Source organism: Tympanuchus pallidicinctus, unplaced genomic scaffold (assembly GCF_026119805.1).
Source record: "Tympanuchus pallidicinctus isolate F22 unplaced genomic scaffold, pur_lepc_1.0 scaffold31, whole genome shotgun sequence".
In the NCBI taxonomy this organism is placed as follows: Eukaryota; Metazoa; Chordata; class Aves; order Galliformes; family Phasianidae; genus Tympanuchus; species Tympanuchus pallidicinctus.
Window position 1 is genome coordinate 16,051,739 of NW_026294749.1, and position 142,765 is coordinate 16,194,503.

The 142,765-nt window shown below is 44.8% G+C and overlaps 2 protein-coding genes, 4 long non-coding RNA genes and 1 pseudogene across 38 annotated transcripts in view; 4 read left to right on the top strand and 3 right to left on the bottom strand.

The window, feature by feature from the left end:
• The first annotated feature begins 20,803 nt into the window (after nucleotides 1-20,803).
• On the top strand, nucleotides 20,804-67,456 carry RAMP3 (receptor activity modifying protein 3). 14 transcript variants are annotated; one of them, XR_008209996.1, is made up of 8 exons: nucleotides 20,804-20,935; nucleotides 39,311-39,340; nucleotides 42,121-42,253; nucleotides 61,409-61,957; nucleotides 63,495-63,643; nucleotides 64,679-64,819; nucleotides 65,544-65,626; nucleotides 66,873-67,456. XR_008209996.1 is itself a non-coding variant. In XM_052697724.1 (6 exons), exons 4-6 carry the CDS (start codon nucleotides 39,322-39,324, stop codon nucleotides 61,662-61,664), a joined length of 408 nt encoding a protein of 135 aa, XP_052553684.1. In that variant the 5' UTR covers nucleotides 20,819-20,935; nucleotides 22,506-22,685; nucleotides 22,906-23,097; nucleotides 39,311-39,321; the 3' UTR covers nucleotides 61,665-63,382. The 14 variants fall into 14 exon arrangements, 9 of the variants coding, with proteins under 9 accessions (XP_052553679.1, XP_052553684.1, XP_052553685.1 ...); XR_008209997.1 differs by having other exon boundaries at nucleotides 64,679-64,728; XR_008209998.1 differs by having other exon boundaries at nucleotides 63,495-63,639; nucleotides 64,679-64,728.
• Nucleotides 67,457-81,286: 13,830 nt separating this feature from the next.
• Nucleotides 81,287-82,265, top strand: LOC128087814 (uncharacterized). The gene is made up of 2 exons (XR_008210026.1): nucleotides 81,287-81,444; nucleotides 81,699-82,265. It is a non-coding gene; the product is annotated as an uncharacterized LOC128087814 (long non-coding RNA).
• A 3,433-nt stretch (nucleotides 82,266-85,698) lies between these two features.
• On the top strand, nucleotides 85,699-87,706 carry LOC128087698 (AT-rich interactive domain-containing protein 5A-like; annotated as a pseudogene).
• Nucleotides 87,707-110,282: 22,576 nt separating this feature from the next.
• LOC128087802 (uncharacterized) overlaps nucleotides 110,283-142,765 on the bottom strand; it is a 44,063-nt gene continuing 11,580 nt past the window's right edge. For 7 of the 8 annotated variants that reach the window (XR_008210006.1, XR_008210011.1, XR_008210007.1 and 4 more), the window contains 2 exons: nucleotides 117,447-117,592; nucleotides 115,026-115,558 (listed from right to left, as the gene is read on the bottom strand). This is a non-coding gene — a long non-coding RNA (uncharacterized LOC128087802). Of the gene's footprint in view, nucleotides 112,671-115,025; nucleotides 115,559-117,446; nucleotides 117,593-142,765 lie in introns of those variants that run through there. The other variant, XR_008210010.1, reaches the window with a different exon arrangement.
• LOC128087797 (RANBP2-like and GRIP domain-containing protein 8) lies at nucleotides 119,894-133,627 on the top strand. Of its 8 annotated transcripts, none has more exons than XR_008209992.1 (6): nucleotides 121,349-122,586; nucleotides 123,555-123,632; nucleotides 126,549-126,779; nucleotides 127,069-127,214; nucleotides 127,503-127,695; nucleotides 128,278-128,373. XR_008209992.1 is itself a non-coding variant. In XM_052697717.1 (5 exons), exons 1-4 carry the CDS (start codon nucleotides 119,909-119,911, stop codon nucleotides 130,935-130,937), a joined length of 429 nt encoding a protein of 142 aa, XP_052553677.1. In that variant the 5' UTR covers nucleotides 119,894-119,908; the 3' UTR covers nucleotides 130,938-131,184; nucleotides 132,288-133,627. The 8 variants fall into 8 exon arrangements, 3 of the variants coding, with proteins under 3 accessions (XP_052553677.1, XP_052553676.1, XP_052553678.1); XR_008209991.1 differs by having other exon boundaries at nucleotides 121,349-122,388; XM_052697717.1 differs by lacking the exons at nucleotides 121,349-122,586; nucleotides 123,555-123,632; nucleotides 126,549-126,779; nucleotides 127,069-127,214; nucleotides 127,503-127,695 and adding exons at nucleotides 119,894-120,058; nucleotides 130,537-130,603; nucleotides 130,816-131,184; nucleotides 132,288-133,627 and having other exon boundaries at nucleotides 128,278-128,367.
• LOC128087811 (uncharacterized) lies at nucleotides 124,856-125,476 on the bottom strand. The gene is made up of 2 exons (XR_008210023.1): nucleotides 125,388-125,476; nucleotides 124,856-125,150 (listed from the first exon to the last, which is right to left on the bottom strand). It is a non-coding gene; the product is annotated as an uncharacterized LOC128087811 (long non-coding RNA).
• On the bottom strand, nucleotides 128,391-138,756 carry LOC128087801 (uncharacterized). Of its 6 annotated transcripts, none has more exons than XR_008210003.1 (6): nucleotides 135,940-138,756; nucleotides 135,058-135,114; nucleotides 134,574-134,826; nucleotides 134,409-134,473; nucleotides 134,110-134,178; nucleotides 128,391-130,979 (listed from the first exon to the last, which is right to left on the bottom strand). It is a non-coding gene; the product is annotated as an uncharacterized LOC128087801 (long non-coding RNA). The 6 variants fall into 6 exon arrangements; XR_008210002.1 differs by having other exon boundaries at nucleotides 134,110-134,181; XR_008210001.1 differs by lacking the exon at nucleotides 128,391-130,979 and adding an exon at nucleotides 132,533-133,216.

The window sequence follows — 142,765 nt, forward strand, 5'->3', positions numbered from 1 at the left end:
GGGTCTACAGGAGGGGAGCTAGTCACAGGCTTTAAAACCAAAGTGGGAGAAAATGTAATGGGCTTTCCAACGAGATATGTGCCTAAGCAGGGTGCACTGTTTAATACATCACTCTATTAAATCCAAAGATATTCCTCTGCCAGGTATACGTTGTTTTCTTGTTTGCTGGATTTAAACCCCTTTCTTTTGTCTTTCCATCTTCTATTCTAGTGAAAATCTGGTTTCTATAAATTAAATTGCTTTTAAGTATACTCATGCCTATAGTATATTCTTCAGCTGTACTATTCATATATAGCCTGACATTTTCATTTTTAAAAGAATTCCTTATCATCTCACAAAGGTATAAAAATATACTATATTTAACAATGCAATTCACAGATGATTACAGTCTATTATTTAGATTGCCTGTCTGTTACCTAATAACTTGTGCTGCACTGTAACAATCCAATGACTGCTTTCTTTCTTCTATTTACAGTACTTTTTTTCTTATCTTGTTGTAACAAACCCGTATTTTACCACAGCTAATGGCATGTAGATGGATGTAACCATGCTACTTTTCTATTAAAAACAGAAATAGTATAGAAAAAAATAATTATTCTGATAGACGAGCAGCTGAGCAACAGTTTTCTGCTATACTTCCCTGAGTTCACAGGCTGTGTTTATTTTTCTGTCACAAGACGAACTCTACTGCAAAATGTCAAGCATGTATAATTTCCACATTCTCATCACAATTTTTCCAGTAACTTCAGTACTTCTTAAGCCAACACTTCTGAAATGCTTCATCCATTTATGAAGCCATTTATGAAAGGGAGCCAAAGGACTGTAGCTTCCTTAAGCAAGTCCATTGCCCTTGACTCTTTGATTAAATGTTATAGTTCTAGGCAGATTTCCTTGGAGCACTGGCAGGGCAAACTTATGTCAGCCTGTAAGAAACTGCACAAGCTTGGAGGCTGACATGTTGGATAAAGCCTCCCAAAAAACAAAACAATTTTTTTTCCCAGAATTTTTGTGAGTACCAGCTTTCAACACAGACTTAAGTGCCCAACTCAATTTCTGGAAAAGTACTTTATAAAATAACATATTACAGTTATGCCTTGGTGTCTCTTCTTCTACTCTCTTTCTTCCCATGCTTAAGGTATTATCTCCTCCATCTCTTGAAAAGTTGGTCATTTCCAGGACTCCAAAACGTGCAACAGTGCTGTTGAGTTCAATATATATGACATAAACAATGGGTTAAATGTAGTTTTCAGAGCTGACATTGACCTACTAGCATGTAGCTTCACATAAACAGTCAGATCTTTGTAAGGTCTTTTAATAGACTGTTAGTAATGCAAAGGACTGGATGCAGCTCCAGCCTCTAACTGTTTTGTTTTTTTTATCAACAATGGACAGCTTAGAAAGTGATGAACTTGGATTGCAACAAAGTAAAATTCAGGTTAGATTTTGGGTAATTAACATTGTGAAGAATTGAAATGGATTGAGAAAGTTTTGCAGCTTTCAGTTTAGGAGGGCTTTTAAGATATTTTAGGAAGAAAAACAGCCCTCCTTACTTTTCTTTCCCTTTTCTTTCTTTTTCCTCATCAGTTACTGTTTTTGCAGAAGAGGAAAGGGGGGTGATAAGACAGTGTTTATTGGAAGCAGGTTAGTGAGTGGTGCAGAAGAGTCTGGTAACTGTCCTGCTCCTACTGGAATGCAGACTGTGTTTAAGCAAGTCACTTTCAAGAAATAGCTTGGGAAGAGGTGTGAGATAAGGCTGCCATACTGGTCATTGTTGGCATACCACAGCATTTTAAAACAACCTCCGTGACTGCTTTGGGATGCAGAATTACTTGTCCTCTGATCAGAGATTAGTTCTTCCATGTTTTTTTCAGTGGGCATATCTGTCATAAAATGCTACAGCAGTTTTTACCTCAGGTGGAAAGTCTGAATTCTTGGCAGGTGACCTAGAAATGCAGTGCTCCACTTGGTTTTCTGTACAACAGTAGAACTAATAATTCCAAAAGGAAAATAATGATAACTTTCTTTTATCTTATGCCAGAGTTTACTTTACACATTATTGCTAGCGACTCTGAAATATATTATAAAACATTTGATACGTAGGATGAGGATAAAACCCAAGAAAAAGAGAAGGGTAAGTTCTCTCTGAAAAAAAATCAGCAGAGAGATGATTTGAATCCGATTCTACATATAAGCGTAATATTTATGTATGTTGTCACTAAATGCATCACTTTCTAATGAACGCTTGTATTTCTATATGGAGTTATGTCTTGACCTGTTCGTTCATAATACTGTGATCAAATCTTTGCTGGACTTGCAACTTCCAAGCCCATTTTACCTTGTGCTTTCCACGGTCCAGGTCCTCAGGGCAGGGAGCAGACGATGATTTGCAATGCCAATTTGCAGCTTGAGCGAGCTGTCCTTGCCTGTAATTTGTATCCTAAGCAGGAAGGACCAAGTTTTTTGCAACATTCTTGAAGCAGTGGGTTTGTCATCCCTTGGTCTCTTGTTCAATTCCCACAGGGTTTCATGGAGTCTCTTGGTCCTCCCCTGCAAGGACTCTGAGCCCGCCTTCAGGATCCCGTTATATCTTTCTATTAAGCCTGCTCACCTTGATTGTACAGCAGATGAAACCACCATTCAGTATTGTCTTTTGCCCACTTCTGCAAAGTTGCACCCATAAAATGTGTACTTTGGTCACTCTTGATGTCCTGAGGAGTCCTGGATGATGCCATCAGCCTAGTTGGCACTTTAATGGTATAGGCTTGGTTCACCTTTGGTACAAAATAGGCTTGCCTCAGTCCACTCTCTGTATTGACATGTGAGGGCATATCTCACCCATACTTGGCATTTTTTTTTGTAAGCTAAAATAGAGGTTTTAGCATTTGCACTAACTGAGGCATAAAGGAATGCCAGTTATCCTAATATAACCCTAAGCTCCTACAAAATATACCCCAGAACTCCCACAGTTTCATCAGTGTTGCAGGAACTAGGAATGCCTGGACCTTATCTATGATCACGCAGGGTAAGACCTTGGTCTTACTCAAACAGACAACACCTCAGAATTTAACCCGTAGCCCCAGTCCTAGTGCATTCTGTGGGCTTATAGCCCACCCTTTCTCCTGTAAGTAGGCAGTTAGTGAAGTTACTGCCTTCTCCAATGACTCCGTTAAGTTGGATAGTTAATGCAGTGGTACATTTGGCAGTAGACAGTTTGTTCCAAGTCACATGCCACCAGATTATGGAAAAAGGATGCATGTACCTTGATGCTGACTTGAGAAGTCCACTGCCTGCCCTCCTGTGCGAATGCAACCTTGTCTTGGGATTCATAAGCAACCGGAATGCTGAAAAATGCATTTGCTAGGTACAGAATGCAGTGATAAGTTTCTTTTTCTCTACTTAACGTATCCATGAGCGAGGCGACATTGGGTATGTCTGCATGGATTGGTGGTGTGACTTTATGCAGTTCTCTGTAGCCCAACACCATTTGCCACATACCATCCAACTTCCTGACTGGCCATTTGGGGGAGTTTTATGGGCTGTGATCTTGTAATCCTTGCTCTCTCCAGCTCCTGCACAGTCTTGGTGGTTTCTTTTTGCCCACCCAGGTGTCAATACTGTTTTGTATTTGTGATCCAGCACAGTCCCATAAAAATATTTTACATTTCAATGTAAAACATAAAAGTCTTGTTGCTGTTGTATTGATTATGTAGGTTTGAAGGTTTCTTTGATGTTGTTGCAAACAGTGGCAATGCTTCTTCATACCTTCTACTGCACATTAGAAAGGTAGAATTTGAGACAGTGTCAGGGGAACTTTTGGAAGGAGAGAGCTGAGAGTGATTAACACTTTTGAAATAGATGGATCTGATAGCATTCGAGAGTCTGGTGAACATTTCTGGAGTTCAAGGCAGAATATCAAATGCAGAACTAGAGCAGGATATAAGCAGTTACTCACTGGGAGATGTGGGAGTGCCACAGCACTGGTGGTGTAGGCATGCTGTACCGATGGGGAGGTAAATCTAAGGTTACAGAAGATTTTTTTTCGCCAAACCTCTGTAACCATTGACAAGTAGAAATGAAGGGAAGAAGAGATCTCAGAGTTTCTGAGAACACGTCTGGGTATTTAGATTTTTCATCATTAATGTTGTCTCTATCATTTATAATGATTTACTGAGCCTTAAGCAGCTTTAAATTTCCCTGTTTCATGTTATATACGGATGGCAATTTTTATCTGTTGTCTATTTCTATCTTTCTACGTTGCCCCATTTCTCTGAGTAGTTTCATCATAGGTATGAAAAAATTCACCTTTGAAAAATGGAAGCAATGGATTTTCAGCGACTCTTGATTTCTTTACTAGACAAATAATTAGCTTTCCCACCCTTTAAATGCCTTCTGGCTCGTCCCTATGCTTTAATCAAACAACAGAACACAGATATTTTAGCTTTTCACCTCTAAAGCAATGATAGTCTTTAGCAAACAGGGATCCTGAAATGCTTGTATCTCTGTAGTACTATCTCAGTTTGGAAAGGTAATTTGCTACAGTAGTAAGTTAATTCTGCTTCTCTCCTCTACCTTATTTTTTGTAATTGTTTCGCAGTACAGTACAATTTTAAAAGAAAAACACAGAGAAGTACATTAAAGATAGTTTGTCGTCTGAGATACAGCTGTATTGATACCAGTTAGTTTTATCCAAGGAAAAGTATGCCTTGGAAATTTTACAAAAAAACTTACTAAAAATAATTGTCATCTCCAAACAAGTTGTGAAGCCTTTACGCAGTAGTGTCACGGGACTGTAAGCGGAGCACCGTTGCTTGTCCAGAACAAAAAATAATTACATCTCTTTGGATTGAAAACGAGCAAATCTCCACCTCGTTCCCAACTTTAAAATATTCTGCAACAGACTATATTTGTTTGCACCTCTAAAACTGCGCACATCTTCCCTAGATAATAATGAGAAGAAGGTGGTGGTAATTTTGTTTTTGATGATTCTGAATCATTCTTAGATTAAATGCTTTAAATTGCTTCTTTCTCCTAATGCTTCTGCTGCAGACTGTGGTGAATCACCCATTGAGCTACTGTCTTTTTCTCGTATCTTCTACACTGGACTTTTGGGGCCTAAGACTGAGGCTCCAGATGTAACCCTTAGGAGCTCTTTGTTGGAATTTTTTACAGACCTAACCTATACTTCTGGCTTTTGTTTTGTTTTAATATCAGCTAACATGCTCTTCCTGAAGCAGTGTTCCATTGATGTTTGGTAAATGGATGCCTTCCATTTTTTTCCTGCAGAGGTGTGTACTTCATGATAATGTCTGTAGATGTATCTGCTCAATGATCAACATGCATACTGAAGCAAACTGATAATGATTTGCCTGAATGTTTTTCATATTGCAACTTTTTTTTTATGCCTGAATTCAGAAGTTGTTTCTCACAGACTTTCTACTTGAATGGAAAAGAACAACAAAGAGAAGACTCATGAGAATACACTTATCATGAAAGCCATGCTTCAGCTTTTCATACTCAGCACCCTTAGGATAAAGGGTGTTTTCTACATTATGCATGTTTACTCAAAATGAAACTTCACATCTCTCAGGGCGTGTTTTCCTTGGTTTGATCTATTTTAGGTTGCTCCCCAGAAACATTATATTTTTGGCAAATGATTTTTTTTGTCTTATCAGTATCAAATTTAGCTACAGTGTACAAAATTCATCCAAAAGGAAAGGTACTATAAAGAACATTTTAGGAATTTGGTGATAATTTATACATACACTTAAAAGCTTGTGTTTTTCTTTCCTTACCATAAAATTTCAAGATCTGTATGCTTAAAGCTCATGTTTTAGTTCTTGCTGTATAGCTTTTTGCAGAAGAATAATGGCAAATGAAACACCGGTATCCCAACATCTCATCAGTGTGATAGGCAAAAGCAGCAAATTATAACAAAAACATGACAATTTCTTATAATTTAATCGTAACAATTAAATTAGTCTGTCAGATTTAAATTTGGTCTGTCAGATAAAAATTTCTCTGTGCTGCCCTTTCCTGGTCTTGCAATGCATTTCTTTAACACAGAAAGTGCATTCCATCTCCTCTTTTGCCGTGTGGCCCAGCTCTTCTCCTAGCTAGGCAAGTCACCAGTTCTTACTCTTTTACTTCCGGAATCCACACTTCCTTTCTGATACCAATGTGGGACACTGCATTGATCAGCTATTAACCTTTATTGCACAGCATATTTTGTTTCCTGTCTTTGCTTATTAACATATCTTACGACAATATTGCTTCTGCAGCCTCTTCCAGTTTGTCTCCCTTTGTCCTGTCTGCAGGTGTGCTGTTCTTAAGAGATGTCTGTGTTTGCTTTGTACTGTGAGTAGGCAGAAGTAATGGCTCTTCTTAATGTGAATAATAATGTTTTCCCTTAAAGTACAGTTTGTTCAGACAAACACCAAAGAATTCTTGCTTCAGATAGCAACCCATCTGAGGCTGTCTTCTCTAGCCTGCACAGTGCCACAATAAAAAACTCAGTAACTTTCCTTTTTCCCCTTCTATACCACTCAACAAATAAGGCTTATGGAAGAAAGACCAGCAGTCATTCTGCATTTCAAGGCTGTGAACAAACTTGCTGGGGTGTCTTATTGCTAAGTATATATTTGGCCTCTGTTGGTTAATTAAATCTCCATCTTTTCCTTCAGTGATATTTAGCCGAGCTTTTAAAACTATTCTACACTACTGAGTCAGTTACTTTTTTTTCTCCAAGGGTTACAGGGAAATGTTCTCAAGTCAGGATCAAAGCACTTCAGTGGTCTGTCAGCAACATTGAAAAAAAAAACAAACAACCAGCAATCAGTGAACTATTGCACTTCTTTTCAATATTAGTAATACAACAGATAAATCCCCAAGCTAGACACTGATCAGTGTTAATAACACCGATGAATTTCTAAACATTGTCCATGACAAACGCAAAATAGGTTTTGTAAAAGCTACAGGCCTTCGTAATCCTATACTGGGAGAGATCTAATGCCTGTTGCCCTTCATTCTGCTATGCTGGGACCTTTAAAGTGCCCAGCGACAGTTTGCATTCTCAGTGTGCTTTGCTGTGTGAGACAGATTGCTCCTTTCCTCACTGTTTGTCAGTAGCAGATATTGCTGCTCAAGGTGGCAAACTGATGACAGAGCTTTTCAAGACTGGTTGTCTTCTGGTGGTGACTTACATCCTGCATTTGTCTTCATGATAACTGTGTGTATATCTTTCTCCACCGTGAACTTGCAACCATTATTAGCATTTTTTTTCTGAATGACTGTCTCTTGCCTTGAAGTCTTTTCAGTGAGGAAAAAAAGCTGCACTGACATTTTTTTTTTTTTTTGCACTGAATGCCTCACACTGCGCTAAGTATTGTAGGAGCAAAGAGTATTAATTTAAAACACTACAGATGTTCCATCTAGTTCACTTTGCCTTTTTTTTTTTTCTTTTTCTTTTGGTAAATTCTGTAAGTGTTTAAAAAGTGGCTAATATCTTGCTTGTGAGCTGCTTATGTCCTACAAGAATTTCCCATGATGTAGGTTTTGGTTTTTGAGTACCTTTCTGTTAATGTCATATAAATGCCACCATGTTATCTGTTAGTATTTTTATATAAACTCAGTGTATGTGAAATTATGCTTTTCCTTTGCACTTATTTGAAGAACACTCCTACTCAGAATTTATCACCTACAATGAGGAGTGCTCCAGAAGTAATGCATTCTATTTCATTATACTGCTCCATGATGTCAGAGGCAGATCTTGTTACACGGCATTAGAGGATGAACCTACCCACCACTGTTCCATCACACTGTGTTGCTGTGTGGCAGATGGCAGAGAAGCAGTCCTACAAATTCTGTGAGATTGGCATCTGACGTGGAATTGCGTATGAAGCAGTGGTGCGGAACTGAATACCTCCACGCTGAAACAATTGTACCCACTGACATTCATGGATGCTTGCTGAATGTTTCTGGAGATTGAACTGGACGTTAGCATTGGGAAGCAGTGGGTGGTGCATTTCAGCAGTGGTGACAGCGACAGCAGGTTACCTCACTGGAGTGCAGATTTTTCTGAGCGCAGCATGCAGGCTTTTGTTCATTGCTTGTGGAAATGCATAGCTCACAATAGTGACTGTGTTGAAAAACAGTGTCTTGTAGCTGAGAATTTGCTCTATAAAACTGTATTATTGTATTCTTTGTATCTGTTGTAGTTTCCGTGGAAATAAATAGAAGGCACTACTTTCAGAGTGAAATACACCTATTAAGAAAATGCGTATCTTTGTCTTTACTGGCTTGTTGGCCCGGCTCATAGAGGTGACTCCATCATAGAGTGATATCTGCATCCAGTTTCTATGTTCTGATATGCACTACACATGACTGTGCTACTTAAGGAATATTCAGAGGCCATTGTGAGGCGGGAGCAGTTCATTTATTGACATGTCATGTTCTGGGGTGGTTCAGGATTAGGTGTATAATCCCCAATTCCTGGATATCAGAACAGAACAAATTACGAGCTTACTTGTTGAACTCAAGGGAAAATGAGAAAGAAAGTAACTGGGTATTTTCATACATTATTTTTTTTTTCATCTGAATTTCTGACAGCTCTGACTTCAGTGTCACTCCTATGTCATTTTAAAACAACTGAACTGTAAGCTTCAGTATGAAAGCAGAAATATATTCAGTATGATGTTGCCTGTGAAGACAAGGGTGAAATAATGCATGAGGTTTTAACATCGCAGCTCAGGAAGATGATGGACATTTACTCCAAGCCATTAAGTGAAGTGAGTCAGAGAATGTTAAGTCAGTGTCATTAATGGTCTTAACTGGCAGCACTACCATGCAAATACAGCAGCATAGAGGCAACATGCTGCTCAACCATATGATTTGCTGCTGATTTTACTAAGCTGCAGCTTGCCTTCATATTGCTGATCTTCACATATTTATTTAAAGAATCAAGATGATCCTTTAAATAAACAAGAGACTTGCACGCATATGGTAAGATTTTCAATTTCTTTCTTATGATTTGAAAATTAAATAACCTTTTTAGTTTCTTTACATTGTTCTTCATCTGTGTATTTTAATTGCTGTTAGGCTGGATTCAGTACAACTCAAGATTTGTACTTGCTCCTCAGTCTGCTTCTGTGAAAATCTTCAAGACTAACCCATCATTCTCCTGCAATTGTAGGATTAAACTATTTATTCTAAGCCTGTTTTGATAAAACCAGCCAGGAGAGAAGCTGATATTTAGCTCTACTGCTAGATCTGAAAGAAAGTATAAAGAACCCTTATCTCTTATCTTCCAGAGCTACAGACACCACATATGTTCTAATAAAAAGTTCTTTGAGCAATGTTTATTTACAGCACGTGCAGGAATGATCAGGAAGCTGTCTAAAGAATGAAAACCTAATTTTCTTCATTGTTTCTGAGGTGTCTCTAAACACGCAGAGGAGTGCAAGGAGACATCCCTGCTCTGCTGAGGACAGAACTTCCTTCAATTAGCTTGGCTGGATTTCTGCTTCTTTCCTAACTGCAGTGAAAGGCCAGCTTAACCTGATGCTTCTTGGGGGTGTGGGATGGGGTGGCAGAGCAAGTAGAGGACAGAGTCTTTGCAACACAGCTTAGGCACACTGTACTGCATCTGACAAAAGCCACAGTGACCTCCGTAGTTATGAGGGCTTGTGGCACTCTCAGTTGGATGAATATTGCTTTCCTTTGTGTCTTCTCTTTGTCGACTGGAGAGGTGTATGGGAATTGTAACTGTATAAAAGTGCTATCAAAAGACGGGGGGGGGGGGGCACTTTGAAGAAGTTTTTAAATGAAAACAAGTTTGTTAAATCAATTTAAGGAGCAGGATTTTCTTAATGTGATGAGCTGGTGACAGTGTTTGAGCTCGTGGTTGAAGTTATTTTACACTGAACTAATAGGAGTTGTGATAGAACAAGAACCAAAATTTTGATCTCTTAAATCGGAAAAACTTAAGTCAGAGCATGAAATCAAATGTATCAATAGCTGGAGTATATGAAAGATGGGAAGGATGACAGCGCTCACCCACGTGCCTTGGGGGACAAATGCCATGCTGGAGTGGCACTGAGGAGATGAGCCTCTTGACAAAGGCTGCTCAGAGCTGGCAGAGAAATGTCTCAAAGGAGACTTCAGGGTGATAGTGGAAGAGCAGCCCTGGACGGGGAGAGAGAGGGAGGCTAAGAGTGAAGCTGAAAACTGTAGATGGAATTATCCTAAGACCGTGGGAAACAAAGGGAGCCATGAGAAATGAGGACGGAGAAAAGGACACCTAGAAGATAACAAAGTGACATCCGAGAAAAAGAAAAAACACCTGACAACAGTCACAGAGCTGTCAGGATCCCAGTCTCACCAACAGGCCTTAGTGACCCTGAGCAACCTACCCAAACAATGCCTCTGGGACTGTGGGCACCCCAGGCTCAACTGGGTGCCTCGTCCTGCCCTACGCTTGCAGGTGTGGGTCCAGGCCAGCTTGACTTCAACCAGACTCTGGCCTGGGTCTTTTGGCAGAGTCGTGTGGGGGGAGACATGATGTTTGGACAGTGAGGTGTGGCAGGGATAGCAGTGACAGAATGAGGAGTAACCCTGGCAAAATAGTGGCAGCAACATTTTGCAAACATAAATGTTTGCCTTGCTATCAGATCGTTGTTTTTTGTTGCATATAGTGTTAGAACAGATTGCTGAATCATCTATAGTGAACATGCTAAGTCATGGCAGTGACTGAGCACCTGGTGGGAAGGCAGGGCCCACCCAGGGAAGCTCAGGTGCAAGCAATGCACCTGAGAGACTGGGAGGGTGGAGCCAGGATCCACACCTTCCCAGATGTGATTGAAGGGTTTGCAGTGGAAGCAAGAGCATCTTATCTGGAAATTCCTGCCTATGTATGGGCCTTACAGGCCTTCCAAAGGCAAGAAGCTTCTTTTCCTTATTTCTGTGCTTACTGCTGTTCTGAGTGAGTTCTTGTTTGCTGTAGCCTGCGTTCTTGCTGCCTTGTGCTTTCTGTTGCGTTAGCAATCTATTATATAATCATCACAAGTCATTCTCCTGCTGTTTCTTTGCAAGCAACTGTAAAGAGGTGACAGTTTGCACTGTTAGCACAGGTCTCTTAGGGATGGTTTTTGATATCCTGTCCCATATAATCCATATTATCTTTGGTCTGATAATTACTTTCTCTTATTTAGTCAAGGTAATTCCCTCTGAAGGATTTTTCTGGTTAAGCAAATCCATTAATATTATCTCTATAAAAGTGAATGCGCTTCTTTGCATAAGTCTTCTCAGTTACTGTTTGGACAGCACAATTTTTTGTTGCCTACTAAGGAAGGTAAGCAATACTAGAGCACTGAGGAGAGGCCTTTCTGTCTGTTAGTATTTAATGGATGAAAGAAAAAATTAATTGAGAAAAAAGGAGTAAACCTGTGGTATTACTGCTGGAAACATCTGTGCCCATCTCTTACTCAGGTTGGCTTGGAACTGCTCACCTGAGGAACATCTCACTTCTGGGCTTTTCTAACCCATCTCACAATCTATACCCAAAATGCTGATTTTGTACTTAACAAAGTATGTGAGATAAATAGTTTTCAAGAAGTCTTAATTGTTTTGAGCATGTTAATCTTTTCTTCCAGGAAAGGAAGAAGTGTAAAATGAAGTTCCATCCCAGAAGAGATGGAATGGTTCTTGCAATCTGTGAAACCAACTTTCCTTATAAGGTCAGTTGCAGATGTTTATTCATAGTTTGATTACTTGTGTTATGAAGAGTAGATGATAAAGAGGGGTTGTCTCAATAGAGAAGAATTTAGAGTGTGTGCAGAAGACAGAGTGAGTTTAAAATATTTAAGAGTAATGCTACTTTAAAAAGGTGTTGGCTAACTTATGGCGAGCACTGGCATATGTCATCTTCATCAATGGTGTATTTGGTGAGATTAAGTGAACCCTCAGCAAGTTTGCAGGTGACACTGAGCTGAGTGGTGCAGTTGATATGACAGATAGGATGCTATCCAAAGGAACCTGGGCAAGTTTGAGAAGTAGGCCAGAGTGGATCTAATGAGGTTCGACAAGGCCAAGTACATGGTGTTGCATTTGGGTCAGGGCAATCCTAGTTATGGGGTATAGTTCAGATCTGGAGCCCGTGACACAAAGACACGTTACCATTGGAGCAGGTCCAGAGGAAGGCTGCAGAGATGATCAGAGGGCTGAAGTATCTCTCCTATGTAAAAAGGGCTAAGGCAGCTGTGTCTGTTCAGCCTGAAGAAGAGAAGGCATGGGAGATGTCTCCTTATGGCCTTCTAGTACTTGAGAGGAGCTTACAAAAAGAAGGAAGACTGAGGTTTTTATGCAGTCTGATGATAGGATAAAGGTAACTGGTTTTAAGCTGAAAGAGGGAAATTAACTTATATGTTAGGAAAAAAATTCTTTTTCCGAGGGTGGTGGGGTGCTGGAATAGGTTGCTTGAAGACCATATGGATGCCCCTGGAGGCATTCAAAGCCAGGTTGAATGGGGCCCTGGGCAGCCTGATTTAATGGGTGGCAATCCTGCCCCTGGGAGAGGATTGAAACTAGATTACCTTTAAGATTATCAGACAACAAAAGGAAGGGAACAGTATGGGTTCCCTGCTGAAGGAGGAAGGTGTCCTGGTAACGTGGCATGCTGAGAAGGTGGAGATGCTGAGAGAATCTCCTTGGGACTCCAGGGCACTGGAGGGAGAAGGGCGAGTCTGCGAAATCAAGAGGTTGAGGAGGGGCTGGTCTGAAAACATCTGGGTGGGATCAGTGTGCACAAATCCATAGGACCTTATGGGATGCATCTGCATGTGCTGAGGGAGCTGGCAGAGGTGACTCCTAAACTGTTCTCTTATTTTTGGCAGGTCTGGGAGAACAGGAGAGATGCCTGAAGATTTGAGAAATAACCAGTGTCACTCAGTGGTCTTTGAAAAAGGCAAGAAGGAGTATCTGGGGAACTACAGGCCAGTCAGTCTCACATATGTCCCTGGAAAGGTGATGGAACAACTTGTTGTGGATGCCATCTCTGAGCAGTTGGAAAAAAAGGAGGTTATCAGGAGTAGTTAGCATGGATTCACCAAGGAGAAATTGTGCTTGACCAACCTCATAGCTCTCTCAGCATCACTGGTGGGATAGATGTCATCTACCTTGACTTCAGGAAGGCTTTTGATACTGTCTCCCACAACATCTTCATAACGAAGCTGAGAAAATATGGGATAGAATAGTGGATGGTGATGTCAGTTGAGAATGAGCTGACTGATCTCAGAGGGTGGTGATCAGCAGTGCAGAGTCTGGTTGAAGACCTGTAACTCGTGTTGTTCCCCAGGGGTTGGTACTGGGTCTGGTCTTGTTCAGTATCTTCATCGACAACCTTGATGAAGATATGGTGTCCACATTCAGCAAGTACGCTGACAAGAAAAGCTGGGAGGAGTGGCTTACACACCAGAAAGCTGTGCCGCTATTCATTAGGGCCTGGACAGGCTGGAGGGTTTGGTGGAGAAGAACCTGATGAGATTTAACAAAAGGGTCTTGCACCTTGGGAGTAATAACCGTACGCACTAGTATGGGTTGGAGGTATGACCTATTGGAGAGGAACTCTGCAGAGAGGAGGGTCCTGGTGGATGATGGATTGGCCATGAGCCAGCAGTGTGCCCTGGTGGCCAAGAAGGCCAATGAAATCCTGGGGTACACTAAAAGAAATGTGGCCATCAGGTCAAGGAAGGTGATCTTTCCCTGCTGCTCTGCCCTGGTCAGGCCTTAGCTGGAGTGCTGTATCCATTTCTGGGCTCTCTGGCATGAAAAAGACAGGAGTCTCCTAGAAAGAGTCCAGTGGAGGGCCACAAAGAAGATAAAGGTCTTGGAGCATCTCCTCTATGAGGAAAGGCTGGGTGATCTCACTAGTGACAAAATGTGGGACAGTGGCCTCAAGTTGTGCCAGGGTAAGCTTAGGTTGGATATCAGGAAAAACTTCTTTACTGGAAGGGTTGTTAAGCACTGCAATGGGCTCCCCAGGGTAGTTGAGTCACCATCCCAGAATGTGTTAGAAAACCGTCTGGATGTGGTGCTCAGGGACATGGTTTAGTGGTAGAGTTAGGGTAGGATGGTCAGGTTGTGGTTGGACTTGGTGATCTTTAAGGTTTTGTCCAACCTGAGCAATTCTATGATTCTATGACCTGGGTCTGTTCAGCCTTGAGAAAAGAAGACTGAATGGGGGTCTTATTAATGTTTATAGATATCTGAAGTGTAGGAGCCAAAGGAACATGATCAACTTCTTTTCAGTGGTCTGTGAGGACAGGACAAGGGGAAATGGCCATAAACTGGAGCATAGGAAGTTCCACACAAATATATGAAGGAGTTTCTTCATTGTGAGGGTGACAGAGCACTGGAATGGGCTGTCCAGGGAGGCTGTGGATTCTCTCTGGAGGTGTTGAAGACCTGTCTGCATACCTACCTGTGCATCCTGCTGTAGGGAGCCTGCTTTGACAGGGGTTGGACTCGATGATCTCTGGAGGTCCCTTCCAATTCTTGCAATTCTGTGATCTCTTCCAAGCCATGTAATTCTGTGTTTTTTGGTTAGATAATTAGGGTAGACCTAGCCAAATTACACTGGTAAGAGCAGTTTAAAAAAAAAAAACAAACAAACCCAAATAAACAAAAAAACCCACTTTGAATGTGTTCAACATTGTCTTCACTGTGAACTTCAAGTCTTGGTTTGGCTTTTGGCTCTTGCCTCTCCTAGCACAGGGTTGTACTTTCCCCTTGTGGCTCTTCTGCACTGGGCATTCCTTCAAGTGTTCCAGTTACCCAAGCCGACTTCAGGCAGTCAATTCCACCTGAAGTCGTCAGGCAGCAGCTAATTATTCAGCCAGCTGATACAGTGTTGCATGAGCGCTGCTGGTACCGCACCTGCTGAGCCTTTCAGATTGTACCTTCCATAAAGGAGAATCTTCCTTCTGCTATACCTGGTACTTCTATTTTATGACAGACATTTAGTGTTAACTAATCAATAAAGACATGCTTCCGTTTTCTTAATAGTATCTGAAACTTCTTTAAAAGTGGGCTCACTCTTGGTGAGGCACTGACTAGGCACGCGTGTCTTAGCAGCGTACGCTGCTGTTTGATGCAGAGTGAAGACTGGAAGTGCTACCAAGATAATTTTCAATTCATTGTCCCTGCCCATGTCCTAATCTTATTTCTGTACAGCTTCAGATGTTTGAAATCGATTATTTTCCTTCTTTTGATTAATTCTAACCTTTATCTAGTTCACTGGACAGCAACATAAATGTCCGTGCTGGCAGCACAGCAAAATGATGAAAATCACCCCAAGCCAGCTTCTGATTTATAGGAACCAGCATGCTTAGCAGCTGTCTATTGTGAGGGGTCAGAAGAACCCAAGCAGATGCCATGTTTTCTGTAAGTGCAATAAACTCAAACCTTTAACTGACACACTGGTAAATGCAAACAGTAGTTTCATGGCTACCTTGGGGAAATAATTGTTAGCCTTTTTTTTTAATCAATTATCAAAGTTGATCAGAGGGAATTCCAGTGTTTATAAACTGAAAAGTAGCTGTCATATATAACCACATTATGGATGCTTTGAGATTACTGGGAAAACATGGTATTGGTGGAAAAAAACAGGAGCAGTGATGTGTCTCTGATCCTGTACTTTTTCCCTTCACTCCTTTCAGTGGCAGTGACTATAAGTGATGACAAAAACTTAGTTGACAGTGTTCCAACTTACTCCAAATTTCCAGTTAAAAAGCAAAAGCATCTATTGTGCATCCCTTCTCAGCTGGGAATGTGATACATATGAAACAACCTCATGGCATTGAGGTGTCACTTTCCTGAGCTTCTCTTTTCCTTCTGTGCTTGGAACTAATGCTTTGCACTGCAAAGCAGACAGATCAAGAGAAATGTGACAAGGCAATTTTTATGTCTGGGCACTTTTGCTGCTATGAGTGGCAACTGTGGTGAGACAGAGGTGTAAGTTATCTGTGGGTGAACTGGGGCTGTAAAGATTGTAAGATTAAAATAGGATGATTTCTTGCAGTAGAAGTATGAATGTAATAGCTGGGTGAAGTTTGCCTTAATAAAATCTTTTTCTTCTCTTACTTTAGGAGGAGAACAGCCTGTAGTCCTATTAAGTGTTAGGAATGGGGAAAAAAAAGTTGTCTTGCACCTATTTGTGCTGCCAAATAATCTTTCATTCACTATAGCAATACTTTCCACTTCTTACAGTACTGCATTTTTTCTGTACTTGCTTATGGAACTCACCCACCTAAGATGTGCCCTAGGATCTTATCTTGCTCAGCCCTGAAACCAGTCTTTCATTTGTCTGAGAAAGATAATTGGGCTGTTTTCATGTTAAGGAGATGCTGTCCAGTTTGTAATTGCAGTGATTAGAGTCCATGTGTGGAATCAAACTCAGGGCACTCCCTGAGCTAAAATAAGTTTTATTGCCTTCCATTGCATTATGTTCTCACCATCTGCTGTTTCACCAGTCTCTGAATTTCAAGAGTTACAAGAGGATTCTTGAATATTCCTTCAGATTACTGTAAAATTATCGATAATCTAAATCTTGTAATCTCTTTTGTGTAAAGAGAAACAATATTGTTATCTCTTTTAAAAAAAAAAAAAAAAAAAAAAAAAAAAAAAGGGGGTAGGAGGTTCAAATGTGAAGGGATTTCCATCTCTCTTACACCTTTCTCTTTGATCTTCCAAGCTGCAATCAAAGTGTTCCTCACTAGCATTTCCCAAGATGCTCTGTCAATATGGAAGAAAAATAAATGCATTTCTGAGTAAAAATTCAGGGCATCTAGAACATACTTGGTGGAGTGTTTTAAAAACCACAGATTGTCTTTTGGCTTTTAGTTTGTATGGAGTAGAACATTGCGTGTATTTATTAATGTTTAGATTAAAAATGAAGGTATTTTTTTTTTCCTGTGTGTGAGCCAAATTGCAAAGACTCTTGTGCTGAATCTCCTCCCTGCTCTGCAAGAAAGAATGGTAGTGTGCAACAGGAAGGAAAGATCGCAACGTGCAAGGCATGAACTTAAAAACAGACTGATGGTCCTTTGGATAGGGTAAGTGCGACTGGAAATCAGTTCCACATCTCAGTTCTTGCAGACCAGGTCTCCTTGAAGAAATCCTTTTATACTGCTGACAGAACAGGCACACTTAGTTGGGATATCAGAGAATATCATCCTGGTGATCTGTGCCCGCTGAAGCTGCTGTTTATCCTACTTACTGTGCTGGGGACAGTGCAGCAACTCCTTGGCGCGATGTGGACTATGGAAAGGGCAGGCATGTTGACTGAGGTTTTTGCTTGGGTGTTCTGCCCTCCAGCAGCAGTAGAGGTGATGTTGGCTGCCCAAGAAAAGCATGCTGCCTGCCTGTGTTACAGTCCGGCATGCCAAATGCTTGCTCTTCCATGGAAGGGCTGCTCCTGGAGTCCTGGTGTCACCTCCAGCTGGTACCGTCTGTAATTGTATTCACATAAAGCACTTTGAAGGTGTCTTTCTCGTTTCCCAAGAGAGCTGTTTGGACCTGGGGAGGTGAGAGGACAGGGAAATAAAGGCCACTTTCCTTCACAGTAAATATTGCACAAAACATGTAAAAGCTACTTCAGTTTTTTTTTTCTCCCTGGAAATATTTGATTTCCCCCATCTTCATCGCAATATTAGTGTTATTAGTTGTAGGCATTGGTGTTAATGATGCTAGTAACCAATTATCTTGAAAACTTTTTGCAAGAAGACAGTTTATCATACTAGAAACTTAATAAAAGAATAACGTGATGGCCATTGTTTCAGAAATAATGGATTAATTCTGGTTTCTTCAGATCTGGCTCACATTTTGTGCCAGTGGCAAGGCTGTCGTGTAGCAGCTGGGCATATAAAGTGGTCTTAAATACAGCTCAGCACCTCTGAAATTGAGTGCCCATTGAATATGTACTGACTGGTTCATTACTGAACTGTGAACACAGGAGCCCTGCTCGGGTCACAGAATGCATTCAAGTGCATCTTAAAAACAGTGAAGTTTTAGAATGCTGGCAAAATATGCATTTTCCTAATCCGTGTCTGCCCTTATATGTTAAAAAAAAAAAAAAAAAAAAAATCCTTACATCAGAAAATGGCCGTTTTTCCCCCTTCAGTTCAGATCATATAGACATGAGGATTTTCAGCATCAAATGTGACTAACCTAAAATCAGTTCAGTTTTTCTGTGCAGTGTGGTGTTCATTTCATATGAAGAAGCCTTCTTTTACTATGTCTGTTAATGTGTTTGTACATTTCCTACGCTGGTGGTAAAGAAGAAAACATAGGTATGGAAATATGGAAGCAAAATACGAGAAGGAATGATTTTAATTATCTGGTGCCTTTTATCTCTGCTTTTTAATTGCTGGAATAGGGAAGGCTGAATGAGAGAGCATGGTGACCTACTTTAGTTGAAAAACAGATGAAGTGAAGCTACTCCTTCAGGCCTCACAGGAGTGAGCAATTCTTTTCAAATATGGTTTTAAAATCTTAATGCAAAAATGTTGCGTTAGGAAGAGGAGGAGAAAACTTTCCAGCCCATATCCAATGAGGCCTCTTTCTACATAAGCATGCAGGCAGTCTATCTGGGCCACGACTGCAGGCTACGAGGAAAGGTGATGCTGGTGCTACTGCAGCTGAAGGGAAAAGTCTTAATGAAAACCTTAAAACACCAGAAGTTGCTCTGATTGTTCTAGCCCTATGATAGCTTTGTTTGTGGGTTCATTTTAGTTCATGTTGCTGACGAAATCACCTAGTGCACTGGCCAGTAGTTTACTACAATGTGGCTGTCTCTAAATTAGTTAACTTACCTATGTATTTTAGGTATTTCTCTACCTTGAAGATAATAACTGCACCTTGGTACTGTTTGCTGCAAGCATGAAATGGTACTGTAATCACTGAACCTTGCTAGTTGAAAGCAGTGACTTTCTCACCCGAAACAGGTGAGGGTAATGATTTAGGTGAGAACTGCTGGCATTATCTGTGTTCTATGTAACAGAAATGTTGACTGTAAACCTTGTGTTGTGAAACGCATTGCTTACTGTGCATGTTAAGCATGCGTTCGAGTGCTCCTGAACATCAGTTTAAATTCTTGAAAAAACTAATGGTAACCTTGATATTGCCTGATTTTGTGAGAGAGATCAAGCTGACGTTGATAGGAAGGATACTACGTTAAGTATGCAGCATACAGAGTTTCCTGCATGTCACTGTTCTGTGTTCTGCAGATCCCTCTGGCAGAAGTGGCTTGCAAATGCTCCTGGAAAAGCAGAAGCAGCAGTCTCTGTGCTGAACGATGACCTTCCTCAGCAATGGGTTATTTATGGCTTACAGTATTGTACAAGATTTCCTCTCAGCTGAGAGGAAATGTAGACAAATAATAGAAAAAATTCATTATAACTCACGCATCTGCAGAACTACTTGAGATTCACAGCCTGCTCAGTGGCTTCTCAAGTTCTGTCGGCCCAGAGAAGTGCATGTTAGAGAGTTGCTCTTGATGTTCTGAGTAACTTGTGTTTGAATGCATGCGTTAGGCGTAGTTTTGCTGCCCAAGGGTGACACTATCCAAATGAGTTTGAAAACACCTTTCTAGGCATTTCAAGTCCATGGGAGCAAAACAACTGAAATAAAAGCAGCTGCAGTCCTGTTTATGGCATGAAAATATTTCTGCAAGTTTTATGGCACACTTGACCTTTAACAGTGATGACTGTGATATAATGTTTTACTGAGAGGCAGTTACTGAGGTGAATTGTGGCTTTTTGTTGTAGAGCAGTAGTGATACTTTGAGCTTAGAAAAAGCTTCCTTAGTAGTTTCTCTGCTGTTTTCTTTAGCAGATGCTTATATCCTGGAGAAAGAAAGAACTTAAGTTCACAGCTTTTAAGTATTTAAAAACATGAGGGCCTTACCCTTCTCCCTATGGAGGGGGCCAGGCAGAGATGAAAGAAAGCAAATAAATCAAGCATCTTTGCAGGGCTTATGGCTGCTCTACTCTGAATACGAAGTTAGCTTTCTGCACATTCAACTTTAGGAGCTAACACACGTGGCTCTCCAGCCCCTCATGCCTTCAACCTACTGCTGGATTGCAGAGGCAGGAGGTGGAGGCTGCTTAGCTCCTGGAGCAGGTGGAGAGTTCCATACTCCCCCCTCCTTGGGTGCTGGTGGCACATATGTTTCCTGCGGGTGTGAGGGAGTGGAACCCTCCTTTACTTCAGCTTGCTGGGTGTGGTATCCTGCTGCTTGCTTGCAGTTACTTTTGGGGACTAGGGGGAAGGGCTGGAGGCATGGTTGCACACGCACATATGCTGCATATTGATGTCATGCATGGGTGCACGCACGAATCACACAGCTGTGCACGTGCATGCATGGATGTACAAATGGGAGCACGCGCGCACGCACACGGGTGCACGCTCGGTCATTAGGGAACCTGCTGTGGCAGAGGGTTGGACTCGATGATCTCTGGAGGCCCCTTCCAACCCCTACAATTCTGCGGGTGCAGATGGGTGCAGGCACGTGCACACACGGATGCACGCATACGGGTGTACCCGGGTGCACGCATACACGCGCAGCCAGACCCGCGGCCGCAGGCACGGTCCCGCGCACCTGGCTGCGCTGCGCCGCACACAACCGCACACCCGTGCGCGCTCCCGGCTCACCCGCATCCCCCGCGCGGCTCCTCGCCGCCAGCCCTGCTCCGCCCCGGGAGCGTCCCGAGGGCGGAGACACTGCGTTGTCCCGGACCGCCCGCCGGGCCGAGAAGCGGAGCCCGCCCTTTGGGAGTGAGTGAGACGGCCGTGGCGCGGCGCGGCTGCAGAGCGGCTCCCCATGTGGGCTCGGGGATGGAGGCGTCCGAGCACTGCCGGCGGCGCCTTCCCGTTCTGCTTCTGTGGGGTAAGCGGGACGCCGGGCCGGAGAGAGGCGTGGCGGTGGGGGGCTGCTTGCCGTCCCGAGGCTTCCCACCCTCGCGGACGCAGGGCTGAGCTGCTGAGCTGCGGGTGCGGAGCGGCTTCTCCCCCCGAGCGGCACCTCGCAAGGAGAGCGGCCGGCTGCAGCGTGGTGCGCGCGTTCCCCCGAGCCGAGCGGCGCTGCTTGCCGCTGCGGCTGGGAGCCTCGGTCCGGTGCCGCTGAAGCAGTTCCGAGCGCGGGAGCGGGGAACGTTTTCAGTGGCAAAAGAAGGGCTGTTTCGCGTTAGAGAGGCTGGGTTGCACGCGGGCAGTGGTAGAGGTGCAGACACCCTTCAGACCTTCCCCTTAAGGTGAGATCAAGTCTATTGCCAGAAATACTCGTGTGGCTCATTTATTTATTTATTCATTATCAGGTAGGTTGTCGTAGGACTCGGGGAATGTAGTATGTTGTGGTCAGGTCAGAAGCCTGTGGCACATGTCAGCTCTCAACTTCACACCACAGTAACCCCCAAGATACAGCTGATGTGTCGTGGATAGGAGAAAAGAAAATTGGCCTTGTAGATTTACACTGAGTACTTCATAAACTTTGTTTGCTAACTTCTTACTCTTTTCAAAATACAAAGCTGGTAAACGCTGGAAATACCAATAACTATATTGGTAGTTACACTGACAGTGTTCAGTAACATTGTCTTGATCTGTCTGTCTCGAGAATGTAATGTCAAATAAATGCAGTTTGTGATTCTCCATGTTTTGAGTGCTGCTAAAGCCTCACCTTGATCACTCAGATTTTTTTTTTTTGTTTTCCAGCTGTAAAGGAATAATAATAATAAAAGGCTAACACTTGCCTCGGCACATGATAATTTGTGCAACCTTGAGCTTAGTGAACTAACCAGTAACTTTTCTGAGTGGGAAGACCTGATGTTACTGTGACTCTTGCAATGTGAAATTACTGAAGATTTTGGAGAATGTGTAATGAGGGCAATGTTGCTGTGGTTCTGAAAACTCGCAGTTGTTTTTCATCAGGAAGGAGCAGGTAAATCAATTGTGCCAGACAGTTTTTGACTGTGCTGGTTGCTTTCTTAATAACACTGCCTAAATGGTTTTAAGGATATCTGATAACGTGTTACTTTTGCTGTAAGTTAGAAAGGATAGATATAATCAAAAATTAAACTAAATCATGCAAATTTCTTGGTAGGAAAGCCATTTGGGAGCCCTGGAAATTTTATGACATGAAATTGAGATTTTTGATTTAAAAAAAAAAAAGTCTTAACAGGTAGAAAAAAAAAAAAAGGTTCTACAAGTATTGCAAACATGTTGTCAATTACTTCAGAGAAATTTTACTTCAGAGAAATGTGTGTGCATTTCCAATTGAAAGTTGGAATCGTTTTCCTTTGAACGTGGAGGCCCAGCAGTGTCTGTTGGCTGAAGACTTGTCCTGGGAGCAAAGGGTTCCAGCTCGGTACAGGAGACTGGGAGATGATACCCTTGTATCCTTTGAAGACGATACAAGCTGGCCTCTCCCTACTTCCTCTTATCTCCTGATTTAAATTTGTGAGGCACAGGATACAGGAGCAAAGGATTTCCTACAGAGATCCTGAAGCAGAAGCTGTCGCTCTCTCGAGCAGACTTGACCACTGGTGGACTATGAGAGTTTGTATGTCGTCCTACTTACCAGCTGAACACAACCTCCAACAAACCTCTGCTGAACCTGACACCAAGACATCGCTGGTTTGAAGGTGGTGAACCTCTTTGCTTTGCAGTTCGTACCTCTGTCTGTCTGCCTCTTTCCCTGTTTTCTATCTTTTCTCTTGACCTTCATTTATTCTTTTTGTAGTAGCTGTTGCCTAATGTTTTCTTATCTGTAATGCTCCTTAACTGTAATTGTAATTAGAGAATTAGCCTTTTTTTCTTTTTCTTTTCTTTTTGTTTTCTTCTTTTTTCCCCTCTGAGTATTAGTCCTTGTCAAGAAAGCTCTCAGTAAATCGGTGCGTACGATTCCTCTGAGTCTCGGGTGACTCCATCCCGGCAGCGACCCCTGCTGACAGGGGAGGCTCGATACGTGGAATGGATTTATCTCTCTAAACCGACAGCGTGGGACAGAAGTGCTCGGTGTCTGCGCTCACTGGATGCTGTAAGAAACTTGTCTTGGTAGGGACTGGGACCTCGCTTCTCCATACTCACACCACTGCTTTCTGCCTGTCTTTCTGTTTATGGCTTTTAAAATGCTATCGTTACGTACAACCACTGTTGTATTGTCCTTTGCAAAGATGGTAAAAAGGCAGCATTTGTTTCCTAGAAGCCCAGAAATTGCGGAAGTTGGATTTGCTGTGACGTATATTCATGTCTGCTGTGAGCTGAGGTAGCTGTCGCGTAGGCACGTACATGAAGTGTGGGTGCTTGGAAGTTATCTACTAGCTGTAGGGTAGGATCTAAGCAACTCAGAAGTAATGGTGCATTTACTGTAACATTCTACTGGGTTCTTTTGTTCCACTTCTGGTGTGGAAACTCATACAAGGGCTTGACCAAGATATTTTACAGACTAACCAGACTTTTTAAACAAGTACTTGTTGTCTAACTTTTGCTCCTTCATTGTTTGCAAGATGTCTGCGTTTCAGTGATATTACTTGTATATCAGTTGAGTGACTCTCAGTAAAGCTGGATTCTAGATGAGTCTTTGGCAATATATGTATGAATACCCATACTGAGAGGGATTACGTGATGTTATCTGGAATAGTTACTCTGAAGGCTTCAAGGGTTGGATATAGTTGTTCGTGTTTTGTAATTCCATTTCACAGAAGAATCTTCACTTTATGGCTGGAGGTGATAAGCCAGTCAGTTGGAAAACTAGGAACAAAGCCTGGCTCCAGGCTCCCATTCCTACAAAAAACCATGTCACATCAAGAAAAAATGCGTACTGAAATCTGAATTCTGTAAGGTCCTGAGTTCCCCTAGCATTGAATAAAGGGTCTGTATCTCCTTGGAAATTTGGACTCAACTGAGGGAGGAAAAAAAAACAGCAAATGAGAAACAAGATTGTTAACCAAATCAATATTTTGTGTGTGTTATGTCCCTGTATATCAATTAGGCTGTCCTGCAGCTTCAAGGGGTACAACGAAAAAAGAGAAAAAAGAAAGTGCTGAATTTAAGAAATCCAGGTGGGTCTGTGAATAAAACAAATGAACCTTTGCAAGTCAGAACACCTGATTTTGAAACAGAATGGAAAGCGATAGCAAAGATGCTTCTCTACCAGAATGAATGTTTCACATTCTAAGTGTATGATTTTCAACACCAAATGAATGGGAAAATAGCAGACCTCATAAACACAGATTTTGAAATCAAAGCATCGAGTGTAAATGCAACCTGTGTTCCAACTTGATGCAATATCCAAACGTGCTTCCCACTCTCCTTTGCCCTCTCTATATCTCCTGATTCCTTTTTTGGAGGAAGGTGTTTCTCTCTCACCGAGGTCTGCAGAGGCCATGGGAAACGAGCTCATGCTATGTGCAGAGGGCAAGGTGACCAGCAGTATTTTACTGTGGGGGTTCAGTTAATCTGAAATGGCTACAGGTGCTCTGTAGGTCATAGCACAGGGCATCAAATGCCATCTCCAGCTTGTCTAGGCCCCAGAAGCTGGCAGGGATGACATCATCTGGGCTTGAAGGTCACTCCAGACTGCAGGTGGAAAGCAAGGTGGGCTTCCTGTACCTGATTTATGCTAATGTAGGTGAGATCCAATCCTGAAAGCTATCTGGGCAGAGGACTCTTCCTCTTGAATTACTAAGATTCCATTAGCTGAACAGTAGCTGGTTTTCTAAATGTTCCCAAGGTCTGGGGTCCTGGCTTTTGGGTTTCGCTTAGCCATATCTGCAAGACAAAATATGGGAGCCTGTGGATGTAGAAGTCTTTGCTGAGGTAGCCAGGTAGTGCTGTAGGTATGCACATTCACAAGCAGTGAGATTTTTAACAGAAGGCTCTCAAGCAAGACTGCATCAAGAGAAACTGTGGGAGGTTTTGCCTCTGGAGATTTTTTTATTTAACCATTGCAGCAATGCCTGCTGTTTTGTATAGCTTAAGTTTTTTTCTGTTTCTCCTACCTCTCTACACCAGTAGAGACAGAGATTATTTGTGGATTAGGTTAGAGGCAAATGAATCAAATCTCAGATTTTCTACTTCAAGAAGAAAATGTAGCGAGGAGATTGTTTATAAAATATTTACTACCATCCGTGCCTTGCTGTTGAGCTTAACGCTTGAGAGAGAGATGGGAAGAAAGCAAACTTTTAAGCCTCAGTAAGAATTTGTGACAAAGCCTATTTTAATTCACACCTTTTTATTTTAGCAAAAGTTGTATCATGGGCCACCTTATTTCAGAATAGAGGTGCACTATTTTGTGCTTTGTGAAAATATCCTCTGCTTTTTCCCTTAAAATAAGTCCCTTCACAGCTGTTTACATTTTCCATATTATCTCAAGACAGGCCTGACAGAAAAAAAAGAAAGTTTTTACTGTGACTGTATATGTAGAGCAACGTAAAAAGCTGCTTGAAGAACTTTTGGGTCATTTGGGAGGAAGATGTGTGGGTGTGAGGAAAGAAAGGAGCAGAAAGCAGAATGGTATCAAACCTTCATTTCTAGAAATTTTCAGGCTTGATCTCTGTTCATATTTAAGCTTCCCTGAAACCACACCGAAGAGAGGAGACAGTTTTGATTCTCTCTAAGGACGTTAAAAGGCAGTGGAATAGCGCTGTTAAAAATGATGTGAAAGTTAGAGAGGATACCTGACTTCATCATTAGAGCATCTTGACATGAACTGCTGTACTGGCTTGAGCAAGGAGTCTGTCTGCGTAGGAGCTACAGGCCTCTGTTTAGCCCTGGAATAGGGAATTTCATTGTGTGAAACACACAGCCAGATTCATGGCCTTTTGCAGAAAAGATTCTGCTTGGTTCAACCTATTCTCCAAGTGGGACTTTGATCTGCAGATAATAATGTGGTGGGCTCTGCTGTGGCTGTAACACAACACTGAACTGACAAGGGCACATCTTGTTTGCATCTAGCAAGATTAGGCTGAGTAAGCAAAAGACTCTGCAGAAGCACCACACCCTACCATAAAGCATCTGTTTTGTTTCTTTCACAATCTAATAAATGCAACTAATTTGCCTTTATTTTGGAGAGCATGATTTGCGGAAAAAATTCTGCAGGCAATGTGAGAGGAAATACTGTAATTCACACTGGCTAAAGTTATGTTTCTAGACGTTTTAAGTCATCAATTTGTTTTCATCCCTTGGCTTGCAGAGAGATTATAGTCTCTAGCATCAATGTTTAAAATACTCTTGTGCTTCAATGTCTCAAAAATTCAGAGTTCTAGATGCAACAGGATATGCTGTCCTACTGCCTCATTTAAAAAAGAGCTCACAGCCATCAGTTGTTGTGAACAGGTAGGGAGGTACTACGATAAAAATAACACTGTGAAGTCATTCAGTCCTCAACAGGGCATAAAATCCAGGTTTCTTCCAAGACTTTAACTCAGAGAATACTGAGACTGAAGAGGCTTAGAAACTGTTGGATTTGATTCACAGTCCTCCATTCTGTTCTCTCCCTGTTTCTGCCACTTCTTGCACTGAAGAATGTTATCAAACCTGTGTAAAGATGTCCTCATAGATGTGGATGCTCACGAAGGCCACGTGGGTGCTCACAGGCAATTGAAAATGCTCAGCTGTCAGGCAGTCTACAGTTTAGAAGTGAAAGGGATCTTTTTTTGGAGGGTATCTCAGCATCTCAGTGTCTCAATATGGGCTTTTCCACCTGGCAGCCGCACAGGGCTGTGGTACAAATTTCTTCTTCGTGTTTGCTTTTGGGGAGTTGCTGCAGATGTTGAACAGACCTTTTAGATCTCGTGAGTTTGTGAGCTACTCCAATGGAGAACCACATATCAGGAGCTTAACTGGTCCGATTTAATATTCAGAGGTTTCTTTAGTTGTTGAGCAGTGTGTCATCCGTGTTTACTGTGCACATATTAAGTTTGTATCTTCAAGTGAAATATGAAAAAAGACTTTTGAATTGCTGTCAGCTCTGGGTATTTCCATGGCATCATTGATTTTAATGCAGCATGTATGAAATCTTCTATATTCCTGTTTCATTTTTGTAAAAACACATCAATATATAGTTTTTTAATAAGCTAAATTCTTACCGTAAAGTAACGCAAACTTAGCACTTACTGTATCATATTTAAGAAGTCATTGAAATCTCCTTCCTTGTTTTTAATCAGTGGACCTTGACTGGATTTGCATTCAGGCAAGACGGACTTTGCGATTGGGTTAATGTTAATGTTGCTGCTGAATGTATTTCCAGGAATACGTTTGGGGTGGGAAGCATTATACAGTAAAATACTTAGTAATGCACAATGAAATAGGGCTGGTGTTGCTGGAGTAACTGTGGGTCCAGTTTCTTTCTAATTAGCTCTCTCATAAACCAGAAATAGCAAGGAAGTCAGAGCAGTGTGAACAAAAGTTCAAAAAAAAATGAAGCTGACAATGTTTGTGTTTTCTTTATATTTTAAGATTTTAGGAAGAAATACCAATGCTCTCCTAGAAATAAATTATATTTTTAATAATGGGAAAATACCTGTACGCGTTGATGTCATGTTTTGAGTCTGGGATCATTCAGCGAGTTTTAATTAAAATAGGTTCCAGCTCTGCCTTTTTCTTCCTTTTCTGTCAGGACAGTACAGGCCAGGAAGACTGTATTTTTTTGGTACGTTGATCTGCTGAAGATTTCAGCATTGTATGCTTAGACACACTTTGGTTTTCTTTTTCTTCCAGCTGCTTCATAATTTGTCATGTAATGAATTACAAAATACCTTCCTACTGAAATACTGTTTTGGCAGAAACAGTAAAAAAAAAATTACCTTTTGAAGGAAGTATGAGATTCTCTATCAGTTGCAACCTTGAAATCTATGCTGGGAATATTTGTAAATAATATACTGTCATTTGAGTAGAAGTTAATGGCTTGGTGCAGAAATTATTGAAACTGTTTCTTTCCTACTACTTTTTCTACTGCTCTCTTACATGCCCCAAAAATCTTGAGGAGAATTTTCCTCAGGCTTGGGCGAAAAAGCAAAACAAACAATGGTTCACCCCCAAATGATGTCAAAGCTGTGGAAAATTTCAGCCTGAGAGAAGCTGAGAGCAGATGGATTTAGACAAGCTGTTTTGCAGCTTCACTGATGGTGTTTGTGCTAAACAATAGGGAATAATGAGGAATAACAAAGATTGTTCAGGATAATCCTTTTTTTTTTTTTTTTTGTAAAGGTCTGAGTATGAAGCAAAATGACTGGATGTGTGTGAAGCACTCTTTTGTCTAAGTTGGGGAGAATTAAAGCACTTCACTTACTCCCCTACACATAAACAGAGAGCTGTACAGAAGCTTCTATAGCAATGCAGAGAGTCTTGTTTTATGCAAAACTAAGAAGTCAGCTCCAGTGTCACTTATAAAGTCCAAATTATGAAACTGAAGTCTGAATTGAGAAGGCAGTCACACAATCTCTCATGCTTTTTTTGAATAGCAAGACACAATTTTTTTGTGTGTGACCTCCCAAGAGGAGCTTTTATTTTATTCTTAAGTTACTGAAGAAGTTTATAATATTTATAGTGTGTAAGTTTGAGAAAAATATATATATGTGTGTGAAGAAGGTTTGGATAGTGTAACAATGGGAATGCTGTGCAGTAGGAAGCTGTGATGATGAATCAGTCATCACAGAGCTCAAAAAAAGTATGGATCTGACAGTCTTCTCAGGAGCTTGCTGCTGGGGTCAGTTTTGTTGAGTGCGTCAACCTGACTTCACAGATGGCAAGGAATCTGTACTCCCTCACCATTCTTTTGCTTCAGGGGATCCAGGGGATGCACTGTAGCATTTTTCCATACAATGTTTACTTTCCATTTTGTTGTTTCCTAGAGATAACACCCTAGGGCATGGATGAGCAGTGTCAGGGGAGGGTCAGTTTGGGTATTAGGAGGATGTATCCAGGAGGGTTGTCAGTATTGGTACAGGTCAGTCACAGCACCAAGCTGCTGGAGCTCAAGGAGCTTTTGGACAGTGCTATCAGCCGTAGGGTTTAATTAGGGTGGTCCTGTGTGGAGTCAGGAGTTGGAATCAATGTCATTCACAGGTGGATAGGCATAAAGTCAGTATTGTGCTGACCTTATGTTTCCTTATTGCAGGGAATCCTCTTGTCCCATCGCGTTTTCTTTTGTCTTTTCCTGCCTCTTCAACTAATGTCTGGTGGCTGAAGTTACAATAATAAGCACCCATCACATCATATAAATGCTTCCAGGTGAGCAGATGCTAGAGTGCCAGACAGGTCCTGGGTACGAACACTGCATTTGGTAGATAACTCTGTTCTCAAGTAGACTGGGAGAATCTCTCCACTACTATTGCAAGCCGTAAGGCTCTTTTGAATAGATTTGAACTGTGTTGCCTCATTTATTGATGTCTCCTCTGCAATTAGGAGACACATTCCACATCAGTGTTTTAGGCAGAGAGAGGTTGTCGTGTGATACATTTCCTCTGGCAACTTTATTTGAGGAAAGGGAGAAGATGTGTGTCAGAAGTCCTTGTACAGGACTACTGTACTCCCTGTGAGGTTGATTTCCATTAGTGGCTTTGGACAAATTTCTTTCTAGCTGCATCATTATTTCCAAAGTTGATGTGAAATGAAGACTGCGGTAGCAGTACTTCGCAAGGCTGCAATGAACCTGAAATAGAGCAGATGTTTAGGAGAAAGAAAAAAGCTTTTCACCTCCTCTTGCTAGAAGCATATTTATCTGTCATTAATGATTAAGAGCTATGATCTGGTTGGTGTAGAGATTACAAATCCGTGTGACTCCTGAGAGCTCAAAGACAAGGTCTCAGGGTGGAATTTTAGATGAAAATGAGCACAACTTTGCAAGACCTGTAGATACATCCTAAATAACTACCCTTCCTTAATTCCCTGGGAACAGGGACAGAAATAATTTCAACCAGTGACAGCTTGGATTTGTTTGGGAAGCTGTTCTTACATTTCTGCCTGGCTATAGGCTACAGCACTTCCTGAGGAGCATTGTCCTCTGGAATTCAATTCTCTTTCAGAGGCCACCTTAAATTAGGTTCTGGCCCCTATATTTTGCTGAGTGTAATCTCTAAACAGCTTCTAGTACCATGAGTTAATTATTCTTTTTCAGTTTTCTTCTATGGAAAGGTCTTGAGTTGGGATTTTCATTAAGGAACGTATTCATCTATACCACACTGTCTAAAATAGTGTGAAGAGTTTACTTCAAGCAAATGGTTCTGCTCCTGGAATATTTATTTCATCCACTGTCTGAAAATAAGCAGTTGTAAAAATACTGTTTTATATTTCAGTTACGGTGTGCTTCAACAAAAACATAGTAGAACAGAAGAGAGTTGAAGAAGGTATTATTTGATATTTCAGATTGAGCCACATGACTTCCATGTAATACAGGTCTAAATATTTGATTGCTAAGTAGTTACCTTCCTAAGTCTGTTGTTGAACTAGTATGCTTTACATTTAAATACAACTTATTGATTAGATACTTCTTTAAATAAAGCATTCTGGTTTCAAGCAAAGTAGTACAAAACCCATCCAATAATTCTGGAAGTATGCAGAGGCTGTTCAGGCAATGTCAAGCATTATGCCGGCAGCACTGCTTTAAGCACTTCATAAAGGAACACATAAAAGAAAATTACTTGTATTCTTGCACCGAAGAAGTCACTATTTAAGTATGAATTCACAATAATTGGCATATTTCTTTCTAGTCAGTGGAGAACTCTTCATCAACATGAGTCTGAACAGTTGATGCCCTCACTAATGCTTCCCTTGATTTGCACTGATGGAATGAAAAAGCTTAAATTGCTTCCTTTCAAGCTTTTCTTGCTCTGAAGAGTGAAGACTTTCATGTCCAAATTTTTAATTGTCTGGAATTATCTTACCAGTTCAAAAGCAGTAACATTTTATTTCCTAATGTGATGACACACAGTTCAGTGCTGTACTTCTATTTTTAAATTTTACCTTTCCTTGACTAATACATCTTCCACATAGTTGACACAGGAAAATAAATGTGAGGTGTTAAAAAGGTTTCAGCATCAGAACAAGAAATAATGCAAAGATGACTTCTGTGTTAGGCTTCGTCTTCAGATAATCTCTTGGTCATAAAGAAACCACTTTAAATTTCCAGGTTATACTTTTGCCAAAATCAGATGTATCAGTTACCTGCATGTATTCTGCCTATGTTCCTTTAATGGAACCCATGAACTGTTAGTCTTGATTAAGAAAACTAGCAACAACAACAAATAAACGGCCACTAACAAGAACTATTTTTCCTACATGAGATCTCCCACCTGCTGTCAGCAGTGAGAAAATCCCTGAGCCTTCCCTTTGAGGTCAGTCCAGGAAAAATCATTTTACAAGTGCCACATTGTATGTTCACATCTCCTGGGTAGACCAATGCTCCTTTCCAAACCCAGTCTGCTTTTTAGTATATTGCTGATATTCAACAGGAGTTGTGGAGAACTGGGCTGGTACTATACTTTACTGATGCACCAATACATAAATCCATCCTATTGTTCACCTTGCTGTGTGACACAGGCATGATTCCTTTTGGGGCAATTTTTAATGCAAGTTTAGTGTGTTTTCTTCAAGTACTAAATTTATGCAAGATTCTGTTTGTTCCTAGCATCCTTTCTGTATTAGATTCTTGTCATTGCTTGGCCCTATGAACTTCATTTCCTCTGCTGCTTTCTCACTATATGGTGCAAAGTATATATATATATCCATCTACCCCCCTTCTATATATATACCCACCCATCTATATATATATATATATATATATATATATATATATATATCCAACTACCCCCCTTGTTCTACTCTTCTTATAAACAGAAGTGTCAAAGGGACAGTTAGTAACTGAGAACAAAAGGTGATCTTTTGAGCCATATGTACTGTAGTGAATATTATTTAAGAATTGGCAGGTCAGACTTTACTTTCTGTATCAAGAGTATTATTTTTATTTTTTGCAATTTACAACAGTTTCTAGACTTGAAACAATGCAAGTATTGATGTTAGCTTTCTCTTTGAGCGTAGGCTGCCTGAGAAGATATGGGGTTTTTTTTGTTATATTTATTATTGTTATATTATTACTCATGGCATTTACGCCATGAGTATATGCTAACATTTCATTGCATAGCAGGTAGAGAGCATGCAACTGGACCAGTTTTTGACGGTGGTAGAAAAACAAGTGAGCAGGTTTGCTTGCAGTGCTTTGTATGGGCAGACTAGACATAGCAAAAAGTTGTGGTGGGATGAAGGGTGAGAGAAATTCCAAATGGATCTGAGGTTATCCCAGATGTGAACTGATTCTCTGTCAGCCAGAGAGTGCCAAGAGGGCTCAGGTGAGGCTCAGGATCATCTTGGGCTTTCCCATCAAATTTCAGGATTGCTCAGCTTTGTCATCATTCTTCAGTGAAAAAGCTCTCCCTGGAGAATCCTGGACCCTGGAGGTTAGTGAGAGGGCCTGGGGAATGGAAGACCTCCCTTTAGCCAGGTAAGAGGCGGTCCGAGAACGCCTGGGCAACACCAATGTTCATAAATCCATGGGACCCGATGGGATGCATCCACGGGTGCTGAGGGAGCTGGCAGAGGAGATTACTGAACTGCTTCTGTCATCTCTGAGAGGTCTTGGAGAATGGGAGTGGTGCCTGAAGACTGGAGGATAGCCAGTGTCACTCTGGTCTTCAAAAAGGGCAAGAAGGAAGACCCAGGTGATTACAGGCCAGTCAGCCTCACCTCTGTCCCTGAAAAGGTGATGGAACAGCTTGTGCTGGATGCCATCTCCAGACAACTGGAAGAAAAAGAGGTTATCAGGACTAGTCAGCATGGGTTCACCAGGGGGAGGTTGTTCTTGACAACCTGTTAGCCTTCTATGATGTTGTCTCTGGCTGGGTGGATGGGGGGAGAGCAGTGGATGTAATCTACCTTGATTTCAGCAAGGCATTTGATACTGTTTCCCAAGACATCCTTATAACAAAGCTGAGGAAGTATGGGATAGATGAGTGGACAGTGAGGTGGGTTGAAAACTGGCTGACTGGCAGAGCACAGAGGGTCCTTGTTGGTGGTGCAGTCTGGCTGGAGACCTGTAACCAGTGGTGTCCCCCAGGGGTCTGTGCTGGGTCCAGTCTTGTTCAACATCTTCATCAATGACCTTGATGAGGGGATAATGGCCACCCTCAGCAAGTTTGCTGATGATACAAAGTTAGGAGGATTGGCTGACACTCCTGAAGGCCGTGCTGCCATTCAGCGAGACCTGGACAGGCTGGAGAGCTGGGCAGAAAAAAACCAGATGAGGTTTAACAAAAGCAAGTGTAGAGTCTTGCATCTGGGGAGGAATAATTGCATGCACCGGTGCAGGTTGGGGGATGACCTGCTGGAGAGGAGCTCTGCAGAGAGGGACCTGGGTGTCCTGGTGGATGACAGGTCGGCCATGAGCCAGCAGTGTGCCCTTGTGGCCAAGAGGGCCAATGGCATCCTGGGGTGCATTAAAAAGAGCGTGTCCAGCAGGTCGAAGGAGGTGATCCTCCCTCTCTGCTCTGCCCTGGTAAGGCCTCATCTGGAGCACTGCGTGTAGTTCTGGGCTCCCCAGTACAAAACAGACAGGGATCTCTTGGAAAGAGTCCAGCGGAGGGCCACGAAGATGGTGAAGGGCCTGGAGCATCTCTCCTATGAAAAAAGGCTGAGTGAACTAGGTCTGTTCAGCCTTGAGAAAAGAAGACTGAGAGGGGACCTGATCCAGGTCTATAAATATCTAAGGTGTGGGGGGCAGAGTAGCGAGGCCAGACTGTTTTCAGCAGTGCGTGGAGACAGGACAAGGGGAAACAGCCAGAAACTGCAGCATAGGAAGTTCCGCACAAATGTGCGCAAGAACTTCTTTACAGTGAGGGTGACGGAGCACTGGAACAGGCTGCCCAGGGAGGTGGTGGAATCTCCTTCTCTGGAGATGTTCAAGACCTGCCTGGATGCCTACCTGTGCGACCTACTGTAGGGAACCTGCTTTGGCAGGGGGTTGGACTCGATGATCTCTGGAGGTCCCTTCCAACCCCTACAATTCTGAGGGGTTCTTGGCCACATACATTTGAAATCTCCCATGTGGGGCTTTTAGAGAAGTCTTTGGAAGAGGCAGGCACATGACACTGATGTTCACTCATTTTTTCTTCTATATTTATACAGACTCTACTGCAGTGGGTTCTTGAGCTTATAAAAGCCCAGGGCAAAGGATAATAATGAAATCCTACCTCAGCTGTAACCAAGTGCACTAGGGTGTCTGTTCACTTGTCAGAACATAGGCGAAGATCTTTCCCTGGAGATTTCTTAATAGATTAGATACTCACAGCACATATTTCTGCCAGAAAACTTGTAATGGTATGACTTTGGGCTTAAATAAAAGATCGATGAATTTCCTGACTAAGAGACAGGTAATTTTATGTAACGTCTTCTTAGTTTCATATGACGTCAACTGGAAGGATTTTTTAAGGGAGTGGGAGGTCATCTCATTTTCTTCTGCAGGCTGGGGCTAGCTGAGCATCTGCTGGGGGGTGGTAAACAATTGCTTGTGCATCACTTGTTGTCTGCATATAATCATATCTATTTTCCTTCTCTCTTATCTTAGTAAATAGTTTTAGGTAAACCCATAAGTTCTAGTTTGCTTTTTTTATTATTCTTCTTCTCTCCTCCATCCCACTGGAAAGAGTGGGAACGAGCAAATGTCTATGTAGTGCTGAGCCACCTGCAAGTTAAACCACAACAGTCAATTTGGCACCCAGCTTGGGGCTTGAAGGGTTGAGATAACAGCAGATTCTGTTAACACAGGGTGTTGCGGTAGTTTGATAATTGTTGGTCATGATACTGAGGTTGATTTTTCTCCGCCTTCCCCCTCTTTATGGAGTTCTTTGAGAGTTTTTGCATCAAACTATACTGTATAGCACCTTGCTTGCTGTTTGTTTTTCCTCCTGCGTTGTTTGTCATCTCTGGGAGTTGGATTATAGCTTTTATATTGCTATGCTGTGTGACATTGACTTACTTTATGACAAAATTGGCAGCCAAGAAATACACGTTTTGTGTGTAATCTGACATTGCAGTCATCTTTGAGTTTTGGAAGCTATACTGTTGATGATATTAGTAATTATACTCTGCTTCATGGCCTTGGGGAGCCTGACTATGGAGGAGACAGGGGAGAACAGTTTCCAGCTGTTCTTCATCCTCTCTTTCACTTTTCTTTTTTATTCCCTGGAGCTTGAGTGTTAGTTACAACAATCTTGAGAATTTTGAATATCTTTGGGATGTTCAAACCAGCATGCTCCTACAGCTGTGTGTCATTAATGTATTTCAGATTATGTTTAAGATTAAACAATTATCTAAGAGTAGCATCCAGTGATCTGCCCTGAGGCAGGAATAGAGTGGCAGGGAGTGTGGGAAGCTATGGGCAGGTGTGCAGGCCAGTGAGCACCCCCAGTGTTTGGAACTTCACCTCTGAACAACTGCAGAATCCTGAAAAACTAATAGAATATTTGGAAAGGTCTGCTGTCACCAAGGCAATCCTAAAGAGACACAGATCATTGCACAGTGCTGAGGCCTAGCCTATGCCTATCAAGCTCTGATCAACACTATTCAGCATCCTCAAGGGGAAGAGAATATTTCAGGACCTAATGACAATATGTCAGGCTGTATGGATGCTCCAATTCCCACAATGGGCCCCATGGCTGCTTTAACACTTCTCACATGCCTGGGAGGTGCCACGACCATCACAACCACTCCTGTGGTCACTCCAAGCTCTCTGACAAGTCCCAGACTGAGTGCCAAATTGATGGTTGTGGTTTAATCTGGCAGATGGCTCAGCTCTATGCGGTCATTTTTTCACTCCCCATTTCCAGTGGGATGGGAGAGAAAATAATAATTTAACAGAAAAAAAAAAACAAAATGAAACTTGTATGTTGAGATTAAATCATTTACTAAGATAAAGAAAATAGTTGACTATATATATATATATATACATACACATAAATGTGTGTAACAAGTAATGTACAAGCAATTGCTCATTACCTCCTGGCCTGTGCCTCTAGAGAAACTGAAGAGGGCAAGATGAACTCTCACTCCTTCTGCATGATGTCATATGATATGGAACAGCCCTTTGTTCAGTTTAAGTAAGCTGTCCTAATCTTGTTCCCTCCCAGCTCCTTGGGCCCTTTGCTGTGAGTGGCCTTGGCTTTACACAGTACTGCTGAGGAGACAACTAAGGCAACGTCAGTGTGTTATCAGCATTGTTTTCTCCTCGAACCAAAACATAGCAGCATATCAGACATTCTGAAGAAAACAATTCTGTCCCAGTTGAAACTAAGATTGTCTGGAGCACAAGTTTTATGAGAAGCAACTGAGGGAATTGGGATTGTTCAGTCTGGAGAAGAGGAGGCTCAGGAGAGACCTCATTGCTGTCTATAACTACCTGAAGGGAGGTTGTAGTGATGTGTGGGGTCTGCCTATTTTCCCAGGTGAGGAAACTAGTGGCAGGATGAGAAGCGATGGCTTTAATCTGCACCAGGATCTTTTGAGGCTCACTGCAGCAGTAACTATGGAGGATTTAGAAATCAGTGATAGGAAATGATGGAGGAAAAATTGTAGGAACAGTCTGTGGTCTTCAAGGGGACTAGTTATGTCTGTGCTTCTGGGTTGTTTCCTCAAAATGGGAGAGTTTGGCTTCCTTATAAAGTGAGAGTTTTTAGTTTGATCTTCAGTTTTCTGCAGTTGATAAAAGTACATTTTCAAGGACAGATTAAAGAAGAACCTTTTCAGGGACTCAAGTATATTTACTAGTACAAAAACTTATAGCTTTGGAAAAAAGGGGCTTTATGAAAGAGACACAGTCATCAGAGTGTATAATGATATTTCTGTTCGGTGTGTTTGGATGCAAAAAAATTTCTAGTGCTTTGATTCCCGCTCTCCCGTTTCAGCATGTACTGGTTCGTTAGTAACTAGCATAAATGTTATTTCTTGTCTAGAAGATAAATATATTCCTTAGAACAGTGGTATCCAGTCTTTTGGCTTCTCTGGTCTGCGCTAGGTGAAGAATTGTCTTGGGCCACATTTAAAATACATAGGTTACACCAAAACTAGCGCCTCCTTTTACATCCATGGAAATGACAACAGCTACAAAGAGCACAATTACCCTGTTTGGTAGGGCACATTATCAGATACTTGTCAACGCAGTCACCGCTATTACCTATGCATTTTTGCAGCAGTGATCAAGAGCCCGCGTGCCTCACACATAAAAATCTGCACTAGTGGAGGTGACCTGCTGTTGCTACTACTGAAACACATCACCCACTGACTCACTGCGTTTGCATCCACTGTTTGGTCTCCAGAAATGTTCAGCAAGTGTCAACAAATGTCAATGGTCACATTTTTTCTGCATGGAGTAATTTAATTGCACATCGTTGCTTTATATGCACTTCCATATCGGACTCCATTCTGTCAGACTGTCTCTTTGTTGCTATCTGTCACATAGCAATAAAGCTTAACAGAATACTGGTGAAAATGGTCAGTCTCTACTTTCATTCCACCAATATCTGCCTCTGACTTAGTGGGCCAACATATTAGAATGGGAGGCATTACTTTCAGAGCAGCCCTTGTATATAATATAGTTAATGTAGATAAGCAACAAAACTTACTTTTTATTTTTATTAAAACATAAAAAGAGAGCAACGAAGACATGAGACTAGTGGGCTACTTGATCTTGTTTTTGTCAACCTAATGTGTCAATGTCTGGTTCAGTGGAAGTGGATGCAATTCTGAGTTCTCAAGGTGCTCCTCAAAGAATTTTGATGAAATTTTCCTCTTCCTGTACTTCACCCTTGAAAACGGTTGTTCATAAATGTAGGTAGTGCCAAAAGCAATGACATTAATAAGATGCGACTCTGAATTAAGGGATGTTTTTCTCTGGTAAGATAGGTTTTATGAAAATCTGGTAAAGAGACACAATCCAATTTTTTGGTTGAATATCCGATTGTAACTATACGTTTCATTTCAGAATTTGCACAAAATGCAAATATATTAACTGAAAAGGAGTTGCAAATACACGAAAAGCCAAGATGTTTCCATCAATCCTGAAAGCTATTCTCAGATTCCCGTATCAAAATGCACAAGGCTGCATATTTTTCTTTGTTCACTGATCTGTGTTTAGTCAGTGTATCAAAATGCATAAAGTTATTTGCCATAATTTAACGCTGCTCCGCACTCTCCCCACATCCTGGTTTCAGCCCAAGGCAGTGCCAATCTCACCCTGATGTTTGGTTGTGACTGAGTCATTAATCTGCCCCCAGGTCCTGGTTGGTCCACTCAGTGGGGAAAAGCTGCTCCTGTAAATGGTGTGGAGCAGGAGGTGGCCACAGTGAGGGTGTGAGAACCACCTCTGTGAAATTGCTCTCTTAATTTCTGATGCAAAGTTAATGCTATGAAGATTTGCCAACATTTTTTTTTTCCAGGAGAGCAAAAATTATCAATGCCACATCCCTCTTAGTAAAACCCAAAATGTGACTGGAGTTGTGCTAATACATTAGATACATTGGGTTCTTGTTTATTTCATCAACCTGCTTGTACTGCAAATTGCTGATTAGAACACCCCTCCTGTGGGCATATTTCTATTTGGATGCTCATCTGTATAAGACAATTATGGATTTTCAACTTGTGTTTTTGAAAGTGTATGGCAAACAGTGGAAACTGAAACACAGGATTGCATTTCCAAATGAATAGAGAGCTTGTTATTTATGATTCTGTGCTAGCTTAATTTTACTTGCAAAAAGATTTTTGTGGTTTTTTTTTTGTTTGTTTTTTGTTTTTTTTTTTTTGTTTTACACTTCAGAATGTGTAGTTGACCTACATTTCAAGTGGATGTGTTAACTTCTTTCATGTCAGCATTTTCACATCCACATTAAAGAAGCTACGGGGAAAAAAGTTGCTACCCTCCCTCTTTCCTGTAGTTTCCAGCTTTAAGGAGGGGCATAGGCAGACTTGTGATAAATCTCTATGGCTCACCCATTTAAAGGATAGATAAAAAGCAATTTAAAACATAACATTCTCCAGATTTCCTTTCCAAAGTTTTCGTTTCAGATGTATTCTTTAATAAAACTGAAACTTGTGTTCAGATGAACATTTTGGATACTCTGTTTGTGGAGTCAAAAATTAGGTTTAAGTCTGCTTGTATCTGCATTATATCTCTTATATGATAGAATGAAGATACCTAACTCATCTTTCTCTTTTTTCGTCCCACTAGTTAACGGTCTAATGATGCTTGGATTAGCAGGTGAGCTTTACTTCTAAAATCCAGACTTACAAATTTCTGTCTTGTTAATGCTAGCCATTTGAGAAGCGCTTTCAGTCTGTCTCATTTAAAAACTATCCAACTTTCCTGCTGGTTTTTTTTTTTTAGAATTGATTTTTTCCACTGTGTGAACATAGAGTGTTTTAGTATTTTGTAAATGTCAATTGCAATAGAAATGGTAAAATTGTAGAGCTGTGCATAATTTTGAACTCCCTTAATTTAGATTTAGATAGTAACATGATGACACACTAGTTTCTATCAGATGTCTCTATCAGAGTTTCTGTTACAACACTGTAAAATACTGAGGTTCTAAAAAGAAACAACAAAATAAACCAAGGCCACAGAAAATCCATTACACTGCCCTTATTTAATAATTTTCACTATTTTTGTCAATGGTGATTAATTCTAGTTCTGATTTATTTTCATTTTTTCCCCTGACCTTGGCAAGGGTTTAGCGTCACCCATCAGAGCACTGCCTTTGAGTATAATGGTCAGATGTAAGGGGTTTATTCAGTTGGTCTCAATTAGTTGCACACACAGAGAAGTTTGTGGCCAGTATGAGATAATGGGGCTAGATGTAGCATGGACTATACAGTTATGGGCCTACTGCTGTTTGAAAGCATGTTTTCATGCTTCCAATAGATGCGATAGCTGTCTCACTTGATATATGGCATTAGTGAGTTGGTGACGGCCCTAGCTGAAGTCATTGGCCTGAACAAATGGAAGTCAGAAGGTGAGAAATCCAGAATATACAAAGATTGTGGTGGGACAAACCAGCCAAGACTGACGATGTGCTCCACAGTCTTCAAACTGTAGAAAGGTTATCTTCTTCACTGGCCTGATGCTGGTACTGCAAATCTCTAGCTTAGTCAGCATTGTGATGCAGCAGCCAGAGCTCACCTGGTTTGTCCGGGTTCCAGGATATGCAGAAGGATCATCCCCTTCCTATGCCACATGACAGCACACATCATTTTACCACCTGGGAGCTGTGTCTTGAACTTTTTGTTCGATAGGGAGTTCACATTGTCACTCCATGTACTGCTGTTTTGACTCTGGCTTGTAGTGGCTTATCTTTCATTGTGCTGTCGTCACTGTGGAAGTGTAGCACTCACCACCTCACTGTGCTGGTATTACTGTTTGTTCAGCATAAATGTTCAGCAAGTGTCAAAGAATGTCAGTGGGTGCAATTTTTTCTGCATGGAGGAATTCTGTTCCACTCCTTTGCTTCAGACATCAGCTTGTCACACTGATGCTCTGCTTCTTCATCAATGACCTTGATGAGGGGATAATGGCCACCCTCAGCAAGTTTGCTGATGATACAAAGTTAGGAGGATTGGCTGACACTCCTGAAGGCCGTGCTGCCATTCAGCGAGACCTGGACAGGCTGGAGAGCTGGGCAGAAAAAAACCAGATGAGGTTTAACAAAAGCAAGTGTAGAGTCTTGCATCTGGGGAGGAATAATTGCATGCACCGGTGCAGGTTGGGGGATGACCTGCTGGAGAGGAGCTCTGCAGAGAGGGACCTGGGTGTCCTGGTGGATGACAGGTCGGCCATGAGCCAGCAGTGTGCCCTTGTGGCCAAAAAGGCCAATGGCATCCTGGGGTGCATTAAAAAGAGCGTGTCCAGCAGGTCGAAGGAGGTGATCCTCCCCCTCTACTCTGCCCTGGTAAGACCTCATCTGGAGTACTGTGTCCAGTTCTGGGCTCCCCAGTACAAAAAAGACAAGGATCTCTTGAAAAGAGTCCAGCGGAGGGCCACAAAGATGGTGAAGGGCCTGGAGCATCTCTCCTATGAAGAAAGGCTGAGAGAACTGGGTCTGTTCAGCCTTGAGAAAAGGAGACTGAGAGGGGACCTGATCCAGGTCTATAAATATCTAAGGTGTGGGGGGCAGAATGGCGTGGCCGGACTCTTTTCAGTGGTGAGTGGAGACAGGACAAGGGGAAACGGCTGGAAACTGCAGCATAGGAAGTTCCGCACAAACATGCACAACAACTTCTTTACAGTGAGGGTGACGGAGCACTGGAACAGGCTGCCCAGGGAGGTGGTGGAGTCTCCTTCTCTGGAGATGTTCAAGACCTGCCTGGATGCCTACCTGTGCGACCTGCTGTAGGGAACCTGCTTTGGCAGGGGGGTTGGACTCGATGATCTCTGGAGGTCCCTTCCAACCCCTACAGTTCTGTGATTCTGTGATTCTGTATGTTACGTGCCAACAAAATGTAATGGAATATTGGCCAGAAGCTCAACCTCTGCTTCCGTAACACCAATATCTGCCTCTGATGTTAGAGGCCAACAGAATAAAACAGGAAACTTTCAGCAAAGCCCTTGTGTTTCATTTGATGGCTATACTAACGAAAAATCTTATTAGCAACTATGAGATTCCAATCAGAGCTAATCAGATGCTTCTTGCAAATGTTTCTAGCTCAGTGGGACTCATCTGTATAAGCTTAGAAAGTACTTTCTACACTATGAATAAACTCCAATTAGCTTTAAATTATAAATGCGGATGGGTTGCAGTAAGTTAGTAAAAGGAGAAGTTAAGATTTCAAAAATATCTAGGCAGATTTCTCTGTATTAGATCTAATGGATAACAAGTTAGGTAGTCATGTGCTGAGTGACATTTTATATAAATTTTGTAAATGCATATTTTATGTAAAATTGTTTAGAAATTTGAATGTTATATCTACAACATTAATTGTCAAGCAGGAGGAGTTTGCAAATCATGCATTTATGGATCTTCTATTTCAATACTTGATTTTTTCTAGGTGTGCATCAACAGATTAATCTCTGCAATGAGTCTCTCATGTTAGAAAAGTTGCCTGTCTGTGGAAAGTTCTTTGAAGGGATGATGAAGAAAGTGGACTCCAAAAAATGGTGCAACCTGACAGAATTTATCATGTAAGTGTTAGTTTTGGTTTTGATACCTGTCACTGTAAAATAGTGATTGTTCTGAAAAAAAAACACCTGACAACTTCAAATATCTTGAAAACACCAACTAAAAATGTGTGTGTTCTTTACAACAGAATAGATTGAACATCTCTATTTTATGTCTCAAATATCACTGGCTAGGTTTGCTAACGTAGGAACATAGGAATTTCCTTATGATCACGAGGAAATACTTATTTACTCTGAGGGTGACAGAATGCCGAAACAAACTGCTCAGAGAGTCTGTAGAGTCTCCTCCTCCAGAGATATTCAAAACCCACCTGGACACCTTCCTGTGTAACTTACTCTATAAAAATTCTTCAGCGGGGGGGTGGGACTGGATGATCTCTAAAGGTCCTTTCCAACCTCTATGAGTCTGTGATATGGTGACATTTTGGCAATCTTGAGGAAAAAGTTCTTATTTATTTTACTTAAAATATCTTAAAATCAGTGAAAGAAGATTTTGCTTTAGCCTTTCACCTGCCTTTGTATTATCATTCAATTATGACACCAGTGAAAATTCATGATAGTACTTCATGAAAGAATAATTCCAATAAAACTTTTTTTTTTTTTTTTTTTTTTTTTCCCCATTTCACAATGCTTTTGTTTAGTGCTAGATGTCTTTTTCACCATATGGAAGGATTTACTATTGTGCCTAATGAATATAAAGCATTTGTGTTCCAGATAAATTGCAGTCTTTCTGTATTTGTTTTGAAGTTGCAAAGTGCAAAGCTATAGCTCTTAAGTCTCCTCAGTATGGTCATGTGCACACAGACCAAGCAATTTTATAAATGTGCATAATAGAGCACACTAATGAATACTAACCAGAGTATTAACAAGTATTAAGCAACAATGGTATTGCTTTTACCTCAGACTGTTTTTTATATTATAATCTGTAAAAAATATATATAATAGAACATAATAATAATAAGTAATAATAAGATTAACTCAGAAGGAAAAAAAATGGATTTTCTTGCTTTAAGCTACATGTAGTATTAGTTATGTGGTAATCTGCTGAAGGCATGAGAAATATGAATTCTTAGTACCTGTTTTTTGTTCTGTATTTAAGATCTTCGTTCAGCAACAGAACTTTATTATATAATGATACTTTAAAAAAAGGACTAAGCACAGTTAATTGATGAGGCTCTGGCATTTCTGTTTACCCTTGTTGGAAAGTAGTACTTGTACAAGAAATGTGGTGTTCATAGAATCATGGGATGGTTAGGGTTGGAAGGCATCTTTAAGGTCATCTAGTTTCAGCCCCCCGCTACAGGCGGGGATATCTCACTGGACCAGATCACTAACAGCCGCATCAAACTTGGCCTTGAGTGCTTTCAGGGCATCCACAGCCACACTGGGCAACATGTTCCAGTGTCTCACCACCCTGATGGTAAGAATTTCTTCCTGATATCTAGTCAAAATCTACTCTCTTATAGTTTATAGCCATTTCCCATTGTCCTGTCACTACATGTCCTTATCTAAAGTCTGTCCCCAGCTTTCCCGCAGGCCATTTTCTGGTACTGGGAGGCTGCTATGAGGTCCCACAGGAGCCTTCTGTTCCCCAGGCTGAAGAGGTCCAAATCTCTCATTCTGTCCCTGTGCATGAGGTGCTCAAGCCCTCAGAAGCCCTTAGGAGAAACCCTCCTAAAATATACAGTATCATTAATATGTAAATATAAAAACATTTTAATTGAAAATATTTTTCTTAAAATATTTTTTTAGAAAAAAGAGAGAGGAACAAAAAACATTAATCTAGTGAGAAATTTCATCTTGTTTTTGTGAAACTAACACATCAGTCTGGTTTGACAGCAATAGCTGCAATTCTTAGTGAGCTCTCAAGGCGTTCATTAGAGAATTTTGATGACATTTTACTCTTCTTATACTTCATCCTTGACAATAATGGTATAAAATATACATACTGCCAAAAAATGATGACATGAGTAAGGTGTGACTGTGAAGAGAGGATATTTTTCTCTGTAAAGACAGGGATTATGGAAGTCCAGAGTTTTGATTTGAATTGCAACTCTATATTCCATTTGCAAATTTGCAGGTCATGTATTTATATCAGGTGAAAATGGTCTTGAAAGTGTAAATTGATAATTTTTTTAAGGCAGTCTTGAAACTCCAAGTTGTGGGGTGCACTTTATATGCCCAATGGACAAGATGTCATCCAGAGAGACCTAGACAGGCTCAAGCAGTGAGCCCAAGAGAACCTGAGATTCAACAGATCTGAGTGCAAGGTCTTGCACCTGGGTTGAGGCAACCTCCACAACTGACACAAACTGGAGGATGAAATGATTGAGCACAGCCCTGCCGAAAAGGACTTGGGAGTACTGGTGGATTGCAAACTGGACATGAGCCAGTAAGGTGACCTTGCAGCCCAGAAAGCCAACCGCACCCTGAGCTTCATCATAAAAAGCATGGCCAGCAGGTCAAGGAAGGTGATCCTGCCCCTCTATTCTGCACTGCTGAGACCTCACCTGAAGTTCTGCATACAGATGTGGAGATGTTTCTCCTTAGAATAGGAGAAACATGGATCACTTGGAGCACATCCAGATGAGGGATGTGCACAAAAATGATCCCAGGGATGGAACACCTCCCCTTTGAGGACAGGCTGAGAAAGCTGGGGCTGTTCAGCCTGAAGAAGAAAAGGCTCTGGGGAGATCTGATAGCAGCCTTCCAGTATCTAAAGAGGAGCTGTAAGAACGAAGGGGACAGACTCTTTATCAAGGTCTTGGTGATAGGACAGCGGGAAATGGTTTCAAACTTAGCAGAGATTTAGTTTGGGTATAAGGAATTCTTTTACAGTGAGGGTGGTGAGGTGCAGGAACAGGTTGCCCAGAGATGTGGTGGAAGCCCTGTCCCTGGAGACATTCAAGGTCAGTTGGGCCAGGCTCCGAGCATCCTGCTCCGGCAGTGGATGTCCCTGTTCTTTGCTGGGGAGTTGGACTAGATAGACTGTCAAAAGTCCCTTCCAACACTAAGAATTCTATGATTCTACTTTCAAGTTCTTCCATGAAATCAGAAATCACGGCTGCATATTCTTCGCTGTTCAGCGCCTTGTCTTCAGCCAATATATCAAAATGTACACGATTATTTGCCACCACTTGAGTCAGCACTGCACAGTACTGGCCTCATGCTCGGGTTTCTGTTAACACAGTGTTAATAATGCACCAATGATCTGGCTGTTGCTGAGAGATGGATTTGTGCCCTGGGTTGCTCCGTGGGGAAGAACTGCCACCTTTAAATCCAGGGAAGGAGGTTGGCCACATTGCAAGTTGTGCTGGACTGATTGTGGCCTGAGGGCCATGGGTTGGACACTCCTGACGTAGACCATTTTCCATGAAGGCTTTTTTATTTGCATTCCCACTAGAATACCATTATTTACCTTTATTTGTTTTTGGAGTTAACTGTTTAGTTAGCAATGAGGAATCCTGTTCTAGGTCTGTGGCTTAGATATCACGTTGTTTTTCCTGCTTTTGAATTGGAGGGTTAGGATTTTTCAGTGTGTTTAGTGTTTTGGCTAGAAGAAGAACTCTGTTCCTACGGAACACAACATTTAATTAGACCGAAGTTTAGCAGAACATTACTGTGGCTTAATAGTGACCACTCTCACATTACTTTACTAGTAAAGCAGCTAATGGCCACACTTATCCAGATATGAAGATGACTTGATTCAGGGCTCCTGGCAAGCTGTAAAATGCTGCTGCTCATACAGGTTTCTGTCTTCCGAGCTGCAACCATGCATCATTCTATAACTTAAAACTGACAGCATGGTATGTTTTTCTAAAAGCAAAACTTCTTCTGCATTGTGGAGATAAAAATAAAAAAACAAATAAACAAACAGACAAGCAGAAAAAAAAAGAAAACACCCAATAGCACTTGAGAGTAGAAAACAGTACCAATTAGTAACGCCCACCTCAACAGTACTTTGTATAATATTAGGATGGACAGGCTTGTGAGACAGACCTTGTAAGAAGTCTGACATGTTTTGAAAATACCGATAAACCCTCCTATCCATGAGCAAAATGTGCTTTGATGTACAAAACCTGCTTTTTGTTTGTCAAGAACCATGTTCAGTTTTTTCAGTACATGGAGAGGTGGCCAGTGGTCACAGATGGATTGGTGGAGACAAGACTCTATAGGTGACTGCAAGCCTGGTGCCAAAAAAATTGTATTTAAATCTGAAATTTGTGTCCTGAGTTTACTCCGAAAGATGAGCTTCCTTAGGACAATAATACTATTGGCCTCTTAAGAACATTCCCAATTCCATTTAACAAACACTTGAGATTTCTTCTTTTTTGTTTTTTGTGACTGAGATGGACTTAAATATCTGGCCTATAGATAAATGGAATTATTTATTTTCTGACTCATTCTTACATGCTATCAAAGGTCTTTTATTTGATCATCATTTTAATGAGAAATTGCAGAAGGGAGAAACAGTAAGCATGAAAATTGAGTTTAAAGTAGTTGCAAAAGCATTATGAATCCTCAAATCTGTCTTAACTCCTCACCTTTATGACTTATTTAAGCATATCTCAAAAAGTATGATTTCAAGTTGACAGGATAAGTAAGTTCATGTGTAATTTCATATAATGAGCTCTGCTGGAACTGTGTAAAAATTAAAATTGGCAGAATCACCTGTAGAATCTAAGCAGGGTTTTGATCTCTGGATAAAAATTACAAGCTTGATACATTTTGAGGGAAATGAAGATCAAAGCAAGATAGAGTCTCACATCTGTCTTTTGTCTGATTTCTGGCACTGTGGTACTTGCTATGAAGTGTTCCTGAAGCTTCCTTTGTTGATAACCCGTGATGAGGGCTCTGCTGAAGCTTTTCAGGGAGGGTTCATAAGGCCTGTGTTCTGAGATCTGCATTCGTGGAAACAGAGTGAGAGAGGAGGTGCGCGTCTATGCAGGATTAGCTTGTAATTAAGTTCCCTTTAACCTGGGAACTGCTGTGCAGTCTTCAGCAAAATAAATGCAATTGGAATTTACATCCAAGAGCTGTCTAGGAACAAAGCCTGTTGCATGTACTCAGAGTTGGGGTACGGGTTATCTTGTATACCGGCTAAATATTTTGAGTTAATGACGGCAGTTAATATATCACTCATTTGCAAATGAGCAGCTTCAGGTCTCAGTAACTGACAAATCTCCTTCAGGCCACTACACTTTTGTGTATGTCCTGAGATAACTGACCAGGTGTAACTTCATACTTTGCATTCTGTCCATGAGTTTGCCATGGACAACATTCTCCCTTCCTGGGTCCGTCAGTCGGGCAGAGAGGAAGAAGTAGAAAGAAGTTCAGCGTATACTTACTTTCTTACCGATTCTAGTGGACTTCGTGTTCTGTAGTCTGAGTAATCCCTGAAGGCTGAGCTTTTCTAGAGCTCTGTTTTCTCTGAAAAACATGCCAGTTTATGGCAACTGCCTGGTTTCCTAACTAAGTAAGTCATACATAAGCATAGTCAGTGTGTGCACGTGAGTGTCAGTGTGCCAGTACCTCTTACTAGCAGTTGAACCCCTTAGCTGACTTAAACAACATTTGGAAGAGAAAAGTGATAAGCTTAAGACATAAGGTTCATACAGTTTTCACCAAAAACATGTAAAATATACTGTTTTTACTGAGGGAAAGGTTGTGAGAGAAGCTTAATTAATGGGGATTTCACAAAGAGAGAGTTATTTTCAGTACTGCAGTTACTGTTAACAGAGTAACAAGTTCAGTTTTCATTAAGCAGACTCCAGAAATCTTGATCCTTTGAGGCTTCACATTCTCCTTGTACACCTTTTAAAAGTGTTAGTAAATAAGTAATAGTAAATAACAGTGTCCTCATGAGTGCTGTCTCTTGTATCAGTATTATCAAACAGCTTGAGGTAGGCTGAATGTCATGCTATCTGGGGTTACTTCTGCTCTGCAATTATTGTCTGTGCTTTGCTGTAGCTCTGAAGTCTTTAATGCTTGCTCTTCTGCAGTCTTAACTACTTCCATATATTTTGTGCATGTAGAAAACCTATCCTGATGTTGAAATCTTAGAATGGGCTTCAAAATTAAGTAAAAGATGAAGATTCTATATTCCTCATTTTCTTCCTCCTTATGGAAGTAGACATGAATTTGTCTGAGAGAATAGAGTCCTTAGTCTCTCAAACATGCATTCTGCATGGTTTGTGTTCTTGCACCTGGGAGAAATGCTTGTGTTTAATAATCCAGGCTCAGGCAGAATTTGTGATGAATCACAATTTATTTTACACTTCTGTAAAAGTGGATGTCCTGGTTGTAGGCACCAGCACGCTGGAAAGATACAGCAGTTTGTATTCCCTACGGCCTGACTGCAAGTGAGCCCTTTCCCCATTGGCTATGGTATTTGGGGTTCACATTCTTGTTGGTACATCTATCATGTGCTCATCCCCCCTAGGAGCTTCCCCCTTGGTTTCCTTTGTTCATTACATACTTTGTAATCTGGATTCAGATTTTGTTGCTTTGACCAACTGGAGTTATCTTTGTGTCATGTTTGACAAAGTCCATCCCCCTCTGTCCTGTCAAATATGCAATATGTACAAGTAGTTGATAAAGCCTGTCAATGTCTGTCTTGCCAAGGAAGGAAGATTTAAAAGCAGTTGCCAAGCTAGCATCTCCTGCCATATATCCACACGTTAAGTTCGTTTAACCAATTCTCAGGTTTTATTTTGCAAGAACATCTTATCCTTTCTTCTTCGATCTCAATTTCCCATTTTTCTTTTTGTCATCTAATTGTTAGCACACATAATCTTTGGGCCTAAACACAAGCAGAAACTTATCTTTTATCCCTTTGGTTTCACAACACACTACTGCTATGTAAAAACATTTCATCCCCCACATACCATGTGGGAAGTCCTTGCTTTATCCTTGTCTGTCTCAGACTGAGATTCCCTGTGAAGAGTTAACCAGTGACAGGAGCAGCCTCAGTAAAGATATAGCCTCTGTTAATTACACGGTTCCTGACTTGTGTTTGTGCACTTTTCAGATTTTTGGAGTCCTAGTAAGTTTCATGGGTTGTATCTAGACAAGACGTGTCCAATCTGTGGCCTGCAGGCTGCACAAAGCCCTAAATAACTAGTAATGTGTCCCCAAGAGGTTGTAGAATGTTTAACGCTATTAAGTGATTTTTCAGTGATATTTTTCATTAACTGATTGTGCATGGCACAAGCACGGACTGTGTAAGTGGCAATGGAACACTGTGGAGGGAAGGGCATTGCTAACTCCACCTTCTGTAACTGCTTACATACAGTCAAATCAAACCCGTGTGTGTTACATTTCACATGCACTTGCGCCACTTGGCAAGTAAAACACAGTGATTAATGTAACATTTCAACCTACCTATATGTGTCCATGCCTGTGGCACCCAGCTATGGTTGGTAAAAAAAGCATACCCAAATGAGACTTAGAAAATTAATAGAAGGTTATGCAATAGCCACCTGCAGCTCATGTTATATGAAATGCCACTGCATCGTACTGTCATTGGAAAATCTGGGAACAAAACTCTCAAACTCCAGTATTGTGTTAGAGAGCAGGCATTGTTTTTAATGCACGATTTGTACTGGGTGACTTGGCAAATCAAGTGCGCTTTCTTGGAATTTGGATGCTACATTTATTCAGTTAAAACACACATATGCAATATATTTCCTGGAAATAACATATATATTCATTCTTTTTCCAAGGACTAATTAATATATGCTAATGTCCTCTGAGCATGCGCTGTAAAGTTCTTTGGTGGTCTTAAGACCCAGTACTTCATCCCCTTTATTCCATCTTGAGCTTCTTCACTATGACCTTTGGCTGATTTTCAGTGTTTTTTCCCTAATTTGGCGAATTTTCATTGATTGTTACGCCATAATGAGCGAGTTCTTATCTTGGTACGTTATAACTCAAAACAGTCTATATGAAAACCAAGAAGTATCCTTGAACCTGGTGGATACGAAGATCCCAGTACATAACACATACATAAGAACTGGATATTGTGGCTTCAGTGAAGCAAGGACTTGTTCATACAAATAAGTCTCTTAGGCCTTCACATACCAAGCAAAGCTAAACTGGAAAATCTTGTTGAAATAGCACACATCAATTCCTTTTGCTAAACTAATGTCTTGGTCCTTAAGCTAGTATGTATTGATCCCCATTGCTAAACCAGCTTACATCAATTCCCTCCTTTTCTTTTGAGGATTATGATGTTTATATCTTAATCCTCACCAGCTTTGGCTCTTCACATTTAGAGATACATCCCCAACACTGAATCGTACAACAAGCAAGAATGCATATAGTTACTACATATGCTGTCCTTATGAATACCTTATTTAACTTATCCAACCCAGAAACCAGGAAATCATTTTGGTCAAAAGGTTGGTTAAGCTCTAACTTGCCTCACCTTGCGTTATCATGTGCCGTACTTTGTATGAGGTCTTGCCAGGACACATTCTGGGATTCTTAGGATCACTATATCACAGGATATATATATATATATATATATATATATATATATATGCTTCCATAATTGAAAAATAGAGCCTCTTGTAGGACGGAGGAAATAGCCGTGTGGGCCAGAGACTTTTGGATGAATATTTTCGTGGCCTTAGCAAAGATACACTGATTACTAGAGAACCACAGTTGTCCATATCCATCATGTCACGGCCACTGTGGATGGCTTTAAATCAATTGAACGTGTCTGAAGAGGCTCTGCCTGATGAAAATCAACTTCTGCATGACTGAGTTGAAAAATTTGAAAGACGGGTCACAGTATTGATGGGAAACAAACTGAATCATGTTATTCCCCTACAAAAGGTCTAAAATATCTTTTCAGAATGTACCAAGGACCCTGAACAAGGAAATGCGCATAAAATAGGCTCTATAAATGAGGGAACTAAAAAGTTGGATCTTGAGACTCTCTGTGAACTGGATCCCTTTGAGATTCATCCTGTCATGATGCAAAAAAAAACAAAAAAACCCACAAAACCAACCAAAAAAGATGCAAGATAGATCAGTAGAAGTGTCCCTTGACCAGTGTCCCCCCACCCGGATTGCACTGCATGCAGTGGCACACCCACACGCAGCAGCCAAACTAGCGGACCTGGTGCAGAGGTTTAGACAAAAGCTGAGAGAAGGCATAGCAGCATGGCTGCTCCGGTCGAGGGACATGGGGGGCGAGTGCATGGCAGTAAATGGACCAGAAATTTCAAAACTGGCATCCATTGCTCACCCTGCCCTCAGGAAAAGTCTATACACAACAGTCCCACATAATGAAGAAAATCGTTCATTAATTCAATGGCTAATTGGCTGCATGCTGAGTAAAGTGCCCAAATAAAAATGATGTATCTTTAAGCACAGGTTTATCTATGGAAGACTTACAAAACTGTATTACAGAATTAGGTTTGAAAGAGGCAGTCTATGAGGATGCCTTTGAAAGTCTGGATCTGATGACATTTTCATCAGGAATGAGAGATCTCATCCTGCAACAAAGCCCATATCCCAGTATGGTACTTTGGTACCCATAGTAAACCCCCCAGTGGCCTTGGAGGCTGTAATACAACAGGCTGCCCAATTAACTGGGGATCTGTGGGAGACAGGGTGCCTACAGGGTCCAAATTGTGGTGGAGAGGTTGGAGGTCTGTCTGCAACCATGACTTTGGAGACTGGCCCCTGAAAGATTCCAATCTGGACCCATTAGGTTCTCAAGAAAGCAAATGTTTAATGACCTGATTAGAGCAAGAGTTCAATTTAAAAGGATTGACAGATTGCCTGATCAGGTCCGACTATAATGTGGAGGCTATTACTTGACAAATAAAGATTTCAATCCTCCCCTAAAGGGAAAGCAGTTAGAATCATAGGACGGATTCCATGAGAAATACGGAATCTAGAGGATTTCATAGTCCCATCAAAAAAGCTTAAACCTCCTCAGGCAGCCTGGGTAGGCGTGGCCGAGCCAGCAGTGGAAAAGTATTTGGGTATTGCAGAGCTAATGATGTTATGGGAAAAGAAATCCCTTTGGACTAGGATCTGCAGAGGGGACCAGAGGGCCTATGTTAAATTAATGATTAATTGGTACCAAAATAATATTCAGCGGGTTATGGCACTAGTGGATACCAGAGCAAAAATACTGATTGCGTATGGCAACCCAAATCAATTTTCAGGCACCAAGAAAATGATAGGTGGATTCGGGGGACATGTAACCCAAACACTGTTGAAGCTGGGGTTGGGCGTCTCCCACCCTGGCAGTGCAGGGTGTCTATCATCCCAATTCCACAGTATACATTGGGAATAGACATTTTGTGGGGTATGACTCCACACCAGTGTGGAAGAGTTCAGACTAAGCGAAAGATGGATTAGCATCCAGGTGGTGCAGGCAATTTTACAAGGCCACACAAAACCTGACCTCATTCGTTTGCTGTGACCACACCAGATCACAAATACAAAACAGTATTGACACCTGGGTGGGCAAAAAGAAACCACCAAGACTGTGCAGGAGCTGGAGAGAGCAAGGATTACAAGATCACAGCCCATAAAACTCCCCCAAATGGCCAGTCAGGAAGTTGGATGGTATGTGGCAAATGGTGTTGGGCTACAGAGAACTGCATAAAGTCACACCACCAATCCATGCAGACATACCCAATGTCGCCTCGCTCATGGATACGTTAAGTAGAGAAAAAGAAACTTATCACTGCATTCTGTACCTAGCAAATGCATTTTTCAGCATTCCGGTTGCTTATGAATCCCAAGACAAGGTTGCATTCGCACAGGAGGGCAGGCAGTGGACTTCTCAAGTCAGCATCAAGGTACATGCATCCTTTTTCCATAATCTGGTGGCATGTGACTTGGAACAAACTGTCTACTGCCAAATGTACCACTGCATTAACTATCCAACTTAACGGAGTCATTGGAGAAGGCAGTAACTTCACTAACTGCCTACTTACAGGAGAAAGGGTGGGCTATAAGCCCACAGAAAGCACTAGGACTGGGGCTACGGGTTAAATTCTGAGGTGTTGTCTGTTTGAGTAAGACCAAGGTCTTACCGGCATTCCTGGTTCTCACAACACTGAAGCAGTTGAAGGAGCTTTTGAGTATATTAGGATACTGGTAATCCTTTTTTCCTCAGCGCAACTGCTGAAACCTCTATATTGACTAATAAAAAGAAGGCCAAGTATGGGATTGGGGTAGAACAGAACAAGAAGCCTTCCAACAGGCAAAAATAGTTGTTAAACAGTCGCAAGCACTGGGTGTATTTGATCCAAGCCTTCAGCTGAATTAGATGTGCATGTGACTCAAGAAGGGTTTGGCTGGGGGTGGTAGCAGAGCCAGAGTTCCATTTGAACTGTGGGTGCCCCACCCCTGGAGGCATTCAAGGCCAGGGTGGATGTGACTCTGGGCAGCCTGTTCTCTTGGTTGGCAGTACTGGAAGGCCACCATGAGGTCTCCCCGGAGCCTCCTCTTCTCCACGCTAAACAAGCCCAGTTCCCTCAACCTTTCCTCATAGGAGAGGTGCTCCAGCCCTCTGAGCATCTTAGTGCCCTCCACTGGACTCATTCCAAGAGCTCTGTGTCTGTCTTGTTCTGGGGTCTCCAGGCCTGGATGCAGTACTGCAGATGGGGCCTCACAAGAGCCGAGCAGAGGGGGATGATCACCTCCCTCTTCCACATTTGCAGTCACTCAAGGCTAATCCTTACAGACATCATTTACATTTCTGAAGTAAGGTTCTTAAGCTGGGTAAAATGGTAAAAAGATTTTATAATGTATGAAGTGAAGTCAAGTTGTTTATGGAATAAAAAAAATAATTGACCAGAACTTGAGGATAAAAATTGGCTCACAGGTTTAGCATTTTTTTTCTTCTGGATTTGGCCACTTATTTAAATGAGTTAAACCACCATCTTCAGAGTGAAAATCAACTTACCTGTACAATGTTTCAAACAATAACAGCATTCAAAATGAAACTTAAATTATGGCAAGTTCAAGTTATGGTGAATAATTTTGTGCACTTTGATGTGTTGGCTAAACACAGACCTGTGAACAGCAAAAAACAAGCCTTAAGATTTCTAAAAAAATCATTTTTTTAGTATTTTTGAGACTCCGTTTTCAGTTGGTACAAATAAACTACCTGTGAAATGTGCGGAGTTGCAGTTGGATTCATCTGAAAAAAGAAGATTGATCTTATCTCTTTACTAGACTTCTGTAAGACCAGTCTTACCAGAGGAAGATATCCCTTGCTTCACTGTCATTTGGCAGTATGTCCATGTAGGAACAACTGTTGTTAAGGATGAAGCACAGGAAGAACAACATTTCATCAAAAATCTCTAATGGACACCTTGAGAATTTAAGAAGTGCAACCACTGCCATCAAACCATCCTCACATATTAATTTCACAAAACCAAGGTAAAACATCCCGTTAGTTCTGTTTGCTACCTTTGGTAGATATCATTATTCTCATGTAAACTGTGAGAATTCTCTCCTCGTCTGATTTCAAGATGAAAGGCTTTTTTTAGGGGAGTAGATCTGAACTACATTGCCTCACTGATTGGTGTATCTTTTGCAATTAATTACGCAGGCGACACATTTCACAGCTGTGTTTTAAGGCACAGAGGGGTAATCACGTACTTCCTCTGGCAAATTATCTGAGAGAAAGGGACAAGGTTGTGTGTTAGAGATCCTCATACAAGACAGCTGTTGGGCTCACACTACATTCAGTGTAATGCTGATTTCCCTTTCTGGCTTTGGACAACTTTCTAGTTGTATAATTATTTCCATAATTTATGTGAAGCGGAGCCTGCAGTGGCAGTACTTTACAAGGCTATAGTAACTTGAAGAAGAGTAGATGTTTAGGCAGAAAAAAGCAAGGTTTTCACCTCCTCTTGCTAGAAGCATATTTATCTGTAGTCATTAATGATTAACAGCTATGATCTGGTTGGTGGAGAGATTATATTTTATTGATCACATCCATAGGGATCTGATGATGTCCATCTTGCTATTTTATTCCTAAGAACTGTATTTCCTGTGCAGGTCTCTTGACCTTACTTGTTTTATGGCTAAGCTGGTCTTCAGAAGGATTTTGATTATTTTCTTCCCTTTCCCAAAAACTTCCTCTGCTGTGTTGCCTCACAGGTTGATATCATCAAGGAATTCCAGGTGTTCCTGCAGTTCTCTATTCTGGTACAGTCTGGATCAGCCCATGGCAAACTGTAGGCCTAGGTTTCAACCCTGGGAAGCAGATGATTCCAGGTGTACTGGATGCTCCTCCAAATGAAAGCCAGCCGTGGTCTGCACTCAGATAACAAAGGGATGGGAAGAAAAAAAAAGGCATCAGTGTAGCGTACCATTTAGCTGCCTTTGATTCCAGTTCAGATAGAAAGATGAGCGTGACTGGCACTCAGTGGCACAATTCAGTGATGTGACAATGGTGGCCCATTGTTAGCCTCTACTCTCAGATAATATCTTTCACACTGGCCATATGGGACTACTAAAGGATGAATGAGTCCTGCAGATTATTTCTTGGTTCTCCATTTGCATAATAAGTTTATGGATGGGAATCAAGGAATCTCAGTTTGTGAGATATTGCCACTGGTGTGCATTGTTCTGGTAGTGATCAGCACCTGCAGTTCTTCTAGCAACTCTCCAACAGGAGGATCCTCTGAGAGACCGAGCAAAGCAGTCAGCTGCTTCGTGTCTTATGTCTCCAAGGCAATGTTACCAAAAGCCCTCCAGTTTCATTCTGGGTCCCTGAAATACTCTCTGATGAAGTAGTCTATGCCAAGGATGCAGGAAACCTCTGTGCCAGTCACAATGATTTTGCCCTTCATTCCCAGTTAAACTCACTTCAGCTCCCAATACCTTTAGTTCTTGGGATCCCACTGACTCTCCAGAATGACAAATGGATTTTCCACTTCATAGACTGATGGATTTAAAGCACGCTGTGCACCAGTGTCCACTAGAGCTGTATACTTCTGTGGTTCTGATGTGCCAGGCTATTAAATCCACACAGTTCAATAAACTTTGTTATCCTTGTCTTCCATGTGGCTGGAGGCAGTGACCCTCTCATCTGCACCCACTGAGTTCAGGTTATTAGCTCCACTATCCCAGCATCGAGGTAACAATGTGTTGACCTGGATGATGACTCAAGTCTTTGCATATATCTCACAGGTCACCCATGGTTAGGGGTCAGACAGCTGTTGCCTCTGTGAGTTCTTCCTTTTCCTCCTCACGTTCTTGTTATGGCCCTCTTTCATCTGCTTCATCTTCATTTCCTTCTTATATCTTAGCAGGAGTAGTTCCTTCCCTTACTCAACAATCTGACTTTTGCAACCATTTTTCCCTGTTGTGTCTAGGGGTGAATGACACTGGCTGGTTTGTTCTCTGGCTGAACTGCAAGGCCTTGTCGCAAGGGTTGGAGTGGCCACAAGGTCTGTCACATTAAAATCTGTTTTAAAAATTATTCTGCTTTCTTTCAAATTTCAATGAATAACAAATGGACCTTCTTATCTCCCTGGCTGTTATCCGTTTTCTGTCAAATGTCAGTGTTACTGCAGTATCTGCTAGTGTTGGACCAGAGCAGAGAGCAGGCATTAGACTTTATTCAGTAGTGATGTACCAAGTCCTCAGTCCTATTTGCAATATTGCATGTTAAGCTCATTCTGAACTGAGATAACAGGGTTGCTACTGCAAATTTGAGGAAGTTTTTTACTGAGAAACTTGTTAAGCAACTTAGCTGTGTCTGGGGATCTTAGGCAGAAATGAGCTGTGGTTGTAAGTGTGGTCTCTATCAGCTGCTCTAGCACTGAAGTTTTAATTCTATTTTTAAAATCAAGCAGTGGTTTAAAAGCAGTGAGCCACAAATGTCCTTATCTTTACAGTGAAGAAATGTCCAATCATAAGACTGAAGTGCAGTGTCCAATGTGCATGTTAATTAATTCAGCAGAGTAGTATATGTTGTGTCAAACCTGCAAAAAGATTTGCCTCAACTTGGCAAATTCTAATTCAATCCATGTTCACTACAGTGATCACTGCCATTAATATTTACAAAAGTCAAGGAGTACTTTTCCTAGAAGATGTGGTGGAATATTGTTTAGTTTTCTATGATCCCTGAAGGTCAACTATAAATTCATGAATGCATTCATACAGAAAAACTCATTGCCAGCAGTATTTTATTGTGATGGACATCAAAATAATAGACTTTTTGTTCCTTCTGAACATGTATTTTTCCTCCAAAAGCTAGATAGTAGTTCAGCCTTCTTCATTTTGGGTCTCATCCTTGAAGAACTAACGTGCCCTGCCATAACTTGTTCACGTAACAGCACAGGAAATAAAGGTTTAGACAAATTATATTGAGACTCTAGTTCAGGCATGTACAACCTGCTGCCCGCAGGCTGCATGCAACCCAAAGCAACATGCAACACAGCCCATCCCTGTGACTTGAAGATGGCGGCTCTTCCTGTGGATTGGCCCTGGGCACGTGCTCATTACTCAGCAAGAACCAAATTGTCAGTATATTATTAAGTGTCAGCTGAAACCAGGGCATGGCGAAGGCAGACATGGCAAATAATTGTATGTGTTTTGATACATTCACTAAACACAGGGCTCTGAACAGCAAAGAATGCGCAGCAGTGCTTTCCGTTTTGATGAAGGAATTTGAAAATGGAATCAAAGAATCATAGAATCCTTAGAGTTGAAAGAGACCTGTAACAGTCACCTAGTCCAACTCCCCTGCAGTGAGCAGGGACATCCATTGCTGAGCAGGTGCTCAGAGCCCCCTCCAGACAGGCCCTGAATGTCTCGAGGGATAGGGCGCCCATCACATCTCAGCACGACCTGTTCCTGTGCCTCACCACCCACACTGTAAAAGGCTTTTTCCTTACATCCAACCTAAATTGCCACTCTTTAAGTGTGAAACCATTTCACCTTGTCCTGTCACCACAGACCCTGATAAAGAGTCTGTGGTTCAGCACGGAGAATAATAACCTTCCATTACTCCTTTATAGTCTGAGAAGTAAAGTATTGGAACTTACATTACTGTACTGCTCTCCAATTACTTGTTTTGGAAATAAATAGAAAATGACATATGTATTTTCCTATCACAAAGTCTGTAATTTGTAAGCATTTATGTTGAATTACTTACAGGCAGAGGCCAGGACTTCTTTGTCATAGGATTCTTTAGTTTAAAAAATAAAAACTAGTCGTTCTAGCTAGCCTTTTCAATCTGAATTAAGGGAGTTGCTTAAAACATAAGGGAATTAAGCACAGGTAAGTTGATTTTGCATTAAGTGTTTATTAACCTCCGCCTCCCTTTAAAAAACAATAACTAAAAAAAACTTTTGCAGAACGATCAAATCCAGAAGACACATGCCATTGTAATTAGAACTCAGTTGTTCCCTTCTAAAGCAGTTGCTACGCAGTACCACATGGAGGATTTTTTTTGTTAAAATACGAGATACTTGCTGAAGTGCATAAGCTCTGAGATATTAAACTGACTCAATATTTGAGTGAATTGAACTTTCCTGCCAGACACATAGTTCTCAGGTGTGTTTTTTCTTATGTTATTACAATTCCATAGGAAAAGTAGCTAATTTCTTTGTTTTGATTGAAGGGATAAAGGGAAAGCTATGAGGAATTCAAACGTAGTATAACATTTATATTGTATTTTGATCCAGCCTTTCAATACAATATAACTCCCTATAATTTTTTATATGACCTTCTAGTACAGTTTAACCAGACTTTTCTGGCTGTGTTTGGACTTGAAATGCAAAATTGGCAGGAAATATTTTGGTTATACCTTCCAACATTACATAAAAAGCTAACATCTCTTGAAGGCGTAGTGAGCTTTCTGTAGGACCTTATAATTTGTACTCCACACAAGCAGATAGGTATACTGAAGTGGCAGCAAAGAGCTGAAGTAACATTAGTGGGACAGCTTGCTCACCAGAGTATGGCACAGAGCAGGGCTGGAGCAGAGCCTGACTCACTCTGGAGCCCGGTCTGGCATCCGTTCTAGACAGAACACTGACCTCTGGGCAGTTCAGTGCTACCTCTGGCACCTCAGCTCTGCAGTCTGTTGATCTGGTAGACATGCCCTCAGATGTATTTTTCTTCAGGTCCCCTTGGGCTGTCTCTTCCACACTCACTAGACAGCTTTAGATTCTAATTTAGTCCCACAACAAAGAGAATGAATGTAGTGGGGTTGCAGAGAAGAACGGCACTGTGACAACAGCAAACACCTAGTATTCATGTTTTATTTTAAGCTTATTTCCTGTTTTTGACTGTGGCCGCTGACCTTGTCACAAAAACTTCCTTCCTCATTGCTTTGCTTAAAATATACATACATTGTTTATGTATGCATCTGTGTGACAGAACATCAGAGATTGGACTCGTGAGATCATTCTGGTATCAACTCGAGCTCACCAAGAATGAGAACTGCAATAATGTCGCAGAAGGAGCTTCCTGCGAAGCCTTTTAACCTGGAACGCAGCTCTAAGAATATTACACTGCAGCCTGTATTCCTAACCCATTCTCTTGTAGTATGGGCAAGCAGGTATTTCTCCTGATAGACAGGCTTGAGACAGTCTTCAGACTTGACTCAGACACTGAATCTCTCTCTACTACTTCACAGGAAAGAATTGAATCTGCATTTGTCCTCTGCGGTATATAGTGACAGAAAGAGTCAATAATCAGAAGTTTATTTCCATTGGAAGTGAGTTTCAATCACATAGAACTGAAAGAAATAGAAAAAAATACAAGAGAATAATTCATCTTCCTTTATCTTCCCCCATTTGTGAACTGACCAGAAATTTTGCCATCTAAATTTCCAATCTCCTCCCCGATAATTCATTCACTTCCTGACTTTCTTTGGCTTGTGATAACACCACAAAACCCATCTGATTACTCATTTAGGCTTATTGTTCCTTATAATTATTATTTTTCTCCCATTTTTTTCAGAGAGTTTGACTTTTCTGATCCACAGCCAAATGAATTTCGGCACTGGCTGTGTTGAAATAAGGTTTTCATCATTATGAGGGACTCCCAGTCTTCAATGACTATTGAGAACATTCATAAATAGGGAAGACTTCCTTTTCTGCATTTACTGGAATTGAGAAGGTTGTCGAAGACTAAGGTTGTTAAAAGTGGACTTCCTTGTATTTATTCTCCCATAATCTTCTTGCTGCCTAGGAGTGCAACAGAACTGAAGTTTTTACACAGCAATGCATGCTGTGTCTCAGTTCCAGTATTGCATCATCACTGTTGCCAAAGCCTCATGCCCAGTGGTGGATGAGGTGTTGATTATCCATATTTTGCTCAAAATATTTGGTTCATTTGTGTTTACATCTTTATATGATACTCAGTTGCAATCATCCCTTAAATGGGGTCTGAGAGATGCGCCCAGGCTCAACCCCCCTTCCAGTCACACAGCCAAATTGCCTTCACCTGTGCTCGCAGGGCTGACCCTGTTCTTTTCCCTAGGTGATCAATCAGTGGTTCAGGCTCTGATTCAGCAGTTCCCATACATCACGGTTTTATGATTTTTGTTATCAGTACTCCACATCGTAACACCATGTAGTGGACTGGGAGTTAAAGAGTCAGTGCTCCAGTTCTGTCGGGATTTCTGACTACCTGCTTCTGAGGAGAGAAGAAGAACCGCATGCTCCAGGGGACTTTGCAATTCTGTTTCCCATTCAGAGGGAAAGATAAAAACTTTGCAGCTCATGAGACGTCTCTTTTTCCCTTTCTGTTCATTCCAGCAGTGCATGTGCTCATCTCACTTTTGGCAGTAGAGTAAGATCTTTGGTTTTTGGACACTTTCTCTCATTTTATTTGATTTTTTAGCTTCAATTCCAATTGAATTGCATTATATTGTATCATATCGTGCTATCTTTCATGTGGATATATTTTCTAGTAAATTAGCTATCCTCCTCAGATCACTGACACTGTTTTGTTTTTAGGCTCATCTCCCTACCCTTTCCCCTTTTTCCCTTTCCCAGGGCATGGGTTCATGGGTCCCCCTGCCCCATTAGTCACAGAAGCAGGCTGAACCAGCCTGTAAACCACTGACTACACAGCACTCATTTTTTGTTTCTGTGTGAGTAACATACGTACATGTTCAATTGAAACTTCATTTTCTTCTTTTCCTAGGTATTATAATAACTTTACCCAGTGCACAGAACGTGAAGCCAACAATGCAGGTTGCTTCTGGCCAAACCCCCTTGCAGAGAGCTTTATCACGGGAATTCATAAACAGTACTTTTCAAACTGTACTTTGGACAACATTCACTGGGAAGATCCGCCAGATGAAATTCTCGTAACTCTGATCTTGATTCCAGTCATATTGACATGTGCCATGATAATGCTGGTAGTATGGTGCAGTAAGAGAAGTGATATTCTAGTGTAAGTTGTTCCCAGTGGCTTTATTTTTAGCATTTCCTTCTTCAAGGAAAAAAACCAACAAACTAAGAAAGAAGGATGAAAAAAGAAACCACGTCAAAATTTCAGACCTGCATAAATGGAACCTGTGAGATGCTGGGACAGAGATTATGCTTCTGTGAACAAACAACTGCTTTCTTCTGTCAAAAGTCAGTGCTTCTGAGGTTGGTCATCGGTGTTCCTGGTGCAAAGACTTCACTGTTGTCGGGTATCATAACCATAGAATTCACAGGCATTTCTCAGGATTAAGGTAGTCCACAGGTAAGTGGGCCCCTTGGCTGCAAGAGAGGTAAAGTTACTTTCCCATAGGTAAAGCTAGTTGGTAAACCAAGTTTTGCAAAACTGTATGTAAGTGTATATATACACAGTGTAGCATTATCCATGAGTAAGGTGTTATCTCTTGAGTTTCTGTGCAGAACTCTTGTGGTTTTCATCTGTGAACCTTGTAACACAGATGTAAGACCATTGGCAAAGAAACGGAACGTGGATGTGTAACCAAGCGACAAGCTCTTCTGGAAGTCAGTGCAAAACAACGTTATCAAGAACTGGAAATATTGTCTCGGCAAAGAACAATTAATGTGTCCAGTGCAACATGGGAAAAAGTATTGCTGCATTATAAAATAGCTTAGGAAATGTATTTGAGCATACTGAAATTGTATGGCTTACAAACAAACTCTGGAAGGAATACAGATCTTACTTTACAGAAAGTCTGTGAGAGGAAAATGATTGGTTATAAGGGAAGAAACTTTCATATACCAAACTTATTTATTTTTCTCTTTTATTATTATTATAGCTGATGACTTGAATTCACTATGTACTCCCTGCTCTCACTTTAATCTATGCAAGTGACATCCTTCAAATAAATATTAAGGTGTGATGTTGATTGAGGTGCCTTTTAGAGGGTAATTTTGTACATGATTTGTTTTTTGTCCTGTGAAGAGTGGGAATTGAAATATGGATATCAAAGAGGTCTGAACATAACTTGGAACAGACATAGGAGGAAAGAGAAGAAAAATCTACTCAGAAGTCTTATTCTATAAAGCTATCCCAATTAACAATTTGAATAAATGTCATATGCCCAAAATAAAACAAATTTCTTGTTTGTATTATAATTTCTTTTTCATTTCACAAAATAAATTCCAGTCAAAAGCCCTTCCATTATAAGCAAATAAAGTCTGTTACAAGTAATTGCTCATTTTATTATGCAGTGTGCAGGCAAATAGCTGGAATGTCAAAGGAATGATATTCCATATCCTAGATAGATTCTCTCTTTTAATATTCTGGTCTGCTGTTTAATGACCAGGTCTGAATCAAAGCACTTAAAAATGTTTATATGTAAGTACATAAATAACAAGTGTAGATATACTGTTTTGTGTTCACACCCTTTCACAATGGGTAAAAACACTGGCTTTTAAAAAAAATTACCTTACATGGTATAATTACGATTAATGTCGTAAGTTTGTATGTATTTTTCCAAATATATTCTTTCAATTTCTGGATGCTAATGGAAAATCACTCTTTGTAAAAGAAGTGTGAAATGTGTTCTAAGGATTTCTGTATTAAAATGTTTTGGTCCACAAAAACCTGTAATAAACAAAAATGATCATTCATTTGAACCAAAAGATTCATCAGATTCATCGACTCATTTTGTGTGGCTAAAATCAAATAATTTTCCAATTACTGATATTTTGCATTAAGTTTTCTTCTCATTTTACTTTAAATGTAATAGCAAAATATTTATTTGGAAACTGCATTAAAATAAATCCATGCTTTTTTTGCAAACCTATTCCTTTAACAGCTATTGCTGTGTTTCCTATGAGTTCTTGACATCTGTTTCAAACTAAGTTCAACTGATCAACTAGTCATCTTAAAGGCATGAGCCCTCCAAAGATTGGCCTAGGAAATAGATGGAGAAGAAACTTTCAAGCTGATACATCATGCTAGTAGGTGTGCATTTTGAGTTCTTTAAAAAAAGGTCATACTTAATGGATTCTGTTCACATTTAAAATAAAATCTAGAGTGTACTTTTCAAAGAGCGTAAGAAATGTAAGATTCAAAGATTAGGGGATTTTCTTGCATGAGCTGGAGGGTAGGGTGTTGTTTAATCTTTTTGTGTGTTTGTGTGTCTTCTCTGAAGTAGGATATTGCACTGTTTTTTTATATAGTTGATAGGACAGATAGTTTGAAACTGCGTGTGCAAAAAGATTTCACTAATTTGGTGCATTTATCTCTAAGTCTTCAGAAACAATTCTAGTGTTCGTAATGGAAAAAGCAGCCGCAGTGCCCAGTTTTTAACTGCTCTGTGCATTAATAGGCAGCCAGAATAGTAACTGTTGGATCTTTGACATCACCTATACTTTATGTTAGTGGGATTTAGTAGTTTTTTAATACTGTGTGAATCTGCCTTTTCCCAATAGTCTGCTTTTCCAAGAAAATCATACCTAGGACTAAGAATCCTGCTCATTTTGTAGTTGGAATTTAATTTTCTGTTACGATTTAGTCTCAGAGGAAAATAAGCAGAGATTAAGCTAGAAAGAAAGTAACTGGTGCATTTCCTTCTTAGAATTAGTATACTGGTTGAAACCAAGTGATGCTTAGGTTGGAAGAGAATTGATGACCTTCCAAGCAGCCAGCAAAGTCAGCCAGCTTTACTTCAGTAGCATGTGGGATTTTTTTGCATTCACGAAGATATGCAAAAATGTGTAGTTCCATGGGACACCAGAGTCTGAGCAAGGAGTTTCACCAGACTGTATCAGACAGCCCTATTCTTGGAGACAAAAGACTGGGGTTTGAATCTGTGATCTTCTAAGACTAAAAGGAGATTTGAAAATAAGCTTTACTTAACCTTTATGTAGCATTCCCATTTGAATTGAGAAGATTCTCTATGTTTCAGGCTGGCCTGGAATTTCAATATGTTGATCACAGAAATCTTCTGCCTCAGGAAATGAAACTTAGAATAATCCCTCTCTTTCTCTGGTGTAGGTGGTAGTGTCTCTGCACATCTAAATGTCACCTGTGGATCCTGGTGGCAGGTATGTACCCAGTCTAATAAATTGCTTGGATTTTGAAGCTGACGTGAAGTACAAATTTTGCTAAGGAGCAGGACTCAAAGATAATGATGCAGTAAGTGATGGACATTATTTTTTGTAAGCTGTCATCACTTAAGATCCTCATTCAGAGACTGAGAGATCCTGATCTGAGTTTGCAGTGCTTAGTTCCAATGGGAAAGCAAAAACTCTTCTTTGCTTCTCAGATGAGTTGAGAGTTGATGGCCACCTATGGAGCACCTCAAGTCATCGAGAGTGATCAATGGTCTCATTTCACTGGTACAATGACACAACACCGGGCAGAAGAAAACAGTTTGAGCAGTAATTCCACCTGCTAGATAGTCCAACAGGGGCAGGCCTTAGTGAATGCTCTAATAATAGTCTTAAGGCTGCTCTGAAGGCAGACTCTCAGACCGTGCAGGTGTGGAGAAAGAGACTGTGAAACCCTGTGAGACCTTAATGAAAGCTCAGAGATAGCAGACCCAGTGCCCTGAAGATGCTACTGACATGGGCCTCCTTGATCAGGATTCAAATTATGGGCACTGATAATTGGGTAGGACCCCAACTTGGCAATGAAATAATCTTCTACTCCCTGCCCCTGAAAACCTAGAACCCAGTACTCATATGTTACAGTTGGTGTTACAGCTGGAAAGATTATTGTGGAGAAAATGGGAAAAGAAGATTCTTTCCCTTATTTCTACACCTTCTGCTGTCAGGTTTGAGTGGATCCTGCCTTGTTACATTTTATAGCAGTGGACTGCTATAACATTGGTATGTTATTAATTTTGTTCTTCTCCCAGAACCGTAACTTAACCAGATGAATGGGAACTATTGAATATGGCCTGAACCTCTGACTGATCACTTGAGGCGAGCGCTGAGTCAGGTGAGGAAGCACAGATGAAAGCAATTCAGCTGTGACCAGAAGGGGTGGAGCCTGGCTTATGCAGAGCCTTAAACACCTCTTTTTGACCAATGCTCTGTCTCAGTGTGCTCAGCTGTCTGGAACAGGCATTAGAACTAATGGCTTTCTCTATTAGTGATAACAGTCTGTCTTAAATTTATTTACCTTGCTGGTATGGGAAACTGAAAAATACTTAGAAGAATATTTTTATCAAGAGGAGGTGTAAGAAATTACAGACCTAACGAGAGATGGACCAAACTGGAGATCATCTTCAGGGTATATTGGAATTCTGTAATTACATTTACAATTTTACATAATTTGAAACACATGCAACCACACTAGAGTGGTTTTCAGTAATTCATAGAACACTGTAATAAAAGCTGAAAGACTTCAAGCCTAGCAAATCTCAAAGCAAAGCATGACATTCTACTTCACATCTACTGTAAGCTTAGACTTCAGAGTGGCCCCTATTCCCCAGAGGAGCAGCAGGGTGGGAGGCAAAGCACGGGATGGAGAAACTTCAGCACATGCACAGAGGAGTGGCAGGAGCCACCTTTTTTTAAGGTTTCCTCATTTATCCCCAGCACCCACCCAGGCACTTTGTTCTTGATGGCTCCAATTTGCCAAAAATCAGTGTGCGTTTGAGGCTTTGAGCTGTTTTCCTCCCTGGTGGCGAAAGCCACAAAGCACATCCATCTCTGTGAGCAAGGAGTTGCAGGACATTTCCCTCCTAAGGTTTAAATCAAGACTCAGAATTTAAGATTAAATGTTCAGCCCCTGGCTAAGGGGCTTTTTAAGGTTCAATTTGCCTGGCAAACCTCTGAGTTGAAAAAAAACAAGGCTCAAATTGTCTTTACATGATGGGGAATATGGCCAAACAAACCTATGCAGAGCTCCAGTGTGCTTTTGGGCAGCTGCCCTTCAAATTAAAGAACTTGGTTTAACCTGTGTTTACCCCCCACTCAGGTGTTTTGCTACAGAATGTGAAGAGCTACCATTTCTCTCTCTCTTTTTTTTTTTAATAATGCACAAAAAATTGTAATGAACAGTTTAGTCTGAACCACAGGGAGAAATGAGAGGCTGTTCAGATGTAGTCTCTGGATTATCAAGAGCGACTGCTGCTGCAACGACTTTGAATTACCAATATAACTTTTCCCTCTTTTTTTTTTTCTTAGCAGTACCTTTGTAGAGCTTCTATTAACAATGAAGTTTCCTTCTTTTCCAACAGACAGTAAGATTTATGTGGTTTGGAGAAATACAACTGAACTGATGGGAGCCTCAACACCACTTGAGTCTACCACATGCAGGTTTTACCTGCATGAGCTGCAGACATCTGTCTGCCTGTCTGAATTCCTGCAATGTACCTGCTAGTTTTCCCCCTTCTGTGGATCCACCGATCAATTTCTCCCCTTCATTATTAAAAAACTTCCTTCAGAAATGAAACACGAGGCTCAAGCATCTCTGAGAACCTCTGCTGCCGCTGTGTGTAAAACAGATGTGAACATAAAGGTTGTCTGCTGTGTGACATTAAGTGGATTACACCTCCCACTATGCAGAAAAGCACGAGCACGAACATTATACCCACTTGTTAAGAGTCAGATAGAATTTTTACTATGTTTTTAAACATTTCATTTTTTTTTTAAAGTATCTGTAGTCAAACACAAGGCAAAAAGCTGCCAAGAAGCATTCTCCCCCCGCTGGTGGCACCTCAGTCATTTCTCTCTCAGCATCCCTGTAGGTATGCAAAAACATAACTAGGACTGACAACACAGGAGGTTTAAATAAAGGAATAATGAGCTGTGGGACACAAAAGGAGATTGTGTGCTTTGTTGTTGCTTGACAAGCAGGTGAGAAATCTTGCCCTGTTGTTGCAGACCCCCATGCAATTACAGCCCAGTCCACAACACCTTATCAGCGCCCGTCTGTCTGCACCCCCATCCAGCACAGGGACATGAGAGACGCACGCCATAGGATGTGGCTCAAGTGCTGAATTTAGTGCTGTGCAACAACTGCCTGTATACCGTGACACGTGACCGCCCTGTGAGCTCGTGACCCATTAAGCACCACCCAGAACCCCCCCAGTAACTGCCACCCACCTTAGCCCACGTACCACCCACACTGAGTACCGCCCACATCTCCCCCCTCTCTATGCCAAGCTATCGTGTCCCCTACTTTCTACTGTTATTTCTCGTAGTCATTAGTACAAGAATAGTGTGTTGAGGTGCAGATATGCTGGATCCGTTGAAAAAGGTTAGTCCTTGTCTACGGCTGTCGTTGTGCAGAATCGTAACACTAATTATATTAATGACATAATCATTATAGCTCGATCAAGGCCTCGGTTGACAATACTCGAAATGTTAGAAAGACAAACATAGCATAATGACAAGAAGTACAGTTAAACTAATAAAAAGAACAAACACATGGTGGTGGTGAATGTGATAGGCAGTGCCAGCAGGGCGTCCCCTGCTTCAAGGTGCACTTTCCTCTCTCACCCATCACAGATTCTCTCCCGCTTTATTCTTCTCAGGGTCCAATAGGTATTTTCCATTTGTAAGCCGCATCTGCATGGCCAGTGCGTGACACAGAGCCCAAGCGGAACACCTGCTTGCAAAACACAATGAGCTATCAAGGCTAGCTCTCTTAGCGTGCACCTTTGCCTAGGACTTCTTTCCAGTTTTGTCTTTGCAAATCAAGAAAAACTAATTGATAGGTTGACAGCATCATAACTGGAGCGTTACTAATACATCAAAAGAGATATTCCCGCACTGGTAATATTAAATCCTGTTTAATTCACATTCAATCTACTACTAAAATAAAAGAAGAACACAACAAACTAGATAACGCCTAATAACTCTAATTCTTGAGACTATATTGATAACACAGGAAAATCACCCACTATATCATACCACTACTACTGCTACTTATTTGCAATATAACAAGTTACAAAGCAATACCAATAAATAAGAAGCACACAATCCCAGTCATTGTAAAGGCTGGATGCTATTTTCTGTCTTGAGATGAGGCCGAATGTATCGTGCTGGAATCCACGTAGGGTCAGTCCATAATCTTTCTTGTGGGGTGTCTCCCGTATTCCCCTTTTTGTTTATTAAGAATAGATTTCAATGTTAGATGAGTATGCTCAATGATAGCTTGTCCAGTGGGAGAATGAGGAATGCCTGTAAGATGTCTAACCCCCCATTCTTGGAGGAAAGTTAATGTAGTCTTAGAAGTACTTGCAGGTCCGTTATTGTTTTCAACCAAGTGACATGTGGGCTGCTGAGATGCAACAGCAGGCGACATGGACAGGGCGGAGGGCGGGGACGGCGCAGCGAGCGTTGGGGGTGGAGTGGAGGGAGAGAGAACGGCGAGCGACGCGGACGGAGCTGAAGGCAGGAGTGGGATGAGCGTCAGGGCAAAGCCGAGGGCAGCAGCGATGGTGAAGGTTGCAATTTCTCCTCTTTGTGGTCAGGGGTGGGGTCAGAGCTGCGGATCAAATCCGGACCAGGGCTGCTTTCTGCAGCGGGGGGCAGCGGCGGGGGTGGGAGGGAGAGCGAAGGGGAATAGTCTGAAGAAATTCTTCTTTGTCGAATTTGTTTAAGTCCCTCCATTATTTGGTGCCATACAGGCAAAGGCTTAGCAGCCATTCTGTCTTTAGCAATAGCCATCTGTGCCTGTATAATAATCGTCTGCCTGAGTCCTCACCTGTTGCTCCCATGCTGTACATTGTGCCAGCGTTAAGACTGTCCTGGCCATCTGCTGCCAGTCAAACATTAGCAGTCCTGACGTCACGATGGTATCTGACAGCAGGTGCACTCCTGATCCCGACGTCCCTTCTGACTGAATGGCTGATCTCAACTGCAACAGAACTTTATAATTTACAGGATTCCATTGACAGGCCCCATCTGGACCCATGTCTGTCCTGCACTGCGGACATCCACATCCAGACACAGCACTGCAGGTGCCCCATCTGGACCCATGTCTGTCCTGCACTGCGGACATCCACATCCAGACACAGCACTGCAGGTGAGGTCTCACCAGCGTAGAGCAGAGGGGCAGGATCACTTCTCTTCACCTGCTGACCACGCATCTTTTGATGCAGCCCAGGATGCAGCTGGTTTTCTGGGCTGGGAGGGCGCTTTGCTGCTCACGTCCAGCTTGCTGTCCTAGGTGTTTTGGGACAGGCCTATGCTCAGTCCTTTCATCCCCCAGCACGTATTGGTAGCAGAGGTTCTCTTGTCCCAGGTGCAAGACGCTGCACCTGGATTTGTTGAGCCTGGTGAGGTTTGTCTGTGCCCGCTGCTCGCGCCCATCTGGGTCCCTCTGGCTGGCAGCCCGTCCCTCTGCAGTGTCGCTGCTCCCCACAGCTTGGTGTCGTCAGAAAATTTTCTGAGGGTGGCTCGACCCTGCCGCTGATGTCACTGATGAAGATATGGAAGAGTCCCAGCCCCAGCACGGACCCCTTTGGGACACCGCTCGTCACCCATCGCCATTCGGACATGGAGCAACTGACCACTGCTCTCTGGACTTGATCCTGCATCTGGTTCTCTGTCCACGGAACAGCCCACCCATTGGATCTGTATCTTTCCAATTTGGAGAGAAGGATGTTGCGGGATGTTATGTAGAAGGCCTTACTGAAGTCCAGGTAGATGACATCAGTGGCTCTTTGCTTGTCTGCTGATGCTGTGACACCATTGTAGGCAGCCGCTAGGTTGGTCAAGCAGGATTTGCCCTTGGTGAAGCCATGCTGCTCTCCTGTATCACCTCCCTGTCATCAGTGTGCCTTTAGCGCGACTTCCATGAGGATCTGCTCGGTGCTCTTTCTCAGCACAGAGGTGAGACTGCTATGTTGGTAGTTCCCAGGATCATTCTTTCTTCCCTTCTTAAAAATAGGTGGGATGCTGCCTTTTATCCATTCACCAGGGACTTCACCAGAGTGCCGTGACTTTTCAAATGTCACTGAGAGTGGCTCGGCAACTACATCACCAAACTCCCTTACGACTGCGATGCAGAGTCTCAGAGTTGGGCCTGCAGCATCTCTCCTATGGTGAACTGAGTGAACTGGGTCTGTTCAGCCTTGAGAAAAGAAGACTGAGAGGGGACCTGATCCAGATCTATAAATACCTAAGGTGTGGGGGGCTGAATGGCGTGGCCGGACTCTTTTCAGTGGTGAGTGGAGACAGGACAAGGGGAAATGGCTGGAAACTGCAGCATAGGAAGTTCTGCACAAATACGCGCAAGAACTTCTTTACAGTGAGGGTGACGGAGCACTGGAACAGGCTGCCCAGGGAGGTGGTGGAGTCTCCTTCTCTGGAGATGTTCCTGGATGTTCCTGGATGCCTACCTGTGTGACCTGCTGTAGGGAACCTGCTTTGGCAGGGGGGTTGGACACGACGATCTCTGGAGGTCCCTTCCAACCCCTACAGTTCTGTGATTCTGTGATGCGTCTCATCGGGTCCAACGGACTCCTGCATTTCCGGTTCTGCAGGTTGGCAGGAACCTGGTCTTTGCTCACAGTGTGGGATGGTGAGGGCGGTGTCCGGGCTGGCCTTGCTTCCTCAATTCCCACCTACCAAATCTAATATTTGAGGAGCATGTGCTGAGCAGTTAGAGAAGATGGAGGCAACATGTCGAGTACCTCAGCCTTCTCCTTGTCTATTACCAGCTACAGTGCTGCTGGTAAGCAGCATCATGCACTTGCTGAGTTTCCCCAGAGCTGCTGAGCAGGCAGACTTCCCCAGCTGTACCGACTGTGCCCCGATCACCAAGAGCCTTTGTGTCATTGTGTCTCACAGCCCCTGGCGTCTCACTATGGAGCCACTCGTGAGAGCAATGTGCACAGGGTGCAGCCCCCGCACGGGTGCGGCAGCGCCTTCATTATTGTGTTGTGTTTAACAGGTGGCAACGGAAGAAGGTCTGCTGTTTCTCCAAACAACATTGTTAGCTATCCTGTCTCTGGAATGCAGGGTAGCATGCTGGACAATAAAGCCACAAATTAACAAAGCAGCAGCAGATTGGTGGATGGAATTCTGGAGTTGTAGCTGATAAGACGACTGGCTAGAGTGAGTCAAGCATCCTTCAGCTTGATCCCAGTCAAAGAGTGCACAGCAAGAAAGGCATCTGGCCTTCATCAGAAGACCACCAGGTGACCTGTGAGAGATACCATGCATGTGTATAAGAACTGAGACTTGGGGCAAGGAAAAGTCAGTCCTTTTGGGAACTCACTGTAATAACCCAAACTTTTCTTGGGCTTCCATCAGACTGCGAGCTTGGGCTTTACAGGCTAGAGGTGGAGCTTACACAGACACCTCTGTACTTTCAGAAAGGAACAAGAAGGCTGAGAATCGGGTGCTTTGTTTGACATTTTTACTGGCTGTCCTTCTTAAGGATGCTGCCTGTCCATAGGTGCATTTGGTTGGTTTGGCTGGAGCTTAGGAGCTTGGTGCTCATGACTTCAGTTCTTTGTGATGCATAGCTGCGCCATTTGCTGCCCAGACCAAATGCAAATACTTTTGGAGGAGATTACTCTGTGCGAGAGTGATACATGCCTTCAAACAGGTAGCATATAAAATACATGAATATTTCTCTCTCTCTGGTTTTTTTTTTCCTTTGTTCCCTGGATCAGTGGTTCAGGGAAATATGGATTCTTTCTTCTCTGCCGCTGCGTTTCCCAGAGTGGTGTTCTGGGAATGGCTTCTGTCATTGATTTTCAATATCGAATACTAGCTGTTATTAAAGCAGTTCAGCTGTGGTGCCTGTGGTCAGAATGCCCTGGCCTCGGTTGTGAATGGAAGAACAGACAGCAGATCTCTCGATATCAAAATTGATATTGCAGTGAATATTTACAAGCCTCGGGAGATCTGGATGGGATCTCAGAGTGGCAAGGCCAGGTACGGAAGTTGTTAATGCTATGTTTTTATTCTTGAAGTGGGATGCCTGTTTTGCACTGCAATTGTTTTACAACGTTAATGATTGTTAATCATTCCTAGCCATTCTTAGCTTCTCTGCACACACCTGTCCAATTGATACCACCTTTTTCATCACCTCAGAGGCTTGGAAAAAAAAAAAGCGTGACGAAATCAACTTGATGATTATTTATGTATTGATTTACAGATATTCTTACGCGCTTAGCAGAGGTTTACTGGGTGTAGGGAAATTTTCCTTGGTTTTCTTCGTCTTTTTCCAATTGACGCAATTTTCTCCTCCCTCAATCCCCATCTAACTGCATTTTTCCTCTGCCCTCACGACAAAGAGAGAAGGAAGCCTGAGAAGCCGCCGCGCGGTTCCGCGTCGAGCCAGTAGTCGTCGTTTCCGCGGTCTCCGGTGCCCCCTCGTGGCCAATCGGTGGAACTGCGGCAGTGTTTTGGTGCTACAGGTACCAGGGCTTTCCCGAGACTTCCGGTTCCGGGTTGCTGCCGTGTCGGTGGTGCTGCACGCCGGTACTGCGAGAGCGAATGTTGGAACTGCTCGCGTTCCACTGCCGCTGAGAGGGCTTTTACACAGCTGGGGGACGGTGCTGGGCTGGGGGTAGAAGAGGACGTTTGCTGGCTCATCGGGGCGGCGAGCAAATTGGATGGCACGAGGCGCTGTGGAGCAGCTGTGAGCCGAACCGGTCCGTTCCCGGCTGGGCTCGGGCATAAAACAGCGGAAATAGGCGAGGGGCATCCTGGATGAGAAGGGGGAGAAGATCGCTGAGCCGGCAGTCCAAGAATCGGCTGCTTGCCCGTACCCGTAGTGGTGGTTCGAAACAATTGTTATTTTTAAGTTGTCTGGCTCACGTTCGTTATTAGCTGGAGGACTGATCACCATAAAGAGCGGCGGATTAGCTGCGCAGAGCGGTAAGAACGGCACTTCCGCATTTCTGGGTGCATGCGTTATGCTGTTGGCGGGACTCGGCGGCAGACAGCGGCAGTTCCGCGCATGGGCCACGAGGTGGCAGCAGAGACCGCGGAAAGAACTTCCCTGACGGCATTGACGGGGTCCCGCGGCGCAGTCCCCCGGGGAAGAACACGAAGTTAGAAGCCGGGGGAAAAGACAAAGAAAACAGAGCGAAATTACTCCAGACCCTGGAAAGCCATGCTAAGTGCTTAGGAATATCTGTTTTTTTAAAAAAACCAAAACAACAAAACTTGTTTTTGCCAGTATCCGTTGCATTGTTCTTAAATATTCACATACCAAAATGTAACTGCCCAGCAAATTTAATGATAACGAAATAAAGCACTTTAGCAGAAAGCACAAGGTCATATGAATGTTTGCTCAGCCACTGTCTTGTTCATATTTCAATGTATTTGTTTCCATGGGCCTTTCTTCAACTCCAGGTTTCATTTCTGGCTTTTTATTCTTTTCAACGCCATAAAATGGGTAGTTTTAGGCCCTAGCAGGTCTATGCAGGCAGAGACAAAGTTGCAGTTTTGAGATTCATGGGGACCTTTACATCCTTTCCACAAAGATTGATGAAATCTAAGTTTCTGCAGTTCTCCACCTAAGTTTACAGATGGAGAAAATTAATTCACCTGCAGAGAAAGAAGTGATGTGTCACAGCTGCCATTGGCAAGATGGCCTGAGAGTTGTACAGGTCCATCAGGCTCAACTGCAGCTTCTCATCTGCCCTTCTCTGGTTCTCCTGCAGCTGGACAGATCGCCCCCAAGAGCATGGGGTACACAGACCCTTCCCAGCCAGCTGCAGCAGTCACTCCTGCCAGCACTCCCTTTCCCCCAGACCATTCCCATTTCGCAGGCTGAAGCCCTGTGTGGCAAAGGAGGGGAGAGCTGCAGGCAGAAGGAAAACAGGGTGCTGGGATTCCTCCAGCTCGCTGCCAGCTGTCTTCTCTGACATTTTGGGGGAGGGCATGGGACGGTGGGAGCACCCTCAAGGCTCTGGGAAGGAAGGAAGGAAGCAAAGATGTAGCTGCAGGCAGCGGGCTCTGAGCTGGAGCAGTGCGGCTGGGCACTGTACAGCTCACAGTCTGGGCACACAGAGGAAATTTGTCCAGCTGAGGGTTGCACGGGGCTGTCCTTACCAAGCCCTGTCCTACAGGTCTGCATGGACTGCACCAGTTGCTTGAGCTCTTCCCACTGCAGGAGCTCAGAAGCAACAACAACCCTGACCCAAGCGGGTAATGACAACATATGCACACAAATACATCCGATACAGAATCTGGCATTCTACAGTCCTCCCAGAGCTTGTTGCTGCTTTTTAGGCTGCTCTACAGCTATTCTGTCCTTTCCCTTTCATTCCCTTATGTATTGCCTCCTTTCTTCGCCCATTCCTTTTTCAGGCTTTCTCCTTTCTTTCCTCACTTCCTTCCCCATGCCTTCTCCCTGCAACGGCCCCGTGTTCTGCTGCTCTTCTCAGCTGACAATCCTCAAACCACACTTTTCAAAGACATTGGATCAGACCGCATACTATCACTGATTTAAAAAAAAACAAAACAAAGAAGTACAGTATTACGTATGGATAACAAACTCCTACCTGCTGGAAGACCAGTATCAGCTCCTCATCCAGGAGCATCACCATCACCCCCAGGTTGGGCTGGTGCTGCTCATCTGCCCTGCAGTGCTGCTCGAATGGCACCGGCACCTCCTGGCATGGCCTGCCACCTCCCTCTGTCACCTCTACATGTCACCTCCTCTCACCTCTGTAGTTCTGACTCCACACATGAAACCCATGTCCCCCCATGTCCTCACATATCCCTGTGTCCCCATCACAGAATCACAAAGAATTGTAGGGGTTGGAAGGGACCTCCAGAGATCATCGAGTCCAACCCCCCTGCCAAAGCAGGTTCCCTACAGTAGGTCGCATAGGTAGGCATCCAGGCAGGTCTTGAACATCTCCAGAGAAGGAGACTCCACCACCTCCCTGGGCAGCCTGTTCCAGTGCTCCGTCACCCTCACTGTAAAGAAGTTCTTGCGCGTATTTGTGCAGAACTTCCTATGCTGCAGTTTCCAGCCGTTTCCCCTTGTCCTGTCTCCACTCACCACTGAAAACAGTCTGGCCTCGCCATTCTGCCCCCCACACCTTAGATATTTATAGACCTGGATCAGGTCCCCTCTCAGTCTCCTTTTCTCAAGGCTGAACAGACCCAGTTCACTCAGCCTTTCTTCATAGGAGAGATGCCCCAGGCCCTTCACCATCTTTGTGGCCCTCTGCTGGACTCTTTCCAAGAGATCCTTGTCTTTTTTGTACTGGGGAGCCCAGAACTGGACGCAGTGCTCCAGATGAGGTCTTACCAGGGCAGAGTAGAGGGGGAGGATCACCTCCTTCGACCTGCTGGACACGCTCTTTTTAATGCACCCCAGTAAGCCATTGGCCTTTTTGGCCACAAGGGCACACTGCTGGCTCATGGCCAACCTGTCATCCACAAGGACACCCAGGTCCCTTTCCGCAGAGCTCCCCTCCAGCAGGTCATCCCCCAACCTGTACTGATGCATGGAATTATTCCTCCCCAGATGCAAGACTCTACACTTGCTTTTGTTAAACCTCATCTGGTTTTTTTCTGCCCAGCTCTCCAGCCTATCCAGGTCTTGCTGAATGGCAGCACAGCCTTCAGGCGTGTCAGCCAATCCTCCCAACTTCGTATCATCAGCAAACTTGCTGAGGGTGGCCATTATCCCCTCATCAAGGTCATTGATGAAGATGTTGAACAAGACCGGACCCAGCACCGAGGAACACCGCTGTTACAGGCCTCCAACCGGACTCTGCACCACCAACAACGACCCTCTGTGCTCTGTCAGTCAGCCAGTTCTCAACCCACCTCACTGTCCACTCATCTATCCCACACTTCCTCAGCTTTGTTATAAAGATGTCGTGGGGGACAGTATCAAATGCCTTGCTGAAATCAAAGTAGACTACATCAACTGCTCTCCCCCTGTCCACCCAGCCAGAGACAACATCATAGAAGGCTACCAGGTTGGTCAAGCACGACCTCCCCCTTGTGAACCCATGCTGACTACTCCTGATAACCTCCTCTTCTTCCAGTTGTCTGGAGATGACATCCAATACAAGCTGTTCCATCACCTTTCCAGGGACAGAGGTGAGGCTGACTGGCCTATAATTGCCTGGGTCTTCCTTCTTGCCTATTTTGAAGACCGGGGTGACGTTGGCTATCTTCCAGTCTTCAGGCACCTCCCCCGTCCTCCAAGACTTCTCAAAGACGACAGAAAGCGGTTCAGCAATCACCTCTGCCAGCTCCCTCAGCACCCGTGGATGAATCCCATCGGGTCCCATGGATTTATGAACATCGGTGTTGCCTAGGCGCTCCTGGACCACCTCTTCCCTGACAGAAGGGAGGTCTTCCATTCCCCAGATCCTCTCACTAACCTCCAGGGTCTCAGATTCCCGAGGGGGAGCTTTTTCACTGAAAACAGAAGCAAAGAAGGCATTCAGTATCTCCGCCTTCTCAGCATCCCCTGTTACCAGAATACCCCTGTCACTTAGCAGGGGAGACACATTCTCCCTAGTCTTCCTTTTACTGTTAATGTACTTGAAAAAACCTTTTTTATTATCCTTTATCCGCTTTGCCAGATTTAATTCCATGTCGCATCCCTGCAGACCCTGACAACATTCCTGTATTCTTCCCAAGTAGTCAGACCCTTTTTCCACATTTCATGGGCCTTCTTCTTTCCTTTGAGTTTGTGCACGAGCTCCTTGCTCATCCACACAGGTCTCCTGCCACCCTTTCCCGATTTCTTCCTCACAGGGATGCACCGATCCTGAGCTTGGAAGAAGAGCTGCTTAAATGCCAACCTGCTCTCACAGGCCCCCTTGCCTTCAAACACCCTAGCCCATGAGACAGCTCCAAGTAGGCCCCGGAAGAGATCGAAGTTGGCTCGCCTAAAGTCCAGGATAGCAATCCTACTTTTTGCTTTACTTCTTCCACTCAGGATCTTGAACTCCACCATCTCGTGGTCACTACAACCCAAGCTGCCCCCGACCTTTACTTCCTGACAAGCCCTTCTCTATTAGTGAGAATAAGGTCCAGCAGTAGCCCTCTCCTCGTCGATTCCTCAACCACCTGCATCAGGAAGTTGTCTTCAACAGATTGCAGGAACCGTCTGGACCGCGCATGCCTGGCCACATTGCTTTTCCAGCAAATATCTGGATAATTGAGGTCCCCCATAAGCACCAGCGCCTGGGATCGTGACGCTGCTTCCAACTGTTTGTGGAAGGCCTCATCAACCTCCTCCTCCTGATCAGGGGGCCTGTAGCACACACCCACAACGGTGTCAGCCATACCAGCCCGCCCCTTGATTCTTACCCACAAGCTCTCCACTGCTACACCACTCTCCCCCAGGTGGAGTTCAATACATTCAAGCTGCTCTCTTACATAAAGAGCAACTCCAGCACCCCGCCTCGCCGGCCGATCTTTCCTAAAAAGCACATAGCCCTCCATGACAACATTCCAGTCATGCCAGCTGTCCCACCACGTCTCTGTGATCGCAATGAGATCATAGCCATGTGATCGCATGCAGATCTCCATCTCTTCCTGTTTATTTCCCATACTGCGCGCATTAGTATATAGACACTTCAGGGAGGCAGCATTCCCCTGCCACACTCCATCCCTTTGAACTCCACCCTCGTCACCCATCAAGTTCACTTTTGAACCTTGAACTACCTGAACCTCAGCAGTCCTCATTTTGTCCCCTTCCCCCTTCTTACCTAGTTTAAAGACCTTTCAATGAGGCCTGCCAGCTCCTGGGCTAGGATCTTTTTACCCCTTGTAGACAGTTGAGCTCCATCTGCAGCCGTCATGCCAGGAGCTGAGTAAGTTGCCCCATGGTCAAAAAAACCAAAGTTCTTCTGCCTGCACCATCCTCTAAGCCATTTATTGATGAGGAGGGCTTTTTTGATCCTCTCAGAGTCCTTCCCCGCCACTGAAGGGATAGAAGAGAAGACCACTTGAATTCCTGCACCATCCAGTACCCTCCCCAGACCCTTGAAGTCATTTTTGATTGCCCTTAGGCTTCTCTTGGCAGTATCATCACTGCCAACCTGAACTACCAATAAGGGGTAGTAGTCAGACTGGCGAATAAGCCCAGGCAGCTTTCTAGAGATGTCCCTGACCCGTGCCCCAGGAAGGCAGCACACTTCCCTCCGGGTGGGGTCAGGACGACATATCGGGCCCTCAGTTCCTTTTAGAAGGGAGTCTCCTACAACTATCACCCTCCTTTCTTTACCAGAAGAGGCGGTCTTCAAGCGTGGAGCCGACCGCTTCTCCTTAGCAAAGCTCAGAGGCTATTCCACCACCTTGTTCTCAGCCTCCTCACCCTCCAGTTCCAGGGTTTCAAACCTATTACTTAGGGGCACCTGAGGAACCGAGGTAGGTCGGGGAGGGCGCCACCTGCTTCGCTGAGGTGGGACCTGCTGCCATTCCTCTTCTCCTCCCAAGTCAGCTCTCTCGGTTTTACTACGGTAAGGCAGAGAATCCACTACAGGCTGGGGGTTGCAATCTCTGCTTGTTTCTTGCAGAGAGTTACACCACCAGTCTGTCTCCCTCTCGCAGTCCCTAATGGATCTTAACCGCTCCACCTCCTCCCTAAGCTCTACCACAAGGCTGAGCAGCTCATCCAACTGTTCGCACCTCACGCAGGTGGCATCCCTCCCATTGTCCCCCGGCAGCAGCAGACTCAGGCACTCCCTGCAGCCAGAGACTTGAACCGCTGCAGTTCTGGGCAGTCCCTCTGTCTGGGTCGCCACAGACTTGTTGGAGCATGCCCGACGCCTGGTAGAGACCATGTCTGAACTTACAGTCATTGTGTCAGCGAGTGGGAGAGCAGTCACCTGAACAAAGACAAGAACCCTTGGGTCTCGAGGTGCCCTAGGGATGGCCCAGGGTCACTGTGCAGATGGGACAGGGGCTGTGGCTGCTGTCCCCAGGGGACAACACCTTGCCCTGGGCTGCTGCCAGCCCTTCTCCTGCCCAAAATCCTGGGGCACAAACCCTGCTGGGACAAGGCTTCTCCTCGGTCAGTGACAGCTTTTGACATCCTCTGCTGACCCGTGGAGTCCCTTGAAGGAAGCGAAGACCCTGAAGGTCTCTGACATTCTCCAGAGATCAACAAAGCCCTCAGCAAAGCCACACTCCGTGTCCGTGTCCTCGTCCCCACGCTCAGCAGGGACCGCTCATGTCTGTCCCTGCCTGGCAGAGGCCACCTCTAAGGCTGGGAGGGTCCCCAGCTCCGTGCCCCGCACCCCACGTCCCGCACCTCGGGCCTGTCCATCCTTGCAGGCGTGCAGCCGTCCCCGCGGCGACAGTGCATGCGTGGCGGCGTCTCCATGGCGACAGCGCCTCAGCGCTACAGCGACGCGCCATCCCCGCCGAGTGACGTCATCGCCTTGCGACCCCAGGAGGCGGCCGTGCAGAAGCGGCGCGGGGCAGCCCGGGGGGCTCCGAGCACCGCCTCGGCTTCTACAGGGGGCGCCGGGGTTCGGGTGCTGGGGGCCGCTGCCGCTCAGCGTCGGCCCCGCGGGGTCTCTGTGGTGCTCGCGGCTTCCGCTCGGCGGGGGCGGCTGCCCCGCGTCTCCCCGCCTCCCCCACCCCATGTGTTTCGCTGCCCTCCCCCTTTTACTCCCTGCTGCGGATCGCCTGCACCCCCCGGTTCCTCTGTGTGACCCCGGGGTTACACCCTCCCCCTGTTCCCCTCCCGTCCAGTTCCCCCGTTCTGATCACTGCAGTCCTCTTCCACCCCTCATCTCTGTGCCTCCCCCATTCTGATCCCCAGTCCCCCCCCCCCCACGCTCCCTCATCCCTCCCCAATCCCCCGTTCTGATCCCTCGTGTCCCCCATTCCCCCCACCAGTCTCCCCATTCTGTCCCCTACGGCCTCCCCCATTCCCAGTCCCCTCTACCTGACCCCCAGAATCCCCTCTCCTCCCCCCTAGTGCCCCCACTCCAATTCCCCCATTCTGATCCCTAGAGTCTCCTCCCACCCCCCATTCCCCTCTGTTTGACTCCCAGGGTCCCACGTCCTCCCTTCTCCCCCCACCTCCTGCCCCTTTTTCTGACCCCTAGAGTTCCCTGCACCCCGTGTGCTGCTCACTGATCCTTGGAGTCAGTTCCCTCATTTTGATCTCCAATCCCCCCCAGCCGGACCCCTTTTTTGCCCAATAGAAGCCTCCCACGACTCCTGGTTCTTCCCTCCCACCCCTCCCTCCACCCCCAGATGCTCTTCCTGCCTTGTAGAGACTCTGTTCACCTCTTTCCCCCCCACAACCCTAAGTTTCCCCCCAGACTCTTTTCTGACCCCATAGACATCGCACTCTCCTCCCCCACTTTCTACTTCCCTTAGGTCTCCCCCAGACTCCCACCCCACAGAAGCCCCCTACAACCCTCCAGATTTTCCCTGCCACCCCCTTCCACTCCTAGCTCCCCTTTCCTCCCAATAGAGACCCAACTTGCCCCTTTTTTCCCCCCACACAACCCCCCTGTCCACTCCCAGACCCCCCTTTTCACCCTACAAAAGCCCCTTTCCCCCTTTCAAGTTCCTTTCCCCCTTTCCCCCCTCAAGTTCCCCTCCACAATGTAGCCCTCCATCCCCATGCCCCCTTTTCACTCACAGAAGCCTCGTTCTGTTCTTTTCCCCCCTCACAACCCCCTCTCCCCATCCTCAGACCCCCTTTCCACGCCATAGAAGCCCCTCACCCCTTCCAACCTTGTTCCACCTCCAGACCCTCTTTCCACCTCACAGAAGCCCCACTCACACCTTTCTCCCCATAGACTCCCCACAAGCCCCCTGTCCACCCCTGGAGTTGTGCAGAATCTGGAAATGTCCCAGAGGGGCTTGCAGCATCCAGTTGGTCCCCAGGTGGGTCACAGGTGTCCTTGGATTCATACAGAAGGGTCTCAAGATGTCCCAGAGGTGTCCTGGGGTTTCCAGGGGATCCCCAGGGGTTCCTGGAGTCCTCCGGAGGTCTCCTATGGGGACTTCGAGCACAATCTCACATAGCAACATGTTCTCTCTCCACTCTGTCCCCATGGGATCACCCCCAAAAATGTCTGTTTCCATTAAAATCAATACTGTGTCATTTTTGTTGTATTTTTTTTGCCACTTCCTTTCAGAAATGGATGGTTCTCACCAAATGCCACCACCAGGACAACCGCCTGCCCCCACAGTTCTGTCACTGTCACCATGGAACCTCGCTGTGGACCAGCCATGACGCAGTGCCTCTGTCCCTGGCTGTCACTCTTGTTACCGTCATCCGGTGTCACCACCACGTGTGTGTCACCATCTCTCAGGTGACACCATTCCCTGCGCTCTGACCACCACATGGGGGCAGACACAGGCGGCCCCGCGTTGTCACTGTGCTGTCACTGAGCCTCTCGCTGTCCTTTCTCACCCCTCCAGCCTTGTCTACAGCCGGACCCGCTGACACCAGAGCCCTCTGGCACTGTCACCATCATCTGCCACGAGGACGGGGACATGCACAGTGATGGACTCTGTGCCATCACCAGCCAACATCAGGTGTCACTGTCATGCAGAAGGCACACAAGCACCCCCTGAGGACCTGCCGAAAACTTCTCCATAGCTGGGCTTTCCAACAAGTCCTCCTGTATTGCTTCTCTTATGCCCAGCTCATGAATGTAATTCTGAAGGTCCTCCATGGAGGACCACAATCCTGTGCTTAATGCAAAGCCTGATTTGTTCGGCCAAACCACGTGGATGCTGCCATTCACCAGTCTGTTATCTACTGGTTCTCACTGCTCTATGAACAGCAGCATACAGTCTCTGCCTGAGGGCAGGGTTACCGTCATGGTGGCCAGCTTTGATACCTCTGGCCCATTCACCATGACGCTTTCCGCCCCTGAGTCCCATAACCCAAGGAACCACTCTTTCGGCCTCTTTTCGGCCTCTGCCGAAATGCTGCAGCACACCCATCAGTTCTGTTGGTGCACGGCCTCGCCGCTACATGTAAATGTGTTTGGACAGGGGGCCGTTGGGCAGGGGGCACCCCGCCGGTCTGCCTTGTAACTCCTTTGTCTTTGGGTTATAATGGGATGGAGTTCCAAGGAATCCATCATAAGTGGAACCTCTAAATCTGACCTAAAGTTTTGTTTTCCTGTTCAACAGGTCCGTTCCTGCAGAGGTGTGGTTACTATCTACTGAAATACTGAGGATCTGGCCTATCAGGGAATATCAAGCTGGTCTTTCCCCTGTGAGTACGTTAAGATCCTGCTCCAGTTTTTCAGTGCGATCCTTTAATAGCTGATTTTCACTTTCTAAGGTACCAGCTCTTAGCTTGATGTAAGGCATTTAACTGTGGAGGCAGCTAACTGCCTTTCTTTTGTAGTCAGGATGCCTCTGTCTAATCCTTGAAAGCATTTCATCATGCGGAATGGGGAAATATTCCCCATGGTACGCAGGGGACCCCATTTCTCAACTATGGTGCTAACTGGTAATAAGGAGAACCCAGGAACACTGTGATCTGCCTGGGGATCATTTTATCCAAGGGGGTGATGTTCTCCCCCTGACTCATTTATAGAAATTCCATAAAAAGGACATGATGTAAATTTTAGTATATTTGGCCTGCCTTGCTCACCAAGTGTACAATCAATGAATGTATAGATGTTATAATTATGAAATACACCAGAGAGCTTGGCTAAGTAGCTGTTATACCAAAAGAGAACAGATAGGATGCTTACCTGTATCCTGGGCTCGTTATGAAACTCCAGAGGAGGGATCTGCAGAAAAGATCCCTACACGCAGCCAGCTTTTCCATGGGTCTGGGAGAGGTGCAGCCAGGCTCCCCTCCTTCCAGCAGCACAGCCGAATCGCCTTCACCTGTGCTCCCTGGCTGAGGCATTGCTACCTCAGGTGCTCCATCAGAGGTTCAGGCCGTGGTTCAGCAGTTCCCACATGAAAGTGAATTTCAAGGAGCTGGTTCTGCTTGCTCCGTAGATTGCAGCTCCTCTGAGTGCAGCTGTCCGCTGCCAGGCACAAGCAAGGAGGGCTGCAGTAGCAAAACTTATGGAGCAGATTTTGTGCTGAAATGGCTACACGTGCTTATGCAAACACTGCGGCTGGGAAGCCCACAGCAACAGCTGGAAGCCACACAACATCCCAACAATGCAGCAAGAAGACCTGAAATTTCTACCACAGAACTAAATTCTGATGGTTTTGATGATTTCTGAGTCCCATTCGGGTGAGAATCCTGCTGAAGCGTAAAGGCTGAGACACTGAAAAAAGGAGCATCTTTGCTTAAAGAAGGGTGGCAGCATTTGGACCATGACTGCACCCCCTCCTTTGGTCCTCTCTGCTTCCAAAGTAACTATGGTGCAACAAATATGGAGTGTAAGGTAATACAAGGCTTCTGCTGACTGTCTCAGGGAACAAGCGAGAGCCTCTTTATCCCCCCACCCTTCCACACTGACATGCAGCATCAGAACTGACCCTGTGTGAGAAAAGCAGGGCACGGCAGTGCTCAGCTACCAGCTGCCCTGTCCTCTGATGATACCTGAGCCAAGCCAGTTCTCAAGTTTGGAGGCACGGATGGTTTTCCCTTAGGCCAAGTTGCTGTCTGCTCGTCCTGCTCCTGTTGGGGTTGTTTTGGCAAGAGGCGGCAGAGATCTTCCTTTTTCTTATGCTGTACAAAACATACTTTTCTGGACAACTGATGCCCAGCAAACTTTCTGCACAACCTGCTCAGCCCGTGCAGTCTCCTGCCACATCCACAGATCACTGCAATTCCCATCTTAGTGCTGCTGCCTTTACACTCATTACAGGCAGGCAGGGGGATGTTCTGGGGGGCTGTGGTGTACAGCAGGTGTTCTCCAGGGCCCATTTCATTGTAAGCTCTCACTTCACAGCTGTGGTGACTGCAGCAGGCAGGGTTAGGTGATGTGGGGGGTCTTCCCGGCCCCTTCCCTTGCCCATCTAAATAAAGCAGACCTCTTACTGTCTGCAATATGCAATACATACCCCAAGTCAGCCTCCTCTCTCACCACCGCTCTTTGTTATTTCTGTAGAATTATTGCTGCAGTACACTGGAACATGGAAACAGGACAGAAAGTAAGACCAGGCTCAGCCCGTATGTGAAATACTGTCCCTTCAAACATCACGACCACAAACACATTTTTACATTTAAAACTGTTTTGAATTCCAACAAGGTAGAAGAAGCATTCACTGACTGAATAATAACATCTACCTCTGAGTGGATTTTCTAAGAGCCTGCTGAGACTCTCCACATGGTACTCAGAACTGGAAGTTTGTAATGGAAAATGCTGACAAACTGCAGCGGTATATGGATCATCTCTTACGAACAAAAATAAAGTGACCAAAATTACAGTGACCAAAGCCTCATTACTCACTCACTGTCATCTCTGCTTCTTAAACCGTGATGACTTCCTAAAATGCTTTCCAACATACGCAAGGACAGCAATTATAACACTAAAGACTATTTCATTTGTAAGTAACTTTCCATTAGGGATCTGAATTTGAAAATGCAGCCAACAAAGTTCCTTGAAGCACATGGAATGACTTCCTTGGGTCTGGGCCAGGCACTCTGCTTCATTTTTCTGGCTTTGCCACTATATTTTAAGCAGTAGACATTATTTTACAGATGTGAAAGGCTTTCACTGCAAAGTTAGTTACACCTTTGCTTCATTCAAAGCTTTCTAGAAAACATGTATTTATCTTCAGTGGTACCAGCTTTAAATCATCTTAATGCAACCTGACCTAGCCATGTCCTCTTCCTCTAAAGCAGGCACCTCCCTGGCTCATCAATCCATGGAGAATTATAGGATAGGCACCTGACAGAAAAATATTCTGTCTCTACCACCAAATTGCACAGAGAGACTAAGAAAACAGTCTATGTGAGCCAAAGCCTTGTCTGCACCCTCAGAGACAGCTGAGTGACACAAAGCTGTGGGCAGCTCCCTGGTACAGGAACAGTCTGGTGAAATTCAATGGACAAAGACCATCTGCAGCCCTGGATCACAGCGAGTGCCTGAGCCCCTGGACTACTGCGAGAGCATTTCACAGTCATGGGAACCACCCCACACCCTGCTCTGCCTTCCTGTATCCATCCCACACTGGGCACGTGCCGAGGGAGTTCTGGGAAGGATGAGCTCAAGGTGAGAGTGGAGAACTGAGCTTCTGGAGGGGGAGCAGAGGGATGGGGCAGGTGCATGACCCAGCCTGGCACCCACACCCCAAACCTGCTTCAGTTTGCAGGTGGCCTCAGAGATGGCAAAGCTTGAGGTGGGAGCCACCTTTGAAGCCAGCAAGGAGAACCCAAGAGAAGCCCACAAGCAAGGCTGGCCAGCGGAGCAGTGTGCCAGCCCCACGGCCCAGGCACAGCCCCTCTATGGGAGGTGTCCCAGCACTTGCTGTGCCCACACTGAAGCCTACAAGTGACTCTTTTCCAGCTTTTACTCCAAAGGCAACCACCCCATCATGTCTCTGCTGGCCAAGAAGAAGCTGCTGGCCCAGGTGAGTGAGGCAGAGTCCTGCCACTAACACCACTGCCTGGAGGGCAATGGGGCGGCGAGCAGCACTCACCCCAACCCAGAGCCCAGCCGGCTGGCAGCCAGCCCCCACTTCAAGGAGCAGAGGAGCCCGGAGACACAAGGATTGAAGGACGCATCCAGGGGAGACTGGAGTGAGGCAGGACCCATCGCAGTGCTCCCCTGGGAGGACAGACAGACAGCCCTACCCAAGAGCTGAGGATGGGGGCCCTGCACCCACTGTCTTCACCGGCTTCTTTCATGCATACTGCCATAAGGCGCTGAAACACATCAGCTGCCACCCCTTTGGGGGTTTACTTCTCCAACTTGAAGGATTTCTTGGAACCACAAGCTGAGGACACGGAGGATGACTGGAGGCAGCCCAAGACCTGTCAACCAAAGCGTGGAGCAGAGAGAGCCCGCAGCCAGCCACCTCTGCTGCTGTCAAAGCTTGCTGGGTGCCCCCTGGGGCCAGCTTCAGCCCACTGACATGGAGCCCCACACCACCCACAGCCAAGTGGAACCAGGATGAGGCAGCCTTGGGCCTGCAGGCTGTTTACCACTTTGTCCGTGAACCTGAAGGCAGGGGCAAGAGCACTGGGTCACCCAGGGGCCACCAAGAATTGGCCAAACCTAAAGCCATCATTTCCAGACCCAGCTATGCCATTCCACTCACCCCAGTGCCTCAGCCCCAAACGTTTACAAGGGAGAGATGCTGCATTTCCTGCATCTTCAGCAATCTCCAGAGCACCTAAAAAACTGGGCAGCCACACCAAAGCCATCTCTCTCCATTATCCCCTTTGTTATCCTTGTTTTCCCCAGCCCTGCCATAACCAGCTTGTACAGCCCTCCAACCCCAGGCACCACCAACATCCCACAAGGGTTCACTGCAGCACCAGCTCTACCCCACAGCGACGTGGCACAGCCAGCACACCTACAGCACTCCACACACCTCCGCTTCCCACTGCAGCACCAAGTTGCTGCCTTGCTCTGGATCAGCCCTGGCCCTTCAGAGAGGCAGGCAGCTGGATGCCGTAGCACTGGGATGCTGTCAGAGCTGCTGTGTCCCATGGCCAAAATGAGCTGGACCGTGTCATTTTTTAAAAAGGTAAGGGAGCAGAATGAGTTGCAGAGTTTTCTTGCTAGAGATGCTGTGCCCCCGTGCACTGGGCCTTTTTGCTGTTTGCCACCCCACAAAATTCCCTCCCCCTCCCCACAGTGCCAGCAGTTACAGAGTACAAGAATTTTTGATGCCAGCCATCTCCCATCGCAGCCATTTTCCACCGCAGTCATTTCACACCCCACCGATATCGCAGTACAGCCATTTCATTGCCCACTCCAAAAAGATCCCACCGCCCCACAAGTTCCCACCCCCAACCATTTCCCACCCGCAATTCCCACCCCCAACCATTCCCCCCCTCCCAGCCTTTCCCTCCCGCCATTCCCACCCCCACCCATTTCCCACCCCAGCCATTCCCACCCCCTGCCCACTTCCCACCCCCCAAGCAACATTTCCCAGCCCAAAGCTTTGGCAGTCCAACACTTTTGCGGTCCTTCAGCTTCAGAGTCCTACGCTGCCCCTGTCCGAGACACCGTTTGTGGACAGCCCAGTTTTGGAGGGGTAGGGCTGGGGCCGGTGCTGGTGCCCCTAGCACACTGCCGCTGCTCTGCGGGTGTCGTGGGGGCCAGCGAGGAGCCCAGGGCTGCAGGGAGCCACATTCACCGGCTGCGGCCACGTCTCCTGCTGCACCACGTGGGCTGGTTTCTTGGTCCGCTCCTGCTCGGGCCGCTGTTGTGGTGTGATGGGCAGTGAGTCCTTGTGCTGGCCGCAGTGCTGACGCGGGCGGCTTCGCCTAGCGCCGGCGTTCATGGCCTGGCGCACGGTGGCAGCGCGGCAGCTTCCTCTCTGTGGCTGGGATCCTGCCAGCGTGCTGCCTGTGCGCAGTGCTCTGGCCTCTGGTGGTGGAGCAGGCGGGCGTTGGGCTTGTGGGTGGCGTGGTGCTGTCTCCGTGGTGCTCGTCTGCCAGCCGGCAGGAGATGCAGCCGGGTGGCAGTGCGAGGCGCCTGAGCAGCACGTGGGGCTGTTTGTGCGGCGCCTTCTTCCACGAGCCGCCCAGTGCGCAGCAGAGGAGGCATGGGGCGCTTGGCTGGCTCGGTGCTGTCCCCACAGTGCTCGTCTGGCAGCTGGCAGGAGATGCAGCCAGGTGGCAGTGCCAGGCGGGGGAGAACCACCCGGGGCTGCCTCCGCTGCACCTCTCCCATCAGGTGTGCGGTGCTGGCCGATGGAGGTGCGGTGGCAGCCAGTGGGCTTGGCAGTGCCAGGCAGGTGAGAATCACCCGGGGCTGCCTTCGCAGCACCTCTTCCATCAGGTGTGCGGTGCTGGGCGATGGAGGTGCAGGGGCAGCCAGTTGGCTCGGCACGGGCAGCTCAGGAGATGCTGTCTGGTGCCCAAGTGAGTTGTTGAGGAGCCCACGTTCAGCATCTGTCTCGTTGCTGAGCTCCCTGCTGGCCCTGGGGGAGTGAGGCGGCTCTGTGATGGAAGAGGAGGAGTGGAGGCTGCTGGAGACACATGGGCTCGGTGGTTCTGCGGCAGTGGTGTGCTGCGTCAGCTCTTCCCTTTTGCTGCTGTCCAGAGCACTTGCAGCTTCTGGAATGGCAGAACATCCCCCGGAGCGATGATGGCAGCCGTCCCACCCCCGCTTGGTGCAGACACCCACCAGTCATCTGTGCAGACCGCAAACTCACCCTCAATCCAGGTGAGGAAACGGTCGATTTCCACGTTGTCGGCAACGCTGGTGGTGCCGAGTCTCTCTTCTGGTCAATGGAAGAAATGCCCAGTGGGGCAATGCCAGCTTTCCCCCAGGCACTCAGCGCAGACAGCCCCCCATCAGCTGTGCTGCTCCCAAACTCACCGCTGTCAATTCACGTGAGCAGCTCATCCATGTCTGTGGTGTCATCCAGGATGCCAGGGTTGGATGTCACTTCTGGAGAAGGAAGAAAATCCCCAGAGGGGCACTGCCAGCTGTCCCGCGCCCACTGGGTGCGAACACCCCCCCGCCAGCTCTGCTGTCCCCAGACTCACCCTCGTTGATCCATGTCAGGAGCTCAGCGATGTCCTCGGCGACGTCCTCCGGGGTGTCTGCACTTGTCGTGGCTGCTGGCAAAGCAAGAGCATCCCCAGCGGGGCAATGCCAGCTTTCCCACAGCCCCGTGGAGTAGACAGCCTGCCGCCTGCCCTGCAGCCCCTGAACTCACGGCCTGATTGCAGCGAGGCAGCGCTGCAGGTGAGCAGAGCCGTGGCAGGGTGGGGGCACATGTCGGTGGGTGCTGGGTGCCCCTGGTCCTCCGAGAGCAGCACGGCGTCTTGGGAGGGCTGCATCGGCGTCTCCCAGGTGGTGGGCAGGGTGCAGGGCACGGGGAGCAGCAGCTCCTGCAGGGAAGGTACCTGCAAAAGAACTGGGGGGGGGGCTGGGGCAGCCGTGGGCCTGCAGCAGGCAGGTGCCTGCGGGCTGCGGGGGCTCCACGTGGAGGGGCACAGCCCCGGGCCACAGCCCCATCAGCCACTGGGGCGGCAGCATCCCTGCGGGCAGGGGATGTCCCGAGCAGGGAGCAGGGGCGGGGGGGGGAGCCATCCCTGGGTGCAGCCCCCCAGGTAGGAGAAGCAGCACCTGCAAGCACAGCCCTGCAATTGGGGTCAGGCCCACAGGTGGCAGCTGGGCTGGAGGTGGGGGCGGCCCCCCAGGTGGGAGCTGCGCTGCCTGTCCCCAGGCACCTGGTACCCTGGGCCAGGCAGAGGGCTGAGGTGCCAGGGGGGTGGCAGTGGGGACAGGGAAGGGTTGGGGGGGTACCGGCATCGGTCCGCGGACGATGGGCTGCATCCAGGCGGGGTCCAGTGGCGGCACAGTCGCGTCAAAGCAAGTGGCGTCGGGTGTCAGAGGCACCGTCAGCGCTCGAGGGAATCTCTTTGTGGGGAAATGCCAGAAGGGGTGCTGGGCTGAGATCCGGGTCACAGGAGTGGGATCTGGGGTACTGGGGTGAGATCCAGGTCACAGGAGTGTTTTCTGCGGCTCTGGGGTGAGATGTGGGGTCACAGGGGTGAGATCTGGGGCGCTGGGGTCAGCTGGAGTGTCAGAGCAGGGGGAGCTGTCTCCACAATTGCTGACCACTCTCTTCCCTTCTCCGCATTGACCATGGCCAGCCCCTGAAGCTCCATGTCATGGAGACCCTGTATGTCATGTCCAACGCCATCTGTCTGTGCTGCCCATGGCTGTGATGGGTGCTGCTACCTCACGTCCCCTCAAACTGCCAGGCATGCAAGCTTCTCCTGCTCCACCAGCTCTCCACTGGCTCCAACACCTTTGCCACCTCCCATGTCATGTGGTGGAAATGCATGGTGCTGGGGCGGGCCCAAACTCCCACCCTGACAGCAGGCACGTTTCCAAAAACTCTGCTCACTTCCTCATCCTGCTGGCTCATGAGAAGATCCTGTTGTCAGCTGTGCCAACCAGCACAGCAGAATGTGATTGTTACGGGCAGCTGGAAAACAGCAGGGGAATAACCATTTCCCCCTTTGGCTGTTATCTGTTGAGAAATGCTGTCTGGTGAGTGTTGAGTCAGGGCCAGATCCACTGATGGAGCATCTGGGGAAAGGACCCAGTCAGCCCTGGGAGCACAGGTGAGGGCAGTTCAGTTGTATGATGGAATGAGGGGAGCCTGGCTGCACCTCTCTTCTTAGACCCCACTGAAGGGCTGACCCTGCAGTGGGCAAGGATCTCTGGTTGGAGATCCCTCCCTTGCGGAGTTTTCCCTGTGAGTCTGGATCTTCAGGGACAGGTGGGCACTTTGTAACACCCTTCTGTTGTGCTAGTCCCTTTGTGGTTACATCTCCTTCCACTGCACTGATCATTCTGGTTGTTACAGATGTCCTCTGCCCCTTCCCACCTTTAAAGCAAACAGGGCAATGACAGAGCCTTTATTTGAGATATAGGAGCTATAGAACAGGATATCAAAGAAAGAGGAATTGACTCATCCCTCCCAGCAACAGGTTGGCAGAAAGTGGTGAGCTGAGGAATGCAGCCTACTGCGTTTGAACTACAGTGTGCTGAAATGTGAAAGGGGCTGAGGGGTGTGGGGGGGAGACCTGTGCAGACTGACTGTGTGTGTGCTCCTGGGAGCACTGCTGAGATGGAGAGGAAGGCTCCCCCCGCTCCAGGTACTCGTGTGCTCATGCAGTGGTTCAGGCTGTGACCTGGCAATTCCACTGCACCACCCGTCCTGCACTGTCCATGTGCCACCTGCAGGTGTTGCCCAGCTTTTGGGGGACTCGCTGTGACCTCCCTTTCTCACCACTGCCTTGTGCACTGGACTTCAAAGCATCTTGATGGTGAGTAGTGGTCCTGTGGAGATGCTGAGCAACAGTTGTGAGCTGCGCCCTTTTCCTGGACCAGTATCCCAAGCCCTTCTCAGCCCAGAGCCTGTCTCTCTTTCCCTGGGGTTCTATGGATAAGTCAGCAAGATGGGACTTTGCCAGCCAGCTGGTTTCAGCTTCACCACCCAAATGACAGCAGGACAGTCCTGCAGCTCATGGCAGCCCTACAGCTTTGCTCCTTTGCCAGGCTGGAGAGCTGAATCAACTCTGATTCTACAGATCCTTCCCTGAGTCCTGCTGCTGACTACCGATACTTGTGCATCCTCTGGGCCACATCAGGACTAGAAAGAGGAGTAGATATCAGGCAGAAGGATCTGGCCTTCTGCTGACCTGTTCCTGCTTTCTCTTTTCCCCAGGTGGCATTGTGCTTCCCAAAGAGTGCGTGGACTTTTCTGATGGGAGTGAGCAGCAAGGAACCAATGGTCTCAGCTTCCTTCCTGCCCTGTGCTTGAAAAAGACTTGGGAAATGCCAGTTCCCCCCCCCACCCCAAGTACCGCATTTTCTTCCAAAAATAAGACCTTCTCTCCCCGAAATAATGGCTTGCTCCAATAAAATGACATTATCTCCCAGAAATGCCAGTTTTCGCCCAAACATAGGACAGTTTCGACCACAAGTATCACATTTCAAGCTGAAAGAGGACACTTTCTTCCAAACATACGGTATCTCCAGACCACATCTGGAGTACTGCATCCTGAATGCAACCCTAGCATACTGCTGACTGTCCCTGTTTTGTATGGTCAGAAAAGCGTTACTATTGCCATGAAGTGACATATTACCTTTCATTAACCCTTACATTTCCTAGATGATTGTGTTTTTTCTCCTTTTGTGACATCCATTTGTCACACTCTCAGTTGGAGGACTGATAGGATTGAGATCTTACTTCTTCAGAAGTGATCTTACTTCTTTACAAGTTTAAAGCAACTATTTCTTCTTCCTGGTGATTATAGTGATAGTGAATTTTTCAGCTGAAATGTAAAACTCGGGGTTTTATAGAATAAATGGAGTACATATGCTAAGCCAGTTTAAGTGACAACACTTTTTGGGAAGTGAGGATAAAGTTAAGGAATGAAGCAAGTCATTAATCTGAGCAAAAGTGGAATGCAGGTCTTGAATGCAGGCTTGCAGATATGCAATACTGTGAAACAAGAACATTCTGCCTCTAAAACAATTTTGCTCACACTTCCACCTGCTCACCCTGCCACATCATCTGCCTCCTGGAGCAGCCCAGCCTGGCCAAGGGGTGGATGGGGCCAGGCTGAACGAATGCATGAATGAATGAATGAATGAATGAATGAATGAATGAATGAATGGGGCCTTATATATATTTCTATAATTAGTCAAAGCACAATAATTTTTTCCTTACAGGTTAAATACTGCTGATTAGCTGCTTACTTTTTAGAAAGTTCTCTGTCCTTAGTATTTACACGAGTCTTTTTCTGACCTGCTTTAAGCCCGTTAGTCCAAACCAGCTTTTTTCTTTTTTTCTTTTTTCCCCTAGACTATTTTTATGATTTTCAAAGATCAAATAACATCGCTACCTAATTTTTCCATAAGAGCGCAATCCTTCTTCTTGAGATGTAGTTAATATAGCGAGGCTAGAAATGATGGAAGCCACACCGAGCTTGGTCTGTACTTTAAAGGTATCATTTTAAATCATATGTATTGAAAGTGAAAATGCCTTGTCATTTCTGTAAGCTGGTTGAGCTTATTTTGATAGCATACGTTTAAAGCGTTGATCTGAATGATCTTTTGTAAAATCTGGTGATATTCAGAAGGCAGACACCTTTGAAGTCTATAGAATAATATCACTTAGTTATACCAGTTATGAATCCACGTTTGCTCACGTTACTCATCCTTTTAACTGAAGGTTGGGTTTCATTATATTATTGAAGTTAAGGGAAATAAAGTAAAATTGATTTTCAAATGGATTCTAAGATTTCATATGTGTTTTTAATCCCTCTTTAGAGGAAGACAGCATGTCAAGTGATGCGGTTTTACACAGTCGATTGAGGCCATGATCTTGGCTTTATAAACAAATACAGCAACAGTGATAGTGAGAATCCATGATTTTATTTTCATGCAGCTTGAATGGTCTTTTCGTACTTTTATTTAATTATTATTACTAGTTATCATTTTTATTTATTTTTTTTTTTTTTAATTGATGCAAGTTCTGAAAATAATCAACTGGTTTTCCTTGGCCAAAACAAAACACCATGAGGTTTCCCTCAGGTGGCCGTGGCCTCTTAATTGTTTGTTACTACTAGTGGCTTCTTCTCTACTAATCAGTTTGTAGATGACCTGTTGAAGAATAATGAGGTTTCCTTAGTTGAGTGAAGTATCAGAATATCAGTGAAAAAGGTGTCTGTAGTAAATATTTTTCATGTTTGCATTAAAAATCATAATACAAGCAGATTTCTGAGATGGACGTATACTGAAGTCACTTGGAAGCAGACACACAAACAGAACAACCAAGCTTAAACATCCAACTCAGCCCTCCCAAAACCCCCTGTCCCACCCCCCGACCCCCACACACACACAAGAAAACAACAAACAAACAAAAACTAAAGCAACAGCCATACAGATAGACAGACAAAAATAAAAACAAAAAAAGAAAGAAAAAAGAAATGAAGAACAAGAAGAAAAACACACAGTGGAAACTACGATAAAGACAATGAGAGATACAGAATGATGGGGAAGAAAATTGTCAGCAATTCCTGTAGACAGACAATACCTTCTAGAACTAACAATGCAAAGGCAGATATACATATGCAATAATAACACCAAAAACAAGATCACTACTGTATTATAATTAATAAGCCATTCTGTTCTCTGAGGCAGTTCTTTTGTTTATTACATAATCCTGGAATGCAATGAAATAGCAAGTATCAACTAGTAACAGTGTTACACTATCTCCAGCTCTAAAATTAGACTCCTTATCTGGTTTGGACTAACGGGCTTACAGCAGGTCAGAAAAAGACTTGTGTAAATACTAAGGACAGAGAACTTTCTAAAAAGTAAGCAGCTAATCAGCAGTATTTAACCTGTAGGAAAAGAAAATGTATATGCTTTACTGTGCTTTGACTAATCATAGAAATATTTATAAGGCCCCATCCATACAGAATTCAGAGATTTACAGTACAAGGTAGTAAGAATCCCAAATGAATTTTTGTCCTTTTCTCAGAGCTGAAGTTAGAAAAGCACTGGACTGGGCTCCCCAGGGAGGTGGTTGAGTCACCATCCCTGGATGTTTTAAAATCCGTTTGGATGCGGTGCTCAGGAAGATGATTTAGCAGAGGGTTGTTAGAGTCAGAGTAGTGTGGTTAGGTTATGGTTGGATTTGACGATTTTTAAGGTCTTTTCCAACCTGAGTGATTCTATGAGTGTAAGTGAGAAAACGACCTGCCAGAAATCACAAAACATACATAGAAATGGTCTGTAGCTCTGTCAAGGGTTGAAGCCTAGCAAGAAACCTTTTTGAACATCTTTGAACTATTTCTGAAAACTTTCTGAATTCTGCCTCTCCTCCATTCTTTACATAGCTACGATGTATTAGCCAGCTATAATTATCTCAAATTTCTTTTTGTACTGTTTGTAATTGCTACAGTTTTCCAGAGCACATTGTGTATCAAACCTAACTAGATAATCCTCACTGTAAGGAGCTATGAGTCCTTTCCATTTTGATTGGAGAAGGTAAAGCCATGGAGATATTTTATTGAATTTATGATTATCAATTTATGATCAGATATGATACAAACTATGGAACATTTACAAAGCTTTGCTTTCTGTGCTTTGATTGCTTCTGCATTTGCCAAAACTCTCTGTCCTTATTACTCTAGTTTTCCAACCAAATATGTGATAATCTCCAAGAAATACCAGTTTTCTTGATAATAACTTGCATTTTCTCCAAAAAATGCAGACTTAAACTGTTCAATAGGACATTTTCCGCCAAAAATAGGATACATTCTCCCCAAAGGAACAGTTTTCTCTCATGCATATTCCATTTCCTCCCAGAAATACCACATTTCAACCCTAAAGACCACATTTTCATCCAAAATATTTTGGATATTTTCTCCCAGAAGCACCAGCGTCATCCCAACTTGATGACATCTTGGACCAGCAATACCACTTTTCTCTCCCTAATATTACAGTTTCCTCCAAAAAGAGATCTTCTTCCAGACTTATCGGCATTCTCTCAAACAGATGACATTACCCCCCAGAAAGAAGACGTTTTCTCCCTGAAATACCAGCTTTCAAAGGAATAGCTCCAATTTCCTCCCTAGTAGACTACTTTGCACACCTTCATATGACACTTACTCCCAACAATACGGCATTTATCACAGAAATGCCACTTGACTCCCAAATGTGGGACATTTCCTGCCAGAAATACCCCTTGGCTCTTCAATAGAGGATGTTTTCTCCCAGAAATACCAGCTTTCTCCCACATAGATGATGACCCCTCCCCCACTCCCCCAAAATATGATACTGTCTCCTGGGAATACCACTTTTCTTAGAAATACCTCAGGCCTTCTCCAAACAATATGACAATACGACAATCCTCAAGGTGACATCTTCTCCCCAAAAACTGACATTTTCTCCCAGAAATGCCAGTTTTCGCCCAAACATAGGACAGTTTCGACCACAAGTATCACATTTCAACCTGAAAGAGGACACTTTCTTCCAAACATACGGTATTTCCTCCCAGAAATCCCACCCTTCACCCAAATACATGGCATTTTCTCCCACAAGTACTACTTTTCCATCAAAAATAGGACACTTTCTCCCCAAACAAGGATCTTTTCTCCCTGAAATACCAGTCTTCTCCCCAAAGGGATGACGTTTTCTACCAGAAATACAGGTTTTCTTAGGTATACTTCATGTTTCATCCACAAAATACTACATGACAGTAGCAAATGTGACATTTTCCAACAAAAACATGATATTTCCTCCCAGAAATACCAGCTTTCTCGCAAATATGTGATCTTTTCTGCCTAAAGAAGACAGTTTCTCCCGGAAACACAGTTCTCTCACAGACATAGGAACTTTCCCCCCCAAGATAAGACATTTTCTCCCAGAAATACCAGTTCTCTTAGGAACGCCTCCCATTTTCTACCAAAAATACGACTTCACACTCCTCAATAGGACACTTATTCCCAGAAATAGGGCATTTTATCACAGAAATACCAGTTTCTCCCCCCAAAGTACGACGACATTTTCTCTCAGAAACAAGACATTTTCTCCCAGGAATACCAGTACCCTTAGAAATTCCTCACATTTCATCCCAAGAGCACTACTTTACACTCCTCAATATCATGTTCACTCCCATCAAAATGACATTTGATCACAGATATTCCAGTTTTCTAACAAAGATGGGACATATTCCCCCGGAAATACCAGCTTATTTTTTAAAATGCGGCATTTTCTCCCCCAGATCCCAGCTTTCTCACAAATAGATGTCATTTTCCAACAAAGCATGCTGTCTTCTCCCAGAAATTGCAGTTTTCTGAGAAATACCTTCCATTTTCTCTCAAAAGGACTACTTTACACTCCTCAAGAGGACATTTTCTCCCATATAGACCCTATTTTCTCCCCAAAGGACCGGTTTGCACTCCAAAAAGAAGACAGTTGCTCTCAAATAGAAGACATTCCCTCCCAGAATTTCCCCCTTTGCTCCAACAAGTAGGTCATTTTCTCACAGAAATACCACATTTCAGTTGCAAAGCTGACCTTTTCTTCCAAAAATAGGATATTTTCTCCCAGAAAATATTCTCCCATTTTCTTACAACTACCACAGGTTTTCTCCCCAAAATATCAGAGGACAAGACCACATTTTGCACTTGCAACCAAGAATAGGACATTTTCTCACAGAAATACTACTCTTCTCCCACATATAGGAGATTGTCTCCCAACTGGATGGCGTTTTTGGTAAGAAATACCACTTTTCTGCCCTGAATAGGACATTCTCTCCCAGAAAAATAGAGTGCTCTTAGAAATACCTCCCATTTCCTCCCAAACAGACTGCATTACACTCCTCATCATGACACTCACTCCCAGACTTTTGGCATTTGATCACAGAAATACCATTTGTACCCTCAATATTTTCCCTCATGAAACACCACTTTTCTCACAAATGCGTGGCACTTTCTTTCATTGGTGTCTTGCACAGTGCCTGGTCCCCCCCACAGTTTCTTGCCCAGAGCTGTCCATGACCTCTCTGTCTTTGCTCTGATGGAGTCACATCGTGGTTCTGAGCTCTTCACGATTTTCTCAAATCTTGTTTTGGATGATCACATGCAGCACAGGAGGCTCCATGCCCTCCATGCCCTCCATGCCCTTAATGCCTGCCCTGCCCCATTCTACTGGGGCTGCACATTCACCCTAGCCTTCCTTTTACTGCATATGTATTTGCACAAGCCCCTCCTGTCTTTGATATTCTGCCTGGGCAGATTCCGCTGTGTTTGTGCTGTAGTCTTTCTTAAATGCACCTCGGCAGGTACACATAGCAGGACAATATCCAATAGCTGCAATTATACATTAGGTGTCAGAGCATGAGCTTGTTTCAAGCCAGGTAAAGAAAAAGCAAGTACTATTGGCTTGGTGATTGAGGAAGCTCAAATAAGTCTCCAGGCAGGCCCAAGCAAGCTCAGAGCCATGTGTTGCTGGCATATTAGAAAGCTGTAGCCTGTGACAAGAAACTGCAACGCCTTTTTTACTGGCTTGTATAGCCACCATGAGTCCCACTCTGGTGGAATTCACTACAAAAGACAAAGATGAGATTTTGCTGAATTTCCTGGGGTGAAACCAACCAATAGGATAGCACAGGTTGTTCTTTCATCGCAGTAGAGACGAGATGAAATGGTGTGGTCACTGCCATCACCCCTGTTGGAGCCCATGCAGAAGGCAGGCATCTTGTAAGCTATGTGGCACTAAGGACACACCTGTAAGCTATGTGGCACTAATGAGAGGCATAATGGCAACTTGTAGTCTTTTTTAATTTGGACAAAAATTCATAACTGATGAGCATTGTGTTTTATCAAAATAATTCTGGAATACCAAAATTTTGTATTTATTCATACGTTGTACAAGAGCTGCACTGAAATTAATGCCTCCTGTTCTATTATGTTTGCTCACGGTTTCAGAAGTGGGTGTTTCTGGTTCGGCGGTAGAAGTGGAACCTTTCTGTTCCTATTTCATTACACTTTGTGGCCATCTTGACGGCAGCAGAGGTGCAAGTGTGACAAAGTGGTGCGTGACGTGGAAGTATCTATGAAGCAAAGGTTTGGATTTGAATTCCACAGCAGGGAAAAAATGGCATCCATTACTATTCCTCAACACTTGCTGAACGTTTATGGAGACCAAACAGTGGATGTGAGCACACGGAGTGCATTTCAACAGTGGCAACAGCAATGTGAAAAGCAAGCCACCTTCTGGATGGCCATGCACAGCTGTCACACCGTGAAATAAAGAGTGTCTCAAGCAGCTCGTCTGCATAAATTGGCTGATGACAGTGATTATGTTGAAAAAAAAAAAAGGCTTTGTAGCTGAGAACTTTCTCTATCAAACTCTGTTATTGTGCCCTTTGTATCAGTTTTCGTTCCCGTGGAAATAAATAAATAAATAGGAACCATTACTTTTAGATGATCCATGTATCTGATTCCAGGTTTCTAGTTTAATCACAGTGCAGTTTTATGCCATACTGATTTCTTTGCTAGCAGTTTATGATGATGCTTTTCACAGAATTCATAGAGGGGCCTGAATAATTCACAATCAAGTATACAAAGACACAAAGATAGTACATATCAGAGAGTTCAAAGATCATGCAAGAGGACTAAGGAGGTGATTGTCTGCCTGGTGACGCCACAACATGAGCTCTGCGTCCAGTTTTGGGCCACTCACTCCAAGGAAGACCTTGAGGCCATGGAATGTGTCCGGAGAGGGGCAACGAAGGTGGAGAATGGTCTGGAATCCAAGTCGTTTGGGGGAGTGGCTGAGGGAGCTAGGATTGTTGAGTCTGGAGAAGATAAGGCTCCAAGGGAGACCTTATCACTCTCTGCAACTCCCTGAAACATGTTTGAGGTGTGGTGAAGGTCAGCTTCTTCTCCCAGGGAACGGTGATACAACAGTGATAGGAAAGGAGGTGATGGCTCTTAGGTGTTTCTAGTAGAAATATCTTCAGGCTGACTCTGATTTCATTTGCTTTCTTTTTCTTTTGTACATCATCTGCCCATGTGGCCTGCATTTTATTTACTCTTGCCACCTATCCGTGTGATGGAGGTCTCTTTTTCTACCACCGATAGGTACACCTCTCTGCCATTTCTCTTGAATGAGATGCAAACTCATACCTACCAGTTTCGATAATGTTACCTAGTCCTTGGCTGTCTTTTAGGTTCACAATGGCTTATTCCTTTGAAAACCTCAAAGCCATTGCCTTCACGAAATCTCTTTCAGAAACTAGCAGTCTGTTGTTGGTTCCGTTAAGACTCCTAGAGCATTTGGCGGTGGAACATCCATCATGATTGTGTTTCTGTTTCAACGTGGTTTTCCTGTAGTTATGAGTATTCACGCTTGCACCTGAAGTGCATAGGAAAAAAAACACGTGTTGGTAAGCAACAGTAGGGAACTTGTTTTCCTTTATATCCTCCTGATCACACTCATTTCGCAGGTCTATTGTCTCTGTAATCTTGAGCTCGCTACTCTTCATGGCTTTGGGGAGTTTTCAAAAAATAGTTTTCAATCATCATTTCATAATGAAAATGGAGATTTAAAGAACGCCTTTAATAGCGTTACTGAAACTTCAGCCAGAAGGGGTATCCTCAAGGCTAAATTGAAGATTCTGAAGTGGAAGATGAGTACCTGATGAGTATGTTTCACTTCACCGTATCGCGCCAAGCTCCGCCATGCCAAGCAGCAGCAGATGAAATATGAAGCCTTTTTTCTGGCTTTGTCCTCTGAAACCAGACTTACTGTCCACTTACTGCTCAGTAGACTCTGAACTATTGTTGTTAGGAAGAAAGGAGTATGTTGAAAGAATTGTTCTGAAATGGTTTCAAATTAAGCCTAAGAATTGTCTTCAAATTTCTGGATGTTGTTGCCAAGGAGAGGAAAATGTTTTCTTTCCTAGCTCTCTCCCCTTTTCCATTTTGCTTTTTAAACCTGAAATACTTCTGTTTACCTTCCATTCCAATTTCACTAAAATTCAGTCTACTAAATACAACTTGTGCAATATCCTGAGTGTGAAAAGAAATCAAGCGATGTAAAATACATGCCTTCAGAACCTTCTTTTCTCTGACAGACTATACCTTTCTTTCCCAAGTGAATTTGAAAGCTATTGTATATCAGGTACACGAAACTGCTCACTGCGTGGATTTCTTTAATAGAAAAGGAATCTTTAAAAGACACCCGTTCATCCGTGGTAAGGACAGTAGAGGTTAGAAAAGAATGAGAAGCAAGTTATAGCAACATAAATCTAAAACAATGAAACAAATGGAAAAGATAAGAGCCATGGAAGTGATAATCAACAAATAATCAATCCATTCTCCCTGAGCAAAGCTGACGGTGGGATGTGATCTTCCAGAATGAAAAGATGTGCTCAATTTTTTTAACGAAAGATAAAGAAGAAGAATATGCAGAAAAAATAATCATAATAATTAGACGTCTCAGAAACATAGGCTACAAGCAAAGTCTGGAAGCTACAGGCATGGGAATGCTAAAGGGTTGTATGTGAGCAGTCGTCAAATAAGTAGTAGGATGTCAAAAGCAAGAAAAAATATCTTACCATGAGCTAAACTTAGAACAGCCGTAGTGACTGACAATGCTAAAAGGTTAAAAAAGCGGAAACAGAGCACTCAGTGTTTCTTAGTGGTTGCTGAGTTTGTCTTTTTACGTATCTATTCATAATAACCAGCACAACTGGAGTGGTTTTAAAGCAGGAAATTGAAGCAAAACTGTCTGATCTCAGGTTTTAGCATACTGTGTATTCTATTTAGAAAAGTCTGATGAGCAGATTAACATCTGTTTAATACATGTAAAATACACGTAAAACGCAGTTTTACTCAACACATAGTAAAAGAAAAGCTCAACATTCCTACCTAAGATGAAGATAGGATATTATAGAATTGCCGTGTATGAACAGTATTCGTATGGTGAAATTTCTCTAGTATAGACTTAGGTTTTACTTCTGCGTCCCATTACTCTGCTTACTGTTCAGATAAGTAGCAGCCATAATCTTCTGACTACTTTAGAATATTCAGAATTTTTTAATCACCAGACACTAACTCACTTCATCCATCTTTGACAGGATACACTGGCAGTAGGCTCACAGAAGTATGAGACTCGGTGAGCATATGGATTTGAAGACATTTGTTTATTCTGAAAATCACTTTGGCTTTTGCTGAGATAGTCCAACTGCCTCTTTAGGGATAGTTCTCCCTGCCACTCTTCGTCATGGAGCGCAGAAGTGGAACCACGGAGAAGCACACTGCAACGAACTGTCGTTTAAAGGACAGGCACGGACACCGCATTCCGAGCCAGGCGAAGGGCGTCCTGCATATACGTACTCCGGGCGAAGTCAAAAGCGCTCCTTTCCGAAGCGCGGAGAAGAGCCCGCGACTCGGGGGAAAGCATGCGCCGGCAGTCGCTGTTCCGCGGCGAGCGAACAAAACGAGACCGAGGCTGAGCGCTGGAAGCGGCATCCGGGGAGAAGCGCGATTTCTCGGGCAGCGAGTGCAAACGCTCCGGAGCGATTCAGCGCGAATGCCGCTTCCGAGCCGTGAGAGCGAAGTCGTGCCGTTCCGATGCCGAGAAGGGGCGAATTCAGCGTGCCGCCGTCCCTCCGAAGGGGGCTTTTTTCTGCGCAGTGCTGGAAGAATTCCACTCGCCTTGTTTGAATGTGCTCCCTGAGAGCACTACATCTGTCCCTCCACGAACGTCCAACTGCCTCTTTAGGAATAGTTCTCCCTGCCACTCTTCGTCACGGAGCGCAGAAGTGGAGCCACGGAGAAGCACACTGCGACGAACTGTCGTTTAAAGGACAGGCACGGACACCGCATTCCGAGCCAGGCGAAGGGCGTCCTGCATATACGTACTCCGGGCGAAGTCAAAAGCGCTCCTTTCCGAAGCGCGGAGAAGAGCCCGCGACTCGGGGGAAAGCATGCGCCGGCAGTCGCTGTTCCGCGGCGAGCGAACAAAACGAGACCGAGGCTAAGCGCTGGAAGCCGCACCCGGGGAGAAGCGCGATTTCTCGGGCAGCGAGTGCAAACGCTCCGGAGCGATTCAGCGCGAATGCTGCTTTCGAGCCGTGAGAGCGAAGTCGTGCCATTCTTTAACCCGAGGCATCACCTACCGTGTATTTCTGCCAGAAGTCAATCTGGTAAAAGCGCTTAAGGCTAAAAGAGTGATCTGAGGCTAGAAATAAAACTTGAAGTTAAATGATGTAATTATAGCTAATCTGAAGATATGAAATAAATATATGCATATATCTCCATCCTTGTGATTAGATACTATGTCCATCATTATCTGCTAGTCAAATGAGCCTGCGAAAGTTCTAATGGAAATGTTGTCTTGCTGCATAAGGGAGAGAATTAAATCGTTCTGGCCAGATTTACTGGAGATGCAGTGAAATCCATCTCTTTCGGAAACATTTTAAGGACATAAACAAGCGTTGTATATACCCAGAGCAAATTCGACAGAGAAACGCACTGAGGCAGAGCAAACTAGTTTCTTGCAGTGAACAATATTGCAGTGTCGCAGCATGGGCTTTGAATTCTATTTCGGTGAAGGAACACCAAGAAACAAAAACACATGCATAATCAGCTTCCGCCTGCAATAATGGAAGTCTTGAAATTCTTGATTTCAGTGTGCTAAGCAATTGAACAGATCTTCTTTTGTTCTGTAAACGAGAGGGTTTTCTTTTTGTTTTGTTCTGTTTTAATTAAGGCTGCAAATTATGTAGAGGAGAAAGTCACTAAGAACACTAATGAATGAGAGAAAAAAAACAACACTGGCATTTTCTGTCAGTGCAGTTCCTACTTCGCTATTGATGGTGAAAGAAAGTGTATGATTTCCTAAGTCCTCTAATAAACTTTCCCGATCCTCATTTCTTTGTAGAAAGCATTTGAGCCTTAGTTTGCACTATCTCAGCAAAAGACAATGTGATTTTCAGAAAAAACAAATGTCTTCAAATCCATATGCTCACCTAGTCTCATACTTCTGTGAGCCTACTGCCAGTGTATCCTGTCAAAGATGGATGAAGTGAGTTAGTGTCTGGTGATTAAAAAATTCTGAATATTCTAAAGTAGTCAGAAGATTATGGCTGCTACTTATCTGAACAGTAAGCAGAGTAATGGGACGCAGAAGTAAAACCTAAGTCTATACTAGAGAAATTTCACCATACGAATACTGTTCATACACGGCAATTCTATAATATCCTATCTTCATCTTAGGTAGGAATGTTGAGCTTTTCTTTTACTATGTGTTGAGTAAAACTGCGTTTTACGTGTATTTTACATGTATTAAACAGATGTTAATCTGCTCATCAGACTTTTCTAAATAGAATACACAGTATGCTAAAACCTGAGATCAGACAGTTTTGCTTCAATTTCCTGCTTTAAAACCACTCCAGTTGTGCTGGTTATTATGTGCAATGAATAGATACGTAAAAAGACAAACTCAGCAACCACTAAGAAACACTGAGTGCTCTGTTTCCGCTTTTTTAACCTTTTAGCATTGTCAGTCACTACGGCTGTTCTAAGTTTAGCTCATGGTAAGATATTTTTTCTTGCTTTTGACATCCTACTACTTATTTGACGACTGCTCACATACAACCCTTTAGCATTCCCATGCCTGTAGCTTCCAGACTTTGCTTGTAGCCTATGTTTCTGAGACGTCTAATTATTATGATTATTTTTTCTGCATATTCTTCTTCTTTATCTTTCGTTAAAAAAATTGAGCACATCTTTTCATTCTGGAAGATCACATCCCACCGTCAGCTTTGCTCAGGGAGAATGGATTGATTATTTGTTGATTATCACTTCCATGGCTCTTATCTTTTCCATTTGTTTTTAGATTTATGTTGCTATAACTTGCTTCTCATTCTTTTCTAACCTCTACTGTCCTTACCACGGATGAACGGGTGTCTTTTAAAGATTCCTTTTCTATTAAAGAAATCCACGCAGTGAGCAGTTTCGTGTACCTGATATACAATAGCTTTCAAATTCACTTGGGAAAGAAAGGTATAGTCTGTCAGAGAAAAGAAGGTTCTGAAGGCATATATTTTACATCGCTTGATTTCTTTTCACACTCAGGATATTGCACAAGTTGTATTTAGTAGACTGAATTTTAGTGAAATTGGAATGGAAGGTATTCCTGAAATGAATATGAAGGTAAAAGCAAAATGGAAAAGGGGAGAGAGCTAGGAAAGAAAACATTTTCCTCTCCTTGGCAACAACATCCAGAAATTTGTAGACAATTCTTAGGCTTAATTTGAAACCATTTCAGAACAATTCTTTCAACATACTCCTTTCTTCCTAACAACAATAGTTCAGAGTCTACTGAGCAGTAAGTGGACAGTAAGTCTGGTTTCAGAGGACAAAGCCAGAAAAAAGGCTTCATATTTCATCTGCTGCTGCTTGGCATGGCGGAGCTTGGCGCGATACGGTGAAGTGAAACATACTCATCAGGTACTCATCTTCCACTTCAGAATCTTCAATTTAGCCTTGAGGATACCCCTTCTGGCTGAAGTTTCAGTAACGCTATTAAAGGCGTTCTTTAAATCTCCATTTTCATTATGAAATGATGATTGAAAACTATTTTTTGAAAACTCCCCAAAGCCATGAAGAGTAGCGAGCTCAAGATTACAGAGACAATAGACCTGAGAAATGAGTGTGATCAGGAGGATATAAAGGAAAACAAGTTCCCTACTGTTGCTTACCAACACGTGTTTTTTTTTCCTATGCACTTCAGGTGCAAGCGTGAATACTCATAACTACAGGAAAACCACGTTGAAACAGAAACACAATCATGATGGATGTTCCACCGCCAAATGCTCTAGGAGTCTTAACGGAACCAACAACAGACTGCTAGTTTCTGAAAGAGATTTCGTGAAGGCAATGGCTTTGAGGTTTTCAAAGGAATAAGCCATTGTGAGCCTAAAAGACAGCCAAGGACTAGGTAACATTATCGAAACTGGTAGGTATGAGTTTGCGTCTCATCCAAGAGAATTGGCAGAGAGGTGTACCTATCGGTGGTAGAAAAAGAGACCTCCATCACACGGATAGGTGGCAAGAGTAAACAAAATGCAGGCCACATGGGCAGATGATGTACAAAAGAAAAAGAAAGCAAATGAAATCAGAGTCAGCCTGAAGATATTTCTACTAGAAACACCTAAGAGCCATCACCTCCTTTCCTATCACTGTTGTATCACCGTTCCCTGGGAGAAGAAGCTGACCTTCACCACACCTCAAACATGTTTCAGGGAGTTGCAGAGAGTGATAAGGTCTCCCTTGGAGCCTTATCTTCTCCAGACTCAACAATCCTAGCTCCCTCAGCCACTCCCCCAAACGACTTGGATTCCAGACCATTCTCCACCTTCGTTGCCCCTCTCCGGACACATTCCATGGCCTCAAGGTCTTCCTTGGAGTGAGTGGCCCAAAACTGGACGCAGAGCTCATGTTGTGGCCTCACCAGGCAGACAATCACCTCCTTAGTCCTCTTGCATGATCTTTGAACTCTCTGATATGTACTATCTTTGTGTCTTTGTATACTTGGTTGTGAATTATTCAGGCCCCTCTATGAATTCTGTGAAAAGCATCATCATAAACTGCTAGCAAAGAAATCAGTACGGCATAAAACTGCACTGTGATTAAACTAGAAACCTGGAATCAGATACATGGATCATCTAAAAGTAATGGTTCCTATTTATTTATTTATTTCCACGGGAACGAAAACTGATACAAAGGGCACAATAACAGAGTTTGATAGAGAAAGTTCTCAGCTACAAAGCCTTTTTTTTTTTTCAACATAATCACTGTCATCAGCCAATTTATGCAGACGAGCTGCTTGAGACACTCTTTATTTCACGGTGTGACAGCTGTGCATGGCCATCCAGAAGGTGGCTTGCTTTTCACATTGCTGTTGCCACTGTTGAAATGCACTCCGTGTGCTCACATCCACTGTTTGGTCTCCATAAACGTTCAGCAAGTGTTGAGGAATAGTAATGGATGCCATTTTTTCCCTGCTGTGGAATTCAAATCCAAACCTTTGCTTCATAGATACTTCCACGTCACGCACCACTTTGTCACACTTGCACCTCTGCTGCCGTCAAGATGGCCACAAAGTGTAATGAAATAGGAACAGAAAGGTTCCACTTCTACCGCCGAACCAGAAACACCCACTTCTGAAACCGTGAGCAAACATAATAGAACAGGAGGCATTAATTTCAGTGCAGCTCTTGTACAACGTATGAATAAATACAAAATTTTGGTATTCCAGAATTATTTTGATAAAACATAATGCTCATCAGTTATGAATTTTTGTCCAAATTAAAAAAGACTACAAGTTGCCATTATGCCTCTCATTAGTGCCACATAGCTTACAGGTGTGTCCTTAGTGCCACATAGCTTACAAGATGCCTGCCTTCTGCATGGGCTCCAACAGGGGTGATGGCAGTGACCACACCATTTCATCTCGTCTCTACTGCGACGAAAGAACAACCTGTGCTATCCTATTGGTTGGTTTCACCCCAGGAAATTCAGCAAAATCTCATCTTTGTCTTTTGTAGTGAATTCCACCAGAGTGGGACTCATGGTGGCTATACAAGCCAGTAAAAAAGGCGTTGCAGTTTCTTGTCACAGGCTACAGCTTTCTAATATGCCAGCAACACATGGCTCTGAGCTTGCTTAGGCCTGCCTGGAGACTTATTTGAGCTTCTTTAGCTGTTGACAGCAATTGTCTAATCACCAAGCCAGTAGTACTTGCTTTTTCTTTACCTGGCTTGAAACAAGCTCATGCTCTGACACCTAATGTATAATTGCAGCTATTGGATATTGTCCTGCTATGTGTACCTGCCGAGGTGCATTTAAGAAAGACTACAGCACAAACACAGCGGAATCTGCCCAGGCAGAATATCAAAGACAGGAGGGGCTTGTGCAAATACATATGCAGTAAAAGGAAGGCTAGGGTGAATGTGCAGCCCCAGTAGAATGGGGCAGGGCAGGCATTAAGGGCATGGAGGGCATGGAGGGCATGGAGCCTCCTGTGCTGCATGTGATCATCCAAAACAAGATTTGAGAAAATCGTGAAGAGCTCAGAACCACGATGTGACTCCATCAGAGCAAAGACAGAGAGGTCATGGACAGCTCTGGGCAAGAAACTGTGGGGGGGACCAGGCACTGTGCAAGACACCAATGAAAGAAAGTGCCACGCATTTGTGAGAAAAGTGGTGTTTCATGAGGGAAAATATTGAGGGTACAAATGGTATTTCTGTGATCAAATGCCAAAAGTCTGGGAGTGAGTGTCATGATGAGGAGTGTAATGCAGTCTGTTTGGGAGGAAATGGGAGGTATTTCTAAGAGCACTCTATTTTTCTGGGAGAGAATGTCCTATTCAGGGCAGAAAAGTGGTATTTCTTACCAAAAACGCCATCCAGTTGGGAGACAATCTCCTATATGTGGGAGAAGAGTAGTATTTCTGTGAGAAAATGTCCTATTCTTGGTTGCAAGTGCAAAATGTGGTCTTGTCCTCTGATATTTTGGGGAGAAAACCTGTGGTAGTTGTAAGAAAATGGGAGAATATTTTCTGGGAGAAAATATCCTATTTTTGGAAGAAAAGGTCAGCTTTGCAACTGAAATGTGGTATTTCTGTGAGAAAATGACCTACTTGTTGGAGCAAAGGGGGAAATTCTGGGAGGGAATGTCTTCTATTTGAGAGCAACTGTCTTCTTTTTGGAGTGCAAACCGGTCCTTTGGGGAGAAAATAGGGTCTATATGGGAGAAAATGTCCTCTTGAGGAGTGTAAAGTAGTCCTTTTGAGAGAAAATGGAAGGTATTTCTCAGAAAACTGCAATTTCTGGGAGAAGACAGCATGCTTTGTTGGAAAATGACATCTATTTGTGAGAAAGCTGGGATCTGGGGGAGAAAATGCCGCATTTTAAAAAATAAGCTGGTATTTCCGGGGGAATATGTCCCATCTTTGTTAGAAAACTGGAATATCTGTGATCAAATGTCATTTTGATGGGAGTGAACATGATATTGAGGAGTGTAAAGTAGTGCTCTTGGGATGAAATGTGAGGAATTTCTAAGGGTACTGGTATTCCTGGGAGAAAATGTCTTATCTTGGGGGGGGAAGGTTCCTATGTCTGTGAGAGAACTGTGTTTCCGGGAGAAACTGTCTTCTTTAGGCAGAAAAGATCACATATTTGCGAGAAAGCTGGTATTTCTGGGAGGAAATATCATGTTTTTGTTGGAAAATGTCACATTTGCTACTGTCATGTAGTATTTTGTGGATGAAACATGAAGTATACCTAAGAAAACCTGTATTTCTGGTAGAAAACGTCATCCCTTTGGGGAGAAGACTGGTATTTCAGGGAGAAAAGATCCTTGTTTGGGGAGAAAGTGTCCTATTTTTGATGGAAAAGTAGTACTTGTGGGAGAAAATGCCATGTATTTGGGTGAAGGGTGGGATTTCTGGGAGGAAATACCGTATGTTTGGAAGAAAGTGTCCTCTTTCAGGTTGAAATGTGATACTTGTGGTCGAAACTGTCCTATGTTTGGGCGAAAACTGGCATTTCTGGGAGAAAATGTCATCTTTTGGGGAGAAGATGTCACCTTGAGGATTGTCGTATTGCCATATTGTTTGGAGAAGGCCTGAGGTATTTCTAAGAAAAGTGGTATTCCCAGGAGACAGTATCATATTTTGGGGGAGTGGGGGAGGGGTCATCATCTATGTGGGAGAAAGCTGGTATTTCTGGGAGAAAACATCCTCTATTGAAGAGCCAAGGGGTATTTCTGGCAGGAAATGTCCCACATTTGGGAGTCAAGTGGCATTTCTGTGATAAATGCCGTATTGTTGGGAGTAAGTGTCATATGAAGGTGTGCAAAGTAGTCTACTAGGGAGGAAATTGGAGCTATTCCTTTGAAAGCTGGTATTTCAGGGAGAAAACGTCTTCTTTCTGGGGGGCAATGTCATCTGTTTGAGAGAATGCCGATAAGTCTGGAAGAAGATCTCTTTTTGGAGGAAACTGTAATATTAGGGAGAGAAAAGTGGTATTGCTGGTCCAAGATGTCATCAAGTTGGGATGACGCTGGTGTTTCTGGGAGAAAATATCCAAAATATTTTGGATGAAAATGTGGTCTTTAGGGTTGAAATGCGGTATTTCTGGGAGGAAATGGAATATGCATGAGAGAAAACTGTTCCTTTGGGGAGAATGTATCCTATTTTTGGCGGAAAATGTCCTATTGAACAGTTTAAGCCTGCATTTTTTGGAGAAAATGTAAGTTATTATCAAGGAAACTGGTATTTCTTGGAGATTATCACATATTTGGTTGGAAAACGTGGTATATTTGAGAGAATGCTAGTATTTCTGGGAGAGCGTAGCATATATTTTTAAGAGAACATGGAGTACTGAGAGGAAATGTCATCGTTTTTTGGTGAAAAAAAAACATATTTAGGGGAATAGAATCGTGTTTCTGGAAGAAAAAGTGAGAAAACTGGTATTTCTGGGAGAAAATGTCATATATGAGGGAGAAGAACGGTATTTCTGTGAATGAATGCCAGCGAGAATTTCTGCATTTTTCTTTTTCTTTTTCTTTCCATGCATGATTTGGATCAAACTTGCCAAAGATATCAGAAACTCCAAGAAACTGAGCCAGATGCAAAACTTGATAACCTGAATGCATTGCAACTCAAACCTCTTTCTACTAAGCCTTCTTCAGACAGTATGAATTCCAAGAAGGTTGCCTGAAACTTATCAGTTGAGGAGCTGCCTACTGATGCAATGAGGAAAGTAGAACAAAACTACATGCTTGATTGAGACTGTACTCAATCTGTCAATCTTACAGCCTCACAGCACATCTACAAGACTATCTGCAAGATGAAAAAACAGCCAAACCAAAACAAAGATACATTTAGTCTTTCCTCAGGTAAGAACCAGTAGTAGGTCGGTAGGTAAGACTGTAAGAACAAGTTAGATGGATAGTAATACTTCTCCATGATATTTCAATATATTTACATGAGATTTTCATTCATACATAGGTTAAGAATTTCCTGAGACAAAAGTTTCCCGGATATTTATTCCACTGCTTTCCCTCCTTCTCCTTCAAGAAATTCCCCAATTTAATTGCATTCAGGATGAGGAGCCACCTCTTATTTATTCCAAAGCTGTCACTTTCTAGTTATTTCATAGCTACCATTGTCTAGTTTTATTTGACATACCACAGTTCTGGTGTTGGAAAATACAGTGAACCATAATTTCCTATTGATCTTTTCTAAATTATTTGTATTTTAAATAGAGCTCTATAATATTGCATTTAAACCATGTATTTTGCAAGCTGAAAAGTCCTTTATTAACTGCTTGTGAAGACATCCTGTAGGGAACTTGCTTTATCAGGGGGCTTGGAGCAGATGAGCTCCAGAAGTCCCTTTTCAAACCCTACCATTCTGTAATTTTATAATTCTTTGGCCTTTATTCATTCCAGTTTTTTGGTGTTTTTTGTTTGCTTGTTTTTTATCGGTGTTATTTCCAGTTCTATTATGTCTTTCTGGAGTGGAGATCAGAAATCCAGGCATTGTATTCAAAAGGGATGGGATCCATCTTGAGTTAGTTAAGTCACCTAAAGATGTTTTTATCCTTATTACTCTACTAATTATTCAGAATAATTCAACTACGTTTCTGACATGATAGAGCACAGAGTGGATATTTTCATGGAATTACCTAAAGTAAGCCAAGACCACATTTCCCAGTAGTCATACTTAGCGTTTGGTCCTTTATAATTCATGCCAAGACAGGCTGTCTCCCTTTGCCTTACTTCAGTTTTACTTACAATGAATTTCACCTGTTGCTTAGTTATCCGGCCTATTTCTTTATAATGGTTCCTGTAGATCTTGGCTCCAGTTTTCATTAGTCACAGAATCTAAATGCAAGGTGTAAGATCGTTTGTACTCCAAATAGATGACTCTATCGTTGCTTAAATTGTCATACACTGCAAATGCAAATAAATGTAACTGAAAATTTAATAGATAAAAGATGGAGGGCTAAGTTGAACTCATGTCTGTGGCAGAAAATTTGCATAGGTACAGATTGTTACCCTCTTCCTGTTTCCTTTCCAAGAGAAGAGAAATTGGAATATTGATGTGTTGTGAGAGTGACAGCATGTGTGCTGTTGCTGTCCAGGGAGAGTGAATCTCGCAGTGCTCAGATTCCTTCCAGTCCAGTGATTCCTCCACATGGAACAGTGTCAGACTTGAATAAAAAGGGGTTTTTGGTGGTAAGGAGAAATACAGGGAAGGGAAGGGAAGGGAAGGGAAGGGAAGGGAAGGGAAGGGAAGGGAAGGGAAGGGAAGGGAAGGGAAGGGAAGGGAAGGGAAGGGAAGGGAAGGGAAGGGAAGGGAAGGGAAGGGAAGGGAAGGGAAGGGAAGGGAAGGGAAGGGAAGGGAAGGGAAGGGAGCACTGAAGTAACAGTGGGAGAGCTAAATGAAAAAGAATACAAGGAAAACCAACATAGAATGTTTTAGCAGGGAGCAAATTTTGTTGTTGTAGAGGGAAAATTGCATAAAAGTAGGCACCAAAGCCAAGGTGCTTCTATCCACTGTGCTCATAAGAAAACATTCTTCTGTAAATGATTAAGGCCTCCCATTCAAGACATTTTACCTACACCCATAGTAAAGAGTAAAAGATTGCCATCCAGGTTGACAGAAAAAAATCATAATCCTTGCTATGCTTGAAGATGTGATAAAAAGGCCATTTCCATTGCTTCTTCTCTAGAAACCAAATGACAAACAAACAAAATGTCTCCAAGGAGGACATCTCTCTTGCCTCCAAAGTCTGAAAGATTCCCAAAGATAGCTGAGAGCTACATGATTGTCCAAACTGCCTTTCCACACTAAATTGCCTATATTTGCCTGTGAAATTATGGAAGGTCCTTTAAGCCATTTTTTTGTCAAATCAGGGATCTGCAAGGAAAAATAAATCTTACTAAATTTTGAAATTACCAATGTTATTGCAGGTCTTTAAAAGGTCAAAAGAACAGACATGAAAAAAAGCATTTCAAAGTGAATTCATCAACAAAAGCAGTGTGTGCTGGTGACAGTTGTGAAATACATGCGCATTTTTACTGAATCACTGGCCGTGATTCAGCAGTTCCCATACAATGTACAACCAAAAAAGTGATATGAATTACAACTTTTCTGGGCAGCCTGTTCCAGTTCTGCAGCCTGTTCACCACTCTCTCAATGAAATAGTTGCCTGACATCTAATATGAACCTCCCTTCTTTTAGTTTAAAACGGTTCCCCATTGCTCCATCACTGTTCATCCATGTGAAATTTGAATTCCACTCCTGCTAATAAGCTCCATTTAAGTATTGGAAGGCCACAACGAAGTCTGCCCTCAGCCTTTTCTTCTCCGAGTTGAAAAGCCAACCTCCCTCAGCCTTTCTTTGTAGGAGTGGTGCTCCATCCCTCTGACTGCCTTCATGGCCCTCCTCGGGACCCATTTCAAAAGCTCTACATCTTCTCTTTGTGGAGGGTTTCAGGCCTGAAGACAATATTCCAGATGGAACCTCACAAGGACAAAACAGGGGGAACAATCACCTTCCTTGCACTGCTGGCCATCTCTCCTTTGATGCAGCCCAGGATACTGTTGGCCTTCCAGGCCTTAAGTACGAATTGCTGGCTCAGGTTTTCTTTTCCATCTACCAGGACCCCTAAGTCCTTCTCAGTAGGGTTGCTCTCAAAGAGTTCTCCCAGTCTGTATGTGCGTCTGGGACTGCAACAGACCAAGTGCAACACTTCGCATTTGATCTTGCTGAACATCATGACTTTCTCGTGGGAAAAATTTTCAAGCCTGTTCAAATCCTTCCAGGTGGCATCGCTTTCTTCTGTTATATCACCTGTACCACTTAACTTGATGTTGTCTGCAAACTTGCTGAGGGTGCACTTGATCCCATCATCTATGTCTATTAATAAAGTTGTTAAAGAGCACTACTCCCAAGAGATACTACTGGAAGTCGCTACTCCTCACCAGCCTCCACCTGTTGACCACAACCCACAGGCTGTGACTTTTGAATCAATTCCTTATCCACCAAATGACAGCAAGGTGTGGAATTCGTAGCAAACGCTGAAGCAAAATGTGGTGTTCTTACTGCAGTAAGTGATGAGTTTGTAACCAGACGGGAAACCACTGGCAAAAGTGAGGAGGTTTGCTTTGTTAAACGTTTGCAATCTAGTACAGGAAAACAGGTAGGCATACACAGATTGTTGTACATGCCAAATTAATCCAAACCTTGGCTAGGCATGATTTACTAAAACAACAATGCCACAGCCCATATACAAAGGTCTGGGCTCTCAGCTGCAGAGGGCAGCAGTAACCTTCCCACTGAAATGTGGCAGGTCTCCCAGTAAAGAAATACGGGTGGACTGTGCATGCCCTTCAAGGCTCAAACAGGCTCAGAAGATCTTGAGAGGATCTTAAGTAAAATTGCACCCAAGTGAACTAGGAGAGCATGAGGGTTTCTGCCTCCAAGGAAACAGACACAACTTACATGCCCAATGCTTACACATTTTCTTACTCCTCTTGTCTGGCCACCTTGTGACAATACGCCCTGTTTAGTGTTTATTTCTTACATTTGTATTATTCGTTGAATAATAGCTTCCAGCATGTGCGCCCAAGCAGAGAGCAGTTATTGAGTGAGGTGGTCAGAAGGGCAGCAGCTCCTGGCTGGCCACATGCAGGGGTTTCTCAGCCATGTTTGCCAGCGAGGTGTGAGCACAGCTCCTGGGGGTAATTTTTGGTCACAGAGCCCTGCAGTGCCCGGAACAAAGCCAGCAGCCTGGCCCTACAGAGACCCATGCCAGGTGGGGCTGGGGCTGCAGCAGCCCTGCCTCTTCCCAGTCCTAGCAAACAGCAAGTCAGTCCAACAGCTCTGCTTGCAGGAGAACCCGAATTTACTTCAGGCACGTGGTCCTGGAATCTGGAAAACCCTGATGTCTCCAGGTGCAGGCAGTACTGGCAAGCATCGACATCAGATGGTTTATACACCTGAGCTGCCTAACAGGAAAGGAACGGTGCCATTGTGTGCCTAAACTGAGCCCATCAGGCAGTTGTAAGGTAGTTGAGTCCTCAGAGTCCAAAGTGAGTGGAAATTTGCTACCACACTCCATGAGTGGTTAAGGTAACTTAGTTTCAGCAAGTTTTGCATTAGTAATAATGGAAAAAAAAAAACACCCAAACAGTTATGATAGGTGCTGCAAAAGAAACTCCTCTTCATCTTTTGGATGGTGTATAATCAATAGATATCAAGATGTTATAATCACAATATAATTGTATAATCAATAGATATCAAGATGTTATAATCACAATACAATCAAGAGAGTTAGACAAAGTAGACAACAATCACAAAAAGAGAATAGGTGGAAGAGCTTACCCTTCAGCTGAGCTCACCACAAAACACCTAGAGAGGTGATCTCCAGAAGAGATCCTTCCCCTCTGGTAGCCAGCTCTTAAATAGGTCTAGAAGGGGTGGAGCCTGGCTCCACCCCTTCCAGCAGCACAGGTATTCACCTTCACCTGTGCTCCTCTGGCTGACTCATGGCTAGCCTCAGGTGATTAATCAGAGGTTCAGGCCGTGACTCAGCAGTTCCCATACAGATGGAAAGTCAATGACTGTGTGCAATTTCCCCTGTAAAGGTGCGGGGCCCTCTTCCACTCCACTGTTTCTGCTGTCTGGCACAACGGGAGAGCTGCTGTGGCCTCGTGTCCGTGCCTGTGCCTCCTCCAGGGTGAGCAGCTTTGTGGGAGGAAAAGAAACCCACAGGGACTCGGGCCACAATTAAGAACTGTGTCCTGTAAAGCAAAAGCACAGATCAGAGGAGGATCAGCAAGCAGCAGCACAGCCATCACAGCTCTGGGGGAGGTGCTGTGTTTTTCTAAGGCTTGGTTATCCTAGCTACTGCAGGATGATGTCAAAACAACCATTTTGTCACAGGTATGTTTATGGCAAAGGACAGACATACTCATAAGTGAGAGCAGCTTACTGTATTTAAGCAAGCAAACAAAACTCCTAAAAAGTGAGGACAAGTCAGTCAGAAACCTTCACTGCCATACTTGAATCAATCTTCGTCTGCATGCAAAATATTGTCATGATAACGACAGTTTTCTTCTTATGAGGTCTGGATTTGCTCTCAGCATCCAGCAACAGGAAACGCTGCACACGACTGCAGCAGCTGCAACCCAGCGTGCAGGTGGACACAGAGAACTGAATCTGGCCGTGCCTTGCTCTCGGCCTGCTTACAGCCTATGCTTGTTTTTGCAGACAAGCATTTAGATTTCTACCACAGTAGCCCACAGTGCCAGCTGCCAGGATCTCTGAAGCCTTTCAGTGTAGGGCAGTGCAGGTGAGCGTGAGGAGTCTGCTCTAAGAGCTGTCCCTGTTTGTCCTTTGTGTGCTCACAGGGGCTGCCTTGCCAGAGCAGTATTGCCAAGCTTAGCTGATCCTCTGTGACATCCCCTGACCCTTCTGCTTGTGGGAAAGCAGACAATGTGAACGTCTGAATCATTAAACAACTGGCCAAGGTGATATGCTCCGTTCTACAGCCTGGATCATCACATGGCTCAGGTGCTTTGCATGTCCATCTTTCCCTGGCAGAGCTCAGCCTGCTGTGGGCTGTTCCTGTTCAATCAAGCTTACCCCTGCATCCTGCTGACATAAAAACTGCCTTCGAGTAGGAACAAAAGCTGCACTTACAGCAACTGTGCTATAAAAAGAAGAGCAACACTTGTATCAAATGGCAAGCAGCAAGTATTCTGGAAAAGCAGTTATCTATACTCCACCAGTGGCAATAACTGCAGTGACTGCAAATCTCATTGGAAGGTCGGGGTACCAAAGCAGATGGAACAAACTTAGCGCTCCTTTGGAATAATAATTGTTTGTGCTCTTCACACTTACTTAACAAGCAGAGGAAACTTTCTTCCTGGTGCAACTCTCTTTCTTTCCACTGGACCAGGTACACTTATGGTCTTAGCAGTCACTCAAGGACAGCTGTAGGTTCCAGGGCTGAGCACAAACACCTTGCAGTTATTTCCTCACTCTTAGCACCTAAGCTGTGGCTCATCCTAAAGCCTCTGCTGTGCAGGCACAACTCTGCTGTGCAGGCAGAGAACTGGGCAACAGCTGCAGGGCCCGTGCAGTCTTTGTCATGCAGCTGGACAGCCCTGCTGATTAACTTACAGAGACTGTGCAGAAGAAACAACCAGGAAAGCAGCTGTCAGAATATCTCACATTAAGAGCAAGACTACTGTTTCTCAGCATCAATGCTAATGAATACCAAGAGCTTTCTTTAAATCTGCTGTTTGCCATTTGTCTTCTAAGATGCTTGTAAGGATCACGCATTGTGTTGTACTGCAAGACAGCTCAAGTGGGAAAGCACACAGAAGCATTGAAGAAAGTGATTTTAGAAAGAAAAGAGAGAGTAGGGAGAAAGATTTAAGTTACTCGGTGAAGCTTGTCAGTGTGTGGACCTAACAGCAGCAGCCAAACTTTCAGCTGTATGTTCTCGTAGAGCATCTCTGGCTTCCCAGAAAGATACTGGTAGCCACATTTGCCATATTCTTACATCAGTCCAGAAGTCTGTTGTCTCCTCAACAGTAAAAGCATATGTCAAGTATCTTGGTGAAGATCTGGATTTGATCAAGGTGTCTGATCAAGGTAAAGCTAATGGAGGAAGATGCTCACCTGCTCCATCTCCAAAGAACGGGCTGGATTTGGAGTGGAAGAGAACATCTGAGTGGTTCAAGATGAATTCCACAACGGCCGGCTGCATCTGCACCTCCATGAAGGCAGCTCTTCTGCTGATGCAGGCAGACTCACTCTGCTGTGACCTGAAGAAAAAACAGATGAAGTAAAACTGCCAACAGACAAAAGACTGGGAAGGCAACTCTGGCTGTGCAAAATATGTTGATTTTGGAGGGGAGGGTCTACAAAGGCTGCGTGTGTTTATTTTGAGGCTTCTTTTCAACACTGTTTGCAAGATGTCAAGCATGAGTCCACTTTGATGTTCTTTTCTTATCTGGCCTCACATCCTGCTTTCCTGCATTGCTATACAATGGGTAACCCTTATCTTGTCCCCTCTTAACTCACGCAAGCAGGAGAGCACGCAGAAAGCAGCTTACATCTTTTACGCCCTATAACTAGACACTTATCTCTTTCTCCCCTGGTTCCTCATTGGCTGAGTACTTCAGGTTCACAATCTTCCCGACGCTCAACTAAACCTATGGATACTGGATGAACATCAATTATTGCTGGCTAAGCATATATCGCTAATTAGTTAACTTCTCACACTTGCTCACTCAACACTCAGTCCTTGTTTCTGGACTTCTGCTCGTCCCTGCATAGAGATAAGCTTGGAAGGAGGACAAGGGGGAGTATCTTGATGCCTGCCTGTTGCATCCCAACCTACCCACAGAGCCAGGCAAGCCAGCCTTGCGTAGAGCCCCTGGCTTCTTTGATGTTTGTTAAGTCTGTTTTTCTTTTGCTGAGGGTGTCTTATCCAAACAAAATAGCCCTACAATATGATTTCTAGTCCATAATACTATACCTACACTATTTGGAACATTTAAGAGCTATTGCAGTTTTGCAAGCAAGAATTAATCACACAATTCAGCAACTGTATTTCTAAAGTAGGTTACTAACATATATGGTATTTCTACTTTTTCACATCAGCTATTTCTAAGGACAAGTTACTAAACACAAGTACATTGTGCTCTGCTTCTTCAGATCAATTCCCTCCTCTTAATCACAAGAAGAAGATCATTTCCAGGTTCATTCTCCCCAGCCCAGAGAAAGTAGGAGTGGCCTCACTCCTGCATTTTAGATGTCTGTGATTTCACTGATCTCATGCCTGATTTGCCCTATTTTCAGATTAGAATTAGTCACAGACTACAGCCAATCATAGAATCACAGGGGTTGGAAGGAACCTCTGGAGATCATACAGCCTAAGTCCCTGCTAAAGTTATCTATCTAATGCAGGAACAACATTCCATTCCTACAGCCTTTAGCAGGGATGTCTCTTGATGTCACACCTGCACAGGGATCCTTTCCACCTTGATGTCAAGACACCTTGCTGGTACGGATCCTTGGTAAGCAACTAATAGTTTGGTCTGAATTTGTCAGCTTCACTAAGGGTACATCTATCTATCTGTCTAGGATCCCTTAGACGCAAACTGTCTGGGACTAGGAGTGGATCCAGCCGTGCTGAGGAACCTTACCTCTGTGCACTGAAGAGTTCACACAGCAATGGGGTTGGCTCTGATCCTCATGACACAGCAGGAGAGCATCCTGTAGATGTGTGTGTTACCCTGTCCTCTCTGTGGATAATCACCCAAAGAGAAAAACCCAGTGAGGCCACGGGCTACTCATCTCCAGCATCACATCCCGTTCAGACGTAAATAATTCTCACCTCATTGACTCAGAGCTTCCCCTTTAAACTGAAATCGGTCGGGTCTGCTGTACAGAACTCCAAAAGGACTCAAGCATTCCTTACATCTTGATTTTACCCTCATCCTTGTTGGCTGCTACCCGTGTAAGTTCTCCTCCTGCTGAATTTCAGCCACGTGCTTTCATCTGGCGATTTCCACGTGACCCTTGTGCTCAACAGGCTGTGTGCAATTCCCAGCTGATGCCGACCGAGCTGCCGCAGCACTCACAGCACCGAGTGCCCTTTGTCCAACGGCATCGCAGCAGGCGCCCGAATCGAGATACGATGTCATTTCACAGTGCTTGTATACTCGCCCTGTTTGCGCTACAGGGAAAAGCCACCGACTGAGCTGAAGCAGCGTCTGCCAGCACCACGGCGTTCCCCGAGTTCTGAGAAATACATTTGCCATCGCCCTGCCTCCACTGTATTTTTTTACACTAATATTGGATCCCTTAATTTCAAGGACTCACGACTTCCCTGCACATGTGCAATATACGTAAATGAAGCATTTGCCAATTACCGAATTAGAAGAGTTTAGAACGTCAGGAGCTCCGTCCAGCCGCGGTGCAAACACGCCGCTTCCGCCCGGCAGCGTTCTCACATCCAACATGGCTCCTCGACGGCTTCACCCGCTCCTCAGCGCCACACCGCCGATCTGAACTTGCCATGCCCTTTCTCAAAATGGCTGCCGCCAGCTTCACCCCGCGGCCGCCTTGCCCGGATGACGGCCGGGTCGCGCGGTCACGTGACGGACGCGGAGGGCGGAGCGGTTCCAGGCGTCCGATTTGTCTGCTCCTCCTGGCCGTGCCGCGCGGTCGGCTCTCGTGGGGTCCGGGCCTCCCGGGGACGGTGCCGCTTACGTGCGGGGCCGGTGGGTGCGGGCGGGGAGGGAAAGCCGGGGGAGGAGGGAGGGAGAGCCGGGGGAGGGGAGAGCGAGCGTCCTCCGAGCGGCGTTCTGTACCGCAGTTCTTGTCCTCAGCCTAATTTCTCTCTCCTTTCCCTGGCCGAATTTCGGCGCCCCGTTAAGCGTCCTCCGGGGGGGGGCGGGGTTGGAGCTGATGGGCAGCCGGCGTCTGGGGGCTGTGCGGGTTCTTGTGGCGGTGATGCTGCAGCAACACGTCCTCCGCGCTCCCTTCGCTGAGCTGTGCCGCGTGTGCTCTGTGGCTGTGCTGAGGTTGCACGAAAGACATCGGTTGGTGCCTGCAGACTCGTGAAGGAAATTTACACTCGCGTTCCGAAGACGGTGCTCTCTTCCCCCTCCCCTTCTTCCCCCCCGACGTAGAAATGCGTCTATGATTTCTGTGAGCAATGTCTGAGAAGGAACTGAGGAGCTGAGAAGGATTTCAATTCGTGCTGCTTTTTTCCCCCGTACTCTCTCCCCCCTGCGCCACCACTTGGCCATTATCTGCTAATTGTACTTTCAACGGTGATTATTTTTCTCATGAACCTGAAGCTGTGAATGCTGAGGTGTCAAGACAGCTGTCCTTAACTGCTGTGAGAAAAATGTTGTGCAAGTTGTAGGGCATTTTTGAGTTACGTTCTCACCTTGGCCTACGCAGCTGAATTCAGGTATGGTTTAGATTGTGAAGATCTATTCAAAAAGGGGATGTTCTTAAGAGCTAGCACAGAAAACACAGGAGGAAAAGAACATAATGAAGTTAATCTAGCTGTGTGTTTCTTAGGGTCTCAGGTAGTGTGTCTGCAGTTACAAAGAATAGGTGTGAGGGTTTTGTTATCTGGGGTATCTCTACAACTTTCTGAGGCTCCAGTCTAAAAAACAGACTAGCAAACAGACTTTTACTTTTTCTCCCAATTGCTTTGGTTAGGAGGTGCAGCTGGAGGCTGTAACCCTCAGTTGCTCGTTTCATTCAATGTGCAGCTTTTGTGGTGATGCTTGCAGAGAATGTATTGGTTTTTCTTTATTAAGTTCTCAACACTGGGAATTGGCTCAGGAAGTGGATTTGCTGTCTTTTCCTTTCCTGTGGGTTTGTTTTGTCTGTTCTGTGGGGGGAAGGATGGTGGGCTGAGGGGAAGGAGGGAGGTTGCTTGTTGGATTGTTTTCCCTTGACTATTTTCCCTTTTCCCTGCAAAGAGAACATTCTCTTTGCATTGCAGGGTATTTTTATTTTTAGCCAGAAAACTGTTTGTTTCCTCACTGCTTGTCTCTGCATATGTAACAGCATTCAAGAAAATGGCTGTCATGTCGTCTGAACAGCTCAGAGCACCTGGGCAGCTCTTCCCATTTCCATGTTACTTCAGACTGTCCTGAGGTCACGTTCCTACTTTCCTCTTTTCTGCTCACTCACACTAAAAAACCTCAGCAAACAGCTCTACAGCTCCTGTAGTCAATTATTCCTTAGGGAGAAGCCCTTCTGTGCTTTCTCTTGCTGGTCTCTTTACTCTGTCTGCCACAGAACTGATGTTTTAAGATGTGCTTTAGTATAGTTCTGTAATCTTCTATGGGTAGAATTTGTTTTGGAAATGTGGTTACTTTACGTTGGAAATAATTTTTGTATGTGACATTAATTTTCTCGGACTAGAAATCACAGATTTTTTTTACTAAGATGCAATTATTTTCTTCTGATCTCTGTTCCATTTCATCTCAGCACACGCAGCATAGTTTACTCAGCCAGGCTGGTTGTACTTGTGAGTGGACGGATGCTTAAAGGAGGTGGAAGCTCTGCAGCTCTGACAGATGGCCCAGGAAGCCTTACTGTCATCAAAGCTGTGGTAATGTACATCAACAGAAGGGGAATAGACAAAGGAAATGTGCTGTTACAAAGAGCCAGCTTTGGTTTATGCTGTATCTGTGAGTATCCTGTACAGTGCTTTTGTAGCTGTGTTACCGAGACCAGAAGTCTTTTTTTCTACCTAAACTCATAAATGAACTTGAATTTGATTACACGCTGGAGGAGGAATTTGTGGTTTTTTTCTAACAGCAGTATTAAAAATACACAGAGTTTGTATAATAGCAATCATCACTGAGATAGTGGGATAAATAGTTGCGGGTTGATCCTGTGTTGCTTCTACATGTACAGGATGTTTTTCAAATGAAGATTGGCATCTGATAGATTCCAGCAATGTCTGTTCTTTCTGTTCCTTTCTTTATTCAAACACTTAATCGCTCTCAATCTGTCAGGCTTCCCCTGCCTCATTTCTGATCTTCGCCTCAGTGAGCAGCTTTCTACCTCAGAGTCTTTTGTAAGTATGCCTTGAATGCATTTGGTTGCTCTTGTAAATTGAGTTGCACTGCTGCTTGTGCATGCACACAAATTACGACCAGATACCGAGAATTCAGAACTGCTCGCCTCCAGTGCTGGAGGTTCTGTGCCTGACAAAGTCTCAAACATCCTGCTTTTCTTCTTACCATACGACACAGTGGTACAATGAATTTGTAAGGTTGGTACCTCCCAGTCTATTTGGTTTATCCTTGTGGTTTATTCCAAGGCTGCGTGCTCTGACATGCTGCTATGGTTTGAGTGTCGGAAGTGGTTGTGACCTTTCTGCTGGCATCAGTTCCTTCCCAGGGAATAACTACAGCTGACTGCAGTGTTGGTTTTGTTGTTCCATCCCCACAACAGATATTCTGAGAGTCTGTTTTTTTCTGTTCCTATTATTAGTATTACTGCATTATTAGGATGGTGGCTTATTGAGGTACGTAGATTGCTCTGAAAGGAATGCCTCCTATTTATTTCCACAGAAATGACAAGAGATACGTAAAGTGAATTCTCAGCTCTCTCAACAAAACTCTGTTTTTCAACATGGTCACCACCATTAACTATCCTTTTTTTTTTTTTTTTTTTTTTTTCCTTCCAGTGTTGAGCCTGCGTGCTGTACTTGTTTAAAAAGAAATAATAATTAAAATAAATCCGTTTGGCTGTCTGGGTGGCTCGCCTTGCATTGCTGTTGCCACTGCTGAAGCCTCACTGTGCTCACATCCACATGTTGGGCTTCATAAATATTCTGCAGGCATTGATGGATGTCAGTGGGTGCGATTTTTTCAGTGTGGAGGAGTTCAGGGACACCCTGTGCTCCATGAGCACTTCCATGTCAGGTGCTGTGCTGTCATTCTGGCCCTCTGCTGCCGTCTGCCGTATGGCTGCAAAATGTAACTGAATGCTGGCAGGAAGGTTCAACCTGTGATGTTGTGGGCCAGCTTTATAAAACAGGAGGCATTACTTTTGGATCAGCCTGTGTGCAATTATGAAAAATTAAGGTTTATAATGGCTGGCTGAGTAAATTGGTGGCTGCTAAATAGATCCACAACTCTAAAATAACAGTGGTTAGACACTGATAGTTTTCAAGGTCAGTTTAGATTATGTGGCTGTGTTGGGTTATTTTTTATTTAATGTTGTGTTTCATTGCAGTATTTCCTGAAAACTCCTCAGGTGTGGCACTCTGAATCTGCAAGCTCTGGTATTCTTGAGCAACTCCATCCTGTAGAGGTAAGTGGATTAGTTCTCATACTCAATTGTAAAACTGCTGTTAAGAATCGGTATTGCAAGAAAGAAGTCTTCTTTTGTTTTATAGTATGGAATTATAAAGTCAGAAGTAGAATCCTGTATGTGGAAGTAATGTAAGGTAAGTTGTACTTGTCTCTTCTGAGAGGAACTTTGGGGTCTTTGGTGTGCATTCATAAAGTGCTGATTAGTCTGGTGATGCAGATTGTTTTGGAGGTCTCAAACACTGCAGCCTTTTAGCGTGACAAAGCAGCTCCATCTTCGGGCCCACCTTACTGCCTTTTCATCCTGTGCACTGAATTGCAATGGCATGTCAGTATCAGATCCCTCAGCACTGTGCTGAGCCTCATCTTACTCATACTCACCCATTGGACGTTACTCAGCTTTAGCAATCGTGTTTCTGCTACAGAAGGGCTTGCCGGATATTTGTAGTATTGATCTGGCCCGAAGGTGACAACCTTCCAACCTGCTGGTCTCTGCCCATGTTCTCTGTCACAACATCAGATGTGTGTGCTCGCTGGATGCACTGATAAGAAATGTTTTTGAGAAGAGAACCTCGTGCTTCCCAGAGCAGTAAGACTGTGAGGATTTGGGAGGCTCTTCACAAACCTGGTTAGAGTGTGCTTTCCCAGACGGCGTGCTGTTAAAGCAGCCCTTCTCAAAAGCAGAGCGTTGTGCCTGGTGTGACTTAAATCCCACCCACAAAGGAGCATTCCCTGCAGTCTCTGATCTCAGGTGCGTGTTTCCCCCACTGCTGGAACTGCTGGACTTTCATGCCTTCACTGTATGTGTTTGGCTCTCTTTATTAGCTCTGTTTGTTCTACTAGCTGTATGCAAATGTATCGAGAGGTAGCCCTTCATATCTCCTCAGCTCCTGACTTCCAGCTCTGCAGAGACATTTCTTATCTCAGTGACAGCTGCAGCCCCCACAGCTCCCCTAACCTGGCCCTTGCGGGGCCTACCGCCCCTCTCTTCCCCCACGCACACAGATGGGCCCGCTGGGCACAGGCATTGCCGTCCCAGCAGCGGATTCGTCGCCTGGCCCGCAATAAGTCTGTCAGCACCGCGTGTTTATTTGGAGAGTGCCAGCCTGAGCGCTCGGTGGGTTCCATAGCAGGAAGAAATGTTTCCCAAGGAGGGCCCTGGCACGCGCTGCCCCGAGGAGCGGCGCACACTGATATGTGGAATCAGACTCTATGACCACAGAGTATTACAAAAGCAGGTACGTTTAATCAGGGCTGCAATGCTGGGTGCAAGGGGGAGAGCTGCTCCTAAGTCGCACAGCGTCAGGAGAAAGCGTGCTCCAGGTAGAGGCCGAAGTAATACGTGATCAGGAGTTCCCAGGAATTCAGATCACATTCATATCATTCTGAGCCCATCAGCATGTGGCCCCCGCTCGCGCGTGCGCAGTGAGTGGTGAGGGTCTTCCTGGCGGCCGTGGGCTGAAGAATCCTCATCTTCCTCGCGAAGGCTCGCAGTCTTTCTCCCTGTTAACTTCTGACCCTGCGGGAGGGGCAGCCCCCCCCAGCCCCGTTTCAGCTCGCCCTGCGGCCATCGAATCGCCTCGCTGCCCGGCGTCCTCAGGCCGTTCTCAAACCCTTCCCTTTACGGCCTTCATCCCCTCGTTATCGCAGACCCAGTGTCTGCCATCCCTTATTTTTTTAACATTTTTGATTCTACAAACTTTCTCTAACTCCCCCCTCTCCCCAATGCTTAATCCCCGTGAAGCCTTTTCCTCACGTTTTCACTACGGGGCCCTTCTCACCTTTCAGCACCGGCCCGCACAGCCGTACCGGACAACCGTGCACCAGGCGCGCGCTGCGGCCCCGCACGGCCTTCTGCGCGCCCCGCCTCCAGCCTCTCCTATTGGCAGGCCTTGCCCGTTCGGTCATCTCGTTGGCTACCGTTGCCGCCTGTTATGTGCACGCCCCGCCCCTTCTGCTGGGAGAGCCTCGTCCGCCCCTTCGTCTCTGCGGAGGCAATTGGCTGCCCTGGCCGTCACTTAAAGCTTGGGCGGAGGGGCGATTGGACGAACGGGCGCGCAGAGGCGTGACGCCACCCGGCGCGACGCGCAGCAGCCGGGGTGAGCGTCACGTGACCCGGGGAGCCGGTGATACGGGGCCGAGGAAGCGTGGATCCTCGTGGGGCTGGACAGTGTGTCTTGTGCTGAAGATTGCAGAGCTGCTGTGCAGTAATGACATCATTGATGGAAGAGCTGAGTACTGGGTTGAGAAAGCTGCCAGGCTCTTCCCTGGGAATCCTGCTGCTTACAGATTGAAGGTAAATTCCAGCTTCTGATCTCTTGTTCTGTTCCTAGAAGAAACTTTAGTTGCATCATGTGATGGGAAAATGGTGGTAGTAATAGTATCCAAGAGGTCAAGATTAGATAGGTGATACTGCCTCTGTTACGTGACTGCTCTGCTTTCTAGGTTTTTTTGAGTTAAAAACTGTCAAGTGTAGGAGATGCTCTTATTCCCTAATGCTGTGAAAGTGCTTTCAGTCATATGATCTCACTTTTGTACAGGCGTTAGTTTTCTGGAGCAACAGCAATGAAATTGAAGTCTTGAGAGGCTTGTGCTTTGGGGTTTTGTGTGTGGTTTTTTTTTTTTTTTTTTAAGACAAGCTGCTCTGTATCGAAGTGTGTCAAATTTGAACCAGATGGTTTGACAACTTCGCATCTAATTTTGCATCTACAAGATGCAAACTTTAAAGTTTTTTTGTTTTTTTTTCTTTTCTCACTTCTAAAATGCTTTCCAAGCTCTCTGTAGCACCTTTGAGCTTTGCAGAGCAGTTTGAGTAATGTAGTCAGTAGTGGCGGTGAGAAAGCAGTCAGGTAATGTAGTTGCTGAAGAGGCTTTCGTGGAGAATGCTATTTTAACACGTTGCCTTTGTATTTGATAGGAGCAGTTACTGGAGCGTCAAGGCGAAGATGGCTGGAATCAGCTCTGTGATATGATTCAGACCGAGCTCTGTGCGAGACCAGACGATCCCTACCTTAACATCAGACTGGTTGCTCTCTACCATTTAAATAACAGATTAAGAGATGCTGCGCTTCACTGTCAGGAGGCGGAGAAGAAAATACCTGTAGGCTCCAGCTTGGAATGGTGTTAGTGTGTCATAAAGAGGTTCGAGGTGTTTAATCATGTTTTGGTCCTGTCATAATCTGCCATGTCCTTGAAACTAGTGTTATTCTCTTAGTATCATTACAATGACAGCTAATTCTCAAGTGGCTTAACTCCTTCAAATGTAGCGTCTGCTGAAACCCATGATTTGCTTAGGATTTTCTTAAGCCTTCCAGAGTTGAAAAATATGTTAATGTCTCACCTGGGAAACTGGATTATGTAGCAAGGTGTTCTGGAGAACCTCTTGCCTTCATGTAAGGATGGTGGTTTCTCATTCTCTAATGAACTTTGTTGTTTAGGAATACCTTGAATCAGTACGAGACTTGGAGTCTGATAAAAATAATTGGAGAGCTGTCAAGAAGGATCATCTGCTGGCCTATTCTAGCTTGGTTAAAAATACACTTGCTTCTAGAGATGTTCAAGAAAGCAGAGGGGCCCTTGAAAGGTATTGTTTTAACTGTTCTGTTTAAAAAAAAAAAAAAAAAAAAAAAGAAATTGAATATTTTTTCTGGGTCACAGAACCCAGATAAAGGCAGGCATCATTTTCAGTGATTAGCCATTTTGTGGATGGGAGAGGAGTTCCTCTGTACTAATTGCAAAGAAAAAATGTTGCTAGGCGTGATCCCCAAGCTGTGTGTCTGAGCTACAGGCCTCAGAGAAGACTCGGTGATAGGGGTCTAGTATAAGTGGGAGGCCAGGACTTGGTTGAAAAGGAATCTTTCCTATGTTCCAGTTTTGATCGTGTGCTTCACTCTGTGAGACCGTGTGCGAATGGACCTGATGAGCTGTCTCGTACCTTCCTTGAAATGAAAGGACACTTCTACATGCATGCTGGAACTTTCCTGCTGAAAATGACACAGAACAGTGAGACACGATGGAGAGATGCGTGTGAACTTGCAGCCTTGTGTTACCTGAAAAGTTTCCATGTAAGTCCCTGTTCAATTTGTGCATTTAGTGATTGCAATTGAATGCTCTCATTGTACACACACTGAACACCCATATTTCAAAAACTAGCTGCTGTTTAAGGCTGTCTCCTCGCCAAATCTTACTCTTCCATACTTGTTTAAAAGATTTCAAATGGTGTGAAGAAAATCCTATCCGTTTCACTTGTCAGAAGTAAATGACTCTTAAGGGCTAACGAGTATATTTTCTGTAGGCTGTTCCCTTCTCTGTAATGCAGCTAAATTAACTAGTGTTAAGGTTATTGATATGGGAGGGAGGGGAATGACCTGAGTAGCTCTCACATACTTATTGCATAGACAGCAGAGCTTGATCAAGCTTAATTCTTTGCTTTATGGAATACAATCAGTTTTCCTTTTGCACAAGTGCTTGCGTTCAAAACATCGCTTTCTCTTGTGCACTCTTACAGCTGTTTGCAATTGTTCAGTTACTCACCTCGAGTCCTTTCCTGAAAAGAAACAAGTTTGTTTCCTAACTTTTAAGACTAAATGAAGTGATTTGCTTTTTATTGTCAAGAAGCTGTAGCAATTCTTTTCTTTCTTCACCAGATTCCTAAACCAAAGTCAAAACTAACGAGAGGAGATCGTTCTGGGCAAGATAAGCTGGAAACGTTGGCCTGTGACCGAAAAAGCCAGTCTGATAATAAAAACTAATAATTACAAATGTTCCATAGTTCCATTTTAATCTTATGAGCTGCTAATGTCAGAGTTAAAGGTTTGTTAAAGAGCACGTTTGGTGTCTTGGAACACACCATAAAATGTTCTGCATTTTGGCTGCGTATAAAATGCAGAACAGTGGTTTGATCCTGACACGTACTGGGCTTTTTCCTTTTGTCTCCAGGACGTTAAAATAGAATTTAACTTTCAGTGTCTCCTAGTCTGCTGGTTTCTGCCTGCTAATACACTATTTCTCCTTTCTAAGTAGTAAGGGAAGGAAAAATAAGGAGCAGGGTAAGGAAGGCTTGGCATAGGATGAAACAGGCATAACAGCTTCAAGAAATATTGCCCTCCTGTATGCATCCTGAAAACGTGAGGTTGGTGGTACCTCTCATATGGAAAGATGAATTATTGTGTTGCATGGATTGTACGCCTGGAGTACTTGGCCAGTAGGAAACAGTAAAAACCTGGGATGGGAGAAAGATATATAATATAGTGTTCATATATAATGAGAAGTGTTCAACTGATCGTGCGCCCAATGTCTCCCTGCCATAAGGGGGCTGCCCACCCATTGTTGCAGTAATGAATAAAAACTTTGCTGCTTCACTGAGATCATTTCCTGATCAGAAGTCATTGGAGTTGAGCGCCTCTCACATTCCCCAGGGGTCGGGATTGGGGCCCATGTTTAATATCTGTACTGATGTGCAGCTGAGGTCATCCCCAAGCTTTGGTATCCCTGGGGATGGTACAACCAACATAAATCACAGACTGACAAGCTACTGGTGCTTTCTTCTTTGATACTCTGCATCCCACAGGCAGCGCAGGACTGCAGGAGAATACACCCACATCTACACCGGGATGAAAATAGCTTTCATGAGCCCAAAGGACACAGGGGAGGGGAGGGGACAGGAGGGGAGGGGGGTGGAAAAGGGAGGGGAGGGGGGTGGAAAGGGGAGGGAAGGGGAGGCAGCTATGGCAAGGGAGCTGCCCTGTGCTAGGAGCGGATGGACTGCGAGGAGCTGTGTCTGAGGAATGGCTGTGATTGGGTCAAGAGCTGTGGGTAAAAATCAAGGACCGGCCCAGCGAAGAGCACCCGGTGGTCGGAGTCTGCTGCAGCCCACCCGATCAGGAGGAAGCTGTTGACGAGCCCTTCTTGCTTCAGCTGCAAGAGGTGTCACGCTCGCAGGCTCTTGTCCTGATGGGGGATTTCAACTGCCTGGATACCTGCTGGGAGAGCAGCACAGCAGGGGGCAGACAGTAGAGGAGATTGCTGGAGTCTGCCAAAGCCGACCTCCTGGTCCAGTAACAGATGGACCGACCTGGTGTCAAGCCTTACTGGACTTGGTGCTCACCAGTGCAGAGGAGAGCATTGGAGAGGTTAAGACTGGAGGCAGCCTGGGCTGTAATGAATGCCTTGATGGAGTTTGTGATCTTGAAGAATACAGATCTGGCAAAAAGTGGAGCAGGACTCTGAACTTCTGGAGAGCAAAGTTCTGGCTACATATTTTCCTCTTGTGTTTTAGTGTCACCTCCCTTTGTGTCCACCACTGATCTGCAGTGGTAAGTAAGACCTGAGTGCCCAAATGTTGGTCTGTGCGGTCCATGATGGTACTGCACGTGGCCTGCAGAGTGTTTTGCAACCTGCCTGTGGCCAGCCGGTGGGTCTCCCTGTTCCACTGCAGCTGTGGAACTGACAACCTGGATGTTTATCCCATCTCATTACCTGACCCAGCTCTGGTCTTTGATGGAAAAAGTGATCACAGATTTAATGGGAACTTCTCTTATCTGATTGTGATTCTAGATGACTACACTGGTCCTTTCTATCCAGTGTTCTGGTCAGACACAGCTTTTGTTCCTGAGGTGGAACCTCAGGAACACTGCCAGGACAGAGCCTTTGGGGCTCCCCCTACCGTTCTATTTTCCTCCCCTCTTTGTCCCCTTTCAGTTCTCTTCCCCTCCCCGTCTCCAGACAGTTCCACACATGGATTGTTGTGTATCAGCACAGTGCCACTGCAGGCACCTGGCATGTACGGCTGAGATGCTGCTGTGTGGAAGGGAGAGAAGGGTGCTGTGGAGCGATCCCTCCTTGTTTCCATCTGGATGTGGATATGGACGTGTTTGATATGAGCTGCTCTGTCCTGTTTGTTTACAGATGTGAGTGGAGATGAATGGGATGCAGAATCCCAGCTGGCTCCCCGGATGGAAGCTCTAGCAGACGGTATGAGTATGTCATGGCTTTTTACTTCCTTTGTGAGCTGCCAGCTCACAGCCCTAATGTCAGCCAGGCACGCCTGCAGGAGTGAGAGCACAGAGCTGCACGTGCGTGCCCTGTCCCTGCACCATCCCCTGGTACCATCTGCTCCTCAGATGGCACTGTGCCGTTACGCGTGACACAGATGATAGAAAGCTTTCGTGGTTCTTTGCTTGCAGAAGTGCCTCCAGAGAGAGCCATGCCAAACCTGCAGCTGCTTCCCATGCCGGAGCCCCACTGGTATCCCAGGGGTGGACAGGGTGGTCTGTCTGGATGGACTGCACCAAATAGAGTTCAGTAGCTGGTTCATCTGAAACGTGTCCTGGTACATCCTGTTCAGGTCCTGTGAGACAGAGAGGGAAGTTGGTAAGACAAAGATATTTGCAGAGGTCTTCTCACATTCTACAGACAGTCATGATGGAGAATGCAGTATCTGGTGGGCATATTTCTGTCTGTTCATCAGAGGGCTTGGAAACCAACATTCTACGTATGTGGAAAACATTGATGTCTTCTGAGAAGTAGTGCCCTCTGAAGATAACGTCTTCCTGGTAAGAGCAGATATTTACTGTCCCACTCTGCTACCTTCTTTCTAAAGAGATCGATGGAGAGCCTGTGGATGAGGCTGTGCTTCAGGAGGGCAGCAGCCGCACGCTGCTCTTCTCCCATGAGGACACAGAGGATGTTCAAGCTGGTGCTTGAACATCCAGCACCAGGCTGGTGCTGAATCTCCCCTGGTGCAACTTGAGGCTGTTCCCTCTCGTCCTCTCACTGTTAGTTGAGAGTAGAGACCAACCCCCAACTCACCACAGCCTCCCTCAGGAGTTAGAGCGCAGTGAGGTCTCCCCAGGCCCCTTCTTGCAGCAAGGGACCCAGAGCTGAACACAGCACTGGAGCTGCAGCCTCACCAGAGGAACAATCGCTTCCTGATCTGCTGGCAGCACCATTTCTGATGCAGTCCAGGATACAATTGGTCCTCTTGGCCACTGGGCACGCTGCTGGCTAGTGTTCAGCTGAGTATCAACCGACAACCCCAGGTCCGTTTCCTCTACACTGACTTCCAGCTGCTCTGCCCCACACCCATAGCGGTGCCTGGGGTTGTTGTGGCCAAAGTGCATCTCCAGTTGACCAGGAGGGCTGACAGATGATGGAAAGCAGCTTGGCTTTTCACCTCCACCAGCTCCCCCAGTACTCTTGGATTAATCTCATCTGCCCCCATGGACTTGTGGCAGTCCAGGTAGAACACAGGACTCTGTTTCCTCCTGAATTGAGGGGGTTTATTCTGCTCCCCATCCCAGACTTTCAGGTCAGAGAGCAGAGCACCAAAGAAGAGCTTTTTTTTCACCCTTTGCATTTCACATCCGTTGCACACTGCCATCTTCCCTTCCCTGAAGCTGCTCCGCCCATAAATGTTGGCAGGGGTCTAAAGCCACAGCCACCAGTCCTGCATTAGGATTTTGTGAAAGGGGTGCAGCATTTGGCATTGGGGTGCAACTTTTTGTTAAAAGGGTTAAATCTTTGGGCCTTGGCTTCAGGCTTTTGCTAAAGGGGTTCAGCCTCTTGTTCTTGGGGTTATGCTGTTTGGCACCATTTGACCTTGGGCTTCTGCTTTTAGTTTTCATTTCTCCTGTCTTCCATCTCTATGCCTCTCCAGAGCTCTCCAACAGAGACACTTTTTTTTTGCTCCAGCCTTCATGGACAAACACCACTGGGCAGAAGAGATCTGTGCAGACACACAGCAGACGTCTGTGTGCAGAGGGACTCTGCTCATCCCATTTCTCTTCCCATCTACGTCTCGTCCCACTCTGCGCATTTTGAAGGGCTGACTCTCTTTCCATCTCCTGAGTCGTGCCTCCCCTGGTCAGCAAAGGACCGCTACTGCAATGGAGTCATCCAAACTCAGAGAAATAATAGATGTCCATTTATTGAGAGCTTTCTTAACAGCCAGCAACAAGCTATTGGAGGTAACATTGGCCAATGGGCTGATTGCAAGGAATAATGTTAGATGTAACAAATGTAGGCAAAGGCTGTGACAAAGAGTCAAAGAATAACAGATGACAAAGAGAAAAGGCAGAAAATGGAGAAAGAGGGACAGACAGCAAAGCGCTCGTAGATCCAGCCGCGTCCTGGTGTCAGGTACGGATCTCTAATGTGATGGGTTGTCATTGGACAACGACTGACAACGACTCACGACAACAGTAGGAACTCACTGAGAAGTCCAAAGCGGTGGCACTCAGCCGCCTGCCAGCACTCCCCCACAGCTGTGCCTGTGCGCCCCGGGGGGGCAGGAGCACAGGAGAGGCCCCTTCCATGGGGACAGAGCCCTCTCCCCACGCCCAACTGCGCAGCCCCAATCTGGGAGGGGCTACCGAGCACGGCGGTCAGATGGGCAGCAGCCCATCACAAACCACACGCAGGGTGCTGCTCGCAAAGTACGCCAGGGAAGCGTACGTTGCCCGGGGCAGCACTTGAGGCAGGAGCCGATAGAAGAGCTCCTGGTCGAAGTGCTGGGCATACAGCACTGCAGAGCCCAGCACAACAACGAGGAGCAGCTGGAGGCAGACCAGGATGAGGCAGATCATCCTGTGGGGCAGAAGAGAAAGGGGGCTGGGAATGAGGCACACCCACCCCACAGCTGTCGACGGGTGGCTTGCTAGCCAAGGGGGCCATGGGCCCCTCGAACAGCTGTACGAGCAGGACAGGGCGGGAGGCTCTCAAGATGTACAGATGGAAAAATACTAGTATGCTACCTGCGAGGACACTGTATCCTTGAGCTCCAAAGTAAACGACCACGGAGGAACTTGGTTTGGAGATAAGGAAGTAACCGCGGGTGTGCCGCAGAGATAGTTCCTAAGGCATGAAAACGTGTGTAGCCCATCACCTTTGTGAGTAAGGGGTAGTTACGGGGTTGTTAACTTATCAGCTTGTGGCAAGTTTACTAATATGGTTATAAATAGTCTCCCTTTAACAATAAAGCGGGGTTTTCCTGATGCACTCATATCTTGTCGTCACTCCCCGCGCGTCTGGACTAGCAAACTCACCAAATCCCAGGACCAGCCCTGGAAGCAGTGGCAAGTGGTGCCCGAACAGGGACCCGGGATTGAAATTAATGGGGACATTAATTGCTCGATCCCCCCACGGCAGCACAGCCCCACACAGTGCTGAAGGGGCCATCTGGGAGCCCTGCTGGTGGCAGTGGGGGTCCAGGCCATCAGCCCCCTGCCGGGAGCCCGGCTGCTGGCGGCTGGGCACGGGGCAATTAGGGGACACTCACTGCATCCAGAAGGCGAGTCCTCATCTCCTCACCTGCTCCTTCTTCTCCCGCAGGTGAACACGGGGCAGGTATGGTGGTCAGGCCCTGCTGCACAGCCAGGGCTCATGCGGGACAGTGGGAGCCTGGCAGCGCAGTGGCACAGCCCCGTCCCCAGGGAGACCCTTGTGGATGGGATGAGGATGCGGTGGGCTCTGCCCCTTACCAGCTGTGCCTCCACCAGCTCCAGCAGCACAGCTCCAGGCACGTGGGCTGCCTCCAGCTCCATCTGATGCTGCTGCCCATAGGACACAAGGCTTGGTCGGAGGGTGCCGGCCTCTGTCACCGCGGGGGCTCCCCAGCAGTGTGCACCCACCTCAGGGCTGGGATGGGGCTGCTCCGTCCCGCCACGTGCCGAACGGAACCCGAGCCCCAAGCCCAGCAGCGCTGCAGCCCCATTGCTGCCCTTAGTGCTGCAGAGACCCCGGGGTGCAGGCGTGGGCTGCAGGGCCCAGTCCCACTCACCAGGCATTCTCCACCTCCAGCTCCTCCAGCTCCTCTTGCAGGCGTTGTTTTTCCTGGCACAGCACCTGGCAGACAAAAGTGTGAGTGCCCGTGCCTGCTGCAGCCCTCCTCCAGGTCCCCAGCCTGGGGGCAGGCAGCCCCGATCCCCTCGCCCCTCCACACTACCTTGATCTCCTTGGTCTCAGTCTGCAGCTGCTTTTCCAGCTGGGCAATGAGCTGCTTCTACAGCAAGACAATGGCTGCACCATGTGGGATGGCTGTGCTGGGACCCATGGACCCGAGGGACCAGGACTGAGGTCCTCCTCACAGCCAGAGCTGTGAGGACACCGAGCTCTGAGGACGCGCCCCTGCTTCACCCTATCTGCTCCAGCTCCTATTTCCTGGCAGCCACTCTTTCACCCTGTGCTTGCTGGGATTCCTGCAGGAAAGGAGAAGAGGAGCGGCCATCAGGGAACCGGCGCTCCCATGGAGCTCCGTCTGACGGCAGCTCTGTGCCGCCGTCCCCTTCCGCCTCCTCCATCAGGGCAACTGGTGCCCACAGAGCTGCAGCTGCAGACCCACACAGGGGGACTTCTCCTGCCCCACACCCCACGGGCAGCACTGTTGTGCCTGCACACCCACACCAGCCCGTGCTGCTGCATCCACTCACCTTCATCAGCAATTTCCTGGCTGCAGCTCTGTGGTTCTCCACAACCTGCTCATGAGCCTGTGGGAGGAGAGAGGAGCAGCGCTGGCACCGAGGCCATGTCCACTGCACATGTCCATTCCATATACTTATACTTATTCCATATCCTCATCCCATCCCATTACCATCCCAGTCCCATTCCGTATCCATATTTCATCCCCAATCCATCCCACATTCTTCCCATATCCATCCCATATATATTCCATTTTTGGATCTCCCATTCCATATTCATCCCATATCCGAACCCCCACACCCCAATCCTATAGGGAGCATTGGGGGGGTTTGGGAGGGGCTATGGGGGTCTATGTGGTGGTATAAGGTGGACTATGGAAGCACCTGGGGCTAAACGGTCCAGATACAGGCCCAAATACAGGGACTATAGGGGGCTAAAGTGGAGATGGGGGAATATTGGTGAGATACAGGGTTATAACATGGCTGTGAAGCGATACAGGGCAATATGGGGCTACAGGGGCCTGGGGAGAGCTATGAGGAGGGATATAGGTGACTGGGGGAGGATACAAGAAAATATGCTGCCATAAATGTCCATAGGGGGCAAATAGGTGGGATAGAAAGGGATATGGGGAGACAGGGAGCATTGGGAAAGCCGTAAGTGTCATATGGAGAAACAGGCACAATGCAGGTCTGTGGAGGAGGGACATAGGGAGATACAAGGTTGTAAAAGGCTGTAGGGGAGTTATGGGGGGCTTGCATAGGCTGTAGTAAAATATAGGGCAGTATGGTGTGTACAATCAGTAAGTGCACAGAGGTGCAAAATCAATTGGTGCACAGAGTTTTACGCTAAGTAAGATCATCACAACAGAAAGATAACAAGTGGAAAATGCTTACTGATGTCGTAGGCTCGCAATATTCAACATGACAGTAATCTCCAGCAAGAGATCCTTCCCCAGGGGCAGTCAGCACTTCAGTGGGATCCTGGAGAGGCTCCACCCCTCCCAGCAACACAGGTGAACTGCCTTCACGGCATGAGCCAATGTCGATTTGACTGCAGGGTGAGCTTTTCTATGGCAGAGATCCGATGCATCGCGATGCGTGCTGGTACGACTCAAGACGAGTGACGGCCAGCGAACGTTGATATTCTGTTATGGGCCAGAGCTCGACGGTGTCACTGGAGGCACGTGGCCGTGAGCTGCAGGTCTATCCTATGCTCCATCAGTGCCATGCAGACCATCTCCGGGCGCTGCATGAGATCTGACAGCAGCATTGATGGCATTGCGTTCCTTCCAGTGATCCTGAAGGCTCAAAGACTCATGGGGAGAAATACAGATGTTTCGGGGTACCAGTAGGGGAAGGTCTGCTCTCCAGGGCGAGATACAGGCTGTATTTCTGTCCTTGGTCAACACTTGGGCTGGAACTGGGCACGTCCTGGCCGCCTGTACCACAGCTTCTGGATGGATGTCTGCGGTGCATCACAATATCAGGCACCAAAGGAGGTGTCCTGATCTGCCACAGGCACATGATGGGGGTCCCTTTAGCAATGAAGATAGGAGTGTTGACCACAACATCAGTAGGCCATGTACCTGTTACTGGAGGGACTGCTGAGCTTCCCACCACCAACAATCTTCCCCAAGGTGCAAGCAGGCCAGCCACTGGGCTGATGACCAGAAACATGGTAGACACGTACAGTCCTGTGTTTGACTGCATTCAGTATGTCTAACCACATGTCCTTGTCCCAGATCATGGGGGTGGATAGTCCATTCCTGGGTGGCCCACTGTGCAATGCAAAGAGTGAGCCCCCGGTACACAGCCCAACTATCTGTGCAGATGTTCAGGATACCATCACCAGGTCCCCTGGTTATAACCATCCACACAGCTCGCAGTTCTGCCCATTGGCTGCTCTGACCATCCCCCTCGTCGAAACAGATCGTCTTGGTGGCAGGATGGTACGCTATTGTTCTCCACTTGCTCGGGTTGCCCTTGCTGGACCCATCTGTGTACCAGGCATCTTCAGGGATCGGATATTCTCCCTCCTGAATGGTACTCTTCTCTGGTGGAGCGACCAGTGTTTCTTTTGGTGCATCACTCCCTGAAGTTTTGGAGACAAAAGTCAGTTGAAAGACTAGAATCACACAGAGCAGGAAGGGAGAAGTGCAAGTGCTCACCCAGAGACAAAAAGAAGGTTTATTCAAGTATTACAGTACGACAACCAAGCATTGCAAATTCCCTAGTGAGGTGAAAATCTGCAGTCAGTACAGGAAGCCTGAGGTTTCAGGATTCACAACAGAAGCCAGCTAACAGAAGCAATGTGGGAGCTGTATCTACCTGTGCCCCTTCTCCCAAGAAGCCCAACAGCAAACATTTGTGCTCAGCTGCTACTTTAAAACACCACAGTCACTGTTCCGACAGCCCTCCTGCTACCTCTTCCATCAGAGCTGTGCCTGCAGACCCCAGCGGAGGCCAGGGTGCTCTGACTTATCCAGAATAAGAAAAATGTGCAACGGCAGGAAGAGAAGTTTGCACCTGCAGCGCCCTGCCCATTTATCTCTTCTGCTATTTGGTGCACAATACATGACCCAGCCCCACCACTCCAATTTTTCTTTCTGGATTAGTAATAAGGCAAGTGGGAACCAAAGGCATCTGGGTGTGATGCCAGTCTGCTCCTGCAAAAAGCAGCTCACCTCACACTTGGGGCCAAGTGAGAATGAGGAACACCCCTGACCTGTTCCTGATCACGATGCAAGTGTGAGCCCTTTTCAGTCTGGAACCCTTTGGGCATTGCTTCTTTAAAAACAACAGCAGCAACAGCATCACTGAAAGCTCACTGAAGTCCACAGACCAAATCACCAGAACAGAAACAATGGGAGATGGCAGAGGTCTGAAGTAGCTGCAAAAGGAGCATTAGGGCTTCAGAAGGGTTGGTTAGTTTGGTTTGTCATAGCAGTTAAGAAAGCAGAGAAGTGAGAGAGTTTTATATTAACAAAGTTCAAAACAGACCTCAGAGCTCTAATTCTGGCTGGGAGCTCTGTGCACCATACCAGCACCAGCCATCTGTCTGTCCCTTGCAGCACTTTGCTCCAGCAAGCAGGCTGTGTACTTACTGCATTTTCTCTGCTATCTCAGACAACACAGAACAGCATCATTTTAACCCCCAACTCCATCTTGGATGCAACCCCTGGTTGTGTGGTTGTGTGTATGAAGTCCAACTCCTCATATTGTTCAGAGCAGGCAGTGCCCTGGATGATGCCACAAAGATCATCACTGTGACAAACCAACAGTAAATCAAAGCAACCGCTGCGTTTAGAGTTACCAACACAAGAGAGGTGCTCACCACACTCAAATCCCAGGCTGGTTTTGGGCATGCGTTCCCATCTTTGTCTTTCCCCAGGGTGAGCTTAACTCTCACCTCACTACTTATAGCTGTGAGGGCAAATTTATGCCACCTAGTTTTACACACCTAACAGTCAGCTAGCCAGGCCTCAGCTAGCACTGTCTAGGCTCCCTGTGAAGTTAATTCAAATAAATATGCATCTCCAGAGGGCAAATAACTGCAGAGCTGTGGCTCCAGAGAGCAGCTCCTACCAGGAGCTCTGCAAAACACTCTGATCCCAAATCTAATCTATTGCTGTAGTGTTAGAGATGAGTTTGCACTCAGACGTTCACTTCCCAAATCACACTGCACAGCTGTTTCTCTCCTGGTGCTGCCTTCATGCATGACAGGATTTAAAATTTAGAAAACAATTAAACAAAAAACAACAGAACAGTGAGGTAATGGTGACCTAATTTCCTAAACTGTCTTTATGCCAACCACAACTTTAGGGTTTCAGAGACCTTGGTGCATTGTCAGCTTGCTCTAAAAATGCCTTATCTGCAAACCAGAAATGAGCATATCGCAGTTTTCAGACAAGCACCATCCAACATAAAATGGAAGAATGCCACAAACTTGCATCCCCCGAGTAAAAAAAGCCAGAAACTTTATTATTCATACCAAATTCTTATATACAAAAGCTCCTATGTCTTTTAAAGTATCTTAGCTCTTAGTCCATCACAACAACAACGCATTACACAAATGGGCCCATGCTCAGATTCCTACAATACAGACTTAATCTTCAGTGAATTGTGCTAGAAAAGCGTTCATTTTACTGTCACTTTGAATCAGGTCACGAGAAGAGTGGTAACACTACAGCCAGAATGCTGAAAATCAACTGTGGAGAGGAAGTTTTGGAAACAACACGCCATAAGAATGACATGCTATGAAAATGCAGAAAGCTGCTTGCTTGAGGCCGTGCTGCTGGACTGAGGCAGAAGAGGTCACACTGAGCAAAGCCTTTGGAATTCCCTGAGGATGGCACTGCAGTGGTGAGAAGGAACTTGGGGATGTTGTACACCCAGTGCTAAGAAGCACTCAAGGGATTCTGCACCAGACAACAGTTCAGGTGCAGGGCCTTGGAAGAAGATCTGAAGTGGAGCCTGTATAATAGAGTTAAGAGTGAGAGCCAAAGGGCACCAAAAATGAAAACACTGCAGGGCAGTGTGAAATGAGATGAGCAGCAATCCAGAGACCACTTCAAATCTCTTAAAAATATACAGAGGTACTCATTTAATTACACGTTGGACACAACCAAGACCAGTTTTGGTTTGCTCTTCTCTTCTGTGTTTCAGCTCGTTACATTTGCACATTGTGTTACTGTCAAAAAACAAAGCAACCAAAATAACGTAACTAAGCTGGAAAAAGGACTGAATCAGTGAAGGAACAGAGTCATCACAGCTGTGTGCTGCACCAGCCCACATTGCACAGTCACGGTGTCAGCACTCAGCCACAACCCGCCGTGCTGCTCAGTAGAAGGGTTCAGCCCTACGTTACGCTGCTCACAAGGGGGGTTCTACTGAAAGCCAGGGAAGCAGCAGATAGGCAGGGAGGAAAAGCTCCTCCATCCTTAACTATGACTCACGATGAGATACGTGACTGAGGAATTTCACTATGATACCCCAGAATCAGTGAAAAGCAAAGCACGTGGTCATTCTTACAGGAGGTCCAGAAATGAAAGAGCAGCATAAAAAGAAAAACAGAGGTGAACAGATTTGCTTCAGTGCTTGCTTAACTCAGGAAAACCTAATTTGGAGAAGAAAACTGAAGTTTTTAACTGAGCTTGGATGGACTTACTAAACAGCAGGTCAGCCTGGATCCAGCTGTGCTGATGGATCAGCTGTTTTCTGTTGGACCAATCTCCTGTGAAAAGCCAAGAGCAGAAATCCAGCTCCAAGGGCTCAGAAAGAATAAATGACATAGAGCCCAGGCCACCTGATTTTTTTTTTTTTCCAGGAAAGATGTGAAGAATAAAGTTGTTCCAAAAACTTTCCTCAGTTTTCCTTGTTTCACTACCAAGTAGACAAAAAGCATCAGCTTCTCTCATTTGTATTGAGTTAGTACCTCAAATGCTGTGGACCACTGACGTCGTTTGATAGAAAACACGTTCTTAACACACATTTCTTACATCCAGCCAAGATTAGCAAAGCCTCTTGCCTCCCTCAGAATCCTCTTCCTAAATTGCAGCCCTGAGCTCCCCTACCATGCTGCTGCAGTTTGCCAGATGATTATTACTCAGCAGAACTGCCATGGGAACAGAGGAAGACACTTCTCATTACTTCCCAGCTTCTAAGCACACATTTTTAAAGTCAGCTGTTTTGCTTTTCTCCAGCTTTACTTCAAGCCTCGGGCACAGACATCCCTGGATCCATCTGGTCTTACTAACATTGCTAATGCAATATTTAAAGGCTGCTGCATGAACAGGAACCTGGGATCTATTTGTGCCCACAGGCCCCAGGCACCATTTATCAGTTTGCCTCCAGCAAACAAATCCCTTGATAACAACAAGGCATGTTAGGTTCACTTTTCCATTTAAAGGAAATGGGCAAAACTCAGCACTAATCTTCCAGCAAAACGTGCATTTCATTGCTTTTGTTAAGCGGCTCTTGCAGAGACAGTTACCCAGCAGTGGAAATAAAGCTAGGCAAGGAAACAGACCTGCAGGAAACAAGTCCTACTTGTCACACTGCCAACGACACACTGAATCACCGCATTCCAAGAGCCAGCTTCAGAGCAAGTAGGCACTAATGTGGTGAATCTCATGAAAACCAAACACCAGCATCATATTCTACGCACATGCATGCACAGTTCTGTCTTGTCTGGATTTGAGAAACAAGATCCTGAGGTGAGGTGGCTTAGAATAGCTTTTCTTCTGAACAACACCACAGGTACATTCTCCTGCTTAAGTACAATGAACAGAGTTCTCTCCAGAATAGCCCAGGCTCTTCCACTGTCACACCAGGCAGACCAGAACCATGACAACTCTGCACTGAAGAACTCCAGCATTTATTCCAGCCACCATGAGTAATTTCTCCCAGTACGTACATTCCATAAGATCAAAACTTACAGCATTAGGAAAATCCTATTTCAGTCTTTAGAGAACGCAGTAAGCCTTAAACACGCATCCAGGAATCTTCTGATGCTTCACGTATGTTTCCACGTGAGCCCATGAAGGTACGTGCACAAACCCCACTGTTTGTTAGCAGGACTGGAAACCCTGGTTTGAAAATACACCCGGAGTGTTCTGGCGTTAACAGAAACACTGACAGATCTCAAATGCATTATAATAAATTCTTTCTCAGAAAATACTGGCCTGCTAACTGTTGCCCAGGATTCTTGTCAGTCAGAAGCAGTGAATCCCTTGTCTCATTTACCATCTGGGCAGCACTCTCGGTTCATCTGAAGAACAGGATGTTGCACCATCCCACCTCATGGCAGAAGAGTGAATTTCAGATATACTGCAAGACTCAACTACATAAGGTGCATACAATATGGAAAGAGAGAGCCCATATTCCAACAAGCTTTAGTCCCCCTGACAATTAACATCCAGACGAGCTTGTGGGTTTGAAATGTCACTGTTCGGCCAATGAATCAGCCAGTGAGATAGTCCAGTCTGCGCTTCTGATCCATCTGGTAAGGCATCACAACAGCTTTAAGTGCCAAGGATCTGTCAGGGGCTTTAGTTTAGAAATACTCATAATCCCATCATGCAATCCCATCCTCACCGTTCTGCCAACCAGCAGAAAAAAATGGTCATGGGTAAAAGCCAAAGGAATGTGAAAAAGTCTTCTTATTTTGCTGAACAGCCATACACCATTTGCATGAGCGCTGCAGAAAACCTGCAGAAAAATCAGCTGTCAGTCAGCTTCTGCTTCTGTATCACATCCTGACCAGAAGGGGGAAAATGCAATTTCCAGTGTTAAGAACAGCACTGACTTAAAAGGGACATCGACTGGTATGCATGCCAACAGAACAGTGACGGGCTACAAAGTTAAGGAGAGGTAAAACTCGCAGCAAAGTGCCAGCTCTTGCATGAGGGAGAGCTCTGAAGGAAATAGGGTAATTTGACTGGTGGGAGAACAGCACAGCTCGGAGCTCATGGCTTAAAGAACTTAGAAAATAATTAAGCAGGCGAAAAGCCATCGCTGAATGGAGACCCATCAAACACAGCTGATGTTCAAGCATTTTTGCTGGCATCTAGGCTTTTTTCCATTAGCACAAATACTTGTATTTTCCTTTGAAAACCAGCCAAAGCCAAGCTTGTCCTGCAATTGAGCCAGGCACAGCACTTCTCTCCATACAGAACTGCAGTGAGGAGCTGGCTGTGCTGGGCTTCCTCTGCCACCAGCT

Bases quoted from the DNA above. Each gene is read 5' to 3' on its own strand.
- RAMP3 (XM_052697719.1), top strand. From the start codon at position 20,884: ATGGAGGCGTCCGAGCACTGCCGGCGGCGCCTTCCCGTTCTGCTTCTG. The intron at 20,936-39,310 runs GTAAGCGGGACG...TCGTCCCACTAG, and splicing joins TCCCGTTCTGCTTCTGTGGG to TTAACGGTCTAATGATGCTT. The intron at 39,341-42,120 runs GTGAGCTTTACT...GATTTTTTCTAG, and splicing joins AATGATGCTTGGATTAGCAG to GTGTGCATCAACAGATTAAT.
- LOC128087797 (XM_052697716.1), top strand. From the start codon at position 119,909: ATGACGGCCGGGTCGCGCGGTCACGTGACGGACGCGGAGGGCGGAGCG. The intron at 120,059-128,277 runs GTGGGTGCGGGC...TTTCTTCACCAG, and splicing joins GCCGCTTACGTGCGGGGCCG to ATTCCTAAACCAAAGTCAAA. The intron at 128,368-130,536 runs GATAATAAAAAC...TGTTTGTTTACA, and splicing joins GTGACCGAAAAAGCCAGTCT to GATGTGAGTGGAGATGAATG.